The following is a 144,179-nucleotide window of genomic DNA, read 5'->3' as shown; positions in this document are numbered from 1 at the left end:
ATCGTCGCTCCCAAATGGGGCCTGTGCCTCGCACTCCACCACTCTCCGCAGCACCACTCTCCAATGCTAGGAACCCCCCTCACTACTGGGGAGCTCCTATGAGGCCTCCTCCACCCCTACAGCCTCACCCGGTCCTCCAGTGTAACAACAAAATCAAAAATACGAAGCCCCTGGCTATAACGTAAATTCCCAGCCAACCTGGCTAACCTTCCTTCATATCTCTCCTAGAGTTTCCTCTACCCCAGTATCCTCATGCAGATCACCAGGCTTCTCCACTCTACATGCTCGGCACGCTACAACCTTCCTCTGCTGCCAGAGGGGAACTGACCTCTGGCCTCAACCTAGCTTGTTTATAAAGGCCAGGCCCTGCCCCCTTCCGGTCAGCTGACCAGACTGCTTGTCTTGGCAACCTGCACCTGTGCTGCCCTGGTGACTGGCAGCTGAGCCCATTTTACTATTGTCAGTAGCACGTACCTTAGTGCCCTGCTACAGGATGCCACAGCAACAAATTGAAAAAGAAAGCCAAAGCCTGCCATCCTGTCTGGAGGCAGGGTGGGCTAGGGAGAGGAGCCAGGAGACCTATCGTCTAAGCTCTGCTGTGCCACTGACTCAGATAATCAGACCTGTTTTTCAAACCTGTATGAACCTGTAATGAACATCTGTACCACCATCAAACCTGTGTTTCACTTTAGGCAAGCCCTTTATTTTCTCCCTGACTTTTTTAGGAAATACATGCATGGTTCACCATTTTTGTAAAGCAAGGAGCTCTCTGGATAAAAAGCCTGCTAATTGCCATTTAGCGTGCACACATTTTTATTAGTTTCATTAACCAAACTTAACCTGTGGCATACCACATTGCTTATAACCTCAGGTTTGGTGATCTGACAAATCTAAGGCTAATAAATATCTGAGCCAATAAAAATAACAAGGGATGCAGAACTTCCTATGGGAAGATGGAAAATACAGATCAAAAGTTTGTGGGTTCTCTGCTGCTGTTGCTCAGAGGCAGGCTGGGCAGGATAACATAAGTGCAGTGTTAGGATGCAAAAGTTCCCTAGATTTATGCTAGGCTCTTGAATTTTGTTACAATGCAGTCTTTGCTTTTCTTTCTCCCCATTTCCACAGTTACCAATGCTGACCCAGCAGCCAGCCAAATTTGGGATTCTGTAAGTTATTTTGGTTAGGAGGAGAAGCTGGTCTTGGTCAGGTACCTCACCTCATGGTTTTCAGCCATGTTAACAGCTACTGTCCAGCCTTCTCCCAACTTTTGGACTGTGCTGTAGTTTCCTTCCCTCTGATTCAGCATTCTCCTTTCCTGTGCTACCTTCCTCCCCTTTCCAAACAACACCCAACTCAACCCAATCACCCAGAATTTTTTAATTCCTTAAAAGACTTGCATTTGCCTTTGTCTTAGCTAAAAAAAAAGAAAAAGAAAAAAAGCCCTTAACTGTCTTATTCAGATCTCTTAAATGATGGATGGCAAGCTTAATCTACCCTATAACAATACTAATGCCTATCTGCCTCACAGGGATTACATGGATTAAGTAGTTAGTGTACATACAGTGCTTGAAACATGCGGTGCATTACATAAATATTAAATATCATTCTGCCATTGGGACACAAATATTTTAATAGACACCATTTCAACACTCCTCTTGAGCTCTCCCCATGGGACCAACAGAGAAGCATTGCCTAATAGGGCCTGGTATTTTACATTAGGCAAATTATTATAATAACCACATGGGGATACTTAAAAGTGGTTCCTATAGGGACTATACTTAATCATTTTTTCAGGGAACTTATTAAACAAACTATGAATTAGGAACAGGTTGGAAATAACACAACAAAACCTAAAAGCTTATTCATGTTTGAAAAAGTTCACTGCATGTAGTGAGATTTTGTCTCATTTGCATACAGAAAGCATTGCCTTTAATTCAGAAGCATACTGGATGCCTAGGCAGAAAGAGAACATCTTTCAAAACCACCTGTAGTGCAAAGACACCTACGCATGGCTTTCATGACGGTGTTGTGAGCAAACCTGAAAGAAAATACTAATAATTTAAAAAAAAAACTCTCTCATAAAGAAAGCAGGCTGTGATGCCATTATATGTTGCAAATGTTGTTAGCATTAACACATTTTTAAGCAACTGTTTTGCAACACATACTTCAATACCAAAGCACAAATGGAATTCATCTTGCTTAGGAGTACATTGTGGTGCCTTTACCTGTGAAGAATAGTATCTTATCCCTTGGGAGTCCTAGTGAACCCCACAGGACCATTTGTTGAGTACGATGCTAGCCAACATAAATGCTAACATTGGGCCATTCTGGCATGAACACAAAATTCATCACCCCTTTCTGTGAAGGAACTTTGAAAATCTATTGAAAACAAACACAGTAATAGATTCATTGCAATGACCTTAGAAAGGAATCTAAGCTACAAAGTCCACATCTGGATTTGGCTCCTAGCTATTCCAAATTTATATCAATTTGGAGGTTGCTCAAAACCTTTCTATATATTTTTATTATAAATTACAAGCTGAGATGCTCTGAGGGCTACACTACCCAGGGCTGATCTCCAATGGGAGGGATATAACCATTCTCTTGAGTCAAGGACTCTGACTAACAGTGCTTTCAGGGCTTCTTCACATTGGATTCCTACAGCCATTTTCACATAAGTTCTTCTTCCATTGCCCTCCTGCCAGAAAAGAGTTAGAAGGTTTTAAAAAGAGGTATAGGTTTGTGTTAGTGAGAAGGATTTTATATTAATCTCTAGGGAATCCTAGTTTTCTCTGTTCAAAAACTGAAAATTCTCTGATAAAAAAAAAAACACAAATTCTCTGATCAAAAACCCTATAATCTGTGTTTTTATGCGATTAAAATTAAATGTCGCTATGTATATAAACATATCAATTGAACGCAAAGTTTTATCGCTACATTTACAATTTTAAAGCCGTTTGGAAATCAATCATTATAAAATTATTATAATTAACTTTATATGTTATACTTTTATGATTTTTATAATTTTTTTTATTTTATAATGCTTCAATCATTATAATAAAATTAATTCTAATTACCTATGTATTTTGGTGTTTGATTTTGGTTTATTATGGAAAATCAGAGCTCCCCCTGCTCCCTTTCCTTACCAGAATGCAGGTCCAACTGCAGCTGAACCCCTTGCTGCTTTGTGGCACTGAGCTGCCCTGATCTACTGGTGTCCTGCCCCTGCCCATGCTGTTGTCCCTCACTCCCTGTCCACAGCCCCCAACACCTCCAGTGTACAAGGATGAGGGTGAGTGTGTGGGGAAGGGGCGTGTGCACACAAGTGACATGGCAGGGGGGCCAGGAGGACACAGGAGATGACTGGGGGTCAGGGAGGGGCATGCAGGTGCCCCGCTCCTTACAGTGGAAACAGCTAGGCAGAGGGCCCTAGCAGGGAGTGGGGAGCTCAGCTGCTGGTTACCAGGGCAGCCACAGTAGTAATAAAGCATAGCTGTGGGTTGCCCGGGGAACCGGTGAGTCAGCTGACCGGAAGGGGCAGGACCTGACCTATATATAAAGCCAGGCTGAGGCCAGGGAGGCAGTGCCCTGCCAGCAGCCATAGGGGTGGGAATTCTGCTGGAGTGAGGAAAGGGAAGAGGCCAGGATGCATGGGCAGTTGTTATGGGTGAGAGAGGGAGAGACCCTGTGACAGGCTTGAATGTGGTTATAGCTGGATGGCTTAGTTTGTGTTGCAGCCAAGGGGCTTTGAGTTTGTGTTGACGGTTTACTGTTTACAACTGGAGGACCGGGTGGGGCTATTAGGGGTTAGAGGAGGCCTCATAGGGGCTCCACAGCAGTGTGAGAAGCCCCAGAGCAAAGGAGGCGGAAAGTCGGAGCGCCTGTGGGGTGCAGTTGCGAGTCGAGGGCCGCGGAGAGCTGGAGCACCGGGTGGGGGGGGGGGGGGCGCAGGGAGCCAGACAGACCGAACAACGTCCAGGATATCAGTGAGGCTTGGGGTGTGGTAAAGGGGCAGTTGGAGCCACGCATAGCCCATAAGGCTAGGATGTACTGAGTCCTACAATACAGAACAGGGGCCAGGATACAACAGAGCACTGTGTCCAAGGGGACAAAAGGCGGCCTCCCTTATACATATAAAAGATCAAGATGTGGTGGGCAAGAACGAGAGTGCTTTAACATGAACTTGGCACAGTAGGGGGCGCTAGGGGAGATCACGGCTGCTCCTAGGACCCCGCACCGTGACATGCCCCCACCGAGGTGAGACAAAGTGGTACAGAGTCACGCTGCCCACTGCTGGCAGGTGGGCACTTCAAGTTGACATCAGTGGTGGTGTAGCCCTCCCATTTTGACAGCTCCTGCCTGGAGCTGGTCCAGCTAGGCCCCACTATGGATGCAGAATTCGGGGTGGGGAGGGGACACATACCCCTCCTCACATATTGCCTTTTCTCTACCACCCTGCCAATGCATGGCCTGTGCCTCCTCCCACAGTCTGATGCATCATCTGTGCCTCCCCTCCCCACCCCTGAAGTACCTAGAGGAAGCTTCAGGAACTAGTCTCCAGCACTGCCTGGCTGCCATGTGCATCTGTGCATACACGCATGCACATGGTGCGCCATGTCCTGCTCCCCTGAGCCCCAAGCAGCCCTTTGCAGGCTGAAATTCTTCCAGTCTGCAAGGGGAAGCTGTGAAAATCTTCACTTCTCTCCTTTAAAGTAAAAAATCTGTGTTTTTTCTGTGGCCCACACAGAAAACCTGGATCCCTGGTTATTGCCAGCCAGACATTGTTTCATAGTGCCTACTGATCTATCTTAGTAGGCTCAGAAAAGCAAACTTGCACTTTCAAAGCCCTGAAATTTCTTGAAAAAGGAAGGAATTCTCACAAGCCAACTTTTAAGTCAACTGACCGTATAAAATAGGAACAGACTCCTCTTACTATACAAAGTATTACTGCTTTTGCAAAGAACTTGAAGATAAAAACATACAGGTGATGGCAAAATGCATTACTGAGAGGATTTTTTTTTTTTTAAATAACTAATAGCACATAATAACCAACTTGGAATGAAAGTGATGTTAATTTTTTATTAACCAATTTTACACTCCCTCCCTACTATAGCATTAGCAACATAGCCAAGAACTTAACTAAATTATACTTTGAGGTGACATCAGAAGTTATTATAAAAGACATAAGCAGTCATAAAATTTAGTCTTTGGTTATTCTTAGGCACAATTTGGAACTCTGAGGAGAGATGTCCTAGTTCAGTTTAGGTCGAGACTCCTGTTGTATGGAACTATTCCCATCTTCTCGCTCATTAAACCCTCATTTGTCTATTTATCCACCAACACTTAATTCAGAGAGGAACAAAAGGAGCAGCAGACATTTCCTGTGCAAAATCTATTCTCCCCCAGACACTAGAGAATCTTGTAGAAACTAGTGGTCACTGAACGTTAAAGGGCCTCATTTTCTGTCTAACAGCCCCTAGCTACAGAGTCTTTAGTCATCTTTAAGGATTTATATATAATCTCTGGATATTACCAGTTGAATCCCACCTGTCAGTTGAGATGGCGGTTGTCATACAGTTGCACGCAATGTGCTTAGAATTAAATGTGTAAAGCAACCAATCACTTCAACACTAACAAACTCTCTATTCACAGTACTGCAGACTAGGAGCTAATTGCTGTGTCTGAGTGCATCCCAAATAGAGAGTGGTAAAATGAATGATCTTGACATTACTCCAGGGCAAAAAAAAAAAATTCCATTACATAATACCCAGTTAACCCCATCATTGTCATTTTACTATATCCCTCCCTCATAAAGTTAGAGCATATAGATTTTAAATTACTCATGGTAGTGTTCCCCCATGGCAAGCAAGCTGTTGGTTCAGAAGTTCTGTAGATGCCCCAAAGTCAGGCACTCCCAACCAAACTGCATTCCCCCCTGGCCTGAGCTCTTCCAGATGATCATCACTCAAAGCAGTGCAGTGTTTTGAAGTTTCAGTTCACTCTGGAAGAGGACATGAAACCTGGATGCCTTAGGATCAGTTAAATGGACTTTTAAACACAAGTGTCCACTTGGCTCTTGAGCAGAATCAGAAATCCATTACAGCTAGTGAGTTTGGAGGGTTGAGGGAAAATCAGGCCTGAGATCAGGCTGAGACTATCTGGTCCTATGTCTGGTTCTAAGTTGGTCAACAGATAACCTGTATCTGACCCACCCTCTAAAAAGGAGAGTTTCTGTACAGAGGCTGGACTGAATATCTACATGCCTGTGCAGAGCTCTGTGGGTGGGGTGCACATCCCATTTAAAAACCCTTCTGATTGACAGACAGTGTGTGTGTGCACACGTGTCTGTGTGAGAGAGAGTGGGACTGAGGGGGGTGGGTCAGTGCATGCAATTGATGGTGTGTGAGAGTGGTTGAAGGAGGCTGTATGGTGTATTGTGGAGGTGATAGACTGAGCAAGAGCCTGTACAGTGGTAACTGAGTGGGTGAGTAGATCATGGAGATTTACTGTGCCAATCCCAATTGCCTGTGTGGAGCCATCTGTCTCCACCATTGAGGATCCTTTGTCTCCTGATGATAGTAGGTAGGGTTGGCTCCCCAGGTTCTCTTTTCCCTCTGGGTATGCTCGTCACTTAAGTTAGTGGTCCTCTACTATCCTTGGTGAGTATCGCTCATCCCCTTCTTCTCCCCTCTTGGCTCTGCATTCTCCCAGCTTCACCAATGAATGGCTATCTGAGATGCAGATTATGCTTATAACCAGAGAAGACAAAACTACAAGCTTAATAAAGTCTCCCCTCTCCTTTAATAAAGTTTTACAGTCCACCCTCATCTGGGTCTAGCTTAAGCCCATACGGGTCTTTTAGGATTATGGGAAGAGACAAATGTACTATTATATAAGGGTAATTAGATAGATAAGGGTATTATTATCATAAGTGTAGGTTTCAATGGGTTTTAATAGGATTGTTAGGTGTAACAGACACAGGGTCAGGCAAGGGGGAAGCCTTGGTCAGAGGCAGACCCCAGATCAAAGAAAAAGAAAAAAAAATACCTGCTGCAGGAGCCTGGGGAAGCGAAGAGGTGCACCACGGAAAACCACCTGAGAAGTTTATCAGCCACACCCATCTCCAGCTGGGGCTGGGTGATGCAACAAGGAGGCATCACCTGGTGAAGATAAAAATCAGCCCAGAAAGCACAGGAGTGGGGATGCCAAGGGCCGGAAGACTGGTGGGGACCTGCTGGACGGAGTGCATCCAGCCACTGCAGTCAGCAGCAGCAGTGGCTGCAGGAGCTGCAAAGGATCCCCAAGCCAGGGAAGACCAGCGGGGATCAAAGACACCGGTAGGGAAGCTGCCAGTGGCGGCAGGAGCTGAGGGGAATCCCTGTGCCAGAGAAGCCCAGCGGGGATCAAAAGAGCTGACAGAAAGAGCTGGCATGGGAGTGATTACGAGAGGCAATGGGGGCTACAGCCACAGGGTAGAGGTGGGTCCCAGAGGGAAAGAAGGAGAACCCAGCTGGGGTGGGGTGTGGACCCCAACCCTGAAGGCATGCTTGCTTAGGGGCATTAGGGGACTAAGGGAGTACAGGACGCTTCCCGTGATTCCCCTTGTCTGTTTGGTCCTTTCTTGTCTCATTGTTATTGTAGTTGGGGTATCAGTTTTGTTTTTTGCATCAGGTTGCTTCTGGGGCCCGGGGCTTTATGTTGGTGAAGGTATTTGATTGTGTTTTCCTTTTTTGGGCTGTTCTATTTTAGTTTCCTGTCTAGTGCAGGTTAGCGTAGCCCTCCATTCCAGGCTGGGGTAGCAGTGACCCTGGTCAAAGGCGGGAAAGAGACCACAAGAGAGTACAAAGAGGAACAGCGGCATCTCCCATAGATAGTGCTGGGTGTCGGAAGAGACATCTCTAAAGGCTGCGGGTCACCAGATCCTATGGGTCCAGTCGGAGCCTGAGGCGCCCACCGGCAAGGAAGGATGTGGGGACTAGGAAGATATCAACGGGGAATAGCCGCTAAAGATCTTGAGGCTTGTCCAGAAGGTTGGCTTATGGCCAGGGTGTAGGGGAGTTTGAAGCCCCAGAGACATCCGCCGGGACGCATGACCACTCTGGAGACATCCTCAAAGGGATCCCCCTTCACTGAAAGACCATCCAAAGTCATGGCAGGTGAGTTTGGGGGATACCCCAGAGGTAATCGAGGTACCCTCTGGGATCTATGCTCGGGCAAAGGTGGTTCGGGAGCAAGCCTTCGAGCGGAGACAGGCACATTAGGATTATTAGTGGTGGTTAGGCACTGTTAGATAAATAAGGGATTGTGCTTGTGACTTATTAATAACCTGTTATCTATTTTCCTATTTACTGTTTAATTCATTAGATCTTATACATTTGTATAAGTGTCCTTATTAATCACAGTGTAATTAATTGCTGGATTAACTGGGTGGTGACTAGATATGCCCTGGTTAATACGTTAGGCAGCCCGGGGTTCAAAGCCATCCCCATTGGAGACTGGACAAAGAAGACAACCGCTGATTAAGTGTGTAACTGAGCACTAATTAAGTCCAGGTCCAAAAGGAGTCTTTTGGTATAGACTGGATCTATGGGTGCCTACAGACGTGCTCTGACACATTCCAATTAGAAAGTGTCGGAGCATATTCGATTAATTGAGTCAAATCAATTAACTGAGTTTGTGCCACATTCTAATTAGAATGCTCCAACAGCCTCTCATCACATGTATTAAGGCCCCCTCCCCTGCCCTGTGTTTCAAAATGACCGTGAGGGCACTATAATTAAACCTCCTTGGATGAGCTTTAGTTAAAGCACCCTAGGAGTTCTTATTTTGCAGTCCACCAGAAGTTCAAGTGTTAACAGATGTTCAGTATCACTTCTGGCCCTGAAAAGGATGTCATCAACCATCACTACAACACATGGCAGATATTTCAACAAATTTCCCATGGTTCTCTGGAAATGTTCATATGCTGGCAATAGTCTACATATGCCAATCTTTTTTTTGTACTGATATAGGCTCCCACGTCTGTGTTTATATTGGGACATTTCTTACAACCCTCCAGCTGCTTCTTCTCCAACTCATCTGGGCTTACTAACTTACTGCCGTAGATGGTGCAGGAAACAACTGATTTATATGTGTTCATATTTAAAATATCATTAGCAAGAAAATGTTAATGCAGGTTTTCAATATGTGGGCACTTTCTTCATTAAACACCCTAATTTTCCTATAAAATTGCCATTCCTACTCTTGCCTCATCACTAGTTTTGTAAAGGGGCTACTCAGTAAAGCATTCTACTTACTGCCTTATTTAACTGCATCATAAACTGAGGTGGGTAAGAAGAGAATTTATTTCAGAACAGAAGTAGTGGAGAAGTGAAGCATGCCTCCATCCCATAATACTCTGCATTACCCAGTCAAAACCACTATGGCTACTTTATTCCAATTAAAAGTGGCACTCTGAAATCCAGACAGGTACTGAACCAAGTGCCAAAATGAGGTTTTTCAAAGTAACCAGAGGTATACAGAACTGTGGCAAACACTTTCCTTTCAAAGGGCACCATCTCGCTGATCAGCTATGCAGGACTCCTAAGGTGTTCCAGCTGAGATGAGAAGGGGCTCCCCTTTGGAGAAACAACTTCATCAAAAAACTGCCCTTAGTTTGCAGCATACTGCAAATTCAGCAAGTCAAGAGCCACCCAGTTATGTTAATGATTCAGGTTCTATCATACACCATTTTTATTGATCATACATCTTACCTAGGAGGAACTTGTGATATCAGGACTGTAAATTCTGTCACAGAGTTCACAATTCACTTTCAACAGGTGTGGTTCTTTTTTTTCTGGATGATTGCAGGATCAGAGCCTGTATTTGTAATTGTGTGTCATTTAAAACAGATGTGTGTAAAATTACAGTAGATTACTAGCACTATGTAAATGGGATCTCTCTAAGTGTAGTCTTAGACATATAACAGCAGCGGAAAGGAGACTAGAAGTTGTGTTTCTAGTTCTGACATCAGCATATTAGATTTCCTTTTGGGAAAGCAGTGAGCAAGGTTTTCCCATCTGTAAAATGGGGCTGATAGAGACATAAGAAATGCCATCTAGATGAGACCCTTGCTCTTTCTAGTTCAATATCCTGTCACTGACAGTGAGCAGCACCACATGCTTCAAGAAACACTGCAGAAGACAACTATGAAATAATACCCCAAGGCAAAATTTTCTCCAAAATATAGGCCCTGCTGTAAACTGTGTACAAAAGTATTTCCCGAGTAGACTGACCATTTCCCATCTTCCAGTTGCATTACCTGTTTCACAGGAGCAACATGAGCCCTAATTCCTGAGTCTAGATATAGATTGCCCTGAGGTACTTGGCCAGAAGTTCTAAAGACTTGCAAAATGTGAGTGGGGCTAAAGGAGAAGCCCAAAGGCAGGAGGCATTCATTCTTGGTTCTGTGGTTTGGGGGTATTAAGGAAAAAAGAAAAGTGGGGCAAAAAGTAAGGAAAGGAATGCTGCAGAGAGCAGAGGCATAGCAGGCAACTTCTGCACCCTGTGCAGGTGGGGGCAGTAGGTGGGCCAGCAGCAGTGGTGGCTGTCTTTCTTAAGCTGGCAACCAGGCCCCTGTTGCTCACTTGTGCTTATGTTTCTAGATGATTTGAGCTAAGAAGATGGAAATGTTTTGCCTGTTTGTAAGAGGAGAGAAAATAGAAAAAAGTATTCATGATAAGGAGTAAAGAAATCATTACTGGATGACTCAATTATATGAACACCTTCTCTCATCCAAGGAATTAGAGAAGGATGGTGTAATTTCTGCAAATGACTGAGCACATACCATGGAAGCTGGTGTCTGAATGTTGCTCTGCATAAAAATCAGTCTAGACCAATGGTGACTGTAAATGTAGAAGGGCATAAAAAGTGCAAGGGTTGTAAATTATAAAGGACACTTGTTACCACCATAAATTTTTTAACAGTTCAGAGAACAAGAAATCTATATTAATTTTCAGGAGGGAGATTCACAAAAAGCATAAATTTAAAAAATACCTAAGAGCTAAAAAACTAATTGCATGAGGTGGTCAGTCAGTCCTGTTTCTCTCTCACACAGTTACAAGAAGTAATGAATTATAACTGATGACATTGTAACCCCAATACAATATCCTGCTAAATAAATATGACAAAGAAACCACGAACAACATGATATGCTTTATACTCACACTTGTCAATATGACTAACTCTTACAAATGAATTTAATAAGGCAGAGTTTCTCATAAAATTTCAGTACTTATATCAGCAATACAAGGGCGTCACCCCCAGAAAACCGCATAAACTGTGTGAATTAAGGAGTCTGAATAGCAGGGAGTTTTACCATTTCAGACAGAGCAAAGGGGATACATTTCAAAAGAAAGAGCTAGGCCATTTTTCATTCCTCCCTCCACTCTTGAACTCCTAGGCTCAAGCCCCCAAGGTTTTGAGACTTTGATTCTCATCATTAATCATCCCCACATACATTAATGCAGTTACTATTTATTTAGAGATAATTCATTATTCATATGAGAGAATAAAAGAGCTCAATTGACTGAGCTGACCAAAAGAGAAGTTTAGAAGCAACTTGATCATGGTCTATAATTATTTACAAAAAGAAGGTATCTTAGCCTAGAGAGCTCCTTAATCAGACAGGGAGGCATGACAAGAAGCAGTGGCTGATAACTGAAGTCAGCCAGGTTCAAACTAGAAATAAGATTAGTTTTTTTAAAGAGTGAATGTATTAAACTATTGGAACAGGGATGTGGTAAGTTCACAAGCTGGCATCTGTAAATCAAGACTGCATTTCTTTTGAAAATAAACTTTATAGTTCAACCAAAAGCTCTATGGCATGAAGCAGGAAACTTACTGAAATCTATGACCTATGTTACTTAGGAGGTTGAAGAAGATGATCAGAGTCATGCCTTCTGGCTCTAAGATCTGTTACATACCACTAACCCCCAGAGGCTTGTATCATGATTCGGTACTTGCCCTGTACAAACCTATTTGAAGGAAGAGGAGCTGTCAATCTAAAAAAAGACAACTAACAGAGGAGTGGGAGGAGAAAGATGCAATAGAGTAACACGGTCTTATAGGCAAATATACCTTTGCAATATATATACACACACACACTATACATTACCTTCATTTGCCCCCTCATTCGAGTCCTTAATTGGTTGGTAGGCCAATTAATAGGGCTGGGTGAAATTTCACCCTGTGTTTTGTTTCAACTTGCTTCGAGCTCAAAACAGCAAAATCGAAACGAAATGAAGGGTTTTGAAGTAGCCTCAGAATGAAACACGGCCAGTCGAAATGTTTGAAGTTTCAAAGCTGAAGCTGGACTTGCTTGCAGGGAAACAGAAGGTAAGGAGAGGGAGGGGGGAAAAAGGAGGGGAGGGCAGGGGGAAGGACTGCTCTTATATTGACTGTGTAGCTGGCCAGTGACCGTGATCCTTCTCTGAGGTCCCTTCCAATCCCAGTGCTCTGGGGGAGGGATGGAAGAACAACATAGAAGGCAGCATTGTTTGAACTGGCCTGCTTTCTGCCTTGGGGTCAGTTACTGAGCTGTTTTACAGCAGCTCTGCAGCATCAGACAGCAAAAGCTACCATTCACTTCTTACTTGCTAGGCTAGCAAGAGGAAGTTCAGAATATCTTTTTCTTTCTTCCACAGACTTTTATTTTATTATTATATTAACTGATTTATTCTTTTCAAATTTTATAATTATATTGGATCGGATATTACTATAGCATTTAATTTATATAGGAAGGGAAATACTTTTATATTTTATTTCTATACACTTAAAGCTTGCAGCATACATACATTATAGAATTTATATAGGAAGAAAGATGTATTTATATTTTATATACATTTATCCTTTACACAACACACATCATTGAATTTATATAGGAGGCAAGACATATTCATTTGTTCATATTTGTTTTTATACATTTCTACTTTGCGACACTCACTCACATTATTGAATTTATATAGGAACGCAAATAAATTTATATATTTGTATAAAAGCAAGACATTATGAAACACACCATGAAGTGTGATGGAAAGGCAGGTGGTGGCAAGCCTTCAGAGAGAGGCAGAAGATGAGGTAGAGGGAGAGATGTAAGTTCTCTCTCTCCCCGCCCCCAAACTGAGACAGCCTCTTTCCTCCAACTAGAAGGGATGAGGCTTCCACAAGCAGCAAGGAGAGGGGAGCAGTGCCAGTGCCACTGCCTGTGCCTGAGACTGCATCCCCTCCATGACCACAAGCCATAACCCTCACCACCACCATGACAAGCAGCAGCAGCACCACCACCACCACCAATACCAGCTTGACAGTCTCCTCCACCCCCATTTCACTTCTCATGCTGAGCCTTCCAGTGCCAGAGGAAGAGCTGGAGCTAGATTTCCCTTGGCAAGGGAAATTCTGGGGAAGGAGGGGGAAAATCAGCTGAATTTGTGCTCCACACCCCTCACGTTTCCTCTAGAGCCAGGTCTCCTTCCCCAGAAGGCACTTCACTGGAGGCTGAGGTAGAGGTTATGGAGGCAAGCGGCTCAGCTGAGTCTATTCCTCCTGTTGTTGTGCCTCTGCCTGCTGAAGAGGTAGAAAGTGCAGCATCATCCACACATGCACCCACACCCCAGAAGTGAGTGGGTAGTGTGGTCTGGGATCATTTTGAGCTGGCAAATGATTCCACATACTCTATCTGCCAGCACTGCCAAATCAGCTGGGGCAAGGGAACAAAACACAGGAGCACCACGGGGATGCTGACGCATCTCCGCAGGCAGCACCCCCTTGCCCTTGCTCCTCCTAAGCCTGGCACCAGTGGAATTGTGCCCAAAGGGAAGTCTCCCTCTTGCTCCAAAGCCCCTGTCCCCCCAAAGCAGAGGCATGCCACCTTGGAACAGCAGGGGAAAGGTAGACAGAAAGTGAGGCATTTCTCACCATTGCAAAGGTGAGCGAGATCACCCAGAGCACTAGGGAGATGCTTGCTGTTGATGGCCAGCCCTTTTCCTTAGTTGAGTGCCCAGGGTTCAGGTGGCTCATGATCCCATCCTACCAAGTGCCCACATGCACCATCTTCAGCAGGACAGTGGTGCCCTCCCTGTATGAGGCATGCAGGGGGTACTTGAGGGAAGAGCTGTTCAAGACAGGTCTGCTGGTGGCCTTACGTTTCACCTAGGACATCTGGAGCAGCTGGGGTGGAGATCACGCCTACCTCTCCCTCAGAGGGCACTGGTGCAATCAGTCAGGCCATCAGTGGGCTCTCCTTCAGGCTGAGGTGATGGATGAGACCCACACAGCAACAGAGATCATGGGGGGTTTGAACCACTTGGTGCAGGAGTGGCTCATTGGCCGGGGTGAGCTCACCCACAGGTTCATGGTTATGGTCAAGGCTGTTCATGATGTCAACTTCATTGGCATCTGCTGTGTCACACACAAGTTGCACCTCCTTGTCAGGGATGCTTTGGAGGGGGACAGGGCTGCCGGTGATGGTGCCAGCACCACCAGCAAGCTCATTTCCAAATGCAGGAAGGTGGTAGGCTATTTCCACCAGAGCATCAAGGGGGGCAAGAGGCTGCTGGACAAACAAGCAGAACTGAACATCTCACAGCACAAAATCATGCAGGATGTAGACACTCAGTGGAACTCCACATGCCTGATGCTCGAGAGGCTGGTTGAGCAACAGAAGGCCATCCATGAGATGGTTTTGCTCGGGGAGATTGGGATCATTGGCCCCCTTAACAGAACTGAGCGGGATACCATCTCCCAGATCTTGGTGGTCCTCAAGCCCTTCCTTGAGGCCACTGAGACCCTCAGTGCTGGCAATGCCTTCCTTGGCCAGGTGATCCCCATAGTGAGGGAACTTCAGAGCCAAATGGAGAGCTTCCAGGGGATCAATGTTCCTGGCTGGGGCAAGCCACTGGCACCAGATGTGTAGGCACTGGTGAGGTGACTGAAGGAGTGCATCAGGCTCAATCCCTTGTGGTCCAGTACAGTCCATGTACTGGCTGCCATGTGTGACCCGAGGGGAAGGACAGCATACACAGCAGCCAAACCCTGGATCAGTGGAGGGAGGTGCTAATGAAGAGTCAGGGAGGCAGAACAGAAGAGATGGGGAGATGTGGAAGAGGGGGGATCCACTGTCCCATGCTAGCACACCATCCACCAGTCCGTCTCCTCCTCCATCACATGCACTGCCAATGTGGGCCAAGGACATGGCCTATAAACTTCACTTCATCAACCTCCTGGGTAGTAAGTACAGAAACTCATGGACCCAATATAGACAGTGGAATTCTGATGCACTACAAGCTGCCAGACATCCCAAGTACCTCTGCATTTTTACCTGCGCTGCTACATCCCCCTTCACTGCCTTCTCCTAGCCTGTCCCTCATCCCCTGATATCTCCATTTCCATTTTGCTCCAGGGGCACAGAGCAGCAAGAGGTGCATCCCCCAACCCACTGACAGTTCCCTCCACAGCCAGCATGGGCTGCTCCCAGGGCCGCTGCAGCAGGAGCTGGGATGAATGCCATACCCCATGCCCCGCTTGTCTGCACTCACCCCAGCCCATGCTGTAGTGGCCCCGGGAGTAGCTGACACCAGCTGCCTGCTCCAGAACATGGTGCAGCCCAGGAGCAGAGGTGAGTGTGGACAAGTGGAGCCCACATGCCAGGGTGGACAGGCAGAGCACAGTGCAGCCCAGCAGCTTCAGGTAGCAGGGGCCAGACATTCCCAGGGTCACTGCATCTGGAGCTGGGGTGATTGGGGCCACAGCCCTTTCTCCTGCCCCCACAGACTTACCTGCTTAGGTGCGGGGAGCGTCTATGCTGATTGCATAAGAGCAAATTTACCTCGCATATAATAAATTATGGGTCTAAATATGCTCATCAAATAAGAGCAAATTTGCATATAAAGAACCCGCATAAAATCGAGGGAAACCTGTACTGTGCTTGTAGCATGGGGTGGGCAAAATACAGCCCGCAGGTTAGATCCGGCCCGCAAGGCCTTTCTATCCAGCCCTCAGGGCCCCTAAAAAAATTTGAAAAATTAATATTTCTCTGCCCTTGGTTCCTGTAAAACCCAGGGGAAGCCCAGCTCCCACAACAGCTGGGCCTGCCCAGCCCTGCCAGAAGCCCCAGCCAGGGTTTCTGAGCTGGGAGCATGTGGCTGCCCTGGCACAGGAAGCTCAGATAAGTATAGGGGGGAAACCCTGGGCAAGGAAGTGGGGGAAGTGGCCCCTCTCCACACACACCAGACAGCCCCATGCCGGCTGCGAGTGCCTGCAGTGTAGGGCACCAGGCATGGGGCAGAGGAGGGATCGCTTCCCCCCCATGCTCAGCTTTTCCCTGGGCTCCTTCCCTGTACGGAGAAAAGTTGCCCCTCACCCACCCCATGGCCAGTACCCCATGCTGCAAGCACTCGCAGCCCACACGGGGCTGTCTGGAGCAGGCAAAGGCAGCCCCAGGCCAGTTGCAAGCAGCTGCAGTGCAGGGCACTGGGCATGGGGCGGGGAGGGGATGCTTTTTCCACCTCCCCCCCACACTCAGCACCAGCTTATAATCCAGCCCCAGTGGGGCCAGGTTACAAACTGGTGCCGAGTATGGGGAAAAGTGGCCCCTCACCCAGCCCATGGCCAGCATCCCACACTGCAGCCCCTCGCAGCCTGCCTGGGGCTGCCTGTGCCTGCTCCAGACAGCCCCATGCAGGCTGCAAGCACCTGCAATGTGGGGCGCCAGCCATGAGGCAGGTGAGGAGCCACCTTTCCCCATGCTCAGCACCAGCTTCTTTCCTGCTGGTGAGCAGGGGGTTGGGGCTGTGCACTGCCTCCCACCTGTACCATGGGGCTGGGGGGCAATAGGTGTGAGCGGGCGGGGAGCCAGTGGGAGCACAAGGTCTGTACCAGTGTCCCGGGGCCAACACCAGTGGGGCCCAGAGCAGGGCAGCAGGAGTACAGGGTCCCAGCCAGCAGGGGCTCTGTGGAGCCAAACCAGCTCCCCAGCCCAGCCCAGCTCCACAGACCCTTGACAGCCTGCGCCCTGCTCTGGGCTCCACCAGTGCTGTCTCTGGGACATTGATCCCAAGACATTGGGACATTAGTCCCAAGATGGTGACCGGGGGCAGGGCAGGGCTACCCATGCAGCCCTCAACAGCCTGCCAAAACTGGGTAAGCGGCCCTCGCCCCATGTGTAGACACGTCTGCAGTTGCTTTAGATTTGGGCTTTATAGACTCATATCCAGGAGTCTTATTTGAGTCAAAGTTCCAACATATCCAGAAACAAATCCACTGGTGCCCACTCAATGGGCAAAGCATGTAAAACTGGCATGGTTCCACTGCAAAACTATAATGCTAACACTCCTGCCAAGCAGTGGACAGTGAAGGTACTTGTATCAGCTTTTTCTAGCTTAAGATATTCCTAAGTTTTTTTTACTGTCATAATGTACCACAACAAATGATGCAATGTGTACCTTCTGTAATGCATTTAAGTCTCATTATGGATTAATATACTATTACTAGTAAAAGACACTAGGCGGGTGAACTTGGCCTAACTTAGAAGTTTGTAATGAAACCCAAAAGCAGGAAGTTCAACTTCTGCAATCCTTGTACATGCTGGAATTGTTTTTCTGATTTAGTTCATAGGAGATTTAGGAGTTGAAGTACCTGGGAAGTGTGACCATGCAAACCTTATTGCCCCCTGTGTGAGCAGAGAGCAGCTACTGTGGCTGAAGGAACAACCCCATATGGCTTTGCTGCTATTCCACACCTGCAGGGTAGGAGGTGAAGGGAGAATTCCACGTGTTCCCACCCTACCCAGAACACTCCTGCATGCAGCCAAATATCTTGATTATCTGACTGTAATTGCCTTGGTGCCATTTACCATATTACTTTGGCTGGGGCAAAATGTATCCTCAATGCTAGCCATAACTGGTACATCTCTGTGCAACACTGAAAGTGTTAGCCAACATTGTTACCCCAATGCTACAATAAAGCAGCATTGATTAATGTAAGTGCATTTCATCACATCTAGACTGAGGCTGCCTTCAAGTTTTTAAACACATTTGTAAACCATCTTCATTACTAATAATTCCTTGGAACTGTAAGCACATAATCAGCTTACAGATCAGATCTGTCTTGCTCTAAGTGACACATTGTTTTGCTGCTAGTTGCTGTGCCTGAACTGTCAAAGCTCATTTGTTTCCTAGTTCAAGTACAGCAGTGTAAAAAGTGGCAGTGCCATACTGGGGTATTGTTCTGGCAGACACTGTGCCTTCTGCATCCTTTCTACCTCATCAAAGGCTACCTGTTTGGCCTCTGTAGTTTCTTTGTATCAATATTAAACTTATCTGGATATTTAAAATGCAAGACCAAAGTTAGCACATGCAATCCCACCTTAGTGTCTGTGAGTATTGTGCCTCCATGCATATAAATTGTGAGGCTCTAATCTCTGCTTCTCCTTACAGGGTTCCATCTTAAATTCCCAAACAGAGGATACCTCCTAGCTGCCATCCCGTAGTGCATTGGTTCCCAATCCTGGGGCACGACCCATTTCAGGGTCACAGGGGGGGACCCTCAGTAGGGTTGCAAAGGGCCCACACACATGTACAGTCACGCACATGGCCCAGGAGCAGTGGGCAGGTGAGTGGGGCAGGGCCACCATGCACAAAGGGGGCAATGGCAGCTTCCCCCATGCCCTGCCACCACTCACCTAGCCGGGGTGAAACCGCTGCTCATCTGGGAGGTGCAAGGAGGCTGGGCTGGCTCCCACCACTGCATGCCACTTGTCTGGAGGCAGCACAGTGGCTCAGTCTTGTGCCAGCCCCGTGCTAGGTGAGCAAGCGGTGGGGGGGTATGCTCCCAGTGCCTTCTGCCCAGAGCACAGTCCAGTACAGTCCCGGGCCCAACTTCCCCATGCAGATCGTGGGGCACACACCCCCATCCCATGCCCTCCCGGACCACTGGTGGGAGCAACAGCAAGAGCCACCAGACAAGCCACCACACAAGCAGCTCCCAGACCAGCAACATGTAGTGGCACGAGCTGCCGCACCCCCTCCCTGGGCAGCACTTGCCCCAACCCCAATCCTTCCTTTGTTGTGGGGGCATTGATCGGCCCCCCCCATGCCCCTTCCCTCCCCCCTTCTCCCCACCACAACAGACTTACCAGCTGGATGCAGCTGTGTCAACTGTTGTAAAGGTGAAACTGGCACGGGAACCTTGAAACGGGGTGTCAATTTACAAATGTCATAAATGCTGTTGGTTGCAACTCAAAAAGTTGTAAGTCAAGGACTGCCCATAGTGTATTCCATGCTTACATCAGGCTCCTCCAAATGCTGCTGGCCTCCTATGCTATTTTTTGGGAGAGCATGGCTAATCTCCTCAACTTTTGACATGCTTCTAGTGCACAGACCTGGCTCTTTCCAACCTTCTTGCTCTTTCCTCCCAAAACCAAGTGCTCTCCCCCACCATGTTTTCATTTAAGTCAATGGGAGCAGGTGAAGTTTCATGGTGACTCCATTCCCTGTCACATTATAGCACCTAAACATCGCTGGAAAGGCTGCTGAAGATCTTTCTCCACCTATGTAATGCTGTAAGGTATGCCTGAAATGCATGTCTCTATGCCCAACAGCAATTTAAAATAAAGAAAAGCCCAGTAATTACTCTGAAAAAGTGTCTCACCAGGCACACTACACCAACCAGCTTGCCCCTGTAGATTAAACATTAACAGCATGATGTTAGCCCAAGTTACAAAACAAAGTGACGCAGGCCTTCATCCAATACACGAAAGTCCTTTAGATGCTATTAGCATCTATTGGTTCAATAGTCACTTAGGCTCAAACAGACAAAGGTATTCAGGTGGTGTACAATTTCATGTGAAGGCACACACAAAAGTATTTGGGAATCTTGGCTATATAGTCAGATTTCCAAAATGCAGATTTTCAAAGAGCTTGGCATGCTCTCAAGTCCCTGAGCAATTATGATAACATGGCCACTTATAATGTGGTGCCTAAAAGGATGGCAAGCTCTTTGGGTATCTAGCCCCATAAAATCCCACTTCCACAGCTACAGAAGTCTTTATGGCAGCAAAATCAGGGTGTGGCTTCCCTTCATGAGCTGCAGACATAGATTCACTGATCCATGCAATGGGAATATAACATTAACACTGCTGAAAAACATAACAAAATAGAACTCCCTTCATTGCATCTTGCAAAGGTAGAGGGGTGGGGTGGAAAGGAGGTGGCATAGGCAGTTGAGGGAGCAGGATGAAAAGATCCAGAATTATGTAGGTTTTTCACTCATCTATGCTGGAATCAAGTTAACATTGTTCAAGACTGCCACAGAGCTATTTCATGGGTAAAAATGTTCCCCTTCCCCAAACCCAGCCCAGTTTTGTGAGCTGCACGCTGTGCTGAGGATTTTTCTCTAATTTCAATTATTCAATAGAAGCTTTCCAAAAAAGTATTTATGGCACTCAGTTTTCCAGTACAAGGCAGTTTCATAATACATTGCATCTCTTTCCTAACCATCCCATTTATTGAAAACATATGGATTTAATTTTGTACCAACTTGTAGTAGTGGAAGCAATTTTCAAATAACAATCAGTGGGACTCACTGGGAAAGCATATCAAAGGCTGTATAATTGCAATTGATTTTTTTAATCAAGATTTGGATTTGGAACAGTATCTTTAAGTTTTGCAACTCACGAGGAAAGGTGAGATTCAGCTATGATACAAATCACTCTTCCTGTCATTAATTAATTCTGGGTGAATTTCAGATTATCTATAACTTTTGTGGCTTGTTTTGTATAGGCATCCAACAGACTGACTTTTTGAGCCTAAACTGGATATCTCATGAAAAAGGTAGCGATTCACCAGAAGGAAAAACTCAAGAGTTGAACCCGGTTTCATATTAAAATTTATGCATGGACCTACTCTATAATAGGCCAGACAGGAACACCAATCTCAGTACTCTAAGAAAATTAAGATTTGCATTGTAACTTCTGCTTTAAGGACCTGCAGCTTTGCTCATGACCTCACATCTGGAGTTCAGAGATCAAATTTAATTCAAGCCAATCTTCATTATCATAAAGGATTTTGCTAGAACATATGTACTTCAGGAAGAACTTACATTAATATTTTTTCCAACACCTGTGTGGAACATCCCAAAAGTTTTGGACTTAGAAGGGGAGTTCTGCTTTTGGTTGGCAGCAATCTGCTACGTCATTTTATTTAAAGTCAGTTAACCTCCCTGTGGTTCTGCTTCCTTTCCAATTCTTTGTCTGTGTTAGGAGTTTGATTATTAGCTGTTCTGGACTGCCTCTCACTTTGTTTATACAATGCTGAGCTCAATGGTCCTCTATCTGATTTAGGGCCTCCCGGCACAACCGTAATACAAATAAACTTGGTTCTTATTTAAATCAGAACCTGTTTTTCCACTCAGAATCACCCAGATCAAAAACATAATTTTCCAAGGGGTGTTTTTCAGCTTCACTGGGGAATTTGTGGGAATGAAAATGGACTTGTTGCTTCACATCACTTTAGCACACTTGCCTTGCTGTGTCTGCTGGTTGAACAGCCACATTAGTTTGTTCTTAGTATCCTGATTTGGCAAGGTATCACTGCAGCAGCCACTACAATGCTTCCTGATACTGGTTTTCAGTTTGATTTCTCTTTCATATAAACATCTTCCCCCTCAGAATTCACTGCTTTGTTTCTTGGTAAAATAATATGTGCTTCCCTTAAATCTTTGCCACAATTCTTTCTGTATTAATCAGTGTTTTTATTCTGTTTGTTTATTTCCCCGCTTAGAGAGTGTCCTCATCATATCTTCCTCATGAATAAAAGGTTTTATCTCTATTCCCAGTACGTCTTTAAACACAGCAACATATTTTCTCCCCTGCAGAGCTCAAGACATCAACAGTGTTCTCAGTGAGGTCTGAAAACAAAGTAGTATGGTTGCATAACCTTCTTTGACTCTCATTCTAAGCTCCAGCTGCATTATGTTATTGTGCTATTGCACTCATTTACATGTTTCTAAGCACCTGCTGAGCCTAAACAGTTATGCATTGCAAAAATAATTTGACTACTCCAGTAAACTGACTTCCACATAACCAGGGCAGAGAAAGGCACAGCTCAAACAAACTAGTGCAAAGTTAAACCAGTTTTTAACTGTTGTGTGGCCTGGATGTGGTTTAAATGGCAGTGAAATGGAACTAGTAATCCCTCTTCACAGTGACCTGGAGTACATACTCTTCTGTAGCAGTAGGGCTGGACAAACAGTGCTAAAGCTTATAGTGAGTTACAGTAAATGGAGATCATATCAATTGCTAAAGGTCCTAAGGATCCTGCTCAAAACATCTTGTTAATAGGGGCTGAGATTTTCAATGAATCCCAAGATACTTTTGCACCACCCTATTGACATATATTGAGATTTGAGTACCTGAGACCCTTAGGTTCATTTGAAATCCTACTCCAGGTCTACTTTAACGTTTCATTCAATAGTCCTTCCAACAGGCTTCAATAAAATGCTTTGGAATTTTGCACTATTGTGCAGTTTTACACTCCAGACAACAGGAACTCATGTTTCCCTGCCCACATGTCCAGATGTTTACAGCAGCTTGATTTATTGAGATGAGTACAATAATTTGGGATCCAGGAAACATTTTAACTAAGGAACTATCATCTGAGACCTGCTCAAAACATGTTGGATGTGTCTACATCACCTTGAAAGAGCGCTCAGTCTCACCACTGAAGAAATAAACCCCACCTGTTCCTGCCACTGTGCATGCACCAACCCTGAAGGATATCATAAGGACACTGTGGGATCCCAGGAGCTGATCTTGAACACACCTCAATCTAGGTGCTGCTCTAGATTTGACCTTCAGATTGTCCTAATATCTCATTTCTGGGGTTGATGTGCACTGAGCAGAGGCAGGTAAGCACAGCTTACTTCCTTGGGAACATAAGTTCTGTATAAAGTCCCCAAGGAGAAGCTTGGTCTTGACTAGTGGCTTCAGTTGTTACAGATGATAAATAATACTATGAGCTACTTTTTTTTCATGAGCACGTTGCAGTTTAAAAATTATGGCATACCTGCTCTTTTAGCATCAAACTTTTGGTCTCAGTAATAATTTTTCTTGTCTAATTTCTGCTCAAAAGGTTTGTGCCAGTTTGTTGTTAATTAACACCAGAACACACTGCAAGGTATGGTTCCTTTGCTTCTCATTATTTCCTTGACTACTGCACATTTACAACAGTTAGGATAGGGTCTCTTGGGCCTCTCATTGCTATGTTACATACCCTGCTGTAGCTGTGGCAGTTGCCATTAACGCTTTAGAACACTTTGACTACCTATACACGTGCTCGTGGGTGGGGGTCTAATTAGAGTGGTTCCTGGAGAGCTGCTCTAAATAAGATGCCTCACCATGAACTGTATTAAGCCCCCATGCATTTAGAAATGGGTGTGGGATGCTTTATCTGAACCTCATTCAACAAGGTTTAGATAAAGCACCCCTGTGGTCATTTTTAAATGTGCAGGGGTTCACACGTTATACATGTGACGGTGATGCCAAGCCAGAATGTCCTGATTAGAATATGGAGTATACTTAATTAATCTAATTAGAAAGCAAACCAGCAGGTGTATAGGCAGCCTTTACCTGTTGTTTTCTAGCATCCTTTTAAGATAATGTCCTCATTTGAGTGTCTAACTAATGCAATGATCCTCACTGACACTTTACACCTCAGTTTCCCTTTGCAGGGAATTTTGAATGAGATCAATACATGATGGGTATAATATTATACAAATTGTTTGTAAAATGTTTTCATCAACCCCTTTTTGCTGGAAAGGCTTCACCAGTGAAAAAATGTATTGCCCATAAAACTAGCAGTATTTCATTCTAATCTGGGGAGCTCTAACAGACAAGGGCACAATCACTAAGCTAAGTAACAGAAAGTATTTTCTGCCTTCCTAAAGGTACAATAGCTTTCTCATAGCAGGAACCCCGTGTTGTAAAAAGACAGTGCTTACTCATGGAAACAGATTGCTCCATATTAGGTCATTCACTCCAGTTCATTCCAGTTAATTTCCAAAGCTTTTGAGGGAGAAAGACCCTTTGAGAAAATTTCAGGGAGCCTGGATGACCTAAGAGGCCATTTCCATCAGCCAATCCCCCCAACAGGCACAGAAACAGTGAGCCCCTATTTTACTGCTTTCCATGCAGAGAGACCAATTACAGACTGTAAAGAAACAGAAACAAGCAGAGCATCCTAATTAGCAGATCGATGTGTAGGAACCAGACTGCATCTTAAATAAGCTAATGAATTTCACAGGTACAGCAAAGTGCAGAAGTACAAGGTGCTCATGTGCTCTAAGGAGTGTTCTACTAGATACATTTAAAAAAAAAAAAGAAAAGCTACCAGCTTTCCAAGATGCTGAATTGCAGACCCTGGCCTTTGTCAGTTACACTGGAGAGAGCCGTTTTATTTCTTACAAATCAGTGCATTATTTTCTTCTGAGAGGTCCAGCATTGGGATCGCATCTTCAGCAACTCTGCTGCCTTCATCCATAGTCAACAAAGCCATTCTTAGAGACAATCAGGAACTTTTCAGTGAAATGCTGGCATATTATCAGGACTTTCAAATAATACCGAATATACCTTACATGCAGCCACACCTTACAAAAATCTGACTGTGGGGATTCATTGTCCTAGTCTACCACTTAGAGCAGGGGTGGGCAATTATTTCAGGTGGAGGGCTGCTTACCCAGTTTTGGCAGGCTGTCGAGGGCCACATGGGTAGCCCCACCCCTTGCCAGGTGCCCCACCCCCTGTTCACCATCTTGGAACCAATGACCCAATGTCTTGGGACCAATGTCCCAGGGCCAGCACCGGTGGGGCCCAAAGTGGGGCACAGGCTGGCAGGGGTCTGTGCAGCTGGGCTGGGCTGCACCAGCAGGGAGAGGGGGGAGCTGGCCCAGCTCCACAGAGTCCCTGCTGGCTAGGACCCTGCACTCCTACCACCCTGCTCTGAGCCCTGCCAGCACAGGCCCCGGGACACCGATGTGGCTCCTGTGCTCCGGCTGGCTCCCCACCCATTCACTCCCATTGCCCCCCAGCCCTGGTACAGATGCAGGGCAGTGCACAGCCCCAACCCCCTGCTCGCTGGCAGGGAAGAAGCTGGTGCTGAGCACAGGGAAGAGTGGCCCCTTGCCCACCCCAAGGCCAGCGCTCCCTGCTGCAGGCACTCGCAGCAGCCCATGCGTGGCTGTCTTGAGCAGGCACAGGCAGCCCCACATGGACTGCAAGTGACTGCATGAGCATGGGGTGAGCAAGTCCCGCTTTTCCCCATGCTCAGCACCAGCTTGTAACCCAGCCCTGCTACCAGCCTGGGCCCCGTGCTAGCTCTGGGTTCGCCTGTCAGGGCTGCATGCAGTGGCAGCAGCTGCAGGCCCCCCACTTGCCACGCTGGGCAGTGTTGTCTGCTGCTGCCCACCTGGAGCTCGTGCACTGGGCAGCACAGAGGCAGTGGTGGCAAACACTGCCCAGCACTGCAAGCGGGAGGACCACAGCTGCCACAACATGCAGCCCCAACAGGGTGGGGCCCAGGCTGGCAGTGGGGCCAGGTTTCAAGGTGGTGCTGAGCATGGGAGGGGGAAAGCGGCCCCTCCCCGCCCAGTGCCCTGCACTGCAGCTGCTCACAGCCCATTTGGCGCTGCCTGTGCCTGCTCCGGACAGCTCCAAGTGGACTGCAAGCGGCTGCAGCTGGGAGTTTCAGTCACTGGACAGGCAAGGGGCTGCTTTTCCCTGTGCCAGGAAGGAACAGGGGAGGAACCCGGGGATAAGCTGAGTGCGGGGGTGGGGAAAGCATCCCTTCCCCTGCCCCATGGCCGGCGCTCCCTACTGCAGCCATTCACAGCCCGCACAGGGCTGTCCAGAGCTGGCACAGGCAGCCCCCATGTGGGCTGTAAGCAGCTGCACCACAGGGTGCTGGGTGGGCAAGGGGCTGATTTTCCTTGCTCCCATGCTCAGCTTTTCCCCCAGCTCCTTCCCTACCCAGGGTCCCCCCCTGCCTGAGGTTCCAGCATGGGGCAGCCACATGGTTCCAGGCCAGAAGCCCCTGCTGGGGCCTCTGGCTGGGGGGGTAGGGGGAGACCCCAGGTAAGGAAGGAACCAGGGGCAGATGAATATTAATTTTCTAAAATTTTTAGGAGCCCCGTGGGCCAAATAGAATGGCCTCATGGGCCAGAACTGGCCCATGGACCATATTTTGCCCACCCCTGACAAAGAAGATCCCATCTAATCTTTCACATTTCTTTACTTGGGTAGCAATAATGTTATTTTGAAACCAAAATAAAGTGTTTGGAACACAAGCAACACTTGAGCACTGGGGAAAATAGTGGTCCTCCTTGGAGTTATGAATGCAGGGCCTTGAACCCTGGTTCTTTTGCAATCTTTTGGTACATGAAAGAACATTTGTTTTGTGCCTCATTTTGAGTCTGATAAGGGAAGCCCACGCTTATTTTTCCAGAAATCCTGATACTAAAAATATAAAAGAACAAAAAAAAAAACCCCACCTCTCTATGTAATATGCAGCTTTTATAATCTACTTAAGCACTGCACAAAAGTGTCTCCATTTGGGGAAAAAAATGATCTTGACATGTCTTGCTGATAGTCTCAAGGCTGGTGCCAATGCTTTTGAAGAAAGACTATAAACTGTCACTGCCTACTATCTGGCATTTATCCCAGTCAGAATGACTTTTTTTTTTTTTTTTTTTTTTTTTTTTTTAACTGTTCAGCACAGTCTAGCTGCAAAAGTATTTACCCAGTTGCCCAGAATGGTGTTGGATCCTGCTCGAAGCTGAATGCTTCCATAACCAAATTGATACCTGTATTTCAGATAGGCACAAGTCAGGGTAGATCTGCATCTGGGCCAGGTACAAGCATTACATGTTTACCAGTATAATTGGAAACCTTTCTATACCCATAACAGAACAAAATTTCAGCACACAGACTGGCTTAAAAATGGCAGAACTTGGTCTAAGATTTCCTCCCCACCACCACTAAATGGCAAATGTGTATTCTGTTCACTACCGATGTAAAACTGCAACCCTTACAGAAAACTGCATAACAAATCAATCTGCCTCAAGCTTTTTGAATGTCTGTACCTAGCCTTTACAGACTACCTGAATTCAGTTAGTCTGTAAAGTGGATATCTACCCTGTCCTCAGCCTGACTTCAAACTAGCACAGCTAACTATCTCTCTATATACCTAAGCTCAATAGCGTATAGCTAGCTAATGCATGTTTCCACGAGCCACCACACAGTCCATGTGCCCTAACTCAGGCTCAGCAAGCAGATGGCAGGCTGTCCTCAGCTCTTTTAAATCATGTTACCCAGTTCCTTGTAATCATTGTAACTGGCTATTTTTATCTATTTAAAGACATAATATAACACAAGTAAAGAATGAAAAGGACCAAGGACCTGTGAAACAAAGCCTTGACAGGAATAGAACTTAGGATAAATAAGGCCTAGTTAAAATAAATAGTTGGCTGGTATCAAACTATTATTCATACAATGAATTAAGTGGTAAACACAGACATCAGCAAAACAAGTATTTTTGTAAAGTTGAGGACATTTTTAAGTAAAAAAAAAATGGCCCCTGGCATTTTTAAGTACACTTAGCTAGGATAACCTGCTGATGTGCCTCTTAATAGGTGCATCTACACAAGATACTACTTCACTGTAGTGATGAGCTACATCACCGTAGCTCATTGCTACATGACATAGCATTGGCAGGCACGAACTGTGACATCTATGCTACTGGACGGTAGCATTGGAAATAACCCATACAGCACTGGCACTGTGCAGTAATGGTGGTTATTGCACAGTCATTTAGTTCTTGCTTAAGAACTAAATGGCTGTGCAATAACAACTGCACAGTCTGGTACATGTGTAGCTGCGCCCAACGAATAGGTAATGTTAGTTGTAACTAACATATTACAAGGTAGGTGTTTCAAAAATTTGCGGCTGTGCAATATCAGTTACAGACTAGCTCTTACAGAGGCATTTTCAGCATGTGCCTCCTGCCAAGTGCCATGAGTTACAATGGGAAGCTACTTTTCTGTCTGTGCCTACGGAAAACTGTTTGTAAACGTGGCTTCTGACTCAACAAAACAGCAACCCCAGTTTTACCTTTTCAAGTTTTGGCACATCTCAAATAACAGTGCATCTTGGTATAAGCACTGGGTTTTTTACTACATCTGTCTTGATAATAATGACTTACGGGTTTATAAAAAGGAAGTGAGAAGAACCTTGTCCTTCACATCTTTTTTTGCTCAAAATACATCTAGTTAAAAGCAGAAAGATCATTGAGCATCTCATGCATAACTAAAGAATTAAAAGATTTCATTTAAAAAAAAAATCCAAACACACACACAAAAAATAAATAAATAAATCAGTGACAATGTTTTCCACAGTGGCTTAAGTTCAACTGCCAAGTGGTTGTTCATGCACATTAGCCATGTAAAAAGTAAAAGTGTTTCAAGGGATGCATTTCAAATCATTTAAAAAAAAGTTGTAATGATGTCTTCAGTTGAATTCAAATCGTGCTGTGAAGGCTATTAGGTTAATCAAAATATGAGGGAAGCTCACTATCTACTCTTAATTAATAAATTGCATTCTATTATGCAATCAGCAAGTTTCCATTGAGGTTAAAATCATGCCGGCCCCATGACCTGATATCCTAATTTGAAAATTGTGAATATGCAGCAATGGCAGCAAATTGAACCTACTTTTCAGAGCGACAAAAATATTCTTTAAAAAGAGTTCTTCCATCCTGTCTACATTAACTTTAAACACATATTCAAGTCCCACTAAATTGACGGGTACGTACTTAAACATTAAGGGCCTACATTAAGGGCACATGGTCAACTATCTATGCTACTGAAGCCAGAGCACATAAGCCTTTTCAGAATCAGGATCCGATTCCCAATTTTTGTCTTTGTTTCTGTAAATGCTTAGGCACGTGTCTTACTTGGCATTCATCAGTAGTCCCTTTTTACATATGAAAAGTTAGCCACTGGCATATTTGTACCTTGAAATGGATGTTTGTATTTTATTCCATGACTTGGCGAACAAAGTAAATGTAAAAAACCAAACCAAAACAAAAACCTAATATATCTCGCAATAGCTAAATAATATTTAAAAAAAATAAAAGTGTTGCATAAGACTTTGCTATTGGTCTCTTAAGCTACTGTTTGCCACTGGTGCTTTCAAAGTAGATGGCTGGCACCAGCAGAAGGTCCAGAAAGAACTGTTAATTTAAAAAAAAAATTCAAATGTATTGAGCAGTAATTCAAAGTGAAAGATCCTAATTTTTTTTAACTCCCAGATCCTAGGCTCAACCAAATGGGACAATTTCCTTCTGCTTAAAGGTTATTAAATCAAGAGAAGGCATCAGTCAGGGCACAGGATGTGGCTGATAATGCTCTTTAAGTGAAGTTATTTCTGATAAGGCCCCAAGGGGCCTATGAATTTTACACAAGACCTAAAAAAAAAAAAAAAAAAAAAAAAAAAAAAAAAAAAAAAATCAGGAAGGTAGAGCACAATTTTTGTTTAAGGCCTGCATCTTGGTATAACTAGGTTCAGTTATTAGTGATATATATTCATTTTTCTGACCCAAAACATTACTGCTAATAATATGGTATGACCCTATTATGAGAATTGTCCTGTGCCTTCCTTATACCAGTGGTTTACTGTAACCTTAGCTCTCAAAATTTGACACCATGGAGGAATAACATCTCAAAAGAATTGCTGTCCAAGTAAGCATAAGACCATAAAGCCCTAATGGAGTAAAGCAGTTAAGGATGTGCTTCTCTTTAATGTATACGGAGGTCTGATTGACTTCAGTGGAACCTAGGCATATACATGCTGAAGTGATTTGCTGAATCATGGCCTCACATTTTGAAATGAAAAAAAGAATAAAAAATTCAGCAAGAAGTGTAAATGTGTCCAAATTTAAGTATATAAATATTTCCATTGACTTTAATGTGGCTATTCCTGGCTTTGAGGTTAGGTAGAGGTTTAGAGATTATGCTTAAATCAGAACTAAAAGTCTTCATGACCCTATTTAAAATGTATGTCTTGATTGAGAAATAAGGGTGCCTATACACAAGCAGGAGCTGCTCCAATGTGCTGTAATTACAGTGTCTCAGAGCAGACTTGATTAGTCAAGTCTGCTGGACAGTGGTAATTAACATGCTCCAGCCAGCCTCCGCGTATCATGTATCAGCGTGCCTGCACTTCAAAATGGAGGTGGGGCACTTTAACTAAAGCTCATTCAACCAGCCTTAGATAAAGTACCCCTGCTGCCATTTTTAACTGCAGGGATGCTGATACAGGAGACTCCAGGTGCTTTAAATTAGAGTAGCTCCAAGAGCTATTGTAATTAAAGTCCTCCCCTCCCCCGCCCCACTATTGGCACTGGATTTATGACCCAGATACATTGTTCCATGTGGACTCAAACCCTCAGACCAACCATGACTTCTTCTATTTGATAATAGGCAAATTTTATAGATCCACAGCAATAGTAGATAAAAATAATGCAGGCAAGGCAAACAAAATACTGCCCCCCATTCTATATCTACCAGTCCTAGCATTCACAGTGTCCAAATTACCAAAGTGTATTTGTATCCAAGTGTCCAAATTACCACAGCCAAATAAAGTTCCCAAAAGCCAGAGTCCAGAAGCAGAGACAAGAAGGGTCAGAAGCCGAAAAACCAAAGAACACAAGATCCAGGGAGGATTACTGCTGCAGACCCTCAGGCAGAACTGTTGACTTGCCTGCAGTCTGCTGCCACAGGCAGTCATAAATGGGGAGGCTGCTCTCTCCAGCAGTCAATCAGGCCTAAAAATGGGCAGTTGGTTCATTAGCTAAATTAGGGCTTCTTAGTTAGAGCTTCTGACACTTTTGGCCAACCAGGTAATTAATTCTCACTATGCTGCCTGTTAAGCGCCCTGACAGATGCTCAGAAGTCTCATGCTCCGATTCTGCTCCTATGAGACCAGTGACTTCACTACCAATGTTTTATTTGTGGTTGTAGTGGTGAGAACCTGCAACAGGCACCAAGTGGGGTGGGGGAAACCCTGAGAGCCCCCTCAGGGAACAAACAGGCCCCCCACACCCTAGGAAACTTACCTCCTGGAGCACAGCTGGAGCTGGAGCCACAGCTGCATGAGCCAGCATTACACCAGTTCTTCAAACAGCTGCTCCCGAAGTGGGGAAGTGATGAGCTAATTGCGGCAGCTGGGGACACTGCCGCAGGAAGTTTAAAAACCCTGCCAGAAGTGGGTGAGGGGGAGAAGAGACAGAGAAAGGCAGAGGGAGCCCACCAGGCAGGTGGTGACTCTAGAGGATGGCAGGAACATTGCAGCTGGTGCTGCACCCGCTCCCGGAGCAGTGAGGGAGTAGCACCCTACATGGGGGCAGGGAAGATCAATCCCCAGCCACCTGAAACTAAAAGATTAGAGAAGTGTCTCTCTCACTTGAAGAGAGAAGGACCCCAGACAATGGGAGCCCAGCCCTCTGCCACCAGGGACTGGGACTCCAGCTGCCTTAACATCCAGGCAACTGATCAGTACCGAAGCTGACGCCTGACCCCTTAGAAAAGGAACTTACAGGGAATGGCGAAAGAACAAAACCAATACCCGAGTGATTGGCAAGGGGACAGGGTGTAGGGAAGGTGGAGCCCCGAGGAACATCACAGCATGAACATGAGTACCCTCATCACCAGGTCATCGAAGAAGAGGAACACCACTGAACCCCTCTTTTTACCTGCTAACAACAAGACATGGCAGACAAGTTGAGGGGGCACTCACATGGTCCACTAGAGACACCACAGTGGTGTATTATCACATCTTGTAGGCTGCCTTTACATGTATTTGGGAGGCTTTTTAATTAAAGCCGTTCCCACAGAGCTGCTCTTATTAAAATGGCTCACCATCACGTACATTAAGCCCCCACATTTCAAAATGGCCACAGAATGCTTTATCGAAAGCTTGTATGATGAGGTATACATAAAGCACTCAGGCAGCCATTTTAAAATGCACAGGGGCTTAATACACATGACAGTGAGGTGATGCTGAAGCGTTCCAATTAGAAGGCAGAGCAGACTTGATTACTTAAGTCTGATCCAATGCATTCTAATTAGAATGTGAATGAGCACATCTATAGGCACCCATATTTTCCAAGAATAATGTGATTTCATTATTGGGAAATTCCATGGACAATATTTTGGTCAGCAAAATGTAATTGATCATGGACTAAGGGCTGCAAAGCACACTGATGATCATTTAATGTATAAATTCAAGTTAAAATAGACAAAGTTGTAGCTTTACAAATGTTTAGTACTTGCCTAATGCAAATTGAAATCATTTCAGGATATTTGAGCTTTTAAGAGGAGAGCAAAAATAGAGGGTCTTTAATCTAAAAGTAACATCCAAGATGTATTTCAATTATTATCTGAACCCTCTGTTTTCCCATATATAGAATCTAAACAAAATTTCAGTTTCTGGCTAAAATGCTGTTTATCCAAAAATTTTGGATGCATCCAGAGAAGTGGTTAGATATACTTCGGTATGAAATAATATGTATGCCAATATGAAATAATATGTATGCCAATATGAAATAATATGTATGAAGACAGTATTACCAACTTCCAGGGTTCTATTAAGACTCTTATGATTTTTTTGGTACTCCCAATATTCGAAATTATATAACGACAAAGATTACAGTGGTCCTTTTAAATAAAAAAAATAAAAAGGAAGTTTCAAGCCTTGAAGACTGCGGAAGTATGCTTGAACACATAACCCACAAAGGCTCAAAAAACATGTTAAATATAAAAAAGTATGCCAAACTTTAATTTAAAATTTCATTTTTTAAGTCAGTCTCATGATTTTTGAAAGTTGTAACTCATTTTTTTAACATTAGGGGCTAGGATTTGGGTTATGACAACTGATTCTTTAGATCAAAATATGTTTCAAATTTTTTCATTTTTCCTCATAAAAAATTAAATATTTAACTTTGGATAACTGTAAGATAAGGAAGCACTAAACTGATAAAAACTTCCAGAAAGATCGGAGGTGGGGGTGGGGAGGAGAGGAGATGCTAAAGTGGTATTCCCATCTGACCCAGTATTTCAGGAGCTAGAGCACTCACACTCAAGATGTGGAAGCCCTTCATAAATATTGGCCATTAGCATGAGTAACTATGTACACAGTGCCTAACTGACAGTGCAATTAGACATACCAGAATGTTACTCCCATGTGCTGGGGCCTAATTTGACAACCAATGCTTAGGTTAGTGTCTGCGCCCACGTGTTATCCCTCTGTTCTCATCCGCCACAACTCTGATTTTACTTATCTAGAACAGAAGGCTTCCCATAGGTTAGGATGTCCAGATGAGACCTGTGGGTGTCTTCTCAGGGCTCCTACCTCCTTATACCCTGTCCTTTCACCGACCACCTGTTACTTCAGAATAAACTTAAAGTCACTTTTTAAGGTTTCATAGTTGGTAGGGTCGGAAGAGACCAGAGCAGATCATCAAGTCCGACCCCCTGCCATGGCAGGAAAAAGTACTGTGGTCAAACGACCCCAGTGAGGTGTTCATCCAACCTCCTCTTAAAGACCCCCAGGATAGGAGCCAGCACCACTTCCCTTGGAAGTTGGTTCCAGATTCTAGCCATCCTGACAGTGAAGTAGCGCCTCCTGATATCTAGTCTGAATTTACCCTCTGCCAGCTTGTGACCGTTATTTCTAGTCACTCCTGGTAGTGCTTGGGGAACAGGGACTCCCCCAATGCCTGCTGGTCCCCTCTGACTAGTTTGTAAATGGCTACTAGATCCCCCCTCAGCCTTCTCTTCCTGAACAGATTCAGGTTCCCCAGCCTCACCTCGTAGGGCCTGCCCTGCTGCCCCCTGATCATGCAAGTGGCCCTCCTCTGGACCCTCTTCATGCTGTCCACATCCCTCCTGAAGTGTGGCGCCCAGAACTGGACGCAGTACTCCAACTGCAGCCTGACCAGTGTCACACAGAGGGGAAGGATCACCTCCTTAGACCTGCTTGAGATGCATCTGTGGATGCACAGGTTGTGTGTCAATAATTATAATAGATCAGTCTAATTCCATAATGGTTTTATCACAATTTATAACTGAAACCATGTCACTAGTAAACTCAAAGTTAGGTGTTTACATGCACAACATGCTCGTTCTTTATCCAGGAAGTCTTTTCTTGTAGTCCTCGGTCTGGGGTCTTGTTCTGGTCCCCTCTTGCTGCAGCCACTCCTCCAACTGGCTGGACTTGCACTGCTTTTCTTCTGCCCCTCTCTGGGGCAGGCTTCCTGTGTCCAGCCAACTTTGTCCTCCCTGCCAGCTACTTCCAGTTTGCTGGCTCTTTGCCTGTTGTTGGCTCACTCTGGCATGCCGGTCGCCCACGGCCTGCAGGCTCTTCCACCAGTGCCAGTCACCCCTGGAATGCAGGGTCTCCTGCCAATGCCCATCTTCCCTGGTGTGCCTGCCCTCAGCTACCTGCCAGCTTTCTTTTGAAGTTGGCTCAGTACTTCCAGCCAAACCGGAAGCAGCTGGATGCCTCCCCGTGTGCACCAAGCACACGCTTTTAAAGCATATCTGAGGCAGTCTGGGATCCATCTGCCGGATCCCCCAATGCTGCTGGGACACTTGCCCCCAGGCAAGCAGCTCCAGTGGGCTTTCCTGAGTCCTCTGTCTTCATCTCGGGGTCTGGCACTGTCCCACTTGCCAGTCCCCATCCCGTGACCTTCAGGAGCATGGGGGACACACTCCCACAAACTGCAATGGCAGAGAAGGGTGATGACCAGCAACAAAGCTCTGTCTGCAGGGGAGGGTCTCTCCAACATATTTGGCTTGCTTAGGTGAAACTCTATAAAGTACTAGCATAAAAGAGTGTTCTTCTTCCCTCTGATAATTTACCTCAGTCCTTATGGGATAGCTCCATAGAAGACATGAGCTTCCTGATAGGTAAAATAATATGTCCTAGCAATCCCTCTAAACAGTCAAGTAAAGGCATATTAGGATCTGATGCATGATCCACACAATCGCACCTCCTGCCATGCCACACATTGTGGGATCCAGTATCAGATTCTATCATGCCTTACTGCCAGTACAGGGGAAGCCCAGGATTGCCATCCTGGGCTCCCCAAGAACCAGTGAGTAACAAGGTCCCACAGTGTAAGTCCTGTAGCTGACAGGGCTCACAGCCATGACAGCACCCCAGGGCTGCCAGGTCTGAGAGTCTACAGTTAGCTGATGTGGCTCCCAGCCACAGGGGCAGACTCTGCTACATGTGCAAAGTAAAGCTGAATAGAAACCAACTATAAAATTATTACAAATTTTCCAGCAATAACTTTATAGTTGGTTGGACCAGTTTAAAGTGTGACAGTTAATTTGCATGTGTAGCCAGTCTAAATTAATTGTGCAATTAGCCTGGCTTTATTTGTGGCACACCTGCTTAAAAGGCTGGTTCCAACTCTTCTTGAACTTCAACAAAGGACAGAGAACTAGCTAACAAATCCCTGATGGGATGATTAAAAATTTCTTAAATAACCAATTATGAAATATATCTGTGCTCAATGCCCAGAACTCCATCATGATTTCATAGACTTTAAAAAAGCTTTTCATAGTGTGTGCCAAAAAGCACTTTGGCTGACAATGAAGAAGCATAACACATCAGTCCCACATTGATAAGTCTTGTAGAAGAGCTTCTTAACTATACAAGTAGTGGAGTCTTGCTTGGCAACTGTGGAGTGTTTTGCACCATCACTAGGAGTATGGCCAAGTCTGTCTTCTCTCATCATGCTTATTTAATTTACACCTGGAACAAATCATGTCAGATGCCTTGGAGAACTTCACTGGAATAGTGTCACTTGGAGGATGAGAAATTAACAACCTTCATTTTGCTGATGACATTGATCTGATAGCTGGAATTACAGAAGAGCTTAAGAAAATAACAAAAAGGCTGCATTAGGCTACAAAGAGATATGGAATGGAAATTACTGTAAAGAAGATCAAAGTAATGATAATATCAGCCAGGAGCAATGATGATGCATCAGTAAAAATTGGTAATAAGAAGCTAGAAAAAGCAACAAACACACTTTAAATACCTTGAAGCAACTATCGCAGAAGATGCTACATCAGAAAAGGTAGTAAAAACAAGAATAGCCATCGCCATTGGACAACTAGCAAAGCTGAAGAAAATCTGGATTAGAAGAAACATCACAATAAAAATGAAACTCCACCTACTATACGCTGTTGTAATTTCAACAAACCATGCCACCAAGTAGCTGGATGACCCCACTGAGTCCTTGAGAATGCTAGCTAGTCCTCCAGCCTAAAGTCCCAGAAATCACGAGATTCACTCTGTGGTAGGATCCTGCACAGATATATTGAGAGGAGAGAGGAGGGAAATTGCTCCTTTAGCTGTCCCATTCCCTCAGTGTGATCATTCTGAGGCAGCAAGGATACATCCCTTGTACAGCAGCACAATGTTTACCATCATTGGATTCCTCTTTTTACCCCAAGTGCACTTGTTTTATCTGGCAGTGCCCTTCAGCGCCAACTTTCTTTAAACTGAAGCAGAATTTGTTTGCCATTAATATAGGTTAGCAGAGCAATCCTTATTAATTACCACTCTTGGGCTTAATAAAATAACATGATGCGTTGCATAATTTTTTTTATTTATTTTTTTTGCAGAACAAAGAGAAAGATTTTTTGCTAACACTGTGCTTCAAAAAACAAATGTTTAATGAGTTATGGGGTTGGGATTTGTTTTGTATCTAAATCCCGGGCAAGGATCAGTGAAATGTCCTGCAGTTCCAAAGACACTGAAGAGAGTTGGCATTTTAATTAAAGGATTATCTACAGCGGTTCTGAAGCAAATGAGTTCATAAACCTTTCCCTTGCATTGGACAACTCAGTACAGCAATAAAATAGACACTTATTATGCTGCTCAAAACCTTTCAAGATGCATAACTTTACTATTAAAACATGGGAGCAAAATAAAAAAAATATGCTACTGGGTTTGGATAATCAGATCTCTAACACTGATTAAGGGAAACGCTGCTCACCTAGATCCCAGAAACAGTGCTCAGCTAGATTTCTCAAAGTAATAAAGGGACAAGTATCATGAAAAATGAAGATTTTTTTCCTTGACTTTTAAATATCTCCCTCGCTTTCCATCTTTGTTATGTGGCTCAGGCAACAGGCACTAGTCTCACAAGTCAGGGAACAGGGTTTTATTCCTGCTCTGTCAGACTTGTTACGTGCCCCTTAGCTGCTTGGCCTAGGAAGTCAGGATCCTCAAGGGTCAGTTATCTTGCTCTTCAATAACTGTTGAAAGTGCTTACCACCGTCATTATGGTGTTATACTTTAAGACCTCAATTTCTATTGAATTCAGTGCTCTACCTCCTCCTGACTCTACTAGGAATGTTGTCCATGTGGAAGATGCCCGATTAGCAGCCCTGCTGTCCACCTTACACTGTCCATCCACAGAGCAGTATGGTAAAGGGCAGTGCAACCTTCCCCATGCTGATCCACCCTGACCTCCTCTGCAAGGAAAGTGACAATTTAAGCCACAGTTCACAAAGGTAGCTGATGTATTTAAACCACCTCTTGGGTTTCTCTGCCAGAGTCCTCAAATCCTGATAGATGAATGGCCTGTAAATAACCGCAGGTTTCAAGTGTGTAAGTATTCCCACTACACACAATGAAACTGCAGGAGTGCTTTGGGTTACACAGGTGCTTACAGTCTCAATCCTTTGCATCTGCTGCCATTGCCAACAAGAGTAACACGCTGTAACTGACAACAAGGGGAGCAGCAGGCGGGAGATGATAATTTTTGTATAATAAGGACTGCACCGAAGCTATCATGACATATTCCAGGTAAGTCACCGAATAGCACACAGATGGGAATTACTTTTATCCCTCCTGACCTGAATTGAATTCAGCTAGGCAAATTAAAGGCGACTGAGTCTCTGTCCTATTGCCAGTCTCCTTAATCATGCATTCCCAGTGTCACTGCCTATTTTGCAAAACAAATGAAGAATAAGTCCACTCCTCATCATGAGCTGGGAGACTAAATGTAAACATGCAAGTCTAACCTTTACCTTGTACGTTCCTGTGGTCAATACAAGTCCATAATGAAAAGTCACTTTACATGCAACACTTGAAATCTTAGACTTCAAAACGTGCGTGTGTGCATGTGTGCGCGCATGTGCGCGTGTATATTATGAGCTCACAAAATCAAAACTAAATCAGTATTCCCAAAATATTAATGAAAATGTCAATAACAAGACTCTGAATTTCTATGATGGACATGTACAATCACAACTGACATATAGGCATACACCTCCGGCACAAAACAACAGAATTGCACAACATAGACTTTTACATTTACATTTTATATCATATTTACATATCACCCGGCCATTTATAATACCAGTCTAACTACCCGTGAATGTGCTTGCCTAGTGCCAACCAGATAGAGCAATTATTTATGATTTGCCTCCAATTAAATTCTCATCTCTACAGATGGTTTTCAGTATAGTGATCCAAATCCCAGGAAAGTCAAACAAAATGTTTGCATTGACTTTTAATGGATCTACCTAAAAAGAAGTTTGGTCCAGTTCTACAGAGTTCCAAGTCAACTGTAATAACTCTACTCTTGATCAAAACTTCCACAGCATCTAATAATTATAATGTACCTGTGCCGCCTTTTGATCAGACAGGGTAGATAATCTCCAGCACTTACTTAACATGGTCTGATAGCTGTCAGCCACAGAGGACGCTTGTCTTTCGATTCTAAGTAGTTTAGTTAATACCTTATCCAGAACCTTGGCCAAACCTTTTACTTTGTCATTTAACACAAATTTAGGTCAATACAGGCTTAACAGAAATATAGGTCAGGTAAAATATTTACCTAGCTTAAGAAGGTGATGATGCTTCTCATCCTGATGCTAGAAAACAGAGCTGGTCACAAGATTTCAAACAAAAGATTGATTTAATTTTTAAAAAACAGCTTGGGAGGGGTTGTAAAACTGTTGGCATTTTCAAAATTTATTTCTGGAACTTTCATACTTTTAAAAATTTTTTTAATTTTTAACAAAGGACATTATTGAAATCCTCATCCATTTTTTACTTAAGAAAAACTCAGTTTTGGAAATGGGTTGTTTAAATATGAAAGAGATTACATTTGATAAAACCAGAAAAGGTATATTTCAAACCTTTTATGAGCACTCTGATTGGTTGTCTTGGCAGCCAATCACAATGCTGACTGAAACAACCAAACAGAGTGCTCTGCACAGACAGACACATGGTGGAGCACTGCCATGACAGCAGGGACTCAGTGGCTAGAGCGGCCCTGCTCCTTGGAGGTAGCAGTGGCATGAGGTGCTGGAGGCCCAGTGCTGGCCTCACCCCCTTGCTCTGGCCTCAGGGCCACATCCAAGGGGTGGCCTTAACCCCCCCCAGCCCTGCTCCTTGGAGGTGATGGCAATGGCAGCACTGGCCAGCTTCATCCCCGCCACTATGGCAGTGCTCAGTCCCTGACAGAGCGGGATGCAGGGGACAGCGGGAATGGACTGGCACAGCAGATCACCATCATGATGGATGGGATGGAACAGGAGGTAAGGCCAGCACTGTGCCATCAGCCCCCCCATGCTACAGCCACCTCCAAGGAGCAGGGCTGGGGGATGGGGGGAGTCAGGCCACCCCTTGGATGAGGCAGCAGCGTGGGGTGCTGGCAGCAGGGATGGCGAGGCAAGCTTCTCTCCCTCCCACTCCTGGCAAGCAGTGGCAGCGTGGGATGGTGGGTGACAGCACTCCATCACCCCCCCACCATTCATTCATGACAGGCAATTTGCTATTTACACATACTAGCCATACCAAACTAGGAAACGCAAATAATTCCCAGTGCTTATAATAGTCTCTCCACTTAACAACATACAGCTTGCCTCAGAAGTTTCTGTAAGTCATGCCAGGGAAATTGACAGAACACTTTGACCCAGACTTCACTGAGACTGTATATGACAAACTTAAAAGATCAGATGTCAGTACAGTTGAGCAGACTGAAAGGAGGAGTGCAGACCAACCGTCTCATGGAGCGCCTCAATGGCACCATAAAGTGGATGTATGACACACATGTTAGAGAGAGGAAGTTTAGGCCTGGCGAAAGGGACCTATTACTCCTAGCCACATCCTTGAACAAGATGTTGACTCAATGGTAAGGCTCATTCAGAATAATCCACCGAGTCCACCCAGTAGATTATGAAGGCCACAGACCAGGGTAGCAGCAAGAAAAACAGATTTACAATATAAATCTCCTGCAAGAATGGCACAAGCCTGAGGGGTGGGCCACTTTCATGGAGAGTGAAATGGAATATCTTGGGCCCCAGAGAATAGTCAGTGAGGAGCCAAAAAAACAGGACAGAAGACCAAGTCTGGGATAGGGGAAAAACTATCAGCATTCCAGAAGCATGAAACGTGGGCGATGGTGCAGGACTTCAGGGACATCTTCTATGAGGAGCTGGGGTGGGTCCAGAGCATTTGCCACACAATAGGCACTCCTCCAGGAGCAATAGTGTAGGAGAGGTGGTGACCACTACCTCACCACCTTCTCAGCATGGTCCGCAAGAAGGTAAAAAAATGCTAGAACAAGGGGTGATACGGCCATCCAGGAGCCCCTGGCAGAGTCCATTAGTTCCAGTCCCTAAACCAGATAGATCCCTCTGGCTGTGCATAGATTATCAGTGCCTAAACAAGATGGTGGTCTTTGACTCCTTCCCGGTGCCCCATGTGGCCAGGCTCGTAGAGCACATAGGGAAGACCCACTATCTTAAGACCCTAGATCTAGCCAAAGGGTAGATTTGGACTCCACAGGGCAGTGGCAACATTCCAATGCCTAATGGACTGGATCTTGGCCACACATGCTGGTTATGCTACTGCCTATATTGATGACATTTTTGTCATGTTCATGCAGACTTGTTACGTGCCCAGAAAGAGCTCTTTGAGCAGTACTGCAGGAGCTATGGGGAGCAGGAATGACAGTGAACCCACAGAAATGTGCATTAGCCTAGAGGCAAACCAAATACCTGGGCTTCCTTGTAGGATGGGGGACCATCAGACCACCTGCTAATAAAGTGGAAGCTATCCATAACTTTATGATGCCTCAAAATAACAAGCAACTCTGGTTCTTCTTAGGATTAACCAGCTACTACCAACGATTCGTACCCTGCTCCTTGGAACTGGCAGCACCCCTGACTGAGACCTTGAAGGGGCAAAGGACAGGGGCTATAAAATGGACTGTGGAGATGAAATGCAACTTTGAACTCCTAAGGAAGGCACTGTGCAAAGACATCACAATACACCCAACACCATCTGGAGTCACACTGTCGTGGAGACATGGGTAGGAAACTGCCCTATTACGGCCATGATGCCTGATTGCAGTGCTGCCCCAGCCACTCCAATTCCCCAAGCACCACCCCTGGGCCTGACCTTTGTCTTGGGGCCCTTCTGGGTAATCCACAAAAGAACAAATTAACAAAGAAATGAAAAGGGGAGAAAGAAAAGGGCTTTAGCCCATCCCCACTCACAACTCCGGCCATCAGGCCATTACGCCCGATTTCCATCAACCTTTTATTTTACAGGCAGACGCTTTGAAAACATCCATAGAATCAGTCCTGACCCAAGAGGACACTGACCTAGAGAGGCCCATGGCATACACAAGTTTTAAACTGCTCCTAGCAGAGACAGTACACCATGACAGAGCAGGAATGTGTAGCAATCCGGTGGGCCATGGAGCATTTCCGATACTACCTGGTGAGGAGGGAGTTCAAACTCATAACAGACCACGCACCTCTACAGTGGTTAAGCAGGGCCAAAACCAATAATGCCCAAATAACTAGGTGGGCCCCGGCCCTGCAGCCATTTAAATTCCACATTCTACACTGGCCAGGGAAAAATAACTGTAGCAGATTTCTTATCCAGGTGCAAGAGCGGGGCCAAACTAACGAACACAGGAAACCAAGCAACGAGGACCTGAATGATACAAGGTAGGAAACCTGGACAGAGAGATAAAGTGTCCCAAGGCATCCTGAGGAGTGTTGTCCCCCAGGGGGATGGAAACCAGGAGAAGGGAGACCCCTCCTGCAGTGGGACCCAGAGCAGAGACAGTCCATCCCCACAAGGAAAAGGAAAGCCCTGAAGATGGGGCGAATTTACTTTTTTCAGGAGAAGCAGCAATGGATGAGCCACATTGGGACAGAGCACCTATGTGATTTGTCAGCTGCTTTTATTTCCCCTGAGTCCACGAGCAAGTAAAAGAGACTAGGACAGCATTGAGGGATTGTGGAGCCACAGACACCAGAGCTGTGAGTGGGAATGGGCTAAGACCCCGCTCCCTTTTTCCTTTCTTTGTTAATTTGTTCTTTTGTGGATTACCCAGAAAGGCCCCAAGACAAGGGTCAGGGCCACGGGCAGCGCTTAGGAAATAGGAGTGGCCGGGGCAGCACTGCAAGCAGCAGTGCAGCAAAAGAAGACCCGGCATAACAGCAGGGAAAGTCTAGCTTCCTGAAGACACCTGGAGCAGGGCAAGATCATCAGAAGACCACCAGATGAGGAAGGTCCAGGAGGCAACACCAGAGGACAAACCAGCTGACCATCAAGTGGCCATCACAAAGGCTGGTACATGGCTGGGGCATAGGGGAGGTGGATCCCCAAGAATACCTACTAGGAAGTGTGACTGACCCGTGAGGGGCTCCAGGAGGGAGCCCCACCACTGAAAGAAAGACCAAAAGTCATGGCAGAAGAGTTTCAGGGTTTCCCTTTGGGAGAATACAAGCCCTCACACCAAGACTGCAGGAACAAACGCTGCAGCCAATCCCAGGCACACACTCCAAGGCAGCAAGGGTATGCCTTTTTGAGACCAGGTGGGCACAAGGAGCTTAAATAATTTTGTAATAAGCGACCCCCTTTTTGCCTACCCCAATACCATAAATCCGCACACCCACATAGCAAAGGCTTCTTGCACTGCCAGTCCCTCCTTGGGGTATTTCTCTTTTTTCTGCCTTTTCTTCCTGCCTCCTTTCCCTTCTTCCTTTTCATTAGAAGGATAAGGATTTGGAATTATTTAGTATTCTATTAAATTGATGCTTTATGAAATTACAGCTTATATATATATATATATATATATATATATATATATATATATATATATAGTATTGTATTCTGCATTTGTATTTTTCCCCTCGTATTTTGCATTCTATACAATAGTGTGCCACGGCATATATTTTATGCTTTCAACCTTGTAACAAATGGGGTTACCATGTCTATTTATTGGGCTGATCTCTGTATGAATGGGAATGAGTGAGTGACTGCATGACAGTAGCTAGCTACAATAACGAGTTAACGAGCAAGGACTAACACCTACCAAACTGCAGACTAACAAGAGGAAAGAATCAATACAGAGCTGGGAACTCCCTGAAACTTCATTGTTAAGGGAACAGAACCCCTGCTTGAGTTGATCAACACCAGAGACTGGCTATTGGAACTGAAAAATCCCTCCCGATCAGCCACTTTCAGAGTCCAGACAATGCCAAAAACTAAATTGATCAAAATCACCAGTGGACACTCAGAACTGCATGCACCAATGGACAGCCACCCACAGGCATTCCACGAAGGGATGGGACCCCTGGATTGGGCAAATCTAAAAACTGGGAGAAACACGGAAGTCTGCCAAAGGAGGATAAGAGGCAGTGATGAGAGACCCGCAGTGGTGTCCTCTTTACCTGACCAGCACTCTACCTGTCCAGCCAGAAGGACCAGGCAGCAACCCCCTTCTGGAAACAACACCACTTGGAGGAAACCTCGACTGGCCATTGACAGCAGACTCCAATGCATAGGATAGGTATACCTTACACCAGTGCTCTATTGCAGCTGCTACATGTGTGCGTGTGGGGGGGGGGGGCGGGGTTATATGAGAGAGAATACCCCTCATAATTTGAAGGTTTAATTTAGGGTTTTTGACTCTATAAAATTTACACATTCTGTCTAATAAACCAGAATTTTAAGGATCCTGGGAGTTGATCATTTGTAGCCAACAATTTGATCAACTGACCTGACTGGGCAAAAATCCATCCTCACTTTTCTTCCCATTTTATATTTAAGCCACGTCACAGTGTGGCTGTGGTTTTTGTAGGTTTTTTGTCAAAATAATCTTTACAAGCTGTTGAATATGTAGTTTCCTTCATTATTACACTGATATCTATTGACAAGAATACAGCTGATCAGCCATGAGAAACTCAGCCAACTTTAATGCAAGATGCCCGTGTTTCTATAATGGGAATGATGAAAAGCACTTTTCCCCCTTCCAGCCCTGCCATGGGCTACTTATGTTTCTATCCTTAGAAAGGTCAACTGTCTTATACAAGAGCATAACTGAAACTTACAACTGCATTTTACTGAACAAAGCTTTGGCTTCATAATTCGCATTGTAAAATCTGTGGTACAAATGCAAATCCGGTGTCTTAAGGGAGCCATAGATACTGTGAAAAAGTCAAGTAACTTCATTCTTTTTTCCTGCTGTCACAGCAAGGACAAAAAACCCATGCCAACAAAATTAATTTATTCCTGTGATGAAGACAATAAGAAGAAGAGAAAATGGTAGGAAAAACAAATGTAACCTTGTGACATTTGTAACACTGACAAGAATATGAAATGGCAAAAAGGCCTATTTTTCACAGCAGTCCATTACATCAGCCTGTTATTTTCAGACTTAACTTATTTATTCTACAGCATCTAAATCACTCCCCAGAGGCCTACAAAACAAAGAGAGTTATAAAAAGTGAATAAATGAGACACTGCCTAAAATTAACTAAGTTGTGTAAAAGTGAGAAGAATACATTTATGGTTTCCCCACCAGGACTGATACTAAAAATAATACAAAAGGCAACTCAAGTGAAGTAGCTATCATAAATTTAGCTCAATGCCATTATTCTCAGTGGGATGGGCCTCTGTTATTCTCTACTTCAACCTATGAGACCTGCTCATTCAGTTTAAGAACAAGAGAGAAGAACATTACTTCCGAGTTGCTAACTATTTGCTCCCTTACAATGGAGTTCAGGCTGACATCAGGTGTTCTTAGACTCTTTGCTTGCCACATAGTGGCAGGTCTGCAGTGCATACCCACAACACCTTCCCTAGCACATCTTTCAAGCCAAAGCTATATTTCAGAACCAACTTTAACCCTTCAAAAACTCTTCAAATATTGCTTTCCCAAAGTAAAAATGGGTGCCAGCTAACTGCAATCAGTTGGGTAAGCCAGTAGCTCCCTTTGGGCTCCACGGCTACCCAAGAACAGGAAAACTGACAGGTCCTTTTCTTCAAAGGCAGCATTAAATCTCAGGAACCCCTTGAGCAAATGACTGTATATCTGCACTATTAAACCTAGCACAAATTTAAACAAGTCATGCCAATTTTCAGGAAAAATCTGACTATGCATGTGGATTGTAGAGCACTTAAAGTTACCTGATAAACAACAAGTCACAACCTTAACTATGGTTCAGCCAATGTCCTCCATAACACAGGGCACAGGGAAAATGAAATATTTGGACAGCCTTGTTGCTGTATATGCCTCTATGTCACTTGTCAGGGGTTTAAGTCTCTTGTTAATCAGTCCTCATCTTTATTTCATGAATCTCTATTGAATATTCAACCGGGATCAAATGTGCTCAGGATGCCAACCCTGTAAGGGACAGCAAACAAGTAGGAGGAAAGAGCTAGACAGCAAAGTAAGGTATGAGAAGGTCACTGAAAAGCAAAACATTAAGGTCTCGTGTTGCTCCTGAATAATTCATTTCCAACATATTTTCTAGGACTCCCCAGGTTCTATAGAGTGCCAAAACACCAGCATTGTTCAAAGCCAAGTTAAAACACCTCAAACCATTGGCACCTCTGACATGCCCCCCAGCAGGGAAAATTCTTTTTAATTTTTTTAATTACACAGAAGAAAAACTTAATGATTAAGAATAAATCAGCCAATGTTATCTCATTGCCCATGCTCAGTTCTCCCACATCAAATACAAAGACTGACAAGGAGCCATTAATTTAGCCCCAATTCTAAATTTCCAGAAGATGTTAAGGCAAGAATAAGATTGTTTCAAAAGTTTCTTTTCTGATCATGGTCTTGTTTAGGATTTTCCTTGTGATCATAAAATCACTGCCCAGTCTGATACCAGTCTCCCCTCAAGAGCAGAGCAGGTGCCATAGTGCTGCATTTTCTACACGTGCCTCCTCTTTCTCCTTAATATCACACAAATTAGTTTAAAAATATTTGATGGTATTTTCACAGCACCCCAAAGTGCTCTGGCTCTTTAGAGAAACATTTAAAGTAAACAAGGTTGCTGTACATTTAACTTGGGATCAAAGACCCCTGCTTGCCACAAGCTCTGTATCCAAGACATCTGCAGACCTGCCCAAGAAAGGAAGTTCTATTACAGGTTGAAGGGAGTTATCCTCTAGCCTAAAGTCATTTGTAATGAAATGTAGCCCATTCCACGATACAAATGCTGACGTTCCTCCTCTAACAGTTCTTCTCCAACTTTAATTACAAGGATCCTATCCATCTTTTGTGCTGGGTACGAAAGGCAGTGAAGAATGAATATGCGCTGCACTGACAGGATATTAGAGAAGATGAGAACCGATGGGACATGAAGGGTGGATAATCATACGAGTACCAGTTAGCAGCAATTTGCAATTTAAATTGTTCAGTTTGGGAACAAAAGACTGATGACTCTGGAGTGCTATATGAATTCTGAGGGCAACCAGATATAAGTGCAAAGAAAATGAACTTTTCAAGCAAAATAATCATTACCTGTATGTTTGTGCAGGGAACAGGAAGATCAGGCTGATTTTTCTATATATGTTGCCTTGGATGGCAATGAGGTAATGCCTACAATGAAATACATATCTCCCTGTTATGAGATCAGTACCACCTACCTTGGGAAAGGTTTCAGATACTTCACACACTCAATATAAATATAAATGAGGCCTTTCCGAAATGCAGTCTAACATTTAAGGCATTATGAGAAAGAGCAGGAGAGGAAAGGTACAGTAAAAGCACCCCCAGCCAAATACGTTGTATAATTTCATGCCGTCAGCATAGACATCAGGGGCCCTCTGGTATAATTTGTTATTAACACGAAGAAATTGCAACTTGTTACCAGGTACCAACAGTCAAACAACACTTATTCATTCCCTAAACTCCACTTAGAAAGAAATTATTACTCCTTGAATTATTGGGACTAGCGTGTTCCTCACTTTAATAATGTACAAGTGAACTTTGAGCAGTGTCAGCAGTAGCTGACACTACTCAAATTCAAATTATATTCAGAGATTTACTTAGGAGAGTTTGAGAAATAGAGTCTTAAAATATCTAACACATGTACTTGTGTTTTAACACTAGCCTTTCTTTAATTGCCGTGTAGCCATCTTTTAAGTACCAGCGTTCTGGCCATAATATCACAAATATTGCAAAGTGTAAACCTTCTGAACAGCATCTTCTACTTACCAGAGTAATTAAGGTAAACACTTATGGACCAAATTCAGCCTTTGGAGGTGCTTCTAAGGCTTTTGTCATTTCAAAGGGAATGAGATGGACATATCCAACAGTTAATTGTCCTATATTGTATAAAAGTGAATGGGCATGTCACAGGAGTGCTACTAACACCAAGTTAAAATGGTTAACCATGAGTGGTTACTTGCAATAGGCACTATTACAGATCATAGAATCAATGAGTGGGAAGGGACCTAGACAGATCATCTAGTCCGACCCCCTGTCATGGGCAGGAAGGAGCACTGGGGGTGGCAGGGGTCATAAGACCCCAGCCAGGTGCCTGTCCAGTCTCCTCTTGAAGATTTCCAGGGAAGGTGAGAGCACCACCTCTCTGGGGAGCCTATTCCAGGCTCTGGCCACCCTTACAGCGAAGTAGTTCTTCCTAATACCTAACCTAAACCTATCCTCCCTCAGCTTGTGGCCATTGTTCCTGGTGACTCCAAGGGGGGCCCTGGTGAACAGACTTTCCGCGAGTCCCTGCTGGTGCCCCTTGTAGGCAGCGACAAGATCTCCCCTCAGTCTCCTCTTGTGGAGACTGAAGAGATTCAGGTCCCTCAGCCTCTCCTCATAGGGCTGGCCACGGAGGCCCTTAACCATACGAGTGGCCTCCTCTGGACCCTCTCCAGGTTCTCCACATCCCTCTTGAAGTGCGGCGCCCAGAACTGGACACAGTACTCCAGCTGCGGCCTGACCAGCGCCTCATAGAGGGGCAGCAAGACCTCTCTGGACCTGTTAGTGATGCCCCTGTTGATGCATGACAGGGTGCGGTTGGCTCTGCTTATTGCTTCATTGCATTGGCTACTTGTATTCTTCCTGGAGTCAATCCTGACTCCAAGATCCCTCTCTGCCTCTGCGTTGCGGAGAGGGGCAGCCCCTAACTTATAACCATAATGCTGGTTCCCTCTCCCCAGGTGCAGCACCCTGCACTTGTCCTTGTTGAACCGCATCCTGTTCAGATCCACCCAGTTCTCTAACCTATCCAGGTCTGCCTGGATGTGGTCCCTGCCTGCTGGTGTATTCACTTTACCCCACAGCCTGGTGTCATCAGTGAACTTGAACAGGGTGCTCTCCACACCCTCATCCAGGTCGCTAATGCAGATGTTGAACAGCACCGGCCCTAGGACCGAGCCCTGGGGGACTCTGCTACTAGATGATCACCACTAGATGACAGGAGGCATGTAATGGCATGCTTGTCTACAGCACAGAGCTGCTGTTGGATGGAAATGACAGACAAGACTTATACTGATATAACATGTATCACTTACCACCGTTTTGAGGTAGTTACAAAGGTGTAGGGGTTTACTTAATCTGTGTGATCCTTGTTTATGTTGCTGTAAAATCTGAGTGAAGTAGTAGAAATGTGTTGTGGGTACATGACCTGACAAGGAAGTCAGATCCCTGGAGATAATGTGATATATCCAGGGAGCTGAACAAAGCAGCAACTTACACAGCAGTTGTAGATTTAAAAATAATAAACCTATTTAAAACTACTTCCTCAGGAAGATTTTTCACTTGCAAATTTCTATTCAGCTCACCCTAGCTCACCTTGAATAGTACCTTATTTGAAAGTAGTTCCACTAATTTTAATGAGATGCTTCACACAGTAAAGAATAACACAACATGAGCAAGGAAAGGAGAACCTGTTAACTATGACCCTTCAGGTCTTGACAGTCCAAATCACTGCTGTCATCTGGAGCAATACCAAAGCTTATTGATATTAGCTTTGGGAAAAAAAAGACAGACAGACATTTTAGTTACTCAAACCAAGAAAGACCCCTAAAAAATAAGCGGTCGCTTGTTAGTTGCATATACCAGGACTGCTCAACATATGGCCCTCATGCCAAATGCGGCCTGCAGTGCCTTGGGATCTGGCCCCAGAGCTTTCCGTGGGTCAGAAAATCTGGCAGCAGGGGAAACAGCAGCAGTTAATACCAGCAGATACCAGTTAATACTACCAGCAGTTAATACTGCCAGCCATACCCACTGCCAAAATCCTAAGATCCATGCAGTGGGTCAGAGCTGAACCACAACCTTCCCCCCACATGGCCAGAATGGGGCCGGGCCACACTCCCTTTCCTCTGCACTGCTGGCTTGGGGCCAAGCCATGTCCCCTCCCCCTGCACAGCTGATTTAAGGCCAGCCCATGCCCCTTCTTCCCCCTCCTATGAGTCTGGGCCACACCCCCTTGCCTTCTCCCTGGCCAGGTTGAGGCTGGGTCATGTCCCCTCCCCCTCGGGGCTGATCACAACCCCTTCTCACCCTCTCATGGGGCTAGGCCAAGCCCCCTTCCCCTGCACAGCTAGACTGGGGCCAGGCTGCTTCCAGCCCCCCCCCACATGGCAAAATGGGCCCCTGCTGTGCCTGCTCTAGTCACCAGATTGAATCTAGCAGCCAGATCCAGCCAGCAGAGTGACCAGGCACTGCTCATCCAGCCCACTGGACAGAAGGTTGACTACCGCTGACATATTCAGAAGACCTGATGTGCTGAAATGGGTGCTCAGCACTTCATGTTTAATATATTAATTTTTCTGGTGTCTCAAGTCAGGCAGCAAAAAACCAAAGCAACCCAAATGTCTCCACACTTTTCCAAAAAAGTTATTAGTCTCTCTTGAAAGCATGTGTCCCACTATATCCACTTCCTTGCACTATTATTTTTTTTTTTTTAAACGTACAATCGACTTGCCTAGTAAATCAGTCCCAGTGACATCTAAACATCAACAAAGGCACAATAAAGCCATCCATCCTTTGACCAGTCCCATACTTCAATCCAACTTCCCTCCCAACTCCATTAAAACTGATGAATGTTGCATACCATGAAGAGCATGAATTCTGGACTCTGACAGGAAAACAGTCTGAAGTCCAAAATCCTTCACTAACAATGTCCTGGTATCTATCTCACCCCAAAAGGCTCATCTGTTGGCGATTACAGATAGAGAAAAAGCCTAGATCTCTAGCTGTTAGGAACCCAACAATTTAAGCTAGCATGAACAACCAGAACTATATCCAGGAATTGATCAACAACCAATGCACACCACAGCATGATGTGCACTTTGCATGAAGCACCTTTTAACCAAGAAGTCATGTTCTTCAGTAGCTTAGGTTTCTGAAGTTTCCCAAAGAGCAGATTTGTATCATGGCTTTATGAATATGCATCTTAAAAGACCTATTCTAGCTCTGTTTGCTGCACAGAGCTCTACTAATTTGTCTTCATGACAGCAGTTTCATGCTGTTGGACTAAGACTTTTTCTCAAGAGCTTTAAAAAAGTTTTTAGTTCACAAGATTTGTTAATTATTATAAATAAACTCATTAGTAAAGAACATCATAGAGCATAGAAAAGTATAGTGGACTCAGGCTGCATCGTACTCCCAGACAGTTACAATCATGGGTAGCTTATGCCTTGCCTGGCACTTCCTCAGTTTGTTCAAATGCGTTCATCCAGTTATAAGGAATGTTTACCAATGGGAATTATAGATAGCAATAATAATAAATCCAAGTACTTCAAACACTTTATAATCATTCATTTATTTATTCTCACAACAATTCTCAAATACTGACAAGGGAATGAATCTACACAAACACACATAACACACATCAACACAGATGGACACAGAATTGCAATCTGAATGTGCCTTGCTTTATCCAAGTGAGAACTAGACACCTAGTAATGCTGTCACGCAAATGTAAATATCTTAACAGTCACTACTGTAAGATCAACTATTCAGATTCACCCTGCAGACATTCTTCCTCCTCACGTTCTGCTGCAAACTATTGTTCAGTTTTACTTTATGTTAAACAGCTGTTTTCTAGGTGTAGATATATAGTCTAGGACAGGAGCTGGCAACACATTTAGGCAGAGTGCCAAAAACAGTCGCAACTTCAACCTGTAAAACGTTAGCATGCCAGGGGTGCATGGCAGAGGAGCTGCAAGGAGCCCATTCGCTGTTGTCTCAGCACAGCCCCAGCCTTTTCCCTGCCATCCACCCCAAGACAGGTGTGCCAAGCAAAATACCTGCACTTGCCACATACTGACATTTGTGCTAGGGGTTGCCAACCCCTGCCCTAGGAGTTGCTGCATTTCATTAGTGCGGTGGTTTTCAACCATTTTAGATCAAGACACTCCTCAGCAGACTTGAAGCACTCCTCGGAAAATGCCAACTCTTAGTTTTCACTAGATTTTTTACTACAGACAAATAATAGAGTAATTCTTCTGTTGCAAAGAACTCAGAAAGGTTCTGGTCAGAATGCTTTTAACATTGTGGATTCCTTTTTGAAATCTCTGGGTTTATCTTGTGAATGATTTTTGTGAATTGAACAGCTAGTTTTATATGGCACCCTGCAACAGAAAGATCTCAAGGTACCTCAGGGTACCATGGCACCCTGTTTGAGAATCACTGCATTAGTAACACTGGCTAATTCCACCCTCCATCTTAACCAGTTCAATACAACACATTTTATGTTATTACTAAATAAACATGTAACAACTATGTAACTCATCATTCGCTTTGCAAAGACTTCTTAGGAAAGCTAGGACATAAAAATTGTATGAGGAGGTTAGAACATAAAATGAAGGTGTAATACAGATCAATTCTGTGTATAACCTGCCTGAGTAACGATCAATAATATGGTGTCGTTTCTGTTTTTAGCACAAAAATATGTATGTATGACATATTGTGGATAACCAGTTCACTTGCTATATGTTTTTAATATGTAACACAGATATTTTTATTAACTTTGATGTGTTATATACAATATTGTCACTGTGATTAGAGCAAATACAGCAAAGATGATGACTATAATTATCCAAAGGTTGTGTTGAAATGGAGAAGCAAATTTGATATTAACACTGGGGCCAAACTTCTCATGGGTATCTCTCCGGCTGAAGAACACCAATAGAGGTGGGATAACAAACTGGATAATGGTTGCAGCGTAAGAGCCAGTTACTCCTACAATCACTTCTATATTCTCTGTAACCATTGCAATCACAATTGGTGGGAGAATGGTCAATATCGGAAAGATGAGTCTTTCAACAATCCAGATGTGAGAACACTGGAACGGGCTAAACATAGCCCATAGATTATCCCTTAAGGTCACTGCATTCAAGGGAAAGATGGCACTCACCTTAAAAGTGGTATAGAGTCCTAAGAAATAAATGAAGAACACCCCAGGAGCAACAGAGCAGTCCAAAAAATTTAACAGGACAATTGTCTCAATCTTGTCATTTTCAAAGGTGAACATGATTGTTAATGAAAGCAGGGCATAGAGAGTCCCCACAACTATGAAGACAATAGCAATACCAAAACCAAGATAGGCCTTGTTTTGTATTGGAGGGATGATCTGAGGAAGGGTGGCATGAGATACAGCAGCCAGTGAACAAGCTCCGAACAGGTTTGGGAGAGCTCCAAAGTTAGCCAAGCTGGGATTTCCTTTGCCATGGCCAGTAGCTAGGAGGTGAAATGCCACGATGAATATGATGCAAAAAACTATAAAAGAAGAACAGAGTTAGAATTAAAGACCAAGTTGACAAATGGTTGATAAGGACTAAATGCTAAATATATTGCTGAAGAATGGTGTACCTGCATTATCTTTTTTTTTTTCTAAATCCATGTATAAACCATTACTACTTCCTTTTTTAAATCACTGGCAATTACTATAATAAAAAATGGAGACAAGCATGAAACTATACTGGGAGTGCAAACAGCCCTAAACTTGGAAGGGTTCTGATCCAAATCTGGACTTTGTAGCAGGGAACAGATTCATACAAAACAATGAGCTACTGCAGCAAAACCCTGAGTTTTTCTTTTTTTATTATTATTTTAAAATACATTCCCTCCCTCCCCCAACTATATCTGGCTTTTTCTCTGCCTCTCTGCTCCCTATAGATAAGTATGAGTAAGCTAAGACATAGGATAAGCTTTAGCATTTTATTTTGATAGCAAGGGTTTTTTTGTTTGTTTTCTCTCGCCTTCTTTATAGCTATCCATTGTTTTATATTACATAGTTATTATGCCTATATTGATTTTTAGTGTTTTATATTACTGTTTTACTGATTTTTACTTTTTTTTTAGGCCTACATGTGTAAGTTAGCATAAGTCATGTCAAGCCCTTATCTTGTAATGTCAAGTCTCCATCTGCCTGGGCATACGCCATCGTAACTTTGTTGTAACTGTGTGACTCATGACCCTCCTCCCATGCAAACTGGTTCCATGTGTGAGTGGATGATTGACAGACAATGGTAGTAGGTCTAAAAATAGCTCATTCTTAATGACCAAACCATCAACTCGATGACCCAACCATCACCCTGCATTGACCCCCTCCCCCCCGGCTCAAGATTTGGAAGACAAAGACTGCTCCAGAAACCAGCCAACTCACCATTAAATACACCTGAAACTGCATGTCCTTGCCTGGAATGCAAATGCTCAGTGTACCAGGGGCTGACCCTTGCCTGGGCATACTCCCTGCCACTAGGATCATAGAAGGTCTGTCCCTATAAAAAGGGGCAGTGAAGACAGACCCAGTGGGACACCCTCTCCATCTGGACCAGCACCGTGCCACACCACCTATCCACCCAGAGGCCCTGACGATGACCCCCTCTGGACAACACCTTGCTGGAGAAGACCCTGACTGGCCATCAAGGATCAACTCACAGCCCAGGATAGGTAGCTATCACCCACCTTCTTTCCCCAAGCAAAGGACCTGGATTCTGTTCCTACATACCTTGACTTCAATCCCTCTACCAAGCCTTTTTCTCTCCTGGTGTGAGTGCGTGCACCAATAACTTCATGGGGCCATGTAGTGTGTTGTCTGTTTTATTAAACCTGTTATTCTGAAACCCCAAGTTCAATTTTTGCCTGTTTCTTCCTTGCCACCACTTATCAGCCCCCTGATCTCCCAGTTTTCTGCCTCTCAGTTTCCAGTCCCAATCTCCCAGCTTTCAGGCCCTCATCTCCCACCTTTCTGCCTTTCTCTTTCCTGGCTCTCTCCTCCTTGCCACCAGGCTTTTTCCCTTGATTTCACCCCAGCACCAGTGGCCTTGAGTAACCCTAGGGCCACTTGACCTTAAGAAACCCCAGCTCCCCTTCAGTCTGCCGGTTCCAATCCCAGCCCCAGCTACTTTCACTGTCTTATTTTTCCCTCTCTCATCTTAACCTCCATCCATCTCCCTCCTTCTAGTAACCCAAGTTCCCCAAGCACACAGACACACACCACAGCACCCAAGTTAGGACCTCATCTGTCTGTATGTGTAGGTATATGATGTATGAGTGAGAACTGGCAAATATATATATCTCAGTCAACATGTGCGTGGTATACGAATTAGTAATCCACATATGCGTATTGGGTTGCAGGTATTGACAATGGATTTTTGTCTAATTTTTGGTGTGTATCATGTGTAGGTGCCTGAATTGGTGATAGGTGTGCATGTGTTTAGACTGGTAATCTTGGATGTGCATGCATCCGAGTTGGTAGAGTGTGCATGTGTATGCACCTAGAGTGTGTTTTTGTGCCTAGTAGTGTGTGTTCATGTGCAATTGTGTCACGCCCTCCCATGTAACAGCGCAATTTTGAGATCCTGAGAGTTGGCCTGGCCCTACAGGACAACACTACCAGAAATACAAATGTAAGAATGGTTGAATACAATAAGCATATGCTAAGCTATGTCCTCAGCTGGTACAAATCAGCACTGCTCCATTGATTTACACCAGCTAAGGATCTGACTCTTGCCTGCAAATGTGTACTTATGAGTCATGATTTGACTAAGATAGTTATGGAGGATGGAGCTGAGCAAGAAATAAATTAAGTTTAAATTAAGTTAACAAGTTTGACTTGGCAGGTTACTGGACAATTAACTCTGTATTACATAAAAGCAACCAAGAAATAGTCTCTACTTTGGGTCCCACAGAGCTTCTATTATTATATGTATATATGTTTTTATAGGAAGACATATATGTATATATGCAAACACATGTGTAGACATCACTCCAAATCGGTTTCCCTTACCTGCCTACTCCCGCCCACCCCTCCCTCTCCAACACACACACGTGCGCACACACAAATTTTCCAGGTGGAAAATCAAGAAATCCCTTTGTGAATAAAAAATTCTTTCTGATTTGCATAAATATTTAGAGGAAGCCTGGTAAGTTCAGTATTAGTGACCCTCTTGTATTATGTTCGTATAAATCCAAAGATTCACAAAAATCAGACAAACCAGTGAGTTTCATCTGATCTGGTGAAACTCGCTGTAACAGATCAATAAATCACTGGACTTTGACAGTTCGTTTTAGGAGCCTAATCATTTCCATCAGTTTTGTAACAGAACTCTGACCAGGAAACTTGTCAGTTTCAGCAACACCTTTCAGCATGTCCCCTGCTCTATGCAGTCTCTGTCCAGGGGAAAAAAATATATATATCAATTTGGACATACAAGTCATTCTGCTAACAAATGGTTGCCTTGTACTGTTCAGATATGAGATCACATAAGGTGAAGATTGAATAGACTGATGGAGCCATTGATTCATCTTCAAGACACAGCAGGAATTTGTTACAAAAGCTCTACACAGCTCTACTTGAAGTACTCCTGAGCTACTTTTGTGTAAAGAGGTGTTCAGCATAAGGGTTCTCGCTACTGATACCAATGTCAGGTTCTCACATAGCACCTTTTGGTTTATCTCTATTGACTTTAATGAAACTATGACAATTTACACAAAATGAAGGCCTGATCCTAAATGACTATATTTTTAAAAGATGACTGCTGAAAGTGCAGATGTCCAATATCTGTCTTTACCAATTAAAAAAGTCCTCATCAGAAACTTGTAAATGACTAAGACAGTTATATACATGCCCTTACGCTACCATCCTCCTACAGAGGTTCTTTCCCCATTGCAGGCCAGGAATCCAGGAACATATAGGCAGAAGATAGCAAGTTAAATGAAGAAAAGGTTATGGTTTTAAAAGAAAGACTGATATCTGAACTGCATCACTGCCCAGGAGCCCCAACTAAGATTGCAGCCTCTTTGTGACTGGCACTTGCACTATCCCAACACCTACTATGAGACCATCCACATCTCATGAGTGGGCAATTGAAAGAACAAAACGTAGGTGATTTAGCCATGTGCTGCTATTAATTTGAATACTATGTTTCCTTTGAACTGACACACAGCTTCAAAAATCGCAACTGTTTTCTAAAGAATGATCTGTTAATAGAAAGTCTGAACTATTAAGAAATGCTGCCTCAAAAAGTAAAATATAATATGCTGTTGGTTTTTAAGAAACTCTCTTTTCTCCAAACAGATTTAATCCAAGTAAAGATTTTTTTTTCTGCTTGTTAAAGAATTCTATGCTACCATACAAGTACTAACATGCAGTCTGAGTTATTGCTATTCAGTGTGTACCACTGACATTATGTCAGTGCCAAGAACCTTGCTTCCATTCATGTATGATTAATGGATAACCTGGCAAACACACTGTGTATGGTGCCAAATGCCAAGTCATCTTGAGTTAATTTTTGCCAAGTGACACATAGAAAGTATTCCCACTTGGAAACAGATTTCAGCTACCAGCAGGAAGTCCCAAATTCCTTCACAAATTCCTAATCGTTTCATTCTCTTCCAAACTCTTATCTGTCAATAACCACACAAAACTCGGCTTCCAAATCGCTTTGGGAACCTTTTTATTCCAATGATGCCAGCAATGGTTATGTCAAGAAATTCTGATCTGGATCTGAACTCTGCTTAGATCTATGTTCAGGCTGTATCAGAGCAAAGTGTTTGTTTCATGTGCATGTATTTGTCTAAGATAATAATATGCAAGATTATTTACCTTAATTGAAATCAACCTCAGGAGTAAAGGCATCAGAGGCAACAACGATTCAGATAGGGCACCAAGCAGATGTAAGGCACGCCGCTTTCCTCCCTTCCATGGGCTACTTGTATCATAGTTATGGAACAGCTTGCACAGAACGCTCCTCCCAGTCCTGCATAGGTGAGTGAAGCGTTACCCCCACCCCTTCCCCCCTGAGCCAGTGTAAGAGTAGGAAATTAACCAGAGTCAGTAAAAAGGTTCTCCTTGGAGTCAATGGGAGAGACCAAGGATCAAACTGGAAGTCTCCAAGTCACAGTTAGGACCCTGGATTGTCCACAGTTTGCAGCAACTCCACCATCAAGCCCTAAATTAGATTTATGACTTTTCTGTCCACCTGTACAGTACAGTGAAAGTACATAAAGCTACACAGCATCTATAAATACAGCTGGTGGGAAGCAAGAGATTCAAGTCTGAGACATATTTCATAAAACTGCAAATTTCCCTATAAGCTAATACAATTAAAAACAACATGCGCTATAGTCCACAGCATGTCTTTTTGTTCCGATGCATTAAATCTGTTACAAACTTTTGTTGAAACTCTAACAGGCAGTAAAGTGTGCAGTACTAATGTGCTTAGTGGGGAAAAACCATGGTCTTCACTTATATCATTTATAGCCATGTTTGGGGGGATTTCAGTTGAAAATATGAAGCGTAGTTTTTCTTTCTAGGCCCATGCAGGCCCACAACAGAAATAAGGCATATCCATATGGCATATCCATTTCAGCAACTACAGATGGTCAGTGACAGATGGAATTAGAGAGGGAAGCTGATAGACAGAAAGGCCTTCTAACTGCCACAACCAAACTTTTCCCTGAAAAGGTGAGACACTAATAGAAAAAGATAAATAAAGACATGGTTCAAACAAAGACCTGGTGACTGACTCTCACATCTCAGTCAGAAGTGTAACTGGGTGCTTGAACACCCTGTGTGGCAGCCACATGTGCGGCAACATTGATGTCTGTGCTGCCAGTGGTGTGGCAGCAGTTGAGCTGGCAGCACAGCTGTTGCTATTTTTTAATCCCCCTCAGGGTCAGCGCCCAGGGCTGGTGTTCCAGTTGCTACTGTGAACAGCAATGCTGGATGGGTTTTTCCTGCAACAAGCTGATAGAAATGTTCTTTTTTCTTTTTACTCCAAACTTAAATTTTTCTTCTTCAAAAAAGTCTGTTCAACAAGCAATTTTTTCAATTTAAAATCCAAAACTATTTGGATTTCATTTGCCCCCCAAAAGGGAGCTGCTTCTATTTTGGGAGGGAAAGCCAGAAACTGAGGAGGGTTTTGTTTTTTTTTTGTTTGGTTGGGGGTTTTTTGGATATTTTTCCAATAATTTTGTGGGGGTCAGGGTAGAGGAGGCTTGAGTTTTTTGTTGTTGCTTTGTGGGGGGTGGTTTACAAAGTTTAAAACAAAGACAAAAAATGTTGGGAAATAGTCAAGCAAATACAATAATTCTTGTCCGCATCTCTAGTGTCTCAGAAAACCTTCCTTTTCAGAATATAAACTTTGATCTTTCCAAACTATTAACCAAAGGCTGAACATTCATTTAGAAATGGTTCCACTGCTTCAGGTATTACAGTGCTCCAAGTTACAGGTGAGCATACAAACCATAGGCCTACCCCGCAAACAGTCCACATGCAGCATGCCAGCTGGCACCGAGGTTGGCAGCCGTTCCTCATGCCAAGCACTCATAGAATGTGTGGCACTATAACAGAGTGAATGTACACCAGCACCTGTTAAAGGCTCCGCGCTAGGGCTGTGCGAAATAGAAGCATTTCGACAGAACAATGTTTCGTTTCAACTTTTGTTTCAAGTCGAAACAGCTGTTACATTTCATTCCATTGAAAGGTTTTGCTGTTTCGACACTGTTTCGACGTTTTGCCCATAGGATGTAATGGGGAAGGTCAAAACAGGCTATAACATTGTCAGTTCTGGACAGATTTGGGTGAAACTTGTGGGAATGGTAGCCCCTTCTGAGGGCATGATGCATGCCAAGTTTCACAAAGATAGGTGCAAGGAATTCAGAGAAACTGCACCCCAAAGTCTTGAGAGAAAAACTCATGTCAGGTGTGTGTGTTAAGCTACAAGGGGTCAAAACTGCAGACATGCTAGCCCCTCCTGAGGCAACAAAGCCTGCCAAGTTTCAAGGAGATGGGTGCAGGGGAGTTCAGAGTTGCACCCCAAATACACTCCAAAATCCTGAAAGCAAAACTTGTGTCATGTGTTTTGCCTGTCAGCAGCCAGAGGTGCAGGGCCCCAGAACCCACAACACCTGCACTTATCTCCTCGACAGCTGGCAGGCTTTGTGGCCGCAGCAGGGGCTAGCAGGCCTGAAGCTTTCATCCTGCTGCGCCTTCCTTAACACAAACAGTATCACCCATGTCATGAGTTTTGCTTGTCCACAGCTTGAGGTCCAGTTTCCCCCAAACCCCTGCACCTATCTCCTTGAAACTTGGCATGCTTGATGCCCTCAGAAGGGACTACCAAGTTCTGCCAACTTTATCCAAATCTGGCCAGAAATGACAAAGTTACAGGCTGTTTCATCTTTCCCCATTATAGCCTATGTGTGAAACATCGAAACAGCATTGAAACGGCAAAATGTTTTGACTAGCCTCGTTTTGTTTTGAGGCTGTTTCGACCACATCTGTTTCAACCTCAAAACAGGTTAAAACAGCATTGAAACAAAACTGATAGCAAAATTTTGCACAGCCCTACTCACCACTAAATATCATGAATTCTCTAGTTTAAATCAGGCTTTTAGACATAGATTTTCAAAATTGATAATGACTGGGAAAGAGGGCTTATATCCTCAAAGATATCTAGGCACCTAATTCCTATTGAAGCAAAAGCAAAGTTGGCCTGGGCATGGGCTCCCAAATTCCTTGGTGTCAAAAAAATCTCCACCTTAGCGTTTCCTACTATGGTTAAGAGATGTTTTCTAACCATTTCATATTCATGAATAAAACCCAATTGTTCCCAGTTCTAAATACCATGCACATGTTTTTATCTTGGTTTGGAATATTTTTTTCCATTTTGCCAGTCCCCATCCCAATTTCAAAAATACCAACAGCCTTTACTGTGTTTAGTTCTCACTGCCTATCATTGCCTTATGTATACCCCTAATGAAAATCACTTTTCTGAACCAACTTGCTCAGTCTAAACTAGGGTTTCTTTATATCAATTACACATTTTTAAATTGGTGCATACAGTAAAATGTTCTATGAATAGAAGACTAAAACACTCTTGGATGATAACAGACTACAGAAAATGATATAATCTATTTATGCTGATAATTCAGACATTAAAAATCAAAGGCAATCTGTTAATTTCCATACTGCAGCAGTTTTGCCAAGCTGATTTTTCCAACTAGTATTTCTGACAGTTTATTTGCTAATATTTTTCTCCTTGCAAATATTTGCAAATATTCTAATTATTTTATCTTTATCTGCATAAAAAGTATACTTAATCACTAATCAGTGGGATACTGAAATGACCTACATTCTATGTCATTCTGTGTGAGATTCTAGGTGATCTTCAGATCAGAAGGAGCTCTGAGTCTATACATCTGTGGCAACTGGGGCCACTCACAGGGGTCTGAGGCACTGGGAACAGATCCTGACACTCCTGAAAGCAGGCTCAGGCACCCCGGCACCACAGAGAACTTACCTGGGAGGGAGCTAGGAACAGGGCTGGAGCCATGTGAGCTGGCACTACGCTGGCTTCTCAAACGTCTGTCAATCAGACTGGGTGGTGGCCAGCTGATGACATCAGCTTTGTCCACCACCACAAGAGATTTAAAAACCCCAGGAGAAGCCAAGCACAGGGGGGATGAACACAGCGATATGCCAAGCTCGCCAGGGTGCAACCCAGCCAGCACGGGTTCCCCCATGATGCTGACTCAACGGAGGTGAGTGGAGGGAGTGTAAGGGAGCCAGAAGAGACTCCCCCATGCAGAGCTCCCTGAGAAAGGTTTTGGGATTCTGTCACTGCCCTGGGAGCTATTAATTTTTACAGCCATCCTCGAACCCATGGACGGTACAGCAGTTCCAGGCCTGGTGAAGGGACGGAGCAGGGCCCAAGATCACAGATAAGCACCAGACTGCAACTACAAGCCTGCACTTCACACCAAGGTTGATGGGAGGTGATAAGGGACTGGAGTAACTGATGTATATTCTAGGAGGAGAGATGAGCTTTGAAAGCTGTTAACTGCCCTTCAGAGTGATGGAGTTTCATGACGAGCTGATAGTCAGGCTGGCCCCATCGTTGGCCTATGAGATGATTATAGGCCACAAGTGGGATCTGATCTACACTGTTTTGGAATGCGTTAGAGTGACTGAAGAAGAGACAAAGCACCTGCAGAGGGTGAAGGCTGGGTAGGGGAAGCAAATCCTCAGCTGGTGGAGGAGGCAGCGGCATTTATAAATCTGGATCAAATGGCTAGCGTGGCCCAGTTTTTGCAGGCCCAGCAGGAGGATCCAGAACTACAACGGCTGGCAGATGAGGATCCACGGGTAGGAACATCAATGAGTTAGGTCCACTATGAGGTAAAGGAGGGTCTTCTATATCAGGTCCCAATGGGGCAAGAGATCAGGGCGGAGAGACGCCAACTAGTGTACCAAGCATGTCCCACTGTCAAACCTGGTGATTGGTACATGACACCACATTGGTAGGGCACCTGGGGCACAGCAAGAAAAAGGCATGGATTGCCCGTGAATTGCCCCGGTGCCACAGAGAACTTACCTGGGAGACAACCACATGAGCCGGCACTGTGCCAGCTTCTCAAACATCTGTCAATCAGACTGGGCAGTGGCCGGCTGATGACATCAGCTGCAGCTGCCACCATGGGAGGTTTAAAACTTCTGGTAGAAGCCAGGTGCAGAGGGGACAAACGAGACAATATACCAAGCTCGCTGGGGTGCAACCCAGACAGCGCAGGTTCTGCCATGACGCTGATCCACCAGAGGTGAGTGGGAGGAGTGTACGGGATCCAGAAGGGACTCCCCCATGCAGAGTTCCCAGCAAAAGGTTGTGGGGCTCTGTCACTGCCCTGGGAGCTCTTAATCATTACAACTACCCTCGAACCCACAGCGGGTACAGCAGTTCCAGGCCCAGTGAAGGGACAGAGCAGGACCCAGGATCAGAGATGACTGCCTGGCTGAAACTACAAGCCTGCACTTCACACTGAGGCTGATGGGAGGCCATAAGGAGCTGGAGCCAGTAATTGGGCACGACACCCTCATGGCTGGTGAGTGGACTGGGGTGTAGGGGAAGCAGAGCCCCAGGACCAGCCGCACCAAGTCAGTGAGTATTACCATCTGTGGGACAAAGCAGGGAACACCACTGAACCCCTCCTTTAATTACATTTCCATTAAGTCGTGGCAGGAAAGTCAGGGTGCCTGACCTAGGGAACAGAGAGATACTCACAATACCAACTGAGGGCATCACAACATCTCAAGCCTTTTACATATGTAACAGAAAGTTGGTATCCTATTTCTGATCTTTCTGATATCAGTTAATTCTTAAATCACCTCTGAAAGTATTTAGGGCTAGGGTTTTTTATTATTATTTCCTCCCCTCTAGCTGATCACTGCTTATGTTTTCTGTACTTCATGACTCAAAGTGTGTTTCAAAGAATGAATAAAATGTGATTTAATGAATGTGTGTTTAATTGCAAGCATTCTGATTGCTTGGTTATTATATATTTTCTTCATCTCCCTTGTCTCCTTGTACACTATCATAATAACAAGTTAAGAAAACCTCACTTTCCTCTCCTTGAACGAAGTTTATATCACAAAGAAAACTCTAAAGCACTTGTTTAATCTTGAAATGTGTTTAATCCCAAGTTAGCATCTTCAAGACAAGACATATTGTACTAACAAGATACTGATGAGCAATGGTTTGTCAACAGATTTCAGGTTAAGCATATCTTGCCCTAAAATGTGAGGCATTTATGAAAACTCCTACATTTTTCCCTACTTTACTCATGTATAAATATTTTAGTCCATAAAGAGACCAGAGCCTTCTATTCCAATCATTAGGCATTAACTGCTAGTGCTAAAATTTTCATACATAAAAAATCTATATGGCTTAAAAATTATGTATTTGCATATACAAAATACTGCTTTTCAAAAAGTATGCACAAAAAGTGAGGTGAGGTGAGGTTCACCCTGGCTTTTTGACTAAAGAGGTTTTGTGAGGGTGATTACAAAGCAGTTGTAGCAGTTGATGCCCAGCAACTGCAATAGCAGTCCCTGAGCTTTAATAATAATATGAACCAGAACCCCTGCATATTCCTTTCATTATGGCTCTGTAACTGGTCATAACATTTTCCAGCCCCTTTCTAAGTCCAGCTATGTAGTTCAATGATGATCTGTAATTTCCAGTCAGATACATCATACTTTCCCTACATGCAGGAATAGTATGTTCTTTTACTTAGATTGCCTCCAAGATTTATTGCTAAGAATAATCACACCATCTGTTGGAAATGCCTGCTTATTTCTTACTTTTGTCATTTGTTTGTATTTAGTAGAGAAAACCAAATCTGTGATGCATTTAAACTTATGCCATGTCATATAATGTAAGCCACATCCAGGAACCCAGAACCATTGTATACAGTGGTTTCTACCCATGGACCAGACTTCATTAAAGCCAGTGTAAATTCTGAATGATTCTGCTGAACTCGGATCCTTATCAACGTATGAGAACATATCCGAGGCCAGAATCTGATCCATTATGTATGAATCAGCAAAAGAGAAATATTGCATTTGAAAGCAACTAATCTGGAAGAATTGAGAGAAAAACAATAGAGGGTGGGGTGATAAATAAGTAAGCAAGACCTGAAACTACGTAACATACCAGTCACTGGTTGCAGCAATACTGCAAGATCTTATAAAAAGTATGCAGTTTAATTTCAGTAGAAATAATATAACTTTCTCCAAGGGCCTGATACAAAAAAAACTCACTGAAGTCAACAGAAAGACCTCCTACTAATTTCAATATGCTATTAATCAGTGTCATGTTGGAGTGGACAGATAAGGAAGTATGTGCGTTTTAGAACATGAACCTCCTAAAATTAACTTTGTCACAATAGCCACCATTCTGCTATAATTGACACTATAGGACCTAACTTCCTCATAGCGCATTAGCAATTTAAATGCTGAAATCCACATTACTGCTAATGAAAATGATGCATTTAAGTCAATCCCTGCCTGCAGAAAATGAACCTCTGTTCTTTTGCCAACTGATTGTATCTTCCTTCCTTAAGAGAATCACTGTGGTATGTGCTTATATTAATACACCAATAGTATAACAAGACATGGGCAAATGGGGCACTGGGCATCTACCTAGAGGAGCACAAAAACAGTAGCTTATGCAGCTGCTAGCTCAGCTGCTACAGCCACTACATCAAGCCTGGTCCTTGCTACCACCACCACTGCCCAGGATGCAGAACACAATTGTGATACCTCTGTGACACATACCCCAGCTGGATACCCCCTCAACTTCTAATTAAAACAAAATATGCTCTTAATAACCATCTCTTCCATACAGCAAATTTCTGTAAGAAAGTTAGCCAGTAGGTTGCTGTAATCAAGAAACAGTTTAATATATTGCAATTTCTATGCCAGAGCCCTTGAAAGTGTTTTTATATCTGTATGATTCTCTCTAATTTCAGCTTCCTTTCCTTGTCTTACTTTATTTGATACCCTCCCAGTCTGATAAAATAATCAGGTCTCTGGATATGGAGAAGCAATCTTTTCTAGTTTGATTAAGTGCATAGCATAATGCCATCAGCAGCACTAGGGTGAGGAATAAAAATGTAGGCTAACTGGAAGTCCAAGTCAGCTTCAGCCACATGGATCTCTAAAGCAGTACCATGAGGCTTGAATAAGTAATTACATATTAACAGCTTGCCTGCAATAACCTGCAAGTTTCCTGTAGCTAGCAAAGTAACAATAGAATTAATGGTAGGGATAAAAATCCCTGCAACATCACTTTTTAATATTTGGAGTGCTTGGTTGGGGAAAGGGACAGGATTGAACACAAGTGTTGGGAAGTCCAAATGAATCTGAGGCATTCCTGAATAAAATTAGGAAATTTTTAACCAGGAATGCCTCAGATTCATTTGGACTTCCCAACACTTGGGGGATAATTGAAAGCACTGAGAAGAATTCACATTGGCTGTATCCAGCTTTGAAAAGGGAAAAAAAACCCCTCTAACTACAGTGCTAATTACAGATTATTTAAAAGCTGTAAGTGAACCACTAAGCAAATATAAACTATGCCTTAGATGAATGAAGGAGTGCCAAATCTTAGCCAAATGATGTGCACCATCACCTACTGTATCAGGAAATCAGTTACAGCATTGAGAGCAAATTGATAGAGAGACTTCTGAATCTAATCTGAAATTAGATTCAGGCTTTAGATGGTGTTAGGGACATTATCTTTGATACACTCCAGTATCAAGACCTCAGTTTGACATCTGCCTTCAAATTGTGAACAGGGTGCTGTCAAATAGAAAAGGAGCTCAGCTTGTTAATCAGTGAAAAGATTCAGTAAGGGTCACAGGAGAGCTAAGCCAAAGCTAACTCTCTGAACTGCAACAGAAAAAAGGTTTTAAAATAAAGGGGCCCAAGGAATCCAAGCAGCACTGAAAAGTCCATGACTCCAGTAACATGGCACTAAAAGAAGTAATGTGTCATGCACTCAGCCCCCTGAAAGCACTCTACACCTGTGCGGTGACACACATGCACAGCTGCAGAGCGCTTTAAAAGTGGTCGATCACATGATCAATTAACCCTCATCTAATCAGATGAAGGTGCTCCAAAGCAGAGCATCTTAGATAACTTCTGTCAATCCCTGTGCACAATCAGGACTATCTGTAGGAAGGGAGGGATGAGAAGGAAGCAGAAGGGAGGTACGGGCTGGAAGGTTGCTCAGCCTGAGCTGGTGAGGAGATGGGTGGATTGGAAACCCCCTGCCTCATGAACCCCCTCCCCCTCCAGCTCAAGCTGGGCAAACTGCAACCCATGCCTCCCTCTCCCCCTCTGCCATCCCACCTCCCTTCCTGCAGACAGTACCAGAGCTGTGGGAGAGGGGGCAGACCTATGGCAGAGAGGCTGTAGGTAGGGAGCTCCTCCACTGGTTTGGCTCCAAAGTGGAGCTTGATCCTACCACTCCCCACCACCCACTCACCTGCCAACCCAACAGCAAACATCTGTTGGGTTTGGTGGGAGGGGGGTTGCTCTAACTCATGGCACTTTCTGTGAAGCACCATGAGCTAGAGTGGGAAGCTGCATGTCTGTCATCGCCCTAGACGATACTCATGCGCATTACAAGTGATGACTTACAAAGCCCAGCAGACGCATGCAGTTTCATACAAACATCTGCAGGTACCTCATCCATACAAAGGCTATGTACAAGTGCTTTCCTGGTGCCAGAGTGAGGCTTATTACTAAAATTATGCACAGTTAAACTGTTTTCAGACCCAGTCAGAACCTACTCTTTAGAATAAATGCTCACAAGCTACAGATTTTAAATCATAGTTTCAGCTTTAGGCACTCGTGTAATAATACATGGATCCTTTTAAGAGAGCAAAGCTGATTTTAAAAATTCTGATGTGAACTTGGGGTCACAGAAGCTTGTGCTCTATCTAGCTATCTGGAGAGAGTGGGCAGGGATCTTAAATATTTTTCTTAGTTAGTGTGTTATGGTGACAAACTACTCTGCCTTTAAAATTATGGCCAGGAATAGGGACTGAATGGCTGAGGAGCTTGGCAGCGAACATGAGGCCTTTTGCCATTAAATCAATTCATTCAATTTCATTTCCATTCAGCGGCGTGCATCAGTCAGTCCAGTTTCTGGTAGGCAGAGGTCCACATCAGAACTACCACACTTACTGGCAGTTTCAATGGAGAAGGCAAGAACTGAAAGGGAAGAGATGAAACCTCCTTTCCTCCCTCTTCAACACAGGACTGAGGCACACTGGTGGGATGCAGTGGGCAGTCACTTACTGATACCGCCTCCACCGTACATAGGAAATCAAAAATTAGTAGCATTTAAGGCCCAAAGGAACCATTTGATCTTCTATTCTAAACCCTATGTAAGACAGACCATTGAATATCAGGCACTGAGCCCAATAACTTGCGCCTGACTAAAGTAGATCTTCTCAAAGGGGCCTGGGACAAAGCCACAGTCTGCTCCCCACATATCCTTGTGACAGGCACCAGTTCCACATGCAGGGATGTGCAGGAAGTGGACTGTGGCTCTGCCCTGGGCCCTGCACTGTCACTGCCGTGTAATCTAGATCCTGGCCCTGGCCTCAGCCTGCTGCCAGATGCTGCTTCCTGCCCACCTGCAGCCCTATCCATCTGCCCAACTGAGTACACCCTGCCCATGGGAGTCCCAGGACACTCTCCATGGAGACCCCACCTGCCTGCTCTGTCTGGCACCTCTGGAAATGGGTGTGGAGTGGATGGGCTGGGAGCCAAGGTAGCAGGGCTGGGTCCAGTGGTGGCAGAAACACTAGTAGGGGCAGCTGAAAAGAGCTGTTGTTATGGGGGTCATCAGGAAACAAAGGCCAGCTGCTGCACTGTCCCTGCCCTGCCATATCCCTGAGGCTGGTGGGACTGGCCATACAGGCCACAACCCAGGCTAGTCCCCACACCATAGGCTGGACAGAATCTATCCATGAGCCAGACAGAATATCCCTTGGTCGTCCAAATCCAGCCCGAGGGACATATTTTGCTCACCCCTGCACTAGACCAAGGATTACCTTCATATCAGATCTTAAGAGGATTTCAAGAATGCCGCAGCAAGCATATGCCCACTAACCGCCCTGTAGTAATTGCCAAACAAATCTGTTATTCTAATATTCCAGAATAACAGCTACATTTCTATCCTGAAACAAAGATGAAACGCATTCAGTTTGGTATCGTCAAAACTTTTTTTGAACTTCCTGGAATATTCTGAGCCACCTGTTCCCTCCAACGAGTGTACTGAAAACCCAGCAACCTATTATAGACACTCCCTTGAAAACTGGAGCACAAAGACAAAAGTCCTACTGTGTGGTGCTGTAGGAAATTGCAAGACTTGCAGCTTTTCATATGGGAGAGCACAAAGCAGGGTCAAGGTTTCTGGAATTACGGGAGGAACCAGGGTTCAGTTAAACCACCAGCAGGCTGCCACTCTGGGAAGCAACTGATTTAAGTCTACCTCTCATCCACACCTTAGTTCTTCAGTGGATTTCTTAGCATACTGAACACCATATTGTTTAGGAGTTTGGGAGTGGTTATCAATGTGAAAGAGGCTTGACTAGGCTAATTGTGACAGACAGCTTAACCCCCTATTGCTGCCATATAAGCAGAAGTGCCATTCCTAGAATCTTCCCACACAAGCTCTCCAATAGTCTTGGGCGCTTTCAGTCATCCCTAATGCCAATTACTGTAAATGTGTAATTCTCTGAATCAATGGTGTGATAACATATGCAGCTCATTGTTCTAACTCCTTTCTGGAAATGTGAGCTCTTTAGGCACAGTTTTGTGCTACAAAGGGGAAGTTATTGCTGTGTAGGTGATTCCTGGCCCCGCTGAAATTCATCCATTTGACAGCAGCTAACTAGACCAGGCCTAATATTTTGGAAATAAGAAAATCTATTTATACCTTAGGCCTTTTAGAATTCTAACTGCCACCCTTTTTTGAAGACTTAGTTCTCATATGTCTTGCATTCTGCAAAAGGGAGCAATAGGTCTCCCTGACATATGTAGTTTAATTCCCCTGAGCTTTGCTTATCAGAGATACAAGATCTACACCAAGAAAATGCATGTTTCTCAGCTTCTTTTAGCATTGCATTTCTGACACGCTAGTCTGTTTCCTTTCATTGGTCTTGTATAATTTGAAGACAAAGATTTTTCTGAATAATGAATGTTCAAAGCTTTCACTCCAGCTGAATTGAGAGGAAAATTTCATTCTAAAAATAGATAAAGATCATGACCACAGGAATAATAGAAAATTTTCCACGTAAATCCAAAGGGGAAGATTACACAATTCCGAAAAGAGCAGTGGAAAGGAAATGTGTATCAACAAACAATAGTTATCTGACCTCTGCATGCTCTAAATCTTTCTCCCTTACACTGCTGCATACTGCTCAAAACCCCTGTCCTTGTTACATGCCTATTATGAACATGAGTGGCTAGACCTGGAGTTGATTTCTACAGTATCTGGAAACCTAACAAGGAACACATTTGATGGATATTCATAGATTTCATAGACATTAGGGCTAGAAGGGACCTCAGAAGATCATCAAGTCCAGACCCTCACCTGAAGGCCAGGAAGTCAGCTGGGGTCATAGGATCCCAGCAAGATAAGCATCCAATTTGCTCTTGAAGGTGTTCAATGCAAGTGCCTGAACCACCTCCGATGGCAGGCTGTTCCAGACCTTAGGGGCTCGGACAGTAAAGAAATGCTTCCTTATGTCCAGCCTGAAACGGTCTTGTAGTAGTTTATGACCATTCGACCTCGTCATCCCTTGGGGCGCTTTGGTGAACAAATGTTCCCCCAGATCCTGGTAGTCACCCCTGATAAACTTATAAATGGCCATTCAAATCATCCCTGAGCCTCGGCTTTTCCAGGCTAAAAAGCCCCATGGCTCTCAGCCTGTTGTCATAAGGTCTGTTTTCCTGACCTCTGATCATGCGCGTGGCTCTTCTCTGGACTCTCTCAAGCTTCTCCACATCCTTTTTTAATTGTGGAGCCCAAAACTGGACGCAGTACTCCAGGTGCAGCCTCACCAAGCCCCGGTACAGGGGGAGAATGACATCCCAGGATTTGCTTGAGAAGCATCTACGGATGCAAGCCAGCGTTTTGGTTGCTTTAGTAGTGGCAGCATCACATTGCAGGCTCATGTTCATCTTGTGGTCAATGATGACCCCCAAGTCTCTCTCTTCCGTAGTGCTAGCCAGCATAGCACTGCCAAGCCTGTAATGATGCTGCAGGTTTTTCTTCCCAAGGTGGAGACCCTTGCAATTTTCCATGTTAAACACCATCAGGTTCTCATCCACCCATTTGTTAAGCCTGTCCAGGTCAGCCTGGATCACCCGCCTGTCTTCTGGTGTGGATGCTTTGCCCCAAAGTTTGGTGTCATCAGCGAACTTGGCCAGTCCACTCCTGACTCCAGTGTCCACATCATTAATGAAGATGTTGAACAATATGGGTCCAAGGACAGAGTGCTGGGAAACCCTACTGGTCACAGGACTCCATGATGATTACTTCTATCAATTACTACACTCTGGGTCCAACCACGAAGCCAATTTCCCAGCCACCGGATCATGGTGGACCCAAGGCCCCACTTGGCCAGTTTTGCCAAGAGGTGATCATGGGATACCAGATCGAAGGCTTTTTTGAAGCCAAGATATATGACATCAATCTCTTGTCCCTTGTCCAGACGATAGGTCACCTGGTCGTAGAAGAAAATGAGATTGGTCAAGCAAGACCTACCCACAACAAACCCGTGCTGGCTATCCCTCAGGATGTTGGTGTCACCCAGTCTATTAAGGATGGCCTCTTTAATAAACTTTTCTAAGATCTTCCCTGGGACAGAAGTCAGGCTGATGGGCCTATAGTTAGCCGGATCCACTTTCCTCCCTTTCTTGAAGATAGGCACCACATTGGCCTTCTTCCAGTCTTCAGGCACTATACCAGAGTGCCACGAGTCATCAAAGATCCATGCCAGAGGCTGGGCTATGATGCTAGCCAGCTCCTTGAGTACCCTGGAGTGTAGATTATCAGGGATGGCTGACTTGAAGGTATCCAGCTTCTCAAGGTGTTCCTTCACAAGGTCAGCATTAATGGAGGGCAGGGGATCTCCCTCACCTGGACCGCCCTGTCCTGTGGTGGGCATGGGTGTCCCATGGGACTGATAAAAGACCGACACAAAGTACCCATTTAATAGGTTGGTTTTTCCTGGGCGTCAGCTGTCAGTTGCCCCATCTAGTTCAGCAGGGGTCCAATATTGCCCTTGCTTTTCCTCTGGCTCTCCACATATCTGAAAAAGGACTTTTTATTGTCCTTGATGGTCAAGGCTAGTTGGAGTTCAGTTGCAGCCTTGGCTTTCCTGGTTTGCTCCCTGCAGGACTGAACCAGTGCAGAGTAATCCTCCTTGGAGGTGAATCCCATCCTCCATCCTTTGTAGGCCTTTCTTTTTACCCTCAAGAGGTCTGCTAGATCCCTGGAGAGCCAGGGGAGCTGCTGTGTCCTCTTGCTGCCTTTCCTCCGAGACGGAATCGAATTAGCTTGTGCATTGAGGATTGCTCCCTTGAGAAGCAACCACTCTTCTTGAACTCCCCTCTCCCTGGGGTCATGGTTCCTTAGGGTCTCACTGACAAGCCTCCTGAGTTTGTCAAAGTTGACTTTCCTGAAGTCAAGGACTTCCATGTTGCTGACTGGCTTGCCAGCTTTATGGAGGATGGTGAAGGTGATCAGTTCATGGTCACTGCCACCCAGCTTCCCATCGATCACTAGGTCGCCAATTAGGTCATCCCCAGTAGCCAGTACCAGGTCAAGCAGCACTTTACCTCTCATTGGCCCATAGACTTCTTGAGTCAGGTAGAGGTCATCCACACACGAGGAAGCTTTGCAACCACTCAGATTTTGCTGAGTGATCCTCCCACGAGATGGCCAGGTAATTGAAGTCACCCATGACAACCATGGTCCTAGAGCATGCAGCCTCAGCCAGTTCCCGGGTGAACTCCTGGTCAAGCTCTTGACTTTGGGTGCGAGGTCTGTAGTAGACTCCCACCGTTGTGTCCCCTGTGCCATGTTCCCCATGGATTTTAATCCAGAGGGTCTCTAGTCTTCCACCCTGGTTGGCAACATCATCTTGCAGGGATGTGTAGTTTTCCTTAAAATAGAGAGCTACACCCCCGCCCCTTTTATCTACATGATCCCTCCTGTACAAGGTATAGTCATCTATACCCATAGCCCAGTCATGGGTGGAGTCCCACCAGGTCTCTCTTATCCCTATGACTTCATAATTATTTGCATTAAGCAGGAGGATGAACTCCTCCTGCTTATTCCTCAAGTTCCTGGCATTTGTGTACAGGCAGGCAAGTGTCCCCTTGGGGGCTCTTGCCTTGCCCACAGATTGTACCAGGGCTGGGGCAGGGGTGGGTTTCCTTAAATGCCTTGGCCTGCTGGCTTTGCAAGGGTTGCTCAGTGGGCCAGCAGTGGCAGTAGTGCCCCCATACACCGGCGGGCTTAGTTTAAAGCCCAGTGCAGCAGGTCAGCCAGTCTGGCTGAGAAGAGCCTCCCCCCAGCAGAGATAAGTGGAGGCCATCTCTTCCCAGCAGCTCGCTGCCTGTCTCACCAAAGAGCAGGCTGTGGTCATGAAAGCCAAAGCCTTCCCTATGACACCAGCACCACAGTCTTTGGTTGACTACATGGATCCTCCTCTCCCTCCTCGGCCCTTTCCCAAAACTGGGATGATCAACGAGAACACCACCTGTGCCCCCAAACCCTTTAACCCTGCTCCCAAATCCCTGTAGCGCCTCATGACCTGGCTGGGAGCGCTCTGAGCCATGTCATTGGTGCCCACATGAATAAGGAGAATAGGATAGTGGTCTGTGGGCTGGAGGAGCTTAGGGATCCTCGCCACAATGTCCCGGATGTGGGCCCCTGGGAAGCAGCAGACTTCCTGAGCTAAAGGCTCAGGGCAGCAGATTACCCCCTTAGTCCCCTCAGGATGTAGTCTCCCACAACAAACACATGCTTTGCCATGGGGAGAGCTGGGGCAGTAGCTGCAGTTGAGCCTGTGTTGCCTGTGGAAGCTGGCAACTCATCAGGCTCTGCTGGAGCAGCAAGAAGTGCGTACCTGTTGCTAAGCTCCGGGGGGGCAGGGGCCTTGGTAAGGCGGGCCTTGGGGCCCCAACCACCTTGGTCCATGGCCCTGACTGGACAGAATGGGAGGTCCCCGAGTCCCCCTTTGCCCTGGAGGGAGACCGTGGTCTACCCTCTGGCTCCCGGTGGAGAAGAGCCTGGCAGTAGGAGTCTATCTCCTGCTTGCAGTCCCTGATGGCACGCGGTCTCTGGACTGTGGCCTGGAGCTCTCCAGCTGGCGCGCCAGAGACCCCAGTAGGGAGCAGACTCCAGAAAGGGAGGTGGCCATGCTCCCAGGCCCCAGAACCTGAAAAAGGGACAGGCAGCCCCCACAGCCAAGAGCCAGAGGCTCCGGCTGCTTGGACCCCAGAACCACGGGCTCCATCTGGGTGGCGGTCTCTGAGGTGCCAGAGGGGGGAGTCGCAGACCCCAAGGGGACCCTCAGGGTATGGCGCGTGCCCATCTGCATCATGCCGCTGGTAGGCTGGCTACGGCTGGGACTGTCTACCCTAGGGGGCTCACAGGCAGGGCCTCGGGCCCTCCTGTGCACCCTCCTGTGCAAACTCTGCACTAACTCATGTGCCAGCAAACAAGCACACCTGTTTGTGCAGCCTGTTCGTGTGGCTCCCTGGGGGACTGGGCCAAGTCGGGGCCTGGGCGGGGCAAGACCCAGCCTGGCTCCACTCAGCCACCTCCTCCCACTCATTAAGGGGTTAACCCCTTCCCACCATGGGCCCCACTCATCTCCAGCTGTGCTGCAGGTTGGCAGGGGGCTCCACAGCTGCTGGGAGGTCTCTGGGGGGCTTCGGGGGGAGCGGGACACAGTGGGCTTTCACTTGCGTATCTCTCACCACTCCAGAGCCTAACTGGGGCTTTTTTGCTGTTGGCGGGCCCTTTTAAACTACGCGCATGCGCAGTGGGCCCGCCATCGGGGATGCTACTCTTGGGCAAGGGGGGGCCTTGCCCAGGATTGGGGGGGACCTGCCCTACTGGAGGGGGACTGGTGAGTACCCCCCACCTCTCTCTCCCTGGGGGGCTGGGCCAAGTAGGGGCCTGGGCAGGGTGAGACCCGGCCTGGCTCTACTGAACCGCCGCCTCCCACTCACTAAGGGGTTAACCCCCTCCCATCACAGGCCCCGCTTACCTCTGGCTGTGCTGGGGGTCAGCAGGGGGCTCCGCAGCTGCTGGGGGGCCTCTGGGGGGCTTTGGGGGAGTAGGGGCGCAGCGGGCTTTCACCCACGTGTCTCTCACCACTCCAGAGCCTAACTGGGGCTTTTTTGCTGTTGGCGGGTCCTTTTAAACCTTTAATTCTTTCAATGTTTTCCTACCCTAATGTCACATCCCACCTTTACGTAACATGTATCATTCAGTATTTCTGAGTTCCCATCAGAATATACAATTAAGAGAGGAGCAAGTCCATTAAGGGAATCTGTAGCTGCAAAATGTCAGCCTGACTCTCATTTTCTCAGAGATCCTAAAACTACGGTCTATGGACCACTCTTGGCCTGGAAAGCACCTGCAGGCTGTCCTCAAGGCATTGACTAGTTCCTAGTTTCCAGCTACTGAGACACACTGAAAGAATGCAAAAATGCATAAAACTTTTTCCGATATCATTTTTCCTTGTAAGTTATTGCTCAGGTGGCCACAGGGGGATCATGCAACTAAGAGCAGGTGGGAAGGGTGGGCCATGCAAGAATCCCGAGATAAAGATGTTCAGACAAGGGAGAAACCTGAAGAACCCTTGCCTTAGAACAATATCACAGGTCACTCAGAGAAGAAGTATGTCTAGACCAAAATACCCTAAACATGTTTCAAAACTGAGAAATACCGTGTCTGCAAAATGCAGTGGTAGTTCTAGTGCTTCAAGCTAGCTCCTTTCTTATTCTGAGCATCTAGCTCTCTCAGTGCTTAAGTCTAAGAGTCTTGTGCTACTAAGCCTTGTGAGGGTAGGAAGTGTTTTCCTATCTTGTATCAATAGCCTTCTGAACAGTAAGCGTCAGGTCCCATTTTCTTGTACACCTTAGTGAAGACGTTGACAATTGCCGGAAGGTCTACTTCCAAATGAGCACAAACTACACCAACATCAGCATACTGGAGCTTGATGATTAAGGTTGGGGTGGTCTTGGTTTTGGCTCAGAATGGTCTGAGATTAAACAGTTTACCATCTATTTGGTAGTTTAACTCCACACTCCAACTGGGAGCTTTTTGATAGTCAGATGTAGCATCACAGTAAGGAATATTAAGACTATCAAGTGTTGGAGCAATGATGCAGCCTTGCTTAACTCCTGTCCTAACCTCAAAGGGATCTGCAGTAAATCCATTACTGAAAAAGTTTTCCATCAACAAGCTCTTAAATAAGCAACCCCTAGCTCTGGTAATTCAGAGCTCCAGTAAGACCCTGGAGAGCACCGAGTATTTCCCATCCCTCAGACGCCCTCTCACAGATGGCTGACACTGACAAAGAAATCCAACATTCCCTTAAAAGTGCAAGTGCAGCTTTCAGACGCCTGAGGAAATGGGTGTTCAAGGATCGCAACATCAGATCTGAAACCAAGCTCACGATTTATCAAGCAGTCATAATCTCCACCTTGCTGTATGGAGCTGAGACATGACCAACACACAGGAGACACCTCAGGTCATTGGAAAAGTGTCATCAGTGTTGCCTGTGGAAGATTAGCATCCTCTCAAAGGCAAACACCACAAGCATTGAGGCAATGATCATCTGGCATCAATTTCACTAGGCCAGCCATATCATCCAGATGTCCGACTCTAGATTCCCAAACCAAGTCTTGTTCTCCCAGATCAGTCAAGGCATATGCTCAAGAAGAGGGCAGAGAAAGTACTTCAAAGACATCCTCAAGGCTAACTTGGAAAAAAAATGTAACATCAACATCAACTCATAGGAGACTATCACCCAGCACTGCCCCAAATGAAGGACACGTCTGCTGCAAGAATCTCAATACCTTGAACCCTTACGATGACAGCAAGAGATAGAACAGTGGGAATGATGGAAACAGCATGTCACAGATCAAATCAAGATTCCAGAGTCACCCACTCTACATAGAAACACATGCCTGCATTGCAACAGAGGCTGTTGATCCTGCATCGACCCTGTCAGCCATCTTTAGACCTGCAAAAGCAGGTAAATCAATCATGGAAGACAACCATCCCCAACTGTAAAGGACTGCAGATGATTCCTTGGGATTGGGATATTCTTTCCCTGTGCCTGGTAATAATCCTGCCAGTCCTTACTTTGGATTTAAAACCTTTTTTTTTTTTCTTTTTTTTTTTCTTTTATATCCATCCATCCAGTAGTCTTTGGCAGGTTCTACAACTTGTTTATGGTTTGAATCATTGTTTAACTGTGTAGATTTAAGCCCCTGCCGTACCATGAAGTTCCTAAGCTGCTTTTGGTGTACACCATATAAATGTTTCACCAGTTTTCGTTAGGACTTCTGCCACAAAGCACAGGAATTTGGAGGACTCAACCAATTTAGGACCCCAGAAGAAAACACCCATAACAAAGTGGTATCTTGGTCCAAAGCAGGAAAGATGTTCTCAGTTCGGTATTTTTAAATGGGCTGTCTGACCCCCGACCTCCATCTTTTCTGAGCTGGTAAATCAATGGCACGCATTTTAATAGTACATGCATGCCATTGCAATGCATTTCTCTTAGGAAATAGGTGTGGAGACTGTTATTCTCAATATGCCAACAGCAAAACTTTTGCTGTCTTGAACACTTCTAAATTTTGCTAAATTAAAAAAAAAAAAACACCTTTATTGAAAAAAATTCCACCCAGTCAACTCAGCTGCAAAAAACTGTTTCTGGAAATTTATAAGGATATTAGTTTTCACATGCAAACAGTTATAAAGCAAAAGCTTGACTTCCAGTAAGTCTACAAATGAACCTGCATATTTTTGCTAGTTAGAAAATGGAGCAAATACCTTTGACCCACTCTCTTACTGCCAATGGGATATAAAAAAAAATCCAAATATCTATGGTTCTGATCAGACCTGATAAAGAACATTTTGCATTCAAAAGCTTGTTTAACTCTGTCCCAACTACACAGTTGGTCCAGTAAGATATCACCCTAAGAAATCCTTCTCTTGCATAATTTCTGGACCATCATGACTACAGCATCACTCCTGCATTACCATATATATTTACATACCTTCAGACATATGTCCAGTCTTTAATGGACCGGGTGTACACTAACTAATGGTAACTTGAAGAATTGGTACTCTAAATGCCATGAATAATTCAGCAGAGTAGCTCATTTCTCCAGTTTACAGTAATTTCAGATAGCAAGTATAATGCAGGGTAAAAACAAACCAAAATCAAACTGTCAGTCTTGATTTTCATTTAGAAGAGAGGCAGTTCACCATTTATAAAGCACCATATACAGTTTGGAGAAGTTTTCTCCCCCAAGCAAGGGGTGTGCTTGTGAGAGCTAACTGACTGCCATTGGCCCAGGAGAAAGAAACAATGCATCTTCCAACTAAAAGCAAAAAATCTCATTATTAGTCAGTATCAATTAAGTCTTTCTTTCCAAACAATATTTGGACCAGTAGCCACTCTCTCAGTCACATAATTTACACAATCTAACTAGCACTTTTAGGACCTGACATCCTTTCTACTTTTTTCTGTTTTCCTTTTCTGCTATTTCTAGTATTCCTAATGTACTGTATTGGATAGCAATTTCAATCCAATGATATCAATCGGAATCACTCTCTTACTCTACCTAAGTACAGTTTCTCTGTGATCATAATGAACGATAGAAAAATACTAATGCAGTAATTTAGGAGAGATTTGAAAAAAGAAAAGCCAGGAAACAGTGATTATTAAGCTGTACCCAAGCACTGTGCAGACACACAAAGCTAACTTATAGACCACGTTGCGCTAGGTGTTGTATAAATACAAAACAACAGTCACTCTCTGCCCCCAAAGGCTTGCAATCTAAAGAGATATGACAAACCCAGGTAGCAGGGAATATATTATTATTGCTACTTTTCCACCAGGGTACTAAGACAGAGAGAGAAAGAGAGAGAGGTAAGAACCAGGATTCAGCAAAGTACTTCAGTCCTATACTTCATATTGCAAAAAGTCTTAAGAACAAGCTTAACATTAAGGATGCCCTTAAGGTCAGTTAAGAAATCTATGGCAGATCCAGAAACTGGACAAATATTTCCTAATTATTAATCCAATGCCTTAGCCACAAGTTCTCCTTCTTCTCTAGTTCCTGTTACCAGGTTTATCTGAGTTGTATCCCTATTGTAAAACTACCCTCCAGAAAATAACGTTTTCAGCTTATGTCCAATATACCCCTGGGTAAAGCAAAATAGATTTAGCATCAGTTTCTCCTCCTAAGCAAGAAATATATTCAATCACATTTCCTGTATGATTTTGAAAAAAAAGTCATATTTTTATTAGACTGCACTTGAAATATCAATGAGGTAAGTGCACTATGTAAAGCAGCCCCTTTTTAAACTTTCAGTGTTATAAAGATTTGTACTCATGTGTGAATGAGGAGGAAAGCAAGCTCAAGTTTTCAACATAATGATAAAGACAGCTGACACTGTGAATCAAATGTCTTTGTTACTTGGAATAGTTGCTCCTGGGGCACTCAGCTGAAAACACGATATCCAAGCCTCAGTAATGCTGCTGGAGATCAGTGTAATTATAATGGGGAGAACAACCGGCCAAGGGAGATAATGTTTTCCTAACTTTTTGTGGGCAAATCAAATAAGGTTTTCAAACCAGTCAGAGGTTGGCATCAGCACAGGTTTATAACTCCTGCCGTGTGCCCTGGGACACAAAATGCCAAATGCCCCCAGACTCTTAAATTGCTGCTTTTTACTTTTAAAGGGGTGAGCTTGTTATGTTCTCTCCCACATCCTTCAACATTCACATTTCTAAATGGCAGAAGTCAAAAGAATTTGTGGATTAACACCTGAAAAGGATAAAGCATATGATAAGGGATTACTAAGCACTTTCCCTGCTCTAGTTCATAGGTAGATTCAAGAGTTGTTTTTGCAGTTAATTGTGAAATACAAAATATTTCATACAGTACTAAATAAAGATTCAAACCAAGATGATCCCAAGCCATACATTTCAGAGCAAATCGCTTCCGGTTTTTCGAGGGGATCTTGGATTTGAAGCCAAATCCACCTTGAAAGGCCCAGATCAGAACCAAACCCAGAAGAGGAGTATTTTCCTCTTTGGAAATATCCTAAACCTAGTGAGAAGAGAAAGAAGCAGCAGTTCTAATAAAAAAAAAAAAAAAAAGCTGAACCTCTTCCCTTCTCTGGCCTCAGTGACAAACAGTGTGCTCAGTGCAGACCATCTAACAGATACAGTAATACATTAGCTCTCTCTGAGACGACAGGCTAGTCCTAACTGGCAAACCTTCAGGTTTTGATAAAATAGAACACAATTAAGTTATAAGCAGGAATCATGACTAGCGAACGGCTGTGTGCCTGTGCGCAGTAGTGGGGGGAAATGATTTGTTGGTCTTGATCCAGTTCCCCCTGTTGTCTTCATTCCCATCATGGGGACAGTAAAAGAGGGGCGAGGAGCGCTGGGGAAAGCACAGAGAAGTGTCACTTCCAGCCTGCTGCCAGTTTCAGGCCATCTTCTGTTACATATCCTGTGGCATCTCCTGCTCAGTTTTCAGAGAGTAAACTGTTGTTTAGACAAACAGCATCTTACAGCAAAAGCTACAGGGGCCAGGAGATCGCACTTAAGGATGGACTGATTGACATGAACATGCAAACTGACAAAAGAATAAAGCCTGCATTTCGCTTTGGCAGAGAAGCCCTGGATAAATACACAGCATTTCCATTTCTACTTGCCAGGTTCATTCTACATATCATGTCTCTGGAGCTTAAATATCCAAACTGAAATCAGTATCTGAGACCGACACTACCCATGTCTGACAGAGCATAATGCACAAAACATACTGGGGGAAGGAAGCAGAAGATTTTGTGTTCAATTTCTCCTACATCATACAGATGGTTTAAGCCCTGCTACTAAATAGACCTGCACTGGTTTTGGTGAGTACTACAGTACAGAAAATGCTGCAGCAATATTTACCTACACCCTTCTATCTCTATCCATGGGACAGGAGTCATCTTGAGAGACCAAAAATTCATAAATGCCTATGTTCTAGCATTTTCCAGCCAGAATAACAGCCCATGGGCACATCCAGTTAAGCGTGGAAGTTTGGTTCCCAAAGGACAAGAAGCAGTGGTGCATCCTGGCGGGCGGAGCCTGGCTGGCAGTCGCAGCACAGCTCCAGGCAGCTCGGCTCTGCTTTTCAGCAGTGCGCGCCGCTTGAGCATGCACTGCTGAGTTTTGTTTTGTTTTTCCTGTGGGTTTTTTTTTTCCAGGGGTCAAAAAAAAGAAAAACAACAAAAACAACAACAACAATGGAGTAGTGCACACTCGGGCAGCGCACCCTTGCAGCACAGAGAACACCAGGCTGTGTGGTATGTAGTTCTGCAAACATGTTTGCAGTGCCACAAACTGCACGACCTTGCTCATCTGGATGCACCCCATGAGAGCTACTGAAAACCATGAAATACAAGCTGCTCTGAACCTGCATAAAGGCTATACTAACCCCTGGTAACCACATGGAGAGCTAAGATGGCACATCACCAGTTGTACAGACCGAGTTAAAGACAACTTTAAAATAGCTTCTAGCTGAGTCCAGGACTACAGACTACACTGTTTACCCAAACAGCAGCAAAGGTCCATTAGACATTCTCCAAAGTGGTGCATTTGCAGCAATGAACAGAGTAGACTTTCAGTCTGTACCACAGATTTAAAATTCAGGCATCAGCATGAAAGTTTAGGAACTTTAGATTAGTGTACTGGAGTGCATCTGTCATCCAAAAGACAGTCAGAGAAGTAGGAAAGAAAAGTGGTTTAACTACAAACAAGAAAAAGGAATCTAATTCTGCTTGGCTAGATAGAAACAATTGCTGAACTGTAAACATTACAGGGATGAGTCTCCTCACATTTAAACTGATGTGAACTGGGCATAAAGCCACTAAAGTCAACAGTGTTATACTAGTATAAAACTGAAGCAGTGAATGAGAAAAGCAGGCCCTAGCCATTTCATATTGCTCTTTACATATACATATACAGCAGGGGTGGGCAAAACACAGCCCGCGGGCCACTTCTGGCCCACCAAGCCATTCTATCCAGCCCACGGAGCCCCTAAATATTAATTTACTCAATTTTTTATTTGCCCCAGCTCCCCGTAAAATCTGACTGGAGCCAGGGGCAGTAGGACCAAGAGGGAGCCCTCAGCAAGCTTGCAGGCTTGAGCAGCCCAGCCCTGCCCACCCCCAGGTAGTTCCCTGCTTTTCTGCCCCCCGCCCTGCTCCAGCACCATGTGGCCATGGCTCCTGGCTGCATCCCTGGACAACAGAGCATAGGAGTGCACTGGTAGGGGTGTGTATGTGTGTGCACATGTGTAGGCAGGCACAGGAGCAGAGAGAGAGGGGGAGAGATTGTGTGTGTGTGTGTGTGTGCGTGCGTGTGTGTGTGTGTGCGTGTGTGTGTGCGCGTGTGTGCGCGCTCCACATATCTACCCCTCCAAACACATGCACCTACGCCTCCCCTCGCACTGCCATACACAAACCCCAGCCACCCAACCCCCATACCCACAGCTCCTACAAACCTATACCCCCCCACAATATACAAGAATAAGACTTCATTTTAAGCTGTTGTGCAGTCACTTCTGCATACACTACGCAAAAGTATGCAAGTCAGGACAAAAATATTTTTTTGCATCAAATTAATGAATTTTGTAGATGATCACTTTTTACAATATAACTTGGTATTTTTCTGGTTCTGAGATGGCAAAACCCCTTGCTGAAAGGAGTACTTCTGGGGGCAAGGGGAGGCAAAGGTCAGGGGTTAGGGGGTGGGACTTCTGGGCACAAGATGGTGAACGGGGGACAGAGCACCTGTCAAGGATTGGGGCTACCCTTGACAGCTTGCCAAAACTCAGTAAGCGGCCCTCCGCCCAAAATAATTACCCGCCCCCGATACATAGGCTGGATCTTTTCCACACTGGTCCATAAGCCTGGAGAGGCTGTTTTCTTGGGGATTGAGCCAGGGATTCCTGGGTTCAGTTCTTTGCTCTACCATGCACTCACTGTAGAGTCTTGGGCAAATCACTTCAGATTCTCAGTGCCTTGCATACCCCATCTAACCTAAACCCTGAAAGGAATGTAATCAGTCAGGGCTAATACTAACGGCTTTGTTACACCCTAGGCAGGGGTAGGCAACTATTTCAGGTGAAGGGCCACTTACTGAGTTTGGCAAGCCATCAAGAGTTGCATGACAGGCAGCCAGGGGCAGATAAATATTATTTCCTTAATTTTTTAGAGGCCCCACGGGTGGGATAGAATGGCCTGGTGGGCCGCATTTTGCTCTCCACTGTCTTAGGCTGTGAGCCACACACATTTTGATGAGTGCTAGTGCTAACATGGAGTTTGGAGCAGTCACGTGCTTAATCTAGAAACCTTATCTGATTATCCCCCACTAGCACAGCTGTGGCTTGCCACTAGAGGCCTAGTGATCAGGGGAAGGACCAGGAACTGTAGCTGTGACTAGCCACTACAGGTCTGGTGAGCCAGGACAAGGGTGAGAGATCCTGGGATCCTACAGGACTGGAAGCCACACCGTAATGGAACAGGACCTGGGTAATATAGATCAGAGATGATTCTGCCCTGGAGTGGCATAACTTTGAACTGCATAACAAATGTTTAAAACCAGATTAAAGTGTTAATGTGTGGACAATCCACGAGTTAAGAGTTCTAAGAGCCACCCAAATTATTGTGTAACAAGGTCCCAAGGCAGAGGCAAGTAAAATATGGCCTATCAGCCAAACCCACAGGCACGCACCAGTTAATTGTACCCTGCCCAGCCGTGTGCCTCAATCCTGCCTTCATGGTTGGAAAGGCCTGGCCAGCCAGCATACAGCTTTTAAGTGGGGCTGCTGCTGCCACTGCTGCAGCCACCAGGGGACCTGCTCAGCTTCCCCAGTGTCCAGCAGCTCCTCCTTATCTCTCTGCTGTAGCACTTGCTCCAGGCAGCTGGTAGGAAAGTGGTGGGAGTGGAGGAAGGGAGTTGCAGCTGGGTGGGGGCACAGACCACAGGACTGGCTCTGCAAGCACTTGAGCATAAAACAAAAGCTCTGTGACAAGACGACAATGCCCATGGTATGCATGCAAAACTGCAGCTTCTGACCCTCAGGCTTCAACAAGATGCAAAGCAAAACCCCACTGATGTCATTCGGGCTCTGCACAATTATGAGGGTCAAGCTGAGACGCTCAGATCAACCAGACCAGGTCTCATCATGTTCTTTCATGTTCTCAATCATCTCATCAAATTCTAGGGGACTGGGTGTAGAACAGTGACTGGGCAACATGCACAGCTTACATTTTGCTAAATTCAGACTAGATTAATGTAAGAGTCTGTTTTTGCCTCAAAATCTATAAATCTCAGCCAGTAAATTACTGTATAAGTCTTGTAAGGAACTAGCTCTTTTTAATAATGGAGACAATCTCAAGTAAGAAAAATATGTGATAAGAAGAAGAGATTTTTCTTTATTTCAGCTGATTTTTTAATCAACCTAACTGAATCAGAAAAACCTTCTTCCATCCCTCAAGCTTCCTCTTTTAAATGAAAAACAGGGGTCTATTCAATGATCCAGTACTGATATCAAAAGCATTAACTGGAAGTTAATAATTGTGCCCCTCAGTCATTTTTTCTACATTTTTTCTACTAGTTCAGCTGTTGTTTCTTGCAGTCTGACAAACTGCAGTGTATCACTTTGACCAAAATATCCAATTAAAAAAAAAAGAAAGAAAGAAAGAAATCTTTTTCCTCTATTTGAAATTTAATTCCACAAAAAAAATATTCCTCTTTCCCCTCTAATACTTGTTTTGATAACTGTTTAACCCACAGACCAAGGCACAAAATCTTCACCTAGCTTCCTGAAGCAGAAACACACAGCTAATACCCAAGTGCAGAAGGTTACTAACTCAGTATCAAGTAATACAACATTGTAAATCAGTCAATAGGGCAAAGGACTTCACTGCTCACTGGTCTTGTGGAACTGATTATCTGAACACTAAAGAAGATTAATTTATGTAAGAAGCAGACTGAGCAGTTAGTGTTTGAGAGCAGGAGTGGAGTTTTCTTGTCATGTTTAGCAGAGGAATCATCATCCATAGCCATATATAAAACAGAGTGTAGAACTAGGTGGACTAATTCCAGACAGCTACATCCTAGGGCACGTGGGGCTACTCTGCATTGGATACATGACGTAATGTAACCTGTGGCCCAGAGGAAATGATTACTACAATAAGGGCTCTTAACTTCTGCTGTAGGGTGGTAGCAAATTCTGCAGCAAAGAAAAAGCCCTATGGCAGCATGAAATCCTGAGAGACTTCCACAAACTACAATTGGTATCGAGAAATATGCATCATTGGGAGCGCTTTTTCATCAACTGTTAATTTTTAGAACTTCTCCTTGTGAATACTGATGTCTGCCTGTATTTCAAGCTCCTGGCCTACAAGTTGGGGTTGAAGTGGGTGGACAGGTAGGGTTGAGGTTAAAGGGTAGGTGAAGAGATAAGCACAGATCTGCCTACTCTGCTAAGAGCAGAGATAGATTTACCTCCCTTTCTTCCTCCCCTCCTCCCTTTACTTGGTGAAGAGGGGCAGGGAAGGGGGTAGAAAGAAGAGTAGCGTTTCACACAACTCCCTCTTCTCTTGGCTTGATGTAGCATGCCCCCTTCCCCCCCTTATTTCAACTACTGAATTAAAGGTCTTGGCTGGTAAATTTAGGGTCATTCTCCAAACCTCTGAGAGCACCCTATCATTCCTTCCAAAGGCTGCTCTGGAGGTGGCAGCAACAAGGGTCAGTGAGAGGAGGAGGAAGAGGACACTGATGGAGTATGCCACAGAGGAGTGGTAGAAGTAAAGGAAATGAAAAATTCAAGAGGATGGCATACAAAAGACTTTAGAGAACATCCTGGCCTCTCCTAGAAGGTTCCAACTCAGGAGGATCAGTCCATACCCAGAGGACATAGATGCTCCAAGTGCAGATTTCAGGGCACAAGTCTGAATTTTTAAAAAGCACCTGGAAGTTTAGGCACCAAGCCTGAGATTCCATAGGCCTGGCCTTTGTAGAGATGCTGGGCATACACTGTTCTCATTGACTTCAAGTAGCATTAGGGATGCTCACCCCTCTGAAAAATGTGTGGGCATCTTTAAAAATTCATGTCTTGCTACTTAGCCAGAAGAACAGGAGACCAGAAAGTCCCTTAACTAGCAAGCTCTTCCACTTCGGGACATGCAGAGAAAGGTGCAAGGGGCAAACAACAAGGGAGGCAAGGAGTCCCTCTGAAGCAAAGAAAAGTCAGCAGAAATAATCACAGGTGAGGAAATGGCGGCAGGGCCACAGGTGTGGCTTCTGCAGCTGTCACCTGGCCTTGCACTATGGGGGGGTCCCCAGTGACCCCAACAGCAGCTGCTACTGTCGGTGTGTGTGTGTGGAGGGGGGGTTGGTTTGTTTTTTTTTTCCATTGCCAGGATGCTGGGGCCCAGAGGGGCAGTGATCGAGAGGGGGATGGGGGGAATGGGGCCGGGCAGGGCAGGGATCAGGGGCTCAGAGGCAGGTGATGGATGGAGCTGGGTGGGGAAGGGCTCAGGGGGCTGGTGGGGCCAGGTGGAGAAGGGATCAAGGGGCTCAGGGGGCAGGCAGGGGATGAGGATGCCTGCTACCAGAGCATCTCTGTGAAGGACCCAGCCTCCGGTTGCCTGCCCTGCTTTTTTCCTACTGTGTTTTTTTTTTGGACTCCTGGATATTCAGGGATCTAATTTTGCACCCGCACAGGAAGTTTGCAGCATGGGGAATGTTTTCTCATTCCTGCACATGCCTCTTGCATGTGTGCGCTTGTCTGGATGCACCCTGGGAGTCCAGCCTTATTGCTACTGTACTACAAAAAATGCAATAATGAATGAAAATAAGGAAACCTTGGGGTGGACACAAATCTGGGGACATCCAAACACAGCTGCTCTTTCCCATCACAGCTTCCCACTAAGATGTCATGGTGGAAAACCATACAATTGTTAGAAATAGAATATTGTTAGAAATGCGCAGCTTGCATCTTACACCTGATAAGGAAGAAATACTGCCCAAGGCTCCTTCCTCCCCCGGTCCCACCTTAGCCTTTCTCAGCCTTTCTTATGCTGATTGCAGTTTCTCCCCCGGTCCCGCCTTAGCCTTTCTCATGCTGATACAGAAGCTGGAATTCAATTGACTGTAGCCTTGAAGTGTAAACTTTTGGTGAACTGTTGTGGTCTTTGAGCATGCTTAATTAGCTGATGCATATTTACCTCTCCGCCCTGCATACTTAAGTAGCTAATTATACTATACATGCGATGTATGTAGTGATGTAACTACATGTATGCTTGTATGAAACGGAAGTAGCTGTAAGAGTCCCGGTGTCTGCACAAGTGCTCAGGAGAGAGAAGATAAATTCCACTTGCAAATACCAATGCGGGGTCAGAGTAATTTGAGTACTTGACTCTGCTCTGACCTTTGTTTGCAAACAAATACAACCTTTTATGCCGGCGGCTGAGTGTGTGTCTGTGATACTTTGCAAGCCTCCAAAGAAACGAACCGCCTTTGTGCAACACAATAATAATTTGTTTTTAAGTTAAAAGGTGATTTTCCTTTTATCATAACATCTCTGTAACCCACTGGGAACAAAAGCTGCTTCTCTCTTAAAAGTCTTTAGAAAGAAAAATTATGAATGTTCACTGTGGTTTTAAGCAACAACACAAGGATTGGCCTACAGAGGAAAAAAGCCTTTGAATTCATCAAAGTGGAAACCTGCTCTAAAGTATATCATACACAATTTTGTTTGGATTTGGTGCCTCAGAGATAACCTGACTCTCCTTTAAGAAGACATAACATTGAATGATTAAGATAACAATTTGTCACATAAGTAATAAAGGAGAGTGCGTATTTAATAACTGTTCTCTGAATACAGGGACTTAGGAGCCTCTAGGCATCAGAATGATGTATGAGATGGATGGCAAGATGTAAATGCAACAATAAAAAACCCAGAACAGTGTGTTTGAGAAGTCATAGAGCAGTCCGAGTTGATTATGTCAATATGACCTAGGCCAGGGATAGGCAACATTTTTGGCCAGAGTGCCAAAACCCCCCCACAAGGTCTGCCTTGTAAGGTGCCAGAATGCTGCCATGCCAGAAAAACAAAACCCGGGGGGAGCGGGGGGTACATGGCAGGACGTACTGCATATAGTTAATAATGATAAATGCTGCTCTTTTTGTACAGTAAGCACCAGGTTTTCTAAAAATTCTAAACCTGGTGACAATAAATAAAAAAAACTTCATATACTACCTTCGTTGTTGTATATTCTTGTTTTGTTAAGCATGCTGTGATGAGAGAGAGAGAGAGAGAGAGGAGAGAAAAAAAGATAAAAAGAAAAAAGAGAAAGATAGAAAAAGAAGAAAGAAAGAAGAGAGAAAAGAAGGAAAAATAGAAAGAGGGTATGCCCCTTGCCACCCACTTGTCCGACTGCTACTGGATGTGGCTCGGGCCTGCTGGTCCAGAGCAGTGTCCAGTGGAGGGAAGTAGCAGCACCCCAGCAGCAGCCTCCAGGGCCGTGATGCTCAGGCCTCCCCAAGGGTCCCAAAGCAGGGGGAGCTTGGGCCCAGGGCTGGGACGGAGGGCCTAACTAGGGCTCAGGCAGACAGATGCCCTGTTCCACCCAGGCAGAGGCAGCACCAGGGTGCCGAGTGCTAGGGCTGGGGCCTCAGGGCAGAGTCTGGAAAGGCTGGGGAGGCACCACGGGCAGGCTGGCCCAGCTGGTCCCTCGGGAAAGTGACAACCAGAGAAGAGCAGGGGCTGGGCAGGAAGTGGGGGATGCCCTGGGGCTGCCTGCCTGCAAACTAAGGCCATGGCAGTTGAGCAGAGGTGTCCAGCAGCACTTGAAGTGGGGCCCGCACAACTCTGCAGGGATGGGCCGCAGCTGCCTTGCCTACAAGGGGATGCCACCCGGCCAGGGCAGGACACTGAGCTCAGAGGGCTCCCAGCTTTGGGCTGGCCTCCCTGCACACTGGGTACAGTGCAAGCAGGATGGAGTTGCTCCTGCTGCAAGGACCTGGCCAGGCTTAGGCTGATATAATACAAATCACTGAAACAATTAAAAAACACTTAAGATGCACCATTCCAGAAAGTCCAGTAAGCTTTTGATAATTATATTACTGTTCTTGCTATAGTGTTTTTACCCAGCAAGCTGGGTTTTATTTCCTACTCTGCTGTGGACTCTTTGTGTGATCTTAGTAGATCACTGAACCCCTGCCCATAGATTTCCAATTTATGAAATAAGGATAATATTCCTGTTCTGCTGCCCCTTCATCTGTTTTGTCTGTTTGGGTCAGAAACTCTTTCAGCTGTGTTAACTCACAAGGTTATAGTGAGGATGTCTATATTTGATACTTTGTTTTGTTTTTAAATCTCAGGGTCCTGAAATTGAAAGATTTAAGCATACAAAATTTATTTTGAGGAATGCAGAAATTCTCACAATCTCAAAAATAATAAAGAACCCTTTTTTTTTTTTAAATAAAAATATATCATATGATTTTAAGTCTGTGTCATTACTGAGGGCCATGGATTATTATTTTTGAAAACTCAGGGTTTATATTTCTTCTCTGAAGCGTGTTTGAACAACACACACAGCATACAGATGCTCTTCTCTTCACAGAGACTTATGGGTATTACTGTATTACAGATAATAAAGGCCATTGGTAAACGGTTTGAGATATTCAGAGGGAAAGCACTATAAGAATGCAAAGAATCATCTTTATTTATACATACCTTGTTATAACAAAATAAAGCTCTACAACTTCCCTGTAATAAATTATTTCCCAGGAAAAAGAAAAACTGGAAAAAAAATCTGTAACACAATGGTGGAACAGGAACACCAATGACACTGCCTTAAAAGCAATTTTTATATTTCAACTAGCACAATATATGATGTGGGATACAAAAACTTGGAGTGCAACCAAGGAATTTGTGAATGGCTTCAGAGCCCTTTACAATCAGTAAATTTATAAATTCTATTTGTTTATGGTTGGGGGGGCTAGTTGTTTGTTTTAATCCATCCTGCTTTGTTTCCCTACTGTTTTGGTGTGGTTAAATTGAAAAGGAAGTGCTCCCTTCTACTGCAGGATCCAACTACGTACTCCAAGTAAGGACCTGATTCAGCCTCAAGGTGCTGCGCTCCTTCTGAAGAATGCCTAGCACCGTCTTAGGTTGGAAGCAGTCAAAACTTTTCTGGACTGAGCCCTCAATGCTGTCTGACTGATTGTGCACAAGAAAAATAACACTCAAACACCAGAAGGATGTGCTGGGACAGGGGAGGGGGTGCAGTCAGGCTGACCCAGCTTTCCACAAGCTGGGAAGCTGAAGCATGAAGAACAGAAAACACCAAGCCTCATTCCTTTGAACATGCTAAAACATGCAGCAGCAACACTGCAGACATGCTGCAAAAAAGAAAAACTCTTCATTCTCTCTATTCAGACCACCCCTTAGGAAAGCTTTTCCAGACGACAGTTTTGCAGCTGTTACAGCTCTGCGAACAGACCAAATGGCTTTTATGTGCACAAGGTTCTTCTTTATACTATGGCCTGGTTTACAAAGTTGGATAGCTCTAAATACATCAGGTGTGGGGTTTGTTTTGGTTTTTACCTCCTTCGTTTTTTTGTCCAAGTTGCCAGGTAAAACTAAAACAGTACTACTTTCTAGTATACGCAAAAAGAGAATGGAGAACAGAGCTTTGCCTTTGCTTTCACCGACTACACTGGGTATGTGCAAACACTAATAACAAGACAACACTTCTGCAGATTCACTTTTGCTATCCTGTTTCTCTTCTCAAATCATTTGCTTTACACCTAGCTAGAATCTCACCTCCGAACTGCCCTACTGGATCAGACCATTTGCCCATCTAGTCCAGAACTGTCTCTCTGACCAGGGAGAGCACCAGATACTTCACAGGAAGATACAAGAAACCACTCAGCTGCAAGTTAAGAGAGTAACATATTCACAGGGACAATTTTCTTCTAACCCCCATTAGTAAGAGGTTGGCTTATGCCCTGAAGCATAATAGTTTATAAAAGCATCTGGCAGGAACAATCACTCCTCTGGAATATTGGGGATGGTAAGGCCATCTAACAGAGCAGATATTACACTGCAATTTTGAATTACAGTACCAACTACTGAACAGTGCCTTCAATCGCCTCTCCTCACCCCAGGCACAGTTATACAAACTTGGATTCTGGGCAGAATTCAGCAGAGTCTGAGAGCAGCAGTTTGTCATCCACAGACAAGGTGGCTTTTATTTTTAGGCACAGGCTGCTTGAATCAATTTCCTCGGTAGTTGATAAACTGCTCCTATTCCTCCTACTCAGGTTAACTCCACCACTGCAACCAAGAAATGCATTCCCTAGGGAAGAATAAAAGCCAATATTATTTGTGCTATAGCTGAGGAAGCTAGTTAGTATTGTAATAGAAACTAAAAATCAGGCCACCTCTGTCTTTTCTATTTATGGAAGGTGGGAAGAAATCATTCCCTTTAGGTACTCAAATGAATACAAAATAGATCACTTGTGAAATCACTGCATTTCAGATTTGGATCTATTTCAGCAGGAAGTAAACAATTTGCCCCAGCTCAGATGCCAGGCGTATCATATTTTTGTTATACTCTGGCGCTTTTCTCCTCAAGAGTCCAGCAGGCCCAGACTGACACTCAAAATATACATCTTTGAAGAAGCCCTCTCAGATTGTTAAATGCCACATACAATTAATAAAGTTTACTATTCGTTCCATCCAGGAAGAGCACACACCAACTGCCTGACTAAGGGTATTTATGCCCAAAAGCTTGCAAAGAAGAGTTTTTCCAACTATTTGAGTTGGTCTAATGAAAGATATCAGATTTACCCAAAGAACCTTGTCTGCTACTAACAAAGTTTTATCACTTTTCAGCAACCCTAAAGCAGACATTAAGAGCACCACAACAGTAGCAAACAGCAGCAAGAACTGCCTTCTACCCTTCCACTTGTCATTTTATGTCCCACAGCATTAAATTAGCCTGAGGGAAAGGATTACCTTCTTCACCTTTACCAGTCTGAGGCAGGTTTGGGGCTTCACTGGCCAAGGTGTTTTAGTGTAATTTGATTTTTAAGATGTACACAGATCTAACTCCTTGCACAGTAGCAGTAACAAATAGCACCCAGTCAAATATAGTTTATAGAAAATAAATGGCATCAAAATGATTTAAGGCTATTCTTTGATTGAATGAAAAGTCTGGGTGATAAACATGTGTGTGCACTGAAATAATACTAGACCTTTGTAAGGCACTTGTCTTACTTGCACAGGACTTTTAAAAAAATAGAATTATTGAATGTCAATGTAGCTCATATTCAAATGATTAAACCTGATTTACTGATTGATCTTGAAAAGTAAAGAAAACAGAGAATGGGGGTTTCTAATGGGATTGTTGGCACCTGTTATTCAATATGTTTACTGATAATCTCAAAGAAAAATAAAATAATTATTTGCAATGGTTATAAATTAGGAGTGTGAAGTGGTTTGGCAACATAACCTCATCTGAGCAACATGCACATGAACAGAGCCAAATGCAGTGACGCAACTGTAAGAATATAGAATGTAGGTCACTTTCACAGTAAAAAAGGACTTAAGATAGATTAACCAACTGAAAATGAGCTTTTACTGTGATGTTGTAGCCAAGAAAGTAAATGCAATCCTTGGATATTAAAGAAAGTATCAAGGAGAAGATATTACCAATACATACACTAAACACTACAAAAATGATCCAGGGTCCAGAAACAATGCCTTAAGGTGAGGGGCTAAGAAGATCAGTCTAGGGTTTGTTTGTTTAATTGAAGGGAAGGTTGGGACATGGCTTAAGCATGGACTATAACAGAGGTTCCCAACAGGGCTGTGTGAAATAACACCATTTCATTTCAACTTCTCTTCCACCATTTCAAAGGAAGAGTGTTTCATTTTGCCATTTCATTTCAAAGTACTGTTCCATTTCGTTTCATTGAAACTGTTTGCTGTTTCAATGTTTTGCACATTGGCTATAATGGATGGGGAATCTCAAAAATGCCTAAAATGTAATTTATTGCATGATTCAGATGAAAATTGCAGGGATGTTGGCCCCTTTTCAAGGCATGAAGCCTGCCAAGTTTCAAAGAGAGGTGCAGAGGTTCCTGGAAAATTGCACCTCAGACAGTTGAAAGGAAAAACTCATATCACTTGCTGGCAGCAGCAGCCTCCTGTCATCCTGCGCTCAGATCTGGGGCCCACAAGCAGTAAGGCAAAAGACCTTGACTTCAGGAGGGCTGACTTCAATGAGCTAAGGAGATCAGTAGGGGAGACATTGAGGACTTTGAGCCACAATGAGATGGGAGTCCAGGATGGGTGGTTGTTCCTTAGGGAGATGATTCTCCAAGCTCAGAGGGAGTCAGTCTCAACACAAACCAAATGGGGCAAGAGTGATAAAAAGCCCCCTTGGCTCAGTAAAGGCATATAGGAGGACCTGAGGGCCAAAAAGTTGGCATACAATCCGTGGAAGCAAGGGGCAATCAATCACCAAAAAAAGATTACACCTCCATTGCTAGTGATTGCAGGGAGGCGGTTAGGAAGGCCAAAGCAGAGGCGGATCTAGGGCTGGTGACCAGGATAAAGGATAACAAAAAGTTCTTTGTCAAATATATATGGAGTAAGGAGGCGGCACCATAATACAGTCCACAGGGTGGAAGCCAAACCTTTGTCATTGGTTTTTCCAGTGACGATGTGTGGGGGGTGAATGTGCGCGACCTGAAAATGTTGGTGCACCGCTGACAGCCAGCACCCCCCAGTTAGGCAACAGGCCGGGGTGGCTGGCAGGAGCACTGGTGTCCCCCCACCCAGTGCCAGCCAGGGAGTGGGGGCGCTGCTTGTGCTTCCTGGTTGGCACGATCAGCTGCAGGGTGGGGCCCTTCCAGTCAGCGAGATCAGCCACAGGGAACCACACCCCTGGTTGGCACAATCAGCTGCAGGGAAGACCCCTCCCCCAGTCACTGACCGGCAGCTGTGGGGGCACATGCCCTCCCTGACTCGGGAGACACCAGTCGCCCATGAGTTTTTCCCAGCTGCTTCATATTCAGTGTCTGACCTCCTCAGTGTCCAGAGGAGAGCCACATGCATGATCAGAGGACAAGAGAATAGGCCTTATAAGAGGCTGAGAGCCATGGGACTCTTCAGCCTGGAAAAGCACAGGCTTGGGGGTGACCTGGTGGCTGCCTATAGGTATGTAAAGGGTGAGCATCAGGATCTGGGGGAATGTCTGTTCGCCAGAGCGCCCCAGGGGATAACAAGGACCAACGGTAATAAACTCCTTCATGACCATTTTAGGCTGGACATAAGAAAAAACTTCTTTATTGTCCCAGCCAAGGCCTGGAATACACTGCCTCCAGAAGTGGTGCAGGCACCTACCCTGGACTCATTCAAGAAATGATTGGATGCTTATCTTGCTGGGATCCTTTGACCCTAGCCAACTTCCTGCTCTTGGGGCAGGGGGCTGGACTTGATGATCTTCAAGGTCGCTTCCAGCCCTAATGTCTATGAAATCTATGAATACCAATACTGCATTTTTTCATAGACATTAGGGCTGGAAGGGACTTTGTGAGATCATCAGGTATAGCCCCCTGACCAAAGGCCAGGAAGTTAGTTGGGGTCAGATGACCCCAGCAAGATAATCAGCCATATGCTTCTTGAACAGGTCCAGAGTAGGTGCTTGCACCACTTCTGGGGTGAGTCTATTCCAGACTCTGGACACTCAGACAATAAAGAAGTTTTTTCTCATGTCCAGTCTAAAACAGACTTCCAGCAGTTTGTGACCATTTTACCTTGTTTTCCCTTGGGGTGCACTGGTGAAAAGATGTTCTCCCAGATCCTGATGCACACCCCTTATGTACTTATAGGCTGCCACCAAATCCCCACTGAGCCTATGCTTCTCCAGGCTGAAGAGTCCCATGCCTCTCAGCCTCTCTTCATAAGTCTTGCTCTGTAGACCTTTGATCCTGTGTGTGGCTCTCCTCTGGACTCTCTCAAGCTTATCCACATCCTTTTTAAAGTGCAGAGCCCAAAATTGGATGCACTCATGGTGCCAGTGAGTGTAGCAGTGCCAAGCCTATAGGTATGCTATGGGTTCTCTCTCCTGAGATGGAGCACCTTGCATTTCTCTGTGTTGAATGTCATCAGGTTTTGATCCACCTACCTTGTGAACCTGTCCAAGTCAGCCTGAATCCCCAGCCTATTCTCTAGAGCAGGGATGGGGAACATCCAGCCCGCGAGCCGGATCCAGTCGGCCAGGGACTCTATTTCCCATCCACTCCTGCCCACATGGCTTGTGCCGGTCTCCATTGGGTCCCCAGCCTCAGCCACACTGGCAACATATGCAGCAGAGCAGTGCAGGGGGCTGCTCCAGAGCTGCTGGAAATGTAGGACAGGGGTGGCTTGTTCTGAAGCCAGGGCAGAACCATGATCTATAGCCTGCATGCTCCAGGCAGGGGCATGAATGCAGGGGATTGTGGCTCTGCCACAACTTCATGCAGCTGTGAAAGCCTGTCTGGAGCCAAGGCAGAGCCACGATGCATGCATGTCTGGAGCGTGCATGCTACAGATCACAGCTCTGGAGCAAGCTGCTCCCGTCCCACATTCCCAGCAGCTCTGGAGCAGCCACCTGTGCTTGTCTGCCGCATGTGCTTCTGGTGTGACTGAGGTCTCCTGCAAGCCATGCATGCAGGAGTGGCTGGGAAATGGAGTCCCTGGCCAACTGGTGGCCCGGAGGTTCCCCCATCCCTGCTCTACAGTAATTGCACTTCCCCATAATATGGTGTCATCTGTAAACTTAGCCAGTCCGCTCCTGACACCCAAATCCAGATTGTTTATGAATATGTTAAAGAGTACTGGTCCAAGAACTGAACCCAGGAGACGCCACTGGTCACTATGAGCCATGTTGACCCTGTTCTATTGACTGTCATGCTCTGGGTCCGACCATGGAGCCAGATCCCCAGCCATTGGCCCATAAGGTTGCCAAGGCCACAGCTCCCCAATTTTACCATGAGGACATCACAGGAGACCAAGTCAAAGGCTTTTTTGAAATCCAAGTAAATGACAGCCTCACCTCCCCTGTCCAGGTGATGCATCACATGGTTATAGAAGGAAATTAGGTTGATCAGGCATGAAATAACCATAGCTAACACGGCTTCATTATCTCTCAGAATGCCGCCTTCCATTAGCCTGTTATTGGTGGATTCTTTAATAATTTTTTCCAAGATCTTCCCAGGGATTGAGGTCAAACTGATTGGCCTGTAATTCCCTGGTTTTTCCTTCTTTCCCTTCTTGAAGACAGGCACCATGTTGGCCCTCTTCCAATCTTCATGACCCTCTCCCAAGTGTCATGAGTTCTCAAGTATCTTTGCCATTGGCTATGCTATGATGTCAGCCCACTCTTCTAGCACTCGTGGGTGCATTCCATCTGGGCCCGCTGACTTGCGGATGTCCAGCCTCTCAGGGTGTTCCCTCACAAGGTCTTCCCAAATTGTAGGCATATGGTCACCCTTACCCTGGTAATCCTGTGTGCTGTCAAGCAGAGTAATCCCCTTGGGCTGATGGAAAACTGATGCAAAGTAATTGCTGAGGACATTAGGTTTTTCCTGGGTGTCTATTGTTAGCTGCCCTGTTTGGTTCAGCAGGGATTCAGTGTTGCCCCTCCGCTTGCTGCCTTTTTTTTTTTTTTTTAAATTCCCACATATCTGAAGGACTTTTTATTGTTCTTGATTCCCATAGCCGGTTTGAGCTCGGTTTCAGCCTTGGCTTTTCTGGCCTACTCCCTACAGATACAGGCCAGTGATGCATATAATTCTCCTTAGGGGTATTTCCCATCTTCTAAGCCTTATAAAGCTTCTCCTTTAAGATTAAAGAGGTCCAAAAGTTCCCAAATGAACCAAAGGGGTCTCCCAGCCCTTTTACTATATTTCCTATAGACTGCAATGGACTTCCCTCGTGCTTTTAGGATTGTGTCCTTAAGGAGCGACCACTTATCATGGACTCCACTCCCTGTCAAACATGATCTCTCAGGGCCTCTACAACTAACCTCTTGAGCCTGAGAGAGTCAGCTTTCCTAAAGTTGAGGATTTCTGCATTGCTGACTGATTTGCCAGCTGTGCAATGGATAGAGAAAAAGAGATCAACTCACGATCACTGTCACCAAGCTTCCTTTCAATCCTCAGGTCACTGACTAGTTCATCCCCTTTGGCCAGAACCAGACCCAGCAATGCCTTATCCCTTGTCAGTCTGTAGACTTCTTGAGTCAAATACAGCTCATCAATGCAAGTGAGGAAGCTTCATGACCAGTCAGATATGGCTGAATGCTCTTTCCATGAGATGTCAGGGTGATTCAGGTCACCCATGATGACCATGCACCAAGCGCATGCAGCCTCCGCTAGTTCCCTAGAGCAGGGGTTCCCAAATTTTTTATGCTGTGGCCCAGCAAACCACAGCCCAGCAGTCACAGCCAACTGCAGCCAGAATTTCCAGCTGGAAGACAGGTAAGAATACCCTCCACCCTCTGGATGCGATGGTGAGCCAAACCCTGCGCTGCCACGGACCCTGCAGAAAGAGCTGTGGGCTCTCCATCGGGCTCTGGGAAGTCACAGTTTGCCAGCAGACAGCCACTTCCAGTCTGGCAGCCAACTCACCATATCCTAGCACCAGGCCGTGGCCTGGGGATTGAGAATCTCTGTTCTAGAGAATTCATGGTCAAGCTCTTCCTCCTGGTTCAGAGGTCTGTAATAGACTCCTACAGTTATATTCCCTTCACCACATTCTCCCCATATTCTAACCCAATTTAAATCAAGCCAAAGCCAACTGGTTTGTTTTTATACCAAATACAATAGGGTGTACAATACAATATATAGCTTCTGGCAATTATGTATTTATCAAATACATGTAATGAAACTGAAGTATACCTGGTGTGGGGAGTCCTTATGAAGTCATTACTATAATTCCAAATTCTATTAACCAACCAACCACACCAGGCCAAAACTTGCAGACCAGATCTCAGTGGCTGTAAAGTAGCTAACCCCACCTCGGTGACGTTTTATTGATTTCCCCCGCTGAGGATCTGACCCTCTTTCAACAATTTGAGGGCATTTTTTCATAAAGTTGGTCAGCTTGCGAGTTTAGCAGCTAACCATGAGCAGTGAAAGAAATTTTTGCTTTTTCTGTGATACCTCTGCTTTGGGCTGCATCATATTATATTTTCATGGAGAGATTGCAGTGGGATTCTGCAGAGCAACATTCCAGTGAACTATATGTAATAGACTGTGCCATCATCTAAAACTTTGCAACTTCATCTAATAAAAATTAGGCGCATGACCAATCATTAGTGCAAACCTGATTTTGTGTCGGTGGGTGCTTGCAGACATAATCCCCTCCCCCCCAAGCCCCCCCCACAAGCTTTATTTTAAACTTGGCACATTCCTACACCAAGTCCCACATATGTCTGGAAGAGGCAGTGTGTTACTTCAATCCAAGTCCAAAGCATCTGTAAAGATCAGTGGTATGCTTCAGCAGGGCTTTTTGGTGCTTTAATCTGATAGCTGATTGAATCAGCTTTAGCTAAAAGCGCCAAAAAGCCCTGCTGAAGCACCCGATCTTTACAGACACTGCATAGCTAGGTTGAAGTAATGAATTGCTTCTTCCAGTACAACACAGGACAGTTTTTGGTTCTGTATTTTTTTTTTTTTAACATCTCCTCTGCAAGCAAAAAACAGCTGTGACTTGTGGGTGCTGAGCACCTGCTAATTTTTTTCACTGGGTGCTTGAGCCCCAGAGAACCCATGGAATCAGTACCCATGTGACCAACTGTTTCAAAATCACAAACCTTCCTGCAGCAGTAAGGAAATCACTATTGTAACAAATTGTTGTAGAATAGAAAACAAGAACCAAAATCTAAATTAAATACATTTGATAGGGAATGTGTTACATGCATAGAAAATGCAGATACTGAGTTGATGCACTGAAACCCTCATCTCACTTAAGCTATCAGCATTCACTATTATATAATCATAAATTACATTAATCAAATAGTAATGCACTTTAGAGTATGTAAACTTAACTTTATCTCAGGCTAGTAAGAAATGCAGCAGCAATTTCATAATTGCTAGACATTTCCCATAGGGATGACAGATGTGGCTGATGAAAATGCTGCTCTACTTTGTAGCATTAACTAAGTACCTGGAAGTTTTTGAGCACTGTGGCCCCTGACATGTTCATTCAAAGGCACAATGGGATTTGATCCCCAAACCCAACAGTTACACCTTCTGCAAGGTCACACAGCATGGCAGGAGGTGAGATTTTGAGATCACACATCAGATCTCAATTGTGCCCTTTCTATCTGACACTGAAGGACTGGCAAACAGAAAGCCAGATACCTACAGGTCTGGGCCCAGGGCAGCCAATCAGCTGATTGTCAGCCCTTGCCCCAGAATGTAACAGGGCCAGTTTGAGACCCCAGTGCAGTCCTGGGTTACAGCTGACAATCAGCTAATTGTCAGCCCCAGCCCCAACTTGCTACACATTCAAGTTAAGGTGCCATACAAATAATTGATAAGAAATATTCTACATTATACATGGAACATTTTTATAGAGGGTTTGCCACTATTGTGCCTTAAATTGGATGTGCATGAAGAACCTTTGCCATTTACCCTGAAATTAACATATTAATTGTGATATAAATTACACATGGGAGGTGTGAAGGGCTGCAACTAGCCATTATGCCCCAAAGAAAGGAAAATAGTGTTAAACTGGTCCTGAAGCAATCAAGGAGAGAGCTTGGAACTCAAAGACTGCAACTCTCTGTCTCCTGCCACCCTGGGCAGGATAGAAATTGAGAGAGGTCTATACCTGGCACAACATTTTTAAGCTCATGCACAGATGTGTCAGGAGGAGAAGAGGAGGACAGGGCTCTGTCCAATCCACATCTTATTCCCTCCTTTCTGCTCCTGGGAGATGAGGTTGGTCAGTGCCTCACAAGATGAGGCCTTCATTAATTTACTTACCTAATCCCTACCAAGTAGCAATAAAATAATCTTGATAGTGCATAAGGAAAAACACAAAGTTTGTTCAAGCAGCATACGTACAACACATGTCTGCAGAGGTGCAAGGGGAAGGGACAAGTACAACAGCTTAGGACTTACATTTGCTAGACACAGAATTAATCCACTTCATTATGCAACTGGCAGAGTCCTCGGGTACTTTTACACATGCCCCAGGGTGGGGGGTGCATTTTAATTAGAGTGGTTCTTGGGAGTCACTCTAATTAAAATGCCTACAGCATCCCATGTATTCACCATCCTGTGTTTCAAAATGGTGGCAGGGGCACTTTAACTAGAGCTCATTTGACGAGCTTTAGTTAAAGTGCCCCTGCCACCGTTTCGAAATGCAGGACGCTGAATACGAAATGCCGCAGCAGGCTGTTGTGTTCTGGCTCAATTAATCGAGTCTGCTCCAATGCATTCTAATCAGAACACATCAGAGCACATGTAATAGTGCCCTTCACGTTCAAGTGAAGAACAAGAGCGAAAGCAAAAGTACTCTTTTTGTTTCATTAATAAGTCCAATGAGGTCAAGTCATTGCACATTGGCTGCATACAAGAAAACTTGCTAAACCTTCATGCCTAATTATATATACATGAACTCGAGTCTCCAGGAACATATTTATTATGCTTTCCAAACTCTATCATTATCACTTAAATAAAAATCTATGAATTCTTAATCTGTAGAAACTCTTCAAGTGGTCTGATTAAAAAGAAAGAAAGAATGGAGACGAGCCTCCAGGGCGATGAGACAAGGTTGCAAAGAGGATTGTCAAAACACTAGCTGTAATTCAAGTTTGGAATTTGACAAAAAGATTTGAACCTGAAGAAATAAAGACTGGCAATTCAAAAGAATATATTATCAATATCAATGGAGATTTGCAGTATGAGCTTTTCTTCAGGCAAACCTACTTGCTAAGATAAACGAGCTAAAAAATTCAGTATTCATATAAACGTCCCTATGTGTCCATAAAAATAAGAAAGAAACCTCAAGAAGATTCAGTATAAAACAACTAGAGGGGAAAATAGAACTCATGTTCAATAAATAAAGTTCCCCAAATCCTCTTCTCTCAAAGAACAGCAAAGAACATCTTTACAACCTCGTAAATCCATTTCATCACTGTTATTTCCCTATGTTCACCAAATCTTTCTTAGAAAGGAATATCATCTTTTTAACAGTATTACATTAAGATAAGTACAAGATAAACAAGTTATTGTTCTCGTTAATTGTGGCTAACACCAGTAGACTAGGTAGCAAGTCATGAGACGACTCAATTAAAAAGAGCACTATAATTGCTCTAGTTCTTGAAATGTTTCCTGTCAATTTATTTTCAGAAGCAGATCACTTCACTAGTAAGCTTCGTTTTGCCTAAATCTCTCTCACTAAAAAACTGTTTAGGTCTTGTCTGTTCTAAAATAGCTATTCCTGATTAACTACCCGTGTGGACTCTCTTAAACTGGAATGAGTGCTTTATTTGGAATTGCTTACTCTACTTCGGTGGATTAAGGTAATTCCTAAGAAGAGTAGTCACTCAGAGTTAGTCAGTGATAAACACTACACTTAAAATTCCCTCCCTACTTAAGTTTGGAAATTAACTTCCCTATGTAGACAAGACCAGAGATGTAACTGCTGCCTACGTTCTGTAAGCATGCAAAAAAGGAAAAAAAGAGTACAACGTGGTTTAAGCAGCTCCATAGTCAGAAAACAGTCAACCACCCCTTCCATCAGCATCAGAACTTCTGTATGTTAAGTAAAAGCACAGAAGAAAAAGGCTGTGCTTGTCGGGTCCTCCCATTTGACTAATGAAGTCAAAAGCTATGAAGCAGGCACAGGTTTCTGAGTTTCAACTCTTATCAACAATGCAAAATGTAAGCATCTGCCAGGCAAGTCTGTTTACCAAGTAGCCAGATAATTTAAAGTGTATTATATTCTTCCCAACACTTAGAGCTGAGACCAGAGTGAGTGACTGAGTTATACCATCACGAGTCCTTTAAGGTAGTTCTACAAAAACCTTCCCTTGAATGTGCGTGTCCAACCAAACAAAATACAACAAGAATTATTCAAAGCTCGGGGCACCAGGGGTCATCCCCTCTTCTTCCATCACATGGCAGTGCCCAGTAGGATCCCTGTTGAGGAATAAGCATGTGATTTTTACTGGGCTTGCCAGCTATCCTGACACCAGGCTACATTCTCATGCCAGTGACGATAAGATTTTCTATCAACTTCAGTGGGACCAAGTTTAATCAACTTACTGTGACATGAACGACTGGTGCCTCCCAAGACTGGGGGGAGAGGGGGCACCATGGCAGTGAGCAGGGACCGCCTGTAGCTGCCAGCATCGGTGGTGGTAAGCAGGGACGGCCCGCAGATGCCACTGGCCACATCAGCAGTGAGGGGGAGGGGGCAGGTGGCAAGCAGCAACCACCTGCAGAAGTTGGCAGTGGCCAAACTCGGGGGGGGGGGGGAGGGGGATGTGCCCCACCATAGCCCTCCTACACGTTGACTGTCATATACATACCTACAACATGTAAACCTTACACATCTGTTAGGGTAGGCTGGTGGCCAACCAAGTAACAAACGGTCTCTTTTCTAATAAAGGAGGCAAAAGAAACAATACCCATTCTCCCCAGGTTTGAACAGACTCCCTAGAGAGTGGCTAGCATCCATAGCACAGGAAATTGCACTTTCCAGTGATGCTTGCTCCACCGAAATGAAATATGATCTCATGATTATGGTGCTGGATTGGACTCAGGAGTTCTAGTCAGTTCCTGATTCAAACACAAGCTTTCCATGTGACCCTGAAAAAGCAACAGTCTCTCTGTGCCTCAGTTCCTCATCTGTAAAATGGAAATAACATTTCTTATATATGCCCTGTCTATTCAGTTTGTAAATTTGCTGGGACAATGACTAGTCCTAAGTATTTGTACAGCACCAGGCACAGCATTGTCTTAGGTACAGCCTTTAGATGCTACTATCATAAATATCATTTACACACAGCCATCTAAAAGCCTGCCATATATGGCCCCAAGTCAGAGAGAAATCCTAACTCCTAGAAATGCACAGCACAGAATTAGATCCTAGCAGGATATTCAGCAAACAATTCTAAAAGTATTACCACTTTCTCAGTGGAAAGTTTTGGTCACCAGCAGATCTCTTGTTAATATTCCCTTTAACATATGCAAGTAATTAGCATCAAACTACAAAATACAAACACAGTTGTGGATGGTTAATGATTCCTTACTAGAAACACCAAAAATGTAAAAGGTCCAAAGATCAGATATCTGTTTTTAAATAGTAATTTTCTCATTTAGAAGTTAAGCTAATTTAATTTGTGACTTCCAAATAAAAACGATGTGAATAACGCAGACATACTATCTATAGCTACTAAATCAAATGGTAAGACCTTGTACATTGCAATTAATGAAAAGGTAAGATACGTTTTCATTCCAGAGGTATAAGAAACAGAAAACACAGTGCAGTCTGACTAGTAAACAATCTGATCGAGTTATATATAGTACTGGATCTATAAATTATTGTGGGTTTTTTCCCCCAAATACTCATGAACTTTTGTCATATCGACAGGCCCATGTCACAAATACCCTTGATAACTCCTGATGGGGGGGTGGGAAAAATCAACCATGTAGGAATCTTTGATAAAAGAAAGACTCTCAACTTCCTTTTCTGTGGTTTTAGGTAAATTTGGTAGACTACAGATCAGGATCTTAGAGCATACTTTTCAGAAGGTGACCACTTGCAAAGCTAGAGCCCAATTTTTCAAAACAGTTCAGCTCTAATTTAAGTCAATCCTGGGGCAATTTCAATTGCCAGATTTTTCAGCATCCAGGTTCAAGAGCAGAATATAAGCAAGAACTGCCGTACTGGATCCAATATAGATACCAGATCCTCTGCTGTTTTCTTTCCTCCAAGACTGATGACTACATGCTTCAGGGAAAGATAAGTGAAGCCCCCTACAGAACTGTTCTGAAATAATCTGCCCCTTCAGGACAGATTAGTGTCCCGCACTAATCTCACAGATGGGCATAAGCAAAGTTTTATCCCTTCCAAAACTTGTCTTGAGTGTTTGCTGTTACGTTTCTCACCATGTAAACGCTCAACCCCCACTCCTGAACCTTAGTAAACTTTTAGGTCCCAAAGCACTTTTGAAAAATGATCTCCAAGCAACACGCCCCAACAGAAATAAGGGCCCTTTCTACAAAGGCCCCTGCATGAAATTAGCTTTAAACTACAGCAGTAGGGCTTAGCTTTCAGCCTGGGAGCCACATCAGGTCCGCAGGGCTCCCCACGGGCCCAGAAATTTGGTGGCAGGGGAGTGGTGACAGCATTAATTGCCGCAGTTCCCAGAACGGAATGAAACAGCCCGATGTGCCAGATTGCAGCAGCATGGCACATGGGGCCACTCCATGGCCAGATCCACCATGCAGGGGTTGGGCTGGCACATGGCATCACACCCACAGACTGACCCCAAGCTGGATCTAGCCTGTGGGATCTGGCCTGCAAACTGGCCCCATGCCACTCTTCCAGCCCACTAAGCCAAAAGTTTGAGCACAACTGAGCTAGATTTTTCAAAGGAACTTCAGAGTCAACTGCCATACTCATCCTGAGTTTCAAACACCATTGGATGTGCTGAAAATCCCAACCTTATTTCATTCGTAAATCTCTACAACCTAAACCTAAACCATTTAAGCATTTCACACAAGTCAGTGGCAAAATGCAATATAAATCGTTTAAAAAGGAACCTTATATTTATTGGGGAAAAAAACATTTCTATTCTTTAAGGAGATAATCACTTCTACACACTTAACTGCCTGCAATAATTCCAAGGTTGATGCGTGCTGCTTCTTACCTGAGAAGGATATGGTGGTGGCAAGAATTTGAATAAACTTATTCTTCTGAATGGAGAAAAATACAAAAGGTCCTATCAGGAAAACAAAGCCAGCCTGTTAGGGGGGGAAAAAGGGGGGGGAAGGAGAACAAAATATGACAGCTGATAGCTGGATCTTTTCATACAAATGTTTCTACACTTTAAGAAGTTCCAGAAAACATCACCAAAAGCCTCACCAGAAAAATCCTGTAAGCATTACTCTTGCTGATGGGCCCCCAGCAGCGGTTCTCATCCAAGTAGATAACTGTGTAATTGCTCTCTCCTGTGCACCTCGGGATATTGCTGAAAAGGGCAAAAGATACAAAGTCCCATCTTTGCAGAAGCAGGGAAGTGTTAAAGGCTTTCTGGTCTACACTGTATGAAACCAGATCTGGAGCTCTACCAGCTGGCACTGTCCATGTACCAACATGATCCTGCATGTCACTTCTCACCACCATCAGTGACTCCTTTCTAGAGCGAATAATTATTTCGTATTTGCTCTGTGCCAACAATATGCAGTGCTTTCCTCCTACTCCCCCTTCCCTCCTATTAAATCAACAAGTGGTCTAAGAGTTCCTACAGCTATATGTATCCTTTGTGTTTGGAGGCAGCTTTACAGACTCTCCAGTTCTATCCTGTACCTGGATGTAATAACCCACTTGTGAGTTTACCCATTTCACCACGCTCGTTGTGGCAGAAACAGTCCTTAAAAGGTCAAGGAATCTCAGAAGGGTCCTTGAAAGGGAATACACCATGAAACCAAGGACTGCGCACCATTACATATTAACCCTGCAAAAGGCAAGACAGCTGTGACAAGGAGTGGAGCGTTCATCTCCTGGCCCTCCTGTTCTCTTTAGGAGCGCTGACTAGCACCGCCTAAGATTAAGCCCTAGTGTGAGAGGAGCTGTACAAGAACAGCTCCTGAGCTGAAGAAGTCACACGGGGATTGAAAGGAAAAGAACTGGGATAAATCAGAGAAGCAAACCAGTCACAGACTGGGAAGCATACGGATTTTTAGATCCTTTTTGCTTCACCCTAATATAAGCAACACACATGAAAAAGAAACCAAAAGGGATAAGTAAAATAGCTATAATATATAATAATTGGTATACAATAAAACCTTTTTGGTTTTAAACAAACTCCTGCCAATTGACACTATAGCCCCTCACTCAACTCAGATAAAATGGCTGATTGGAGTTAAAAAAAACCATGGGTCTCAACGGAGGAAATGAGTATGGCCTTATGGAGCTGCTTCACAACTGCAGAGCAATACAAGCAGGAAACACTGACTGCCTTTATTTGGAGAGAGAGAGGCCAGGCTACAGACCTTTGGTTTTGCAAGGTTATAGCCTTTGGAAATTTGTTCACAGAATTTATCTGAAACTACTACTCTATATTCATAGGCTATGACAAGAAAACTAGCTAAGAAATATACTCAGGCACCCAGAGAGGTCTGTCAGAAACATACACGTGCAAAGGAAGAAGCAGTGCATGAAGCAGGAAGAGATCTGCAATGCTTAATGAAAGTAACACACGCTTCTTTATCAACATACAGTATACACAGGTATGCAGGGCCAGAATCACAGCAGGTGACAACTGCCGTATCTCTATGAGAGCCAGTGGGGCTTTAATACAGAACCCACCTGAAAATATCTGTGATACTGTTTACTGGGAAAAGCAACACTACATCTGCCATACTAACAGACACCTGAGCTGAGCCAGATCTCCCTGGCTCTTCACTACTGCCTTCCACTGAGTTCAGGGTTTGGACAAAAACTAGAATTCACAGCTATGATCCTCTCCCAATACCCCAACAGCTATTACACAACTTCATTCCCTGCGCTTCCGGCTTTTATTGGATGCCAACAGCCAATGTTGCACAGAGAAGTGCCATTTAGCACCAATGTACAATAGGAGGAAAAATACTTAAATAGCACAGTGGCTGCTGCATGCAAAGTGCTCATTTTCCACTTCGTCCCATTCACCTTCCCTGCACTCCTTCTGAATCCACCCAGCAAAGAAAGCCCAGGTTGTGGCCTGGGCATAGTCAGTTATGAAAGCACAGAGCTTTATTTTCCAATTTGTACTGGAGTACTGTGTCCAGTTTTGGGCCCAACAGTTCAAAAAGGATGTGGAGAAGCTTGAGAGAGTCCAGAGGAGAGCCACGCACATGATCAAAGGTCAGGAAAACAGACTTTACAACGACAGGCCGAAAGCTATGGGGCTCTTCAGCCTGGAAAAGCGCAGGCTCAGGGGCGATCTGATGGCCACTTACAAGTTTATCAGGGGTGTTCACCAGGATCTGGAGGAACGATTGTTCACCATAGCCCCCCAAGGGATGATAAGGTCGAACAGTTATAAACTCCTGCAAGACTATTTTAGGCTGGACACAAGGAAGAATTTCTTTACTGTCCAAGCCCCCAAGGTCTGAAATAGCCTGCCATTGGAGGTGGTTCAAGCACCTACTCTGAACACCTTCAAGAGAAATTTGGATGCTTATCTTGCTGGGATCCTATGACCTCAGCTGACTTCCTGTCCCTGGGGCAGGGGGCTGGACTCGATGATCCTCCGGGGTCCCTTCTAGCCCTAATGTCTATGAAATCTATGAAATTTGCTCCCTATGGGTACATCCAGATGAGTGTGCAATGTGCAGTTTGCAGTGCCATACAAGCAGGAGTTCACTGCACTGCTATGTTGCAGTGCAGCGAGGGGGTGGGGGTTTAACATGGGGACATCCCGATATTAAAAAAAATCCATACCAGAAAAAAGCAGGGCAGCATACATGACTGGAGCACATGCCGCCCAAAACTAGAGCCTGGCCAGCCAGAGCCATGCTCCAGCTGCCAGCCAGGCTCCACACACCTGGACTGACAGTGCCGGAGCCCCAGGAAGGCCCCAGGACCCCAGGTAAGGCTGCTGGGGCCAGCCCAGGTGCTGGCCCCAGCCTCCCCTACCCCAGCCAGAGCAACTTGTCACGTGCCAGAACATATGTGCAGGGAAGTTCCCTAGAGACATAAGTGTGCTGCTGCTGCTATTTGTTCACAAGAAATGCACATTCCCACTCATAGGGATGTGCCCTGTGTGTTATATGTAGTGCTGGAATTCCAAAGCAGTGTGAAATGCCAATCTCATCTCTCCTATTTAAGCCATTGAAAGGGTTTGGTCCCAGGATATGCAGTATTTAAAAATACATCTCAGTTCCCTAAACCAGAAGATTAACTCTCTTAACTGGCAGCTATAGCTAGCTCACTGACTTCTTTTCTGGACTGGCCACTAAAAAGGAAACAAAGCCCTCTCTCAGTGTGGATTTGGCATTCACATGTACTAACAACCAGAATATACTTCAAGGTTTTATTATTTCATACTGAGGTCTTAACTCTGCCATTACTATAGAATTGCCTGTACATGTCCATGGATACTAAACTGCTGCGCTTGACCTAATTTTAAGGAGAAATAAAACATCAGATCTAGATTTTGCTTTCTGATAAGTATATCCTCTTAGGCACAAACTTTTGCCTGTTTGGGTACACTGAAGTAGTGCTGCTTAATGCAGTGCTCTACTATTTTAAAGATTGCATTAAAAAAAAAATTAAAGCTAAGCAACTTCTTCTCTGTTACAATCCCCAGTAAGTCATGCACTAATAATTTCCATTGTCATGGAGAGATACCACTCAGTTCAGTGAAGACAGTGGATATGCATTCCTATTTCATTCATACATGCATTCCTGCTTCTCTCATGGTCCAATGTAAAGAGAGACCCCTGAATACATAAGTGTTTCAGAGGCAAAGCCAACTCCAAAGGAGCAAAGAAAGGAGTCTCCTAATTAATAAGAATGGTTTATTTTATTCTCTTAGAGCAACTTGCAAACTCCAGTTGAGTATCCCAGGCTCTAAGGCAGCTCATTTGGAGCAGGCGCATCTCCCGCATGCTCCTGAGGACACACAGATGGAAATATCTTAGCTAAATATCCCCAGACATTATTTCCAGCACTGACATCCTCTACTTTTCTAAGCAGGCAAGGCTGCTAGGAGGTTTGCACGAGATTTAGTCACAGTAATCGCACTTCCCAGCCACATTTCAGCCAGGCAGTACTCTCAGCAGACAAGGGCACACTATCAGACCAGCAGCTTCCTCCATTGACAAGCCTTTAAGAAGGTTTTCTCACTACACAAGACAGTAGGACAGGCCGCAGAAAAAGGGGCTTTCAAAGAATTCTGTATTTAATGTGCCAAATGTTGTGCCACCTGGATCAACAGATTCCACATGCCATACAAACTCTGACTATGTGCACTAAGTACATGCTCAGGCTTAACAGGAGACTCACTAGCCAATAGTTTATATGACTACTAGGCCTTGTAACTCAGAAAAGTTGTGGCAGTGATAAGACCCAGCAATCTCATTTTTAAGGTATTTTAAAACTAGGTAATTAATGTGCTTTTTTCTTCCAATGCTTCCCTTCTTGGCTACAAACACTTCTTTCTTCCTTAGGCATGTTTTTTCCTTTGCTGTGTTCAGCAGCTGCTCCTTTTTGCCTTTTTTTATTCCCTTGTTCTCCTTTTATTCACCTTCTTGTCCCCCTTGCCTCTCTCTGCACTGCACATATTGCCTCCCCCTCCTCACTTCTGTCTCCACTCTTTTTTCAAGATACTTTCCTTGATCTCTCTCATGTTTCCCCTTTGGTACTCCTCACTCTTCTCACACCCCTCCAGCAAGATCAGCCACTTGGCTCCTATCCTTTAGTCTGGGAAAGAAGCCAGTGTCTCAGTCCCCTCTCCCCCCACCCCTGCTTGCCTATTCCAAGTACCCTTGGAAAGTGCATTCAATATTATTAGTAACTGTTGAAAAACCTTCATGTGTAACAGCTCCACAGCTATGTAACCACTATAACATACTGACCTCTTCGCTAAGATGCTACATTATGAGAAAAGAGACAAACCAGGGAGCATGGCATTGTTTTGTTGTTGTTGTTGTTGTTTTTTTAACCAAAAGCCCTCAAATTTCTGGGGGGAGTGGGAGAGGCCCCGTTTTTAACCACTTTGATTCTGGTAGAGCCCACTCATGTCAAGCAGAGAGCAAACAGCACTCTCTGATTTTACAAAATGTAAAATCTATGAGCTCTTCCTATCCTGCAGCTCAGTATCCTTTGTCTGAGGCTGTGGAGTGATCGCAGAGTCCTGGCCCTCTACACCTAGGGCAGTGGTGTCACAATGGGTGGACAAGAGGAGCACAATCCCCGGGAGCCTAAGGGAGGAGGCACCAAAATGGAGCGCACGCAGGCACCTTGTTCTCCTGCCCCCTATCCTCACTCCTCTAGCAACCTCCCAGCTTCAGCTCCAGCAGGAGAGTGAGGGATGGCAGAGGGGCATGTGCAAGCGAGTGAAAGGCACTCTGGGAAACGCTTCTAGAGTGGCAATGGAGGTTTGGGGCAGCTGAAGGAAACATCACCCCATTTTTTTTGCTGCCAAAACTGATGTTTCTTTGGGTGCTTGACCCAGGCATCTGCAGCAAAAACACAAGGTGACATCTTGTGTTGGAGATGTGCCATATTTTTCTACATATAACACACCCCAGAATAAGATGCACACTTTATTTTTGAACGGTAGAATGAAAAAAATTATTTTTCCTTGAAAATGTTGGTAAGTAGCAGTAAATAACTGAGTAGAAGTAGCTAGGGAGCCCAATATATTTGGCCTGTGGAGCAGATGCAATGTTACTTTTGCCCCTCTCCCCTTTCTTGCCCCTGCAGAGGCTTGAGAGACAAACTGCTATTACCATATTTCTTCATTTATCATGCACACAACTATTTCAAGCAAATGATTTCTGGGGGAAAAGGTGAGAATTGTAAGTGAAAAAAATATGGTAAACTACAAATAATGGTCCAGGGAACTACATACAGTGCAGGAGTCAAGAGAGACTGAGTATTCAATACACAGGCCAAACCTAGGATCAAGAACACAGCATTTTTACAGGTGCTCCAGAAGTTGGGGGGCCACTTTAATTAGAGCAGCTCTGAAAGCCACAGCGTCTCATGTATCAGCATCCCTGTGCTTCAAAAGGACAGAAGAGGAACTTTAACTAAAGCTTCAGATAAAGCATCCCTGCCACCATTTTGAAGCACAGGGATGCTGGTACAAAACATGGCGGCTGGCTGCAACACGCTAATTATCACACGTCAGAGAAGCCTCCCAGCACATAATTACAGCGTATCAGAGCCGCCGCCTGGCACATCTACAGGCACCCTTAAAGAACAGCTTCCAGGCAGAGAGTCCCGTTACTCAAGGAAAAGATCTAGTAGTAAGAGGCCTTTGAATAAATTATTGTTACTCAGTTCTGAATATACAACTTACTTTAAGGCACCTGCAATTTTTCCAGCAATTCCTCCATGCTCATTTAGCTCATAACATTTTGGGAAGAGTACGAATATCAAGATTCTCTTTTATGCATCTTTTCTTTCCTCCCCACTCATGCAATATAAGCTCAAGTAAATTTAAGCAGCAGTAGCTGCTGAGCCCTCTGCTCTCCACTGCAATCTATGAAAGTCTTTCCCAGACAGCAGAGTGCCATCTACATGAAAGAAGAGGGAATTTCTGAGAGTCAGCCAACTAAAGGTAATAAATTCGTCAGGGATGCATCACAGAATGCCTACAAGATGCTTTTCCAATCAGCTCTGCATACTGCAGATGTTTTGTGGCAATTTTTTAAAGTACTAAAATATTCCTGCGAATGAATGAGCAGCATTCTCAGATGGCTTGCAGCATGACATGAAAGCCCTTTCAGGTTGGTTTTTGAATATTTATACACACTTAAAGTGACATGCTTGCATAAATGTTTCAGATTCCTGCTAAGCATCCACCTACATTCAGATTTTCACAGATTATGGCACACAGCCATAGATAGGTGCCCAGGGTCGGACACAAGCTGGAGCCTAAGGACAGAGGTAGGAACAGGATCAGCAGCCACTCTGAAAAACTGGCTGTAGTAGTTACGTGATCTGTTGAAATAGTGTAATCCAGTCTCTTGAATGCGTTTTACAGGCTCTCTTTAAATGAGATTTCTGCAGGCATTGACTCAGGCCTGGATCCTGCAAGTGATTCAGTTAGAGTTTTGTGCAGGTGTAGGTGCCTGCCCATAGTAAACTATCACAGGACTGGCCCTTACAGCACATCCGGCTATACCCAGGAGCTACAAAGTCTGTCTAGTTTAACTTCATGGTTACAGGTAGACCTAGAAACATGGTGGGGACAACCACATTATGTTTTCCAAACCACAGATTTCACCAATTCACCAAAACCTTAGCAAAGGGAATAATTTCCTGTCACGTGTTGTTCCAAATTCCCCAACCCTTCAGATGTACCAACAAGAGAAATGTCAATCTATTAAAAAGACAATAGGCCTGTTCCTCATTCTGTTTTTCCAGACCAAAAACAGAAAACCTATGCAGGCTACAGATGTTTTGTGGCAAAAAAAGAGATCCACCTGTACACTCAGTCTGAACAACTATTCTTTGTGGAAGAAAGGTGAACAACAGAAAACGTCACCTCTGACATTCGTTACACATCACCCAAAATGGAAACTATTCCTGCAGACAGGAAGCTTCCTTAGAAACAGAGTCAGTGCTGTAGCAACGAGGTTTGGCACCTGGGCCAAAGCCCGCAGCAGCAGCAGCAGCAGCCTGCCCTCGCCCCACGCACAGAACCATGGGGCACGTGCCCTGCCACGCCTGCCCGGGAGTACACGCAGTCAAAAAGCCTAAGGCTGAATCAATTCAATCTTTGCAGGTTTCATTCAGCTGCACAGATTGAACCAATAATGCAGTAAACTGACAGGCACTTTTGAATCCAGAAACGCAGCCAGAAGCCTACAGTGGCTTAGACCAGATGCTGGGGGGGTGCTAGAGCATGCCACCCAGCCTGCCTGCCACTGCCAAGGGCACCCAAATGCAGCCAAGCAGGGCCAGTTTTTTATCGTCTGCCCAGCACGTGCCCCCAACCCCGCTGTCCCTGTAAGGAAGGTGGGGGGGGGAGGAACAGCCCCTCCAACCTGCGGCCCAGCCAACTCCAGGGAGAAGAGCTGGACCGGGAATTCTCAGGTCGGCTTGCAGAGGCAGTTAAATCAAGGGCCGTGGTCATCATAGGTGACCTAAACTACCCAGACATCTGCTGGGAAGATCGGTCAGCCAGGTATGACCGCTCACGTCGGTTCCTAGCTGAGTTACAGGACCTCCACCAAGCCCAGAAGGTGCACAGTCCCACCAGGGGAAATGCCTTGTTGGACCATGGCAGGGGATCAGACTAAATGATCTGCTTAGGTCCCTTCCAACCCTACCAACTATGAAACTATGAAACATCCAGAATCAGCCCATGTGGGGGAACCTCTATGCCTCAGCCACCCTGGGCAGGGCCCCCCAGTTCTGCTGCCAGTGCAGAAGGGGAATTCCCCCCTCCCACCCTTCAGCATGGTCCAGCACCAGCTTAGCCCAGCCCCCATAGGTGTGGGGGTGGTGGGACAGGGAAAACAGTTCCTCCAGCCCAGGGCTGAGCCAGCACCCCGCATCAGCTCATATGGGGGGGATCCCTGTGCCTCAACAGGGGCCTCCCCCACCCTGGGCAGGATTCCCTAAGCCCTGCCACCAGTGCAGAGGTGGAATCTCTCTCTTCAGTCCCTCCCACCCCCCAGGGATCCAGACTAACCCCAGGCTGGAGGAACTGCTCCTCCCCTCCCACCTGCTGGTACAGGCTGAGGTGGGGAGGGACCCTCGCATAGTAGGGATTGGGGCTGGAGCCAATATTCCCCTTTCCCTGCACCTCTGCCCTGCCAGGCTGACATGCACAGGCAGGACCAAGGCTGCAGAACAGATGCTTTACTGCCTCAGCTTTGTCAGCCCTGCTCTGCTGGAGCAGACAGTTTGGGCCAAGGCAAACCTGCCCACACTGAGAAGAGGGTGTTGCAGGGGAGGTGCAAAGCATCCTGGGATGCTAGGGGACTGCAAGTTAAACTTGAGTCAGGAGGGAATCTGGGATAGAAGTGTGATCAACTGGTTTGACCTAAATCAGTTAAGTTTGATACTATATTCATCCAGGCCTATCGTAAACCAGTTTCAGCAATTTTGAAACCAGTTTATAAGCACTTAACTTCTGTTCTGTTACAGGCTTAAACTGGTTTCTGATTACTTGAAGTGGTTTGTATGTAAAGTCTGTCCCTAATATAAGAGTCCCCCCTGCCTGCAATAGGAACCCCCATGTGCCTAGAGACAGCTCCACTGACTTCAACCTTCATCTATCACTTAACACTTGAGTAAAATGCCAGACGGCAAGTCACACATCCTCAGGAACTCAGTGTGTCATAATCCTTGAGTGGTATGGCAATGTAAAAGGAGATCCCTTTGGCAAGAATTGTGGCAATAAATCAAATATTAAATTTACATTCATTGCTTTCATCTAAATTGGAACTGCTTAAGTATCCCCAGCAGTTGATTACACTGGCCTATACCAAAGCATCAGCAGCACCCCAGGGGTGATAAGATTACACTTTCCGCTGGCAGAGATGTCAAGGGCAAAGCATCCATTAAAGAACGACACTGAAAATAAATGGAAGGCTTTGAAATTCTGTGTAATAAATAAGGAGCATCCCTTGCCAAGGTGGCGAGATTGCTTTCGAGCAAATGAGTCTCAGCACCAGGTGGGGCTACAGGAGTTGCTTACGAATCCACAGAAAAGCTAGATATGAAAGCAAAAGACTGGGTAAACTGCTGTGGTAGACTGTATGATGTACACTTATTTCTCAGGACTAGACCCACATTGTAGTTGTGCATGGCTGGACTCTGCTAGGCTGTGTTGACATTTCACAGGACTGAATTTATAAGCCACTTAGATTAAACAGGCTGTATTACCAGTTGAAAGTGATATCATTATTGATGGGCATTCTTCTTGAAGGGTAAATACTGACCTTCCTGTCACAGCAACCAATGAAGTGAGCTTGGACTCATGAAAGCTAAAATGCTCTACATTTGATTTTGCTAGTCTACAAGGTGCAAATCTATCCTGCCTTCTGCCTGACTTCAGACTAACATGGCTAACTACCTATTTCTTCTCTCCCATGGTCATGCAGGGCTCCAGACCCACTGGAACAGGATGGGAGCAGTCCACAGATGACACTGCACACTCTGCGCACCTGAGAGGTTATGGGAACAATAACCCAGGAAGGATAGATTTTTCATTGCTAATCCACTAGCACAGGAGCAGCCAAGCTACTACATGTGCTACAAGTGGCACAGGCAGCCTGTGTGTGTGCCCCACAGCAGATCATAGAGGGGAGACAGCACAGCAGCAGACAGGGCAGAAGGCAGAGCAGCAGGTAGGGTGGAGAGTACAGAGCAGGGAGTAGAAAGCAGTGCAACACATCAGGCAAGGGAAGGGGATCCAAGTGGCACTCGGGGAGTGTGCACAGCTAATGTGGCACACCTGCACAAAAGGTTGCCCCCACTACCACACTAGCTTACCCCTGAGAGCAGCACTGCAGGATCAATAGGTCTACTATAGCCTCAAGGTGTTTTCATCTACCCCATCAGTTAACAACCCTTCTGCTACACATATCCCAACCTCCCAGACCCCTTCAGGAAGAAAGTTAGAAACCAGGCACCATACAGGCTTTTTTAGCTATATTCCTTCCTTCTGACTCTTTCATTCAGCATGAAAATTCCCACCCCTACAACCATCAACAGGGGCTCAGAGATGCTGAAGTGTGACACAAAAGGGTCTGTATGGGTACAAGAACCAGGGTCTTATACTCAATTCCACAGCAGTGGTGTTGGCAAGCATTACACTCAGGCAATGAAAGGAGAAATAGCTCTCCAAAGAAGGCTCTCATTTGCTTGGGATGTGAAATTAACTCCAGCTTTGGGATTAATAGAATCCTGTCTCCTTCATCTTTTTTATTAAAGCCAGCAGTGAGAACCCGCTGCCCACACTCGCAACACATTACTCATTCACCTCACCCTCCTGGCTCCCACACATTCCCCTCATTGCAGGATAACCTCAGGTTTAAGAAGAAATTCAAGTGAAGCCAGGGCTCCAGCAAGAGCAAGCAGCATGAATATGAATTTCTTTTCTCCTAGGCCAATGTCAAAATCCAACCTGACACATTAGTCATTTCAAACTAAGCAACAATGAAATAGCCACACAATATATCCTATAAAGGGAACTTATTTAAAAAACAGACTGCACAGCACAATGCTGCCTTTCATAAGTACAGTAATTTCTTTGAGTTTTAAAGTGATGCAGAACAAGCAAGAAAAAGTAATAAATAATAGAGCCAGCTGAATAATGCGAAAAAAAACATTTCCTATTAATATTTCTTCATCTTTTAAACAAATTCCCTCCAGCTGCAGTCATGCCTTCTGCGCATTTGCCTTCCACAAACATTCACGCCACGAGGAAAGCAGATTTTAAAAGATGACTTATATCAGAAAGCAAATTGGACTTCTGGAGTTTTTCTTCAGCTTTCCAATGGACCAAGAAAGCCTACAAGGTTTGATTTGGTTTCAAAACATTTGTTGTTCTGTTTGTTTTTCATCTATGAAACGTTTAAGGATTGTTATATCTGATCAACTTTGCTGAAATTCTCACTGAAGGGCTTGCTATGGATCTAAGCCGCATCAACCCATAAATGCAATAGCAGGTGTGCTGGGGAAGTTTTACTCCCAACTGCTCAGTGGGAATTAGAGTGAGTGTTAGAAGACCAATAAAACCAAGGGACCTACTTCTAATTCACACAAAGACCCCCTTATACTGTCACAACAGGCAGGAAGTGCGAATGTGGCTCATGTCCAATAAGCCAAAGGAAAAATCCTGTTTTTGCACTTCAGGAAGTTGAAGTAGCATTATTTCTCTAACTAGCACAAGTATACTAATTGTCCCAAAACTCTTCCGTGAATAAGGAGGCAGACAGGACCTAGATTTCTTGTGTATAAAAGATGAACAAAATGGTACCAAAGCCTTCATTAATACATCCCTCCAGAGGAGTGGAAGAGGGTGAGAATAAAGGAATACCTTTTAGCCTCTGATTGAAAAATGTTCATGCATAAATACTGACTCCAGTAGCCCCAGCAAGATGCGAGCAGAAAATTAGCACCGGTCTCAACTCCCCACTCCCCAAAGGGGCTCACCTTGGAACAGTGGACAAGAGTAACCAGAGAATATCCAGAAATTTCTCACACTTGTACCTTGTCATAGTCATTCACACTTCATTGTTGCGCAGGTTTCACCATGAATTCCTAATGGGACTGCTCTTGAAATCTAGAGTGGATGTGCAAATAGGCATGCTTCTCCCACTGATTTTCTGTTAGGATGCATGCCTAATGCACCTTGGCTCTTTGAGGAAATCTGGCTTATTTTATTTCTTCTTTGCTCTTCTTAATCTATTTCCTCTACCATATCCAAACTGCTTCTCACATTTTTACACTGTTTTAGCAGCTCAGAAATTTATGGCTGCAATGATTCCCTCCTGAAGTTGTACTAGATCTTATAGTTTGGTGGGAAAAAACCCTGAGGAATAGGCAATTCTACATCAAAACCTGAGTGATGGCTTGACCATCAGTCATGGTACACAAATCTGAACATGCCAGAATCTTTACACCCTAATGACTCTTGGACAACAACTTTACTAGGTTTGTATTTTTTTTATGGATCGCATGTCCAACTAGTTGAGGGAGCAGCTCCAAGTATCACTATCCCTAAATAATTAGTTATGCTGGCCAAATAGGTCTATGAAACAGCATATAGCTGTTATACATATTTTAACCAGAATCCTCCAAAAAAAAAAACAAAAACAAAAACAAAAAACAAAACAAAAACCAAAAACCAAACAAACACTGATAATAGTACTGGTATCTACAACAAAGTGATCAGGACCTAGCTAACAGCTCCATCTTTAAACAATTAGAAGCAATGAGTAAAGGTTAGATTAGAAACCTCCCAATGACAACAGGAACAGTAGAAAAAAATGTTTCATGAACTGAACCAGGAATCCAGAGCCGTCCACCTCACACAGAAACACATGGCCAAGTAGCAGTAGAAGTTGTTGATCCTGGATTGCCCTTGTCGGCCATCTTTGGACCCACAAATAAGGCAATCATGGAAGATGGTCATCCTCCACTGCAAGGGATTGCCAGTGATCTAGTGGCCTGCATACTTTCAAAGAAATTTGCAATGTCTGCTATTTTCCAGTTATTTGTGCAGAACGGAAAAAAGACAAATAAGGAAAGGGTGTTCAGATACCATGGTGATGGGTACCACAGAACTTGGACAGAGACAGAAGAGCAAGAAAGCAGAAAGGTGGGCAGGAGGATGATGTTAGTGTACTTTAATTACTGTACCGAGTGCCTAATACAAAGAGGTGACAATATCTTTAATGTAACACAGAAGGCCAGAACTTGCACTGGTGTGAGGCATAGGGATCACAGGAACTATACCAGCATGGACCAGCTGGTGATCTGGCTTTCAGACCATATCATTCCTCTTCTCTTAAAAGTAAGGGCAGAACCTCAGCTTCTGTAACGCATAAAAGACTACTAATATAATTCTTTCTTCCAACTATATATTTACTGAGACTCTCACTCAAAACCTCGATCTGCAGGTTTCAGAGAGAAAGTCACAATACCTGCAAAGTCTCTGCACCCTCTTCTTTCAGACTACCATACTATAATGAAAGTATAAGGTGAGGAGCTGGATACTGGGGTATGATGAATCAGACTGAAGCACTTCCCTCTGTTGTAAAGTCTGCGGTTCAGAAAACTAGTGCACCAGGGATTCAGGGCGTCTGACCTTTACAGAACTCCCTGGCACAAGTCAGCTTGCAGAGAAAAAGTCTGATTCCAACTGAGTAGCCTATCGATATCCCAACGGGTTGTAGGATCCTGTGCTATTAATGTAGCAGAGCTTACATCTGAGCCTGTGCAAGGAAGGATTTGAGAATTCCCCTCTCTCTCCTTCTGCAAACCCACGCTAGTTCAGTTGGTGTCTCATCCTGCAGAGTACTGAGTGCCTTACGCAGGGTTCTGAGACTCTAATCTGCTCACTTCAGCACCTTGCAGGATAGGTTTTATATTCTCTGAAAATCGTAGCTGAAGCCAAGAGCAGAAACACACTATTGCTAAAGCACCACTGCCCTCTGCCGTTCACGATGCAAATAAGGAGCCATGCAAAATACTACACCAAAGGGCCTGGAATTCACTCCTGAACTACACTGTCTGGAGTCTAAGAGCTTTTTCCTATTAATTTCACTCCCCAAAGAATAAACGTGCTCATTTAATGACCTGCCTGCACTACAGAAATGAGCTGGCTTGGAGCATACAGCTCCCCCACCCAGCTGCAGACTGGAAAGATTGTATTAAGAAAGGATGTCTGAAAATGCTGCATAGAGATCAAATATGTACTGAATTGTCTGCATTGCAGTTCAGGAAAAATATTCTTTGCACTGGGAGAGGAGAGAAGGCATTAAACACATGGATATTGGGTACATCTACACAAGATGCTTTACTGCGGAGCTGACTAATTAGCTCCAGTGTAAATCATCCCTGTGTACACATGTGGTGCTATCAGGCCACAATAAACTAACCAACTCTGCTGCAGGGTGGTACTGGCTGACAAGTACTATCCTGCAGCGAAATTGTTACAGGCAGCAAAACACATGTGTAGACAGGCTGGCACAAGGGTGCTACAACGTGGGGGCTCCCTGCTGACTAACTAGAGTAACCACCTTTTCAAAATCGAAAGGCAGGACACATGTCCATCTCTCCTGCCCCCCAGCATCATAGCCAGAGCACAGCCAAGAGGAGCCCATGGGGGTGAGGGCAGATGTGGGCTACAGCAGCAGGCTTAGGGCTTCTTGCCTTTCTGCCCTCCCTATGGGAGCCCCATACCAGCTGCACTGCCATGACATGGCAACCCCTGCCTGCCCAGCAGCAGTGGGTGGCACCACCACTCTCATAGTTTCTAGTGTCGGAAGGGACCTGAGCAGATCATCTAGTCCAACCCCCTGCCATGGCAGGAAATAATACTGGGGTCAAACGACCCCAGCAAGATGTTCATCTAACCTCCTCTTAAACACCCCCAGAGTAGGAGCCACCACCGCTTCTCTTGGAAGTTGGTTACAGACCCTAGCCGCCCTGACCGTGAAGTAGCGCTTCCTGATATCTAGCCTAAACCTGCCCTCAGCCAGCTTGTGACCATTTTTCCTGGTCACTCCTGGTAGTGCTCGGGGGAACAGGGACTCCCCCAATGCCTGCTGATCCCCCCTGACTAGTTTATAACAGGCCACTACATCCCCCCTCAGCCTTCTCTTGTGGAGGTTGAACAGGTTCAGGTCCCGTAGCCTCTCCTCATAGGGCCTGCCCTGTTGTCCCCTGATCATACGAGTGGCCCTCCTCTGGACCCTCTTCATACTGTCCACATCCCTCTTGAAGTGCGGCGCCCAGAACTGGACGCAGTAGTCCAGCTCTCACCACCCCCGCTACTGCCAGGCAGGCAAGTGGTGCCTTGCCATGGCAGCAAAGCCTGCACAGGGCTCCCATGGAGATGTCAGCAAGGCAAGAAGCCCCAAGCCCTCAATGGACAGCCCACATCTGCCCCACCCCATACAAATTGGGGGGGGGGCATTTGCCACCCACAATGATCCCCTCCCTGGGACTGCGAGCAGCAGCAGGGAGCCAGCCCACCAACCACCCCCTGGACAAATTGCCTGTGGCTCTGTCCCACCCCGTATCTGGCCCCAGAGACGTGCATTCACACCCTGGCACTAGTTATCCCCAAACTAACACCCTCATGCCCCAGCCAGCCCCTCCATAGCACAGGGAGCTCCACAGGGAGGGAACAGCCTGATCTAGGGCCAAGGCACACCATTCAGATGGGGCTGTGTCACTCCAATTCAATGTGCTGTGGTCCTGGGAACATGTATAAACACTGTGCCTAGAAGCAATAAACTCCGACACAAATTTCACCAGAATTTATTGTGTTGTACTAATATCATGTGTAGACATGCCCACTGTCTCTCCAAGTATCAGATTTTTTGTTGTTGTTAGAATTCCTTCAACAACATTAACAATTTTTTCTTACTGTGGCTGTTACAAGCCATTGCCTGAATCCCTTGGAATAAGATCACTAAGTAAGGGCTGGAAGCCAGACCCATCACTGACAAGTCTAAAATCAATGCAGAAGTTTATGCTTGCATTATATCTGACCCATTTTCTAACATTCACTATCAATTAAGGTTACAAAGAAGCAGGGACTTATTCCCATTTATCTTGGGAGCAAAAGTCATAATGAAGCTACAAAACAAGTCCATTTTCAACTAGACTGTCCAAAATTTCCAAGGCCTGTCTCTTGTTGGCTAAAAAGGATGGGAGAGAAATCAGTATCATTCTCTGAGGCATTCAGATGTTGTGCCATGAGCAACAAAATTAAATAAATTAGACTAAAAAAACTTGCAATTTATTACACAAGTCACAACATTTAGTAATTTCTCTCAGCTCTCCTCATTTTAGATTCAGGTAAGCCTGAATAGTTCAGTTGGTAGGACATCAGACTTTTTATCCGAGGGTCCAGGGTTCAAATTCCTTTCAGGAAATAGCTTTGGGGATTGGACTAAATGACCTTTAAGATCCTTTTCAATCTCATGGCACCCATGTCATGATTTGAGCCTTAGTTTCCATTTCATTAAAATAAAAGTGTGCAGTATTCACTGCTGCAGATTGATTGTCATTCACTAAACTCATCAACTCATGTTCAGAAAATAAATACTAGAATTAGTTATTGTTTCTTTAAAAGCTCAGGACTTTGGGAGCCTGAAACATGATTTTGGAATGGCTGTTGATGTAGGTAGGACTAGACACATTTAATCACCCGGTTGAAAGTCAGTTGTGTGTGTGGTGTACAGCACATGCTCAGGACCCCTCTGCCCTCTATGCTGCCTAACTTCTGGCCTAGCAGAAATGAACAGGGCTCGTTTCTCAGGGGTAGTCCCAAACTCAGCAAAGAGACAGGATAGTCAAGGCCTTATTAACATGGATGTCATCTGAAGCTGCTGCTAAGGAGAACATTTTCCTAATGTTAAGAGATTTTTTACTGACCAGAAGAGTTCTGCAAGGCTGAAGGGAGCCATGGTCAGGAACATGGCCAGTGATCCATAAATACCCAGCATCAATGTAATCCGACTCAAAAGGTCTCCAACTGCAAAATAAAATAAGAAAGTGTGGAAGTTTCTCTTGATGTAGCCCTATGGTCTGGGGAACAGAAGTGAAAGAACTCCCTCCCGTCATCTGCTGTTGATCTGCTGGAACTGGAAAAACACCACATCAGCAGACCCTCATTTGTGTGGGCTACAGCCCTTACACCAGAGAAAACATTTTGGTTATCTGAATAAAGATTCACTTTAGTTTTGTGTACTGAGGTAAATCATTCTTATTTAGATTTATATCCTGTCCTATCCAAAAGGCTCGGAGTGACTTACAATAAATGCCCGCCCACCCAGCATGACTAAAAGGCAGCAGACCTGTACTGAATAAGTCCAAGGCAAGGGCAGTCTCAAAGTGTAAGGTAGTGAGAAAAGCAGGGAGTGGGGAGGTAAAACAGGTGCATTCACCTGGTAACCTCGACTCTGTTGAAGAGGCCCACATGTCACTTTTCCTCCTGCTAAGGAAGTGGAACTTAATAACAGTAGACCTGATGAGTCCGTCTCCTGTCTCACCCTGCTATCGCCAAACCTGAAATCACCAAGAGCTGGCTCAGGAGATAGAGTATGTGGTGATGAAAAACAATGCGGGGAGGGTAACAGTTCTCAGATTTTCTCTATCACTGGACTCATGGATAACTGGAATCATTAAGTCGGTGGTTCTCAACTGGGCGATGGGACCCTTTCAGGGGTGCAGCAGCACAGGCACTGCCCCTGCCACAGCCGGGTAGAACTGCCCCGTGCGCTTCAGTGCACAGCCACATAAGCAGGAAGGCTCACCTGCTCTTGCTGCAGCTCTTCCCAGTCCTCCAGAAGCAGAGGGCATGGAGAATGGTTCCACCTAATCCCCCATGCCTGCTTCCAGAAGGAGTGTGTGGGGTCAGACCAGAAAGGGCTGAAGCAATAGTGAGCACAGCTGCCTGCTTCAGGCTTACCTGGCTGCACCCCAGCTGAGAACCACTGTGGAGAGCTGAAGCAATACAACAGTGATTCTCAACCAACATGATGCCAAATTAGATAAAGGTTTTGAGGGTGCCCTGAACCTAAAAAGGTAGAGAACCACTGCACTAAGTACCAGGACATGTAGCTGAGCTTTGACACAACATTGCAGCTACAGACAGTGGGTTATAAGGTATAGCCATACAGGAGCATGGCACAGCCTACCATAAGAATAGAGCTGTACCACTAATAGCTGGGTGAGGTGGTGGTGGTGCCTTGGGCCTAAACCAGGCTGTGTGGAGAGCCAGCATGGAAGCGGCAGCGGTGCATCTCTTCATAGAAGCCAAAGTACACTTCACTCCCAGTCTCCTCAGCTAGCGGCGAACCTGCCTCTGTACATCCCCCAGATCATGTGGCTTCAATAATTCCAGATAGCACAATGAGCGGGACACAGCAGATGGAAAAGCAAATTGGCAAAAGTACATTTATCTAATGGTTAGTCACACCAGAAAGTGGGGAAAACTGAGGCAAAGGACTGCCATCCCAAGATAGTGTTATACTTAGTATTTGCATATTATTGATGCATTATATTTTCTCTTCCCAAAGTAGTGCTGTGTTTCTTCTCTTTTGCAAGCATTGCCTATTTGGGAGATGAAAGGGACCTTTTTCCACATTTCTAGGGAGGGCATTGAGTTGGGCCACATTTATATTCCAACTGTCATAGCAAACTGCTATAGGCAAAAGTGGGTATAGATCTATAAATCAGAAGTTCATACACCAGGGAACTGAGGTAGCAGCACGAGTAAAGCCATATGCAACTGAATCTCACCATGGTGAATACACTGCTCTACCTTCTGCCAGCCGAGCACCTGGCCCTTCACCCTCCAGGACTCGGAATATTGCTCTATGGCCACAGAGTCAAGGTGAAGACTTAAGTCAGTTCTGCAGCCTCCTCACCACTATGACTGTGGCTACATTGATGCCCTCAAGCCCAAACCCACCAACCATGTACACTATAAACCCTGAGCTTTGATCTCCCACCTCTCCATTGCAGGCCAGACCCAAGGGAGAGCCATGCCCCAGCCTGCCCTGCGTGTTGTAGCATTTCCAGAACTCTTTCAGCCCAGAGTACAAGCAGTCCTCCAGCAACAATCCCATAATTAACAAAACCCTGACTTTCTGCCCTCCTGCACCCCAATTCCCATCTCTACCACCCCTCTATTAGAGCCAAGCAGAGTTGGAGAGAAGTTTCATGGGCAGGGCAATTCCTCAACATGCCCCTCTCAAAGACCAGGAGGCCAAGCAAGCAGTGGCTATGAAGTGAAACGCCAACAGAGGAGTGCTCAGACTGACTGAAGGCAACACTTGGTCTCATCACCATGGCCTGGCACCAAGCACAAACCTGTAACTTGTACTGAAAGCCATCCTGTCCCCAGTCCAATTTAGCCACATTATTTATACTGATGCTTTTCAGACATTTCACAGACACTCCAGGGGGTGTAGCCAATGGGTCTGTAACCCTAAAGCTAAACCCAGGGAGCAGTCCAGGCTCTGGCTAATTTCTGAGGATGGCAAAAAAACAGAATCTAAGGTGTATTGAAGTGTATTAAGATGGAAAGATGGCCTTTGAGGGGCTTGCTTAGGAGACCTGTGTTCAGTTTTCAGCTCTGCTACTTCACCTTGGCCCTTCACCATTAGGGTACACATGTTGACGTGTCAGTGGGAGTGCAGCTCACCCAGGGCATTCCTGAGCATCTGCTACCCCTACTCCTGCTAGCATGCTCCAGACCCACAAGCATACCAGCAAGGCTACAAGGGAGCAGACTCAGGCTGCCCCTGCTGCAGAGCTGTCCCACCACAGTGTAGACAAACTCCTAGTCTCTCCATGGTTTAACTCCCAATCCTACTTCCTGACCGCAGAGATTGAAGAGCATTTATCATCTGCATAAAATGTTGAAGCACTCGGATACTACAGCAAGGGGGATGATATTAGCACAATGGGTAAATCAATTATGTAATAAAATGTTAAATGCAGATTTTTCAGTTTTACTTTCAATGTCTTGTGCAGAAAAAATAGCAGTTTGAGTTCACTTCAGCTACACTGAAAACTTGCACCCACTGGGGGCCTATAGCTACTGTGCCTTGCAGAAGTGTCTATTTTATGCATGGATCAGTGCCTCACTGAGTAGGAACCAATTTACATGCACTGCAATCACTGGACCTACATCAGTTTAAACCGCTGAGGATCTGGTCCAGGATCATTACACATAAAGGAGGAACAAAACTGTTCAGTTCAAACTTGCTTTTCTTCTCCCAATGTAAGTGTAACAGGCCTGTGATACTATGCTACCCAGTCATCCTTGCAATTTGAGTGTTTTTTCTGACTGCTACCAGCAAAGTCCTTCAGCTGAAGTTGGGAAGCAGACAGCCCACTGAAGTCAATGCAAGATGTTTCATATGTAATATACTACGGCTCAGATTTCCTGATATTTAAGGCAAGGTTTATCAAGTCAGCATAAGCACAGTCAGAAATATTACCCCTGTCTTTCAGCATTGTGTAGGAAGCAATATTTCTGGAAGCTGCCTCCCTGCTTTTAGTCATATTATCCTCTATGTCAATTCAACAATGCTTTGTTTTGTCATTTCAACATCATAAATACAGATGCTCTGCTATCAGCAGCCATGTTTTCTGTCCATTTCTTTCTGCAGGTCTTCTTACAAAGCCATGGGAATCATCTCTAAGGGAGCTTAACACTGCTCAATGTAACATTCACGAAGTATCAAAGCTACATCCAAAAAATGTTACTAATCACCCAACGAACAATATTTACAATGGCAGGTATCAGAGTAGATTTCCCATTACTCTGAGCACTGAGGACATTTTACGGAAGAGGCTCAAAGTGCTACAACAGGCATTGCACCATGCGAATCCCATGGCGACTGAGACACAAAGACTACAGTGGATCACAGGAGGTGATGCACAGTCCAGCCAAAGAGCAAACCCATAGGAGAGAACGCAGCACAAAGAACTACAGTTCTACAAGGCACTGACAGCTCAGGCAGCTGGTCCAAAACAGACTGTTCTCATATTTCCAACATTTCCTGGAACTCATCTCTCCATTAAAAGTTTTAATATTTTTGAACAATCCAAAGTGTATTCTAATGGAGGGAAGGTATTTTTCCCCTCAGCATTTCAATAAAATGTAACTGGATTTTGCTGAAAGCCTCATGAGGAGAGGGAAGCAATGGCCATATATCTAACAACAAAATTCACAAGGGGGGCATTGCACCAGACAGATTATAGGATTCTGCAGACACTTCACTTACAGAAAGTGGTTTGGTTTGTGTAGTGCTTCACTGACAAGCAGCTTTTATAGATAGTTATTTCCTAACTACAAATGTAATTAGAACGGAAAGAGTGCTCTGCTGAAGAAACCATTAACAAGCTAGGCTGCCACATTCTTATCCTGATCCATTCTAAGATGAACGAGGAGCAAAACAACATTACGTTTCTCAGAGGACCAGTTCCTTAAGTAAAATGGGATGAAAAAGAAATCCAAGAACCCTACCTGTATTGAAGTACATCTTTGTCAAATCAGCCAGGGAGAGCAGCTCATTTATATCAAACACACTTGGCTTGGGATCATCTGGCAGGTAACAGCAGCAGAGGCACTTTGATAACAATTCCTTCAAGAGAAACATGAGAATATAACTGTTTTCTGATCATACGTACTGTATGTAGCACACTGGCAGAGTTGGTGTTGTATTCATCTTCCATCCACTACAGCTTACTATTTTAAGAGATGCTTTTTAATCTTGAATTGTAGAAGCTTGGACAGCTCAAGTGGTTGGACCTTCTGTAGTGTTGAGGCTCTAAGCACCAGTCTGGCTGGAGGCTCCCACAGAGCAGGAGGGGAACTATTGAATGTTCACTAAATAATACTCCATAATGTGCGTGTCATCATCGGTAATGGTCATTCTTGTGGATATAAACTGAATTCACAGCATTTTTGACTGCCTGCAGAATGATTTTTGCTGCTGTGGTTCCCCAGACACAACCGTTTCCTGTTGCCACATACTCCGCACTAAGCTAGAAAGATTTGAAGGGGGTTCCTAAGATGATTGTCTAGGGATACAGACAAAGTTAGCCGACTTGTTGAAATGTGTGTGACGGGACATCTCTGCAGGTTTCCATTTTGTGGGATCTGAGGTGTTATGGGCTTCATAGAGCCCATGTGCTGACTCCAACATGTCCCAGCAAAAAGGCCTTCTGTGAAATTTCTATGCACAGCTAATCTATGTAGGACAATGGAGTGCTTTTACCCTGAAAAGATTGCTGACTTGGCACTCTCCCTCCCAGTTGCAGCAGCTGTTTGATCAATCTGCAGAGAGTCTGCTTCCAGATGCTGTGCAGCTAGGGCATCTTCACTGTGGCTGGAGACAACAGACTACTACAATTAAATGGGATTCGCATTGCAGTAGAGAAGGTGGCTTGGTGGCAATCCTACATCATTACTTAAGGGATCACTCTGTACTTCATATTTCCCATTCAAGGATGTAGCAGCCAGACAGTGTGGAAAGCAGCTCCCTGCAGGTAATTCTCTGGGGTGGGCAGGGGAGGGCAGATTGAGGCCCTCACACATTGAAGGTGGGAATGGGGCTTGGGTGATGCATGAATGCATGGCTGTAGGGCCCAGCTGGGGAGCAAGAGAGTGCCACAGGCAGCTTGTCCAGGGAGCTCTGATTTTCTAGGATAACACACCAAATGCCAAAATATATATATATTTAGAATTAATTTTATTATAATGATTGAGGCACTGGTAGGCTTCAAAACTGCTTTAAAATTGTTAATATATCAATAAAACATTGTATTCAATTGATACTGATATGTATAGTGGCATTTCATGTTAATCATGGAAAAACATGAATGGGAAAAATCAGAGCATTTTGGATTTTTTATGAGAGAATTTGGAATTTTTAAAATGGAGAAAGCCAGGATCCCTCATTATGATAAAATACCATACCCGCATTGTAAATATTATAGATCACAAAAAAGCCATTCAGGGTAGCATCGCTAATTCCCTATAAGAAAAAATATCTAAAATGGAAACTATTTAATTAAATCCTGGATAACTATGGATTTCATGCAATTAAATTAACTAATTAACTCTCAAACATCCAATCAACAGGTAAAAGCAAAGAACACTGTTCAAAGCACACTGAAGTTAATGGGATTCTTTGCATAGAATTGAATGGAAGAGAATTGAATCAGATCGAGCTGATAATGTGCACACATTCAAGATAATTCAGCATCACCAGTTAGATGCTTTTCAAAACACCACTGACCTTAGATTATCTGCATCAGGGATGACATCTGTTGCAATGGTTGGGCATGAGCTCACCTAACTTAAACTGACCCTCCTGCAGCTGAATTGGAATTCAAAGACCAAAACATACACAAACATGGTGCGGGCTCACCATGACCTTCATCAATAGGCAACACAGTACCAGTTCTTGGTCTTGTTAGGCAACAAAACTGTTCCTTTACCAAGTAGGAAGCAGCAGTGAGAGAGAGGCTCTAAAGGGAATGTTACAGAGTGCTTCCTGCTAAAAGGATGGGAGCCTGCTGAAATGGTTGTTATAACAAAGAGATTCCTCGGAGCTACAATAAAGCATAACGCATGCAATGCCATAATTGACCCAAAGAAAAATTCTCAGTGAAGGAAGCTTACTGAGTAAAAAGTCTTCTGGTGTGTAGGCTCTTCTCTTTTCTTCTCAGGCACAAGGATATTTTCTTTCAATTTTATTTCATTCTAAAATGAAGGGTAAATTCTGATCAGTGGCATTTTGCAGAGGCAGTAAATATCAGGTAAGAGCCAGATCCTCAGCTGGTATAAATCTGTGTAGCTCTGTAATGTTCACTTTACTGGCACATTCTGCCAAAGCTAGTGCTCAGTTCAACCCTTATTAAAGTCTCACCCCTTGTCACCTACAAGCAAGTAGATAGCTATGAGAGGTATGGTCGTATGCAATTTACATATTATACATAAGTCTCATGTGTGTTGGTAGGAGTGGCTATCTGTCAAAATGTGGGGACCATCACATTTCACTGTGAATGTGGTTACATGCATCACAATGCAACCTACAACCCGCAGCTGAGAGTAGTGTCCACTGAGGTAGCCACAGGACAGCACACATGTAGTAACAATTCCTGCCCAGAAGAGTGTATGATTTAAATAGATAAGATGGGCAAAGAGAAAAAATGTTATTGCCATTGTACAGGTGCGGGAACTGAGGCACAAAGTAATTAAGCAACATACCTGAAATCACACAGTCTGTGAAAGAGCCCAGAAAATCTTGAATTGAATCTTAAATTATTAACCACTCCCCTTTATGACTCCCTCTTAGGTACAGCTGGTCGAAAAAAAATGGGTGAAATTTAGATAAGTTTGGACAGAAATTAAAAGAAGGAGAAAAAAAAAAATCAAAGTGGCAATAGAACCTGAAATTCAACAATTTTGGACACTGGGGGGTGCTTTCAAGTGGATACAAGAGCCACTCTAAGACACCACTACGTCTTGTATATCTATCAGCTTCCCAGGGCTCAAAAATGGCAGCAGGGGCACTTGAACTGAAGCTCATTTGACATGCTTTAGTTCAAGCACCCCTGCCACCATTTTCAAGTGTGGGGATGCTGATATACAAGATGCAGGAGGCTGCTGGAATGCGGCAACTGCCGCGCTCCAAGAGTCGATCGAGTCTGCTCAGACACTCATTGGCGTGGCCTTGGTGCCCATGTATAGGCACCCTGGGCAGACTAAAACAAAGAAATGAAATCAAGAGTCAAAAAACAAAGCCTAAAAACATGTCTTGCAGAGAGTTGGAGGCTGCTGGTTTGAACACTATTGCTGACCTCAGGTGCACATTGAGAGAGAGAGAGAGAGGCACTAATTTAACCTGAGGAATAATACATGAAAGACGGTATGGAACCAGGGGTCCTACCTCTTTGTAGCTGTCACTCCTCCTGTTCCAAACTACTCGTGCATTGGCAGAGGCCATTACTTCAATTAGGAAGGTCACAGTAATGTAGCTGGGGAAGAAATGTGATAGACATTGATTCTTCAGTATTGAGTATTTAGTTCACCTACAACAACAGACTGCAAAAAGCTCTAACAATCTATATGTTCACTCATCTTTAAACAGAGATGTGTCAATTAAAGCTTAAATCTTTTTCTAAATTCATTTTACTTTGAACCAGAAATCCAGGTTAATTCTTGGCAAGATTTTAAGGACCTGATGTTTCCTTACTCTCACAGTTTTAATTCTATTGCCTTCAGTTAAATGAATCCTGAATGTAATCCAAAAGTAAATGAATGGGGAAATATGACTATGGGTTGCTTCTGAGAGACTTAAAACTTTCAAGGGGTTTGCTTTGTTTGATAATGAGATTTCAGCAATACCCAATTTGGCCTTTTGTTCTTATGTCCCTGATCTAGAGGTAAACCCACAAGGGCAGACTTGAATCTGAACCTGCCTCCAACATCCCAGGTGAGAATCAGACTTGAGGTTCTGGTTTTAGTTTGTGTTGAATTCAAGTGGGTATTTGAAACCAAGACTGTGTTTACCCATGGAGAAAGAACTCTTCAGCATGCCGGTGGAACAAAGAATTGTGTCCAAGAGAGTTCACGAGGCATATTTCCCTGTTGAGCAGCACGTTTTGCCTCTATTTGCAGAAACACACAAATATGACTCTGATTTGCCCCATTGTGCAAGTTGCTGTGCAAACAGAAACAGTGAGCCCCTGCTTCCTAAAGAGTTTGCAGTTGAAATGGTTGAGTCAGGGAACAGAGAAGTTTACAAGACAATTCAGAGCCCAGACTTAACTCCAGATCTCCCGAGTCCCATTCCAGTGCCTTATCCACAGGACACCTCACCCCATTCACAGTTTTCAGCTTTCCCTCATTAAAAGTTTGCAGTTATAAACTGATCACAGAGTCCTGGTCTTCTATATCCATTACACAGGCTGTACTAGGGGGACTGTAATAGAGATGGGACAGTCCCTTGTGGGGAGCCAAAATAATACACACTATGGCTGTATGAGGCTGTCTCCCTCAAACAGCAGCAGCAAGGACAGAAAAAGATGAAATGTCAAGTGCTATTCTGCTCTTGTACCCCGAGCGTAACATCAGACCAGGATTGACACTAGGGAATGGGCACTTAGTAAATTCCATCCACAATGTAAAACACACTTTACAGCAGTGGTCCTCAGCCTTCTTGTTCTCAAGGCACCTTTCACTCAACTCTTAATTTTCACTCAAATTTTTAACTACAGGAAAGTTATATAGCAAGTCTGTGCCACAAAACAAAGACAGACCAGACCAGGCCAGAAAGGGTTTAATGCTATGGGTTCTTATTTGAAATCTCTGGGTTGCTCTTATCTTGTGAGTCATGTTTGCACACCTAGTAGTGCCAACATTCGGGGCTGCCTGAAGGTGCCATGCAAAGGACATCAAAACACTCCAGGGTGCCATGGCCTCCCATTTGAGAATAACTGAGCTAGGGAAATTTCAAGTTGTGTAGTGCTTGCCGTCTGTAAGGTTCTCTCACACGTGCGCCTCTAGATGGCAGTATGATTTAAGGAATATTTTTTTTTATGCTGTAGATACCAGGTGTGTAGGAGAACAGGACATTTTTACAAGCTCCCAATCCAGATTTCTGCATCTCAGATATCAGATGTTAAATACCTATTTACATCTTTCATCTAAGGGAAGAAAGAGAGCAATTCTACTTGCAAGATATAGCACACAAGGAAGTGCTTAGGGTTGCTTATTATGCTCATGGAAAAGGGGAAAAAACACTCAAAGCCAACAAGGGTCTTAATGTAATAATTAAGAGTCTGGAAGCCTGGACAAAACATTGGGATAATGGCCAAAGTATGGCCTTCCTTTTAGCTTTGATGTGGTTCATCAGAGCTCTCTGCACCCATTTTAAAAAAAGGTCTGTACCACAGAACTTTTTCTCCCCACCCTATTACAATGTCATATTACAACAGGCCCATTGCAAAGATTCGGTCACTAGAAGAATAACGGTCCAGCCCATGGGCAGATCCATGGTGAAGGTGTGCAGTCACACCCCTGCTTTGACTTTGTAGCACATGCACAAATGAACTTCTCTGACTCCTGCCAAACCCCCTGCTTTGGTGTGGCTCTGCAACTCAAGGGGTGAACACCATGGATCACCCCACACCAAACTTGGCAAAAGAAAGGGCGGGAGTCATGCCAAAGCAGTGGTTCTAGCAGCAGCTGCACTAGCAAGCCAGTGAGCTCATAAAGCTCATTGCACATGTGCTGCACAGCCAAAAGGGGGTGACCCATCCCAACTCAAGTTTCATTTCTAAGCTCCACCACACACATCTTTTCTGACCTTGTGAAGTCACTTGAGCCAAGATCCTCAGAGGCATTTAGACATCTAGTTCCCATTGACACCCTGCCTTTGAAGATGTGGGCCTTCATCCTCTCTGAGCCTGTTTTCCACTGCAAAATGAGGCTATACAGAACATCTCTGCCTCACAGGGGTATTGTGAGAGTACAGGCATTAGAAGAGTGCAAAATTCTCAGAATAATTGTGAGTTCATTGCAATCAAGTTGCAAGCTCTGTTCTATGTCTGTCATATATCTGCAGCTCAACAGGACCCTGCCAGATGATGATAGTGGTGAGTAGTTATGCCCTTGCCCATCCTGAAGGGAGAGCCATACTGCTTCACCAGGTGACTAGACAGAGCCATGCTTTTTCCAGTGACAGTTGTCAGTCCATATTAGTCCAGGGTGCCAGATTAGGGCCTTATTCCTTGTACAACAGACCAGCTTCTGCCTCCTCAAGCATGTGCACAGGTAAGAATTTTCATCTTGAAAGTGTTTTTACTTTCCTTCCCTGGAGTAATTTTTAAATTGGACAATTGAATGCTTTTAGTGCCATGTGATCAGAATCCTTTCAAAACAACCCCACAATGAGCCAACATGTTCTGCAAAGGCACTTAAATAGGCTTTTGGGAATGTAAATCAACAACCCAGGCACATCAGGCACCTGGTTTGCAGGTGCCAGCACTTGTATGCATGTGCAAACGGAGGCACTCGCTATTGTGCATTGCTCATCTGTACCGAGGCCATTGGGAAGTGGGGAGGAAGAGGGGGCGGAAAAAGAAAATCAATAAAAGAAAAATTATTTTACACTTCTTTGACAAGCAATCATCTGCAATCCCAGTAAAAGGTCTTGCCATATCACACTATATGTTGTACAGAGGAATGACAATCATGCCAGCCTCAAAAACTCATGATCTAAGGTATCAGATCACTTACAGAATCCTTTGTATACATTTCATCAGCCCAGGGCTCAATATTATGGGAGGTATCTGCACTCTAAAATAAGGACAGATTTTAGAAAGTGTTTCCATATACTGTACCTCATCACCATGGCTAATGCCAAGATAACACTGCTGGTCAGCCAGCCTGCATCAGCAAAGGCTTTTGGCAGGGCTAAGATTCCAAGTCCAAACATTGCGTTAAACAAGTACATCATGCCCACCTAGAACAAGAGAGACATGAATGAAAACAAAGAAAGCATATGTGGGCCAAAGCAGGAGACAAGAACGCGACTGTAAGGCACCCAAATACTAGGGTGAATTATCCCCAGCATGAAATCGTCCATGCTGGGGACTGGAATCTCCAAAGTCCCTCATGTGATTTGGCTCAGGGATCCCCCATCCTCTGTGAAGCTTGACCATCTGGGCTAGGGACAGGCATTCAAAAAGCCTGCGCCTGAATTGATTCAATCTTTGCAGGTTAGTCTAACCTGCAAAGTTGAACCCGTTTGCAACTGCACAGATATTCCCTCTGGACTGAGGAAATTCAGACACATGCAAGCACACAAACTAAAACCAGTTTGTGTGCAATGTCTGTTCCTAGACCTAAAGCCATGAATCATGGGGCTTCACAAGGAACCTGCATCTCTTCAGATCTCCCCGGTACCATCCTCCTTTGCCACTGCATCCATGACAGCGTGCTAGAGGTTCTCCACTACCCTCAACCCAGTCCTTTCTGCTGAAGAGGTATCTTGGAGCAGGGAGCAAAAATGACCAAAATGATGCTAACAGGATTATTATTTACTTGCTCATTCCATACAGTTCCATAGTTCCACTCTTCATTTCCTGAGAGGTACAACTTCTGAGGTAGGGTAGAAAGAATATTATTATATGGCTAAAGTGCCTCCTTTTCCATACCAATAAGAAAAGATTGCACAATTCACCCTTCACAGGGAACCATGACAAGGGCTGCACTACTTGTTTACTGCATAAGCTCTGACAGTGGAACTTTGTTAGTTATAGGCCTCTATACAAGCTTATTTATCCCCAAAGTATGGCTCTCTAATTGACCTCTACCAACCCCCTTTCTAGTTAGCAAATGATCCCCAAGAAGTGGCTTAATAGAAGTGTTGATTCAGCATTAGAAAGAGATCTTAAAGTCTAGTCACAGACTTAAATTGTCTCTTCATGATTTTAATTTCCAGCTGAAGTAGACCCCTTGGCAGATTGAGCAGAAAAGTAAACTGCTTGGATCATCCGCTGTTCTCCCTCATCTGGGAACATGCTCCAAAAATGTCATGTGCCATGTTATATTTTGCTGTTTCACTCCCAGATCTCACTCCTCTATTCCCCCCCTGCCCAGACAAAGTTCAGCATAATTGATATGCGAGCTCACTATTTACATAACCATTATTCCTCTGAAAAGCATGTCCCCGAAAAATGACTGCAGGACTTTATCTCAGTGATGCTGTAGGTATCGCACCAACTTAATTCAGAAGACCAGCCTTCGAAACTCCAGCTGGGATGTTATGCTTCTTACATTACCAGAAAGAGGGATAAAAAGCAGATGCAGTTTGCAAAATTAAGCACTGAGGAACAGCCAAACCCAAAGTAACTTTGTAATAGTAGATAGGGACATACAATGTAGGTTCTCTCAGAGACTCAAATCAGAAGACTTTAAACAGCTAAATTAGTTAGGCATGTGCCACTGTAGAGGAGTCTGCTGGACTTCTCAGCTTTCCTCTACATACTTTTCTGGATACCAAGGCCAGAAGGCACTATTTTGACCATTTAATTTGATCTCATTCATAGCAGAGCCATAGTTTCAACCAGAGATACCTGTTTGCTCTGCTGCCTCTACACAGGCTTCACTTGCTACCTGGCCTCTCCTGTCCTGTGAAGTATGCAGTTTCCTGGCACTAACAGTGCTGACCCCAAGACCTTCTAGTCTTAGAATACAGGACTGGAAGGGGCCTCCCTGGGCAATCAAGTCCAGTCTCCCACATTTGCCAGAAACATTTAGCCCAAGAAATTCCCCAAATCACCACTTCAAACCCTCACAACTACAGGAAACAATCCCTGAAACGCATGATAACATGCCACAGGTAAAAAGCAGGGAAGGCAAGGGCACTGCCCATGTCCTGCCATTGTGAAAACAGTCAATAGTTAATTACTACAGGCTCAGAAGATCCTACAAGAAGGACCGTACTTCACATTAGAGGAAGACAAAATTAATTCCAAAGTAGACTGCAATCAATTTCTGTCCCTGCCCCAAACTCTTCTCCTCACTAAACTGAGTCCTTAAGTCACCTGCTTTCCACTCCTTCAGTTAGCTTCATAGCTTTTTCCTAAAGCTCTGGCAATTTTCTCAGTTGAATAGCATACATCAAAATTTTTCACTTGACCCCTCTGTTCTGTCCTAATTATTCACCTCAATATTAACCTCAAGACTGACAAATGATTAAAGACAGGGCAGTTTTAAAAGAACAGTGCTACAGCACATGGTCAAATTAGATGCAACATATCCATCATACACATAGAAGTGATCCTCACTCCCATTCCAGCTCTTTATGCCTCCTTATGCAACTCTATTACCAAGACGCAACATCTCCTTGTTGTGTAAATAAACCATTTTGAAAGAACATTAATATTTTACCATGAGTGAATATTGACTTTCTTCTTCCATCATTCACTTCTTGTTCATGTCCTGTAAAAAACAAAACAAACAAACAAAAAATCAAGCAACAGGAACAAGCATCTCATTAAATATACAAAGAATATTGAAGTCCTACTTACTCCCTGGAAAGCTAGATCAAGTTCTACAGCAAGACCCCCAAACTAAGTGGTGCTCTGATGAGGCTTCCTGGAATTTCTATAGTAGCTACAGGAACACTTCGAAAATCTGAGGGAGCAGTGAATGAGAACTAAGAAAAGAAAACTATACTTCATACAGTGTCTCTTGTATTACCTTCATGTGGCTATGACACCAGCTTGGAACCCAAAAACTTATTTGAGTCAGGTGTGTTCCCCTGCCACAGATCTTGTGCAACTAGGACCCCTCTACACTTGCAGGCAACGGTGAAATAGGGTCCTGATGTGAGATTCACACAACTGAGCTTCCAGCCATACCACACATGGCAGGAAGCATGATTGTGGTATCAAGAATTAGATCCCATCACACCTTACTTACAGTGCAGGGGGAGCCCAGGATCACAATGCATGATAGTAAGGAGCCATGAAATTATTTTACATTTTTTGTGCAATAACTTTGTGCCTTGTTCCTTTTTTTAATCACACCATTAACTGGTTGAACATGTGGCTGGGTAACTATGCGATAAGCTGGTTAATCAAGTATAGTGTGTAAATTGGGCCCTAGTCACTTAATCTTTCTGTATTTCAGGTCCCCATAGATAAAATGGGGTTCATAGTGTGTACCAGAGAGCTAATCAATTAATAAAATTCAAGGGGAGGTAGAAGTTGAAATGCATGAGAAATGTATAAATCAATAGAGTGAGGTTGAGAGATATAGATCAACTTAAAGCAATAATAATCAGGAGGTTTTTTCCTTGAGGCACCAACTCACCTGGAACCAGGTAGTCAACAAGCTGGTCATTAATTTTACAGACAAGAATGGCAATAGGAGCATATTTCAACAAAAAATAAAATGTACCAAGTCTCCAGTCACCAGCAGATATTTTGTATAATAAAACCACCATTATGGGGGAGACAAACTGTAAGCTATGAGCTCAATTTTCAAAAGTTTAATATATAGATTAAAACATGCCTGAAAGAAAAGCAAACAACTTCTGTACCAAAAGGAATGAAAGGATGTCCTTGTATCATGGAAAAGGAAAGACACGTGCTAACAGACAGTGTATATTTTTACCCCTACAAAATAAAAGATGAGTGTAGACTAGAAACGGTCTACTAGCATGCATGTGCAGCTGCATTCTAGATTTGGAATTTCAGCATTCCACAAGTCATGCAACTTGAACACAATAATACTCTCATCTATAGCACCATTCATCCAGTGCTTCTGGAACTCTTCAGTTCATAAGCCTCAATGCCCTAGTGAGAATTTTCTGTACTACTTGGTAAACTGAGGCACTGAAAGGTAAAAGGCTCTAGGAAGCTAACTAGAATGTTAGCACACTTTACTATACAAATACCAACTATTGTGCCTGGACAATACATTACTGTAGCAGCAAAACCTTGCCAGAGGCCACAGAGCACAGTAATACACCTGAGATGAAATCCAGATCCCCTGAGATCACCAATAATCCCCAACACCTCTCTCCATGTCTTACAAGCAGACTTTCACCCTTGTCCAACCAGTTTATCTGCATCATCCCTGTTTCTCCAGTTGGTCAAATGGGATCCTCTAATGCATCTTAATAACACAGTATTATTTGTGCATTCTATGCAGCATTAAAGAAAGAAACAAGGAGCTTAAAAACAAAATACTGTTTGGCTATTGGTGACTTAAAGCATTTTCCATATGATCTCATTACACCAACATTGAGCATAACATGCTCACAAGTAGGTCTCTACAGTACCATTAGGTGAGAGCACTAGCACAAGGCCACCGGAAAGTTGTACATTCTGCAGTCATATGTAGGGACAGTAACACATGAGATTAGTCTTCCCTTTATAGCTTCTTCCCCTCCCCCCCGCCAGTGCCCATAAACACCCATCACATCACTCTGCACACCCCGGCTGTTCCTCATCTCCAGTGAATTGTGAAACTTCACAATGTGAAAGAGCCTTTAGCCCAAGCCAGACCTTCACACACTATAAATTGGAACAGCTCCACTTATACTAGTTCTTTGAACTAGATCTTCAACTACTGTAATTAATGGAGTAAGTAGTTCAAGTGAGTATAGCTGAGGTTGCCAATGAGGCTGCTTTGAAAGGGGCAACATATTCCTTATTTAGAGTTAATAAATACTTGAAAGGAGAAATTCAAGATGACCTCTGCTGGCCTTTTCACCTTCTTTTGAGAGATATTCATTCTCTCCCACTCCACTGCTCTTGAAGTTACTTGAAAAAGAACCAATAATGAAAAACAAAAGCACCCAAGGGTGTGTTAACTCCAATCTTTCCACTTGTTGTAAACTGTCATGTGCAGCCATACACTTATTCAGCTCCCTAAGCTTGAGTTCTGGACAATTCTCATTGAACCTGATGCAAGCACAGGGTTTTTATCTTGCTTCTGTCTAGCTATGCCTTGTTCATTTCCTAGAGCTGGATTTAGTTATACCCTACATCAAACTTAACCTTCTGGAAAACATAAATTTAAACTTCATCTGCATATACTTCCCACATAACAATTTGGGAACAGATGTCTAACATTCTTGCATGTCACTTCTGCAGGAAATTTATGGCAAATAACTTCCAGTTCTTTCCTTCAGTGTAAGTCAGGGATTCTTTAAAACTGAAAATGTAGAAGTATCAAGACAAAACATAAGATATACATGACCTTGATTACCAAAATTTTGCATGAGGAATAGCAGCCTTTGCCAAAACCCACTGCCAAACTGGTCTGTACCATAATTAAGAGATATTAGAACACAGTCCAGAGGCTTTCTGATCACAAACTCCAGCCGGGAATACAGATTATAATTTCTTCAGGGTGGGGACGTTGTCTTCATTATCTCTGAATTACATTCTAGAGCAAGCAAGTAATACATTGGACAGTTAGAGTACATTAGCACTGCAGTTTTACAAACATGTACCTTCCCTGTGTTATGGCCTCTGTCTGGGAAACAGTGTTGTCTCAGTAGCATTGTTGGAACAGGTAGGCAGAATTGTAGGAAAGAGTATATGTTACGGCTCACCTCTTAGCCAACACACTGAAGATTGAATCATGGATACCCAGAACTAAAAGCATAAACTAAAATAAAACTTCACCTAAAAAAGCTGTAGGTACCACAAATACTAGTTTCCAGGGGTCTACACAAAGGGAGACCTGCCACTCGCATTCACCACTGGGTTGCATTTGCACAGAAGCCAGTATCCTATGTTGTCAATAGTAGTAGCACTCTTGGGCCCCTGACAGATGTTACTTCCATCAAGCAACAGGCAATATCACTCAATAGAATCTGTCATGCCAAGTGACATGCTTCATATTCAAAGAGTAAGCTACACAGGGCGGGGGGGGGAAGCATTTCGGAAACTTGCTGCGCTAGTGCTCAGCAGAAAGGGAAGCTGGAGAGCTGCTCACAGGGGCTGTCATTCCTCTTCATCTGTGATGGGAATAAGATGCCACCTGGACTCCCCAGGGGAGAAGGACCTGCACCCCAAGCCCTTACGCACATCCAGGGAGTCCATGTGAAGGGCAGGGGGGGAGGAGGGAAGGAGAGGGCAGGAGTGGCAGGGTTCAACTCTCCAGGGACCTTGCAAGATGCTTGTGTATATGTACTTGTCCTGCCACTGTTTTCTGGAAAAAATTCCATCCCCCCCATCTCTCCCCATGTAAGACAAGCAAATCATGCAACTTGAAGGCTGGTTGAAGGAAGAGAGGAGTGACAATGAGCCATGAAATATCCTGCAACTGGGACTTGAGGCAGCAGTTAGGCATCAGACCCCTTGCAGGAAGGGGAGGTGAGAGAGAGAGGGAGGCAGAGCAGTCTACCTTGGGATACTGAAAGTCCTGGTCAAACACTATAAGCCTGTGTGTGACATGCCACATCTTCAAAAATTAAAGCTTGATAGAAACCAGCTATGAAAAGTTCCCTTTTCAAGTAAAAATGTTACAGCTCATTGGCCATTTTTATGGCTAGCCATTTTTACTGTGTCACAATTACTTTGCACATGTCGCATGTCTAAATTTATTGTGAAATTAATCAGTTAATTGCACAATAGATGTAACGTGCATTAGGGGCCTTAGAAAAGTGAAGCGGGAAGGGACCTCACAAGTCATCTAGAATGGCTGGGATCTTCTTTTAGCTTTCTGATGTCTCCTGTTCAGGAAGAGTTGTAGATATAGGCTGCAATGAAATATAAAAGTAGCTGAAGGAAGTTTCCAAATACGCCCTGTGCACAGATGAAGGTTTCAGAAGTTGATCACATCTGGTAGCTGTTTTGTTAACTGATCAAGATCAGCTGGTCATGTCAGTCTAGGCCTTAGTGGACAGATGCCTAATACAACTTCCCCCCCCAAAAAAACCCCAAAAACAAAAACAAAAAAAAACAAAACAAAATCCATTCTGGATTCAAATACTTTTTGGTAAGGAGCCAAGGACTGGAAATCAGCTTGATGAAAGACCCCTAACAGTAGAGAGAAACTTACCCTATAAAATATTCTGTAGGAAAATACAAGGACTGTAAAGATTAAAGCATTCAAGTCCCTATGTGTAAAATGGGAATGAACAGAAGACATACCTCTCTAAATTCTGTTCCCCAACCTCACATGATCATGTAGCAACTCTCTCTCTCATCTGTATAATACACCTCTGAGGAATCAGGAAAAGTTGACAACACTGTTAAGGATACTTAAAATACTTATTACCAATGGATGCTAAGTAAATGTATTATGATGCAATCACAATAGCATCATAATCTGGGATTTCTTAGGTTCTAAATTCTAAGGTGTTTGGTCAGGCAGTAACAGGCAATGAACTTTTAAAATGGGCACTTGGAAGAAGGCAAGGGACCAACTGATAATATCTAGGTTCATATTATATCAGAAGTTTGAATGGTCAGGCTCCATGTGTACACAGGAGAGTCTTTTGGGGCTGGGGTGGCATGGGTGCTAAGGCACACAGTTGACAGCCCAGAGGTTACAAGTTTGAGGCAGCAGCACTCATGGCACAGCCCTAGCAGAATTTGCAGATTTGCTAGAATTTGACAAATAGATACTTTGTCACAAGGACATGGAAAAGGAAGGTCTTTGACCTTTCTTTCAGAGGTGGCCCTTCTCATGGATCCTCAGACTCATGTAATTTAGCATAACTTGACTGACTGCAATTGCTACACTGATTTGTACCAGCTGAAGCTGTACTTTTACATATATTGGCCAGCTAATGTCTTCAATTCATTATAAGCAACAATTTTACTCTCCAGGCACTGCTCATCTTAAAGATGACATGTAAAGGTTGCAGATGCCATTTGGAATCGCTTGTTATTCTTGCGGAAGAGGTTCCCAACATATAAAGGTGTACAGAAGAGGACAAACGTCAAGCCTAAAATTCCACTTCCCAGTTGTAGGTCACTCACAATAGTTTGGAGGGATGCACTGCTAGACTGTACTGTTGAAGTCAAAATTACTACAAAAGGCTCGTGATGCGCCTTAACTATGTGAAAAATGGGATCCAGCTGCAAAATAAGGGAAAAATCCAGATTTGGTTTTTTTGGGTTTTTTTACACAAAGATGGAAGTTTGAACGCTGCTGTTCCATCTGATCTATTCATTTGCCGTCAGGTTTTTTTAAATATTAAATTAATCTAGATGGAAATCAATGACTCAATATAATGAGCCTGTTCTACAAGGAAGGGAAAAGGAAGAACTCATGCTATTAAGAGAAACTGAAACATTTCTGACTGATTGCACAAGACTGGCATAACAGCAAGGAACACAGTCATCAGAGAAATAGTGCTTCCATTCAGATTACCAGCACCACTGAATGAAACATTACTCTTGAATGCCATGTAAGCCCATTTCTGCTTACTTAAGTGCCAGGATAATGCCTAGAAAGAAATGCCTTTACATTCATTCCTTCCAATTTCAACTCACAGCAGGAATTATACTTTCAAAGTGACCCAGACCTCCATATTTTTTTAACAAAAGATCAACATTTTGGACCAATTGAAACTATTTATGAATTATAAGCCTTTTTTTTTTTTCTTTTTTACAAGATACTAATCCCATCACATTTGACAGAGTTTAACACCAGTGCCTTCCAGAAGGATGAAACCCTCCCCCCGCTACAGTCAGTACTAAGAATGAAGTCATTGACTTCAGAATCAGATTTTAGATTCAATGACCGTTACAATCATCAAATCTTAAATCTGCATAATGCAGATTTAAAACTGTCCAGAGCATGCATGTCCAACAGCACAGCAGGCAAATTTACAGGCCACAGGATGGAATGTGAACCCAGGATCTCTAGCATCCCATCAAAATAACATAACCATTATATATAAGCAAGCAGCTTGCTGACCTGAAGTGATAGACTATGTTGAGCATATTGCAACATTGCCTACCCTTTGGATATTGTATCTGTACACAAAGGCAGTCTTATTTCAGGTTTAAGTAATTAAATTTCATTCAGTAAACTCCCTCACACAGGGGAAAAAGCTTCAATGAAAGCAGTATTTGCATAAGTACCTCTCCCACTGTACCTCAGTTATATGAAATCCAGCTTCCTGAGAATTAGTATGTAGTGCAGAGTATATAATGGCTAAAACATATCCCTGCTGCGGACACTTGCTTCCTAGTTCTGTGTATGCTAACATCACCACTACATATCAAGTGTTCAATATCAGGTACTCATTTGATTCAATATGGAACATGCAATGGAAGTCAGAACCAAAAAAAAAGCATGCATATGGAATGTCTCTCTGTAGGGAGATGCACCATACCCAACATGGCACCGTCTATTAGGATGCATGTATTCAAAGCCAACACTCATTGAATTGCTCACTTACTTGACAAACAAAACCTAAAAATAAAATAAAAAAAATTAAATTAAATTAAAAAATAAAATAAAATAAAATAAAAAAAAAAAAAATCAGAAAGGGCAGCACCAGCATGGTATTGCCATGGAACTGCTGCTATTTAGTACGGTTGTACATGAAAGCTAGTTAATTTCTGGATTTCTTGAACAGTTTACAGATCTGCATGTATTTAGACATTACAACATGCATCTCAACCAAAGCCATTCCTAGATCAGAAATATCAGCCCTCTGCCTGTAACAACCTATATCAGTAAGACTCAGGGCTCTGATACATGTTCAAACTGAAGTTGGATAGAAACCAACTCCAGATTTGTTACACAATTTTCAAGCACTAACTTTATATCTGGTTGGCTGTTTCTTATCATTTGATAATTACTTTGCACACGTGACTGGTCTAAATGTATTGCACAACTGACCAGTTAATTCTGTAATGTGTGCAACATGTAGCCAGGGCCTCAGAAAACACGAGAAAAATCTTACTTGCCAAGCAGATTGTTCTGATCTCAAAGATATTTCTGCACAGCTTAGCTTAACAGGTGTAACACCACCTCTGAGTCTTGCACGGGTTAAGCTCCCCATCCCAAGAATGAGGTATCTATTACCAGAGTTGTGGGTATGAAGAATGTGAAGGACACTAGGGCAAACCTGAACTGGGTCCATTCAACTGGTCTGAAGAGAAAGGCATTTCTGATGCATGCGTCAGTGGAGTACTTGTTGGGTAATAGATTTCAACCATCCCTAAAGAGTGTTAGTGAAGTCCAGAATGGGCAGAATATAGGTGCATAGAGTCTGAGGCATGCCCTTATGAGCAGGCTGAGATTCAGACAAAGATATCTATTGTCATCCAGAAACAGCAACAGGGCAGGTACTTTTGCCACTCTGAAATCTAAAAAAGTTCCAATTAATTTTATGAATTGCATTAGGGTTCGGCAAGACTTGTGTCTGTTGATCTTTAAGCTTAGGAAGGAAATTAAATGAAAAATCATCTGGTTCGAGTTGCAGAAAATCCCTAGAGCCACCAAATCAATTACCCAACATAGAATGTACATCTATTCCAATCTGAGTGAGTGGGCAGCTCTTACTGCCAGGGGTTTGGCAAGGATGTATAAAGCTGTCAGCAAGCAGAAAGATCTGTCCTAGAAGTCTGAAGTCCCTACTAGAAATCTGAAGCTGTGTAAATGGAAATTTGAAAGAAAAATGATACCTAGGAAGACCATGCAGAATTTGAAATGACACACAAGGATGTTGAGATGTCAATGATGGATACTGAGTTTCCAGTTCCATTTCTTTCTTGGAACTGTGAAATATTGAAAATTAGAATCCTTTTCCTTGAATTCTGAGCATCTCTCTAGCTATATGAATGCATCAAACTCTTGCCTTTGTTCAGTGGGGTCTCTGTAAAGA

The 144,179-nt window shown here is 44.4% G+C and overlaps 1 protein-coding gene across 1 annotated transcript; it reads right to left on the bottom strand.

Moving 5' to 3' along the window:
- Positions 1–51,255: 51,255 nt before the first annotated feature.
- On the bottom strand, positions 51,256–135,816 carry LOC149854840 (putative sodium-coupled neutral amino acid transporter 12). Its single transcript, XM_090023978.1, has 6 exons — positions 135,755–135,816; positions 133,201–133,322; positions 129,744–129,831; positions 128,474–128,554; positions 126,311–126,428; positions 51,256–53,174 (listed from the first exon to the last, which is right to left on the bottom strand). Exons 1-6 carry the CDS (start codon positions 135,785–135,787, stop codon positions 52,420–52,422), a joined length of 1,197 nt encoding a protein of 398 aa, XP_089880104.1. The 5' UTR covers positions 135,788–135,816; the 3' UTR covers positions 51,256–52,419.
- Positions 135,817–144,179: the final 8,363 nt, after the last annotated feature.

This window comes from Crocodylus siamensis, chromosome 12 (assembly GCF_052110815.1).
Source record: "Crocodylus siamensis isolate JL-2025a chromosome 12, ASM5211081v1, whole genome shotgun sequence".
NCBI classification, from domain to species: Eukaryota; Metazoa; Chordata; order Crocodylia; family Crocodylidae; genus Crocodylus; species Crocodylus siamensis.
Note: the sequence above shows the minus strand (reverse complement) of the source record. Positions and strands in the feature narration are given on the sequence as shown.

What these genes read in the sequence shown, in the direction of transcription:
- LOC149854840 (XM_090023978.1), bottom strand. Translation starts at nt 135,787, where the DNA reads ATGATGGAAGAAGAAAGTCAATATTCACTCATG. An exon ending in GCATTAGCCATGGTGATGAG is followed by an intron (nt 129,832 to 133,200) that starts GTACAGTATATG and finishes TTTCTTCCCCAG; the next exon opens with CTACATTACTGTGACCTTCC. An exon ending in GGAGTGACAGCTACAAAGAG is followed by an intron (nt 128,555 to 129,743) that starts GTAGGACCCCTG and finishes CCTTCATTTTAG; the next exon opens with AATGAAATAAAATTGAAAGA.